The following is a 144,179-nucleotide window of genomic DNA, read 5'->3' on the forward strand; positions in this document are numbered from 1 at the left end:
AGCAGAACTGCTTGAAGTAAAATCGCTCTGCTGCTGCCACTTTGTTTTGATTGATATGAACAAGTCATCTTCAAAAATATGTATAGCTAACATGAGTATTTCTATAATCACTTCAGATTGCATCTTAGAGAGGAAGACAATTTTGCCTCCTCCCTGCCCCTCCTCCTCCTTTCTTGTTCCCTCCACTCTGGAAAAGTCTTACGCATGGTTAAAGCATATGCTAAATGTGGGAGGAAAAAAAAGTACCTTCCAAATCTTCATGTCTTTGACAGCAAAGCAGCTGTATATATCCCGCTTCTTCAAAGGTATAAATTAGAACTGAAGAACTACTACTCCAAAATCTCTTACCTTTTGACAGATCTTTTTTGTGTGTGGCGGCTATGGTTGTCAGCAGCAGTTTGTTAAGGATCTCAGAATATTTGATATTGGAGGGAAGGACCATCTTTTTTTCTTTTAAAGAGGGGGAAATCCAGGAAGAGAATGACTGCACTGGCCATGCACAGCTATGCCTACATTTTCAGTTTGACTCATCTGATCTTGCAATCCTTATTCAACAGTACAGATCTTACAGCCTCTCAAAGGCAGAGCTGCACATTCAAGGATGAAACCCCTTATCTCTATCAATCTCGGTACAGATACTCAACTCTTGGCCCAGATACAGCAGCAGTGCTAGGGGACAACACTTACAGTATAAAAAAAAATTCCTCCCCCAAGATACGTTGAATGTGACTGCGGCTATACAGCGAGTGAATCCAGTCCTGCATTTTTTTAATAGGCATTAGATCAATTTTTAGGTGAGCCAGCAAAGATTTTAGTTTTAAAAACTGTTTCATGCAAAGAAAAAGACCTCTAAATATCAGGAGCTGGCTACAAAAGCCTTGGGGAGAACAAAACAAGAGACCAATAAGCCACAGGAGGATAGAAAAATGCAGTAGATTTTGATAAAGGGGAAAAAAAAAACCAACCACTAAAAAGATAGCTGTATTAAAAAATAAGGAGGAAGAAAGTAGGCAAAGAAATAAAGAGAAATGACTCTAAGTTAAAGCCAATTCACATAGGTTGACCGACCATAATCAATTGCCCTGTTGGTGGTCTTCAAATAAAGGTCAGACAAAATTGTACCGAAATCCACATGGGGATTATTTAAGTGCTTATTTAAGACAGTAGGTTGCTTGTGGGAGGTAGTGCTCAGTGCTAGTTTCCCTGTATTTCTAACAGTGCTTAATTAGTTTATTATTGTATTTGGAATTACTCCTTTCTTAGAGACTTCAAAGACTTTTTGTACTGTTCAAAACTCTCATCCGTCCACATATCTCCCCAGAGCCGCAACAGAAACATAAGGTTTTGAGTTCAAATTCTATAGCATCATCTTTGCATCTTACCAAAATTCTCAGGCCTCACCAATAAGCTCCTACGCAAACGATCAATCAAAATATCACCCTCTGCTCCATTTGTCAATGCTCGTCTTCTGCCCCTATCATTGAAGCAGCATGCCATGAGCTCCATGCACTTGAGAACCTTGTCATTCCAAGATTGATGATGAAATCATGGCTGTTTACCCTTTGGCAAGCTTAGTTATCACGCACAGGGTGACAAAAATATTTATCTAGAATGGTCTGCTGACCTTCTGTTCCCACAGAAGTTGGATAATTGGAAAACATGTGCAGTAACATAGTCTGTATGGTCACACAGGCAAGAGAATTGTGTACAGATTCTGAATGTAACCTACATAGATTGAAAAAAACTTTCAGAGCAGGGACAGCATTGCTGTGTATTCTCCTTGTTTCTGTAACACATGACAATGCTTTAAATCAGGTATACAAGCTTGCGGACAGTTTCCCAGTGGTTGAGAATGCAGAGTATCTTTTTGCTAAAATACTTCATCTCCTTACCCACCCAAGGGAGAAGCCAAAACCTTCCAAAAGATAGTCCTGTGTGTGACTTTAGCAAATCCAAAATAACTTTTTTTTTTTTTTTTCCCAGTCTTGCAACTCAGGCCTGTCCAAGGCTTTGCAGGTAGACCATTTAAAGCCTCTAGATACAATATGTGAGCGTAATAGCCCTGTGAAAGTCTTAGGTGGAAAATGCTGTACTCTTTAGAGCAAGTGGCTTAAGACCATTTTTTTTGAGACCCAAAAGGGACCTGTGAGTAGTCAACACAGGGCCCTTTCAGAAACTTCTTGTTCTCATGTTTGTTAGGTAGCCTTCAGCTCAGTGGTCTCACTACCTAAGAGGACCTCATCCCTAGCACCCATCACCGTCAGCCAGCTCTACGCTGCAGGAACCAAGGGGATAGGAAAGCACTACTGAGCAGCTGTTGTCTTTGCCAATCTGCTATGATAAAAAACAGAGGGAAGGACCACTGCATGAGAAACATGGAGCTAGCTGCTGCTTGGCTGATTGCCACCCTGCTGTCCCATCGTGGTGTCCAGCATCAGGTTGTGTACAGGATTTGAGCTCATTGAATGAAGCATGTTGTTTCAGACAGCTCACTTTTTTTCTCTTGGCAATAAAGTTGTCAGTCCCTCAGAGGCTTGCAAGTAGGAGGCTGAACATTTCCTAGAAGTGCCAAAGATAAGCTTGCCTTCAGGAAAGACTGTGATACTAAGGAAGAGAAGATATTTTTAGGTGTGTTGGTGTGGAAACCAAGCCTTGGGTTGTGGGGCAGGAAAGCAGATTGACCAGCATCTATAATGGAGCTGCAAAGAGAGAGTAGCTTGACTTACTGAAAGAGTTAGAACCTTAGCTTAAGCAAGTGCATGTATTATAGGGTCTAACTGGAACTTTCAAGGCAAAAATTCTCCGGAACAGAACAATTCACTCTCCATGATCATTAATGTGAGTTTAAACCTAATTTTACAGAGGGCCCGAAATGGTAGCACTGTTGGGTCCTTGTGCTGCTCACTGCATCATAAATATATAAGTAGCACAGCAACATACAGACCTACTTTAGGACTGAAACTACTGTGAAAAGTGTCCTTTAAGGCAAAATTGATTTCATAATATATGAGTACTGTAGGGAACATTTTCCACTCTTTTTTACAGAAAGTGTGCAAGTTGGTCTCTATCTTTCACAAAATGGTATTTGATATGAACTATTATTAGCTGAAAAAGATAATCTGTTCAGTGAAACATGCTCATTTTCTGGTCCTAAATTGTTTCTGCTCCCTAAAAGCACCAATCCTGCAGTAATTCAGAACACAGGCTCTGCTAATGTTATGCTTGACGCACATATTTATCAATCCGATAATTATGCTTAAAATAAGGGAGGGAAACAAAAAAAGGCTGACTGAGAAAGAATTCTGATCAAATGCTAGAGGCAGACACTGTTCATGTCTGCTACCACAGAGGTTTATGAGAAAACAGAAAGATAAAATGCAATTTTACATTTTATTCAGTGCTGTTTATTCAGCTCTTTTTCCCTAAGAATCATTATCAATATTCTGTAGTTATTTATGCTTCAATTTCTGATGGAGCTTGGGCTTGGTCAGCAAATCTTTTCTAGAATAAAGCATTCTTTCTTTTTTATATCTGCTCACAGATGTTTTAGGATGAGATATTGATTATCCTGTAAATGGACAAGAAAGCACTTGCTTTTGAACCAGAGGCTTGTTTTCCTCATTACAGCTCTAAACCACTTGCTGTTTTTTTAAACCTATTCAGTCCCCTGGTTCTGTTTTATCAGCTTCCCTTCAGGGTTGTTTTGGTGGTTTGTTTTTTTTTTGGCCTCTCTCAAATCCTTGAGGTTGCAAAATTCCTAGGGTATTTCACTATTCATGCTACATAGAGCTGAGAAAACTAAGGGGCGAGTGTGTGTGTGTATTTCTGTATATGCTTTAAAAACTTAGTGATCCAGTGATACTGCCATTCAAATATTACTAGTTACATGCTTTCTTGGTGAGTTGACCTCGGCTGGTCACCAGGTGCCCACCCAGCTGCTCTCTCACTCTCCCTCCTCAACAGATGAGGGACAAAATAAGACAAAAAAGCTTATGGGTTGAGGTGCAGACAGGGAGATCACTCATCGTTTACCATCAGGGGCAAATCAGACTCATCTTAGTTGTGGTAAATGGAGTTAAGTCCAGTTGGTGGCCGGTCACGAGCGGTGTTCCCCAGGGCTCAGTTTTGGGGCCAGCCTTGTTTAATATCTTTATCGATGATCTGGATCAGGGGATTGAGTGCACCCTCAGTAAGTTTGCAGATGACACCAAGTTGGGTGGGAGTGTCGATCTGCTGGAGGGTAGGATGGCCCTGCAGAGGGACCTGGACAGGCTGGATCGATGGGCTGAGGCCAACTGTATGAGGTTCAACAAGGCCAAGTGCTGGGTCCTGCACTTTAGTCACAACAACCCCATGCAGCGCTACAGGCTTGGGGAAGAGTGGCTGGAAAGCTGCCTGGCCAAAAAGGACCAGGGGGTGTTGGTAGACAGCTGGTTGAACATGAGCCAGCGGTGTGCCCAGGTGGCCAAGAAGGCCAACAGCATCCTGGCTTGTATCAGGAATGGTGTGGCCAGCAGGAGCAGGGAGGTGATTATTCCCCTGTACTCGGCGCTGGTGAGGCCGCACCTGGAATACTGTGTCCAGTTTTGGGCCCCTCACTACAAGAAAGACATTGAGGTGCTGGAGCGTGTTCAGAGGCGGGCAACAAGGCTGGTGAAGGGTCTGGAGCACAGGCCTTATGAGGAGCGGCTGAGGGAACTGGGGTTGTTTAGCCTAGAGAAGAGGAGGCTGAGGGGAGACCTTATCGCGCTCTACAACTAGCTGAAAGGAGGTTGTAGTGAGGTGAGTGTTGGTCTCTTCTCCCATGTAGTTAGTGATAGGACGAGAGGAAATGGGCTCAAGCTGCACCAGGGGAGGTTTAGGTTGGAAATTAGGAAAAATTTCTTTACAGAAAGGGTGGTCAAGCATTGGAACAGGCTGCCCAGAGAGGTGGTGGAGTCACCATCCCTGGAAGTGTTCCAAAAACGGGTCGATGTGGCACTTGGGGACATGGTTTAGTCTAGACTACCCTTGATTGGTTTAGTGTGGACTTGGTAGTGTAGGATAATAGGTTATAATAGTGTAGGATAATAGGTTATAATAGTGTAGGTTGGACTGGATGATCTTAAAGGTCTTTTCCAACCTAAATGATTCTATGATTCTATGAAAATTAATTTAATTTATTGCCAATTAAAAATAGAGGAGGATAGTGACAAAGAAAGACAAAACTAAAATACCTTCCTCCATCCTCTCTTCTTCTGAGGCTAATCTTCACTCCTTCACTCCTGACTCTTCTACTGGAGGAGTGGGGGAGGGAGGAATGGGGAATAGGGGTTGCAGTCAGTCCATAACACTTTGTCTCTGCTGTTCCTTCCTCCTCACTCTGTTCCCCTGCTCCAGCATGGGGTCCTTTCCACTGGCTGTGGTTTTTCAAGAACTACTCCAGCGTGGGTGTCACGGACCCTGCCAGAAAACCTGCTCCTGCAAGGACTCCTCTCCATGGGCCGCAGCTTCCTTCAGGGCATGTTCACCTGCTCCAGCATGGTCCTCCATGGGCTGCATGGGGACAATCTGCTTCAGCATGGTCTTCTCCAGGAGCTTCAGGGCAATTTCTGCTCCGGCACCCGGAGCACCTCCTCCCTCTCCTTCCTCTCTCAGCTTGGTGTCTGCAGTTTCTTTCACATTTTCTCACTCCTCTCTCACAGCGGCTGCACAGTGTTTTTTACCTTTTCTTAAATACGTTGTCACAGAGTCACCAACAGCATTGCTGAGGAGCTCAGCTTTGGGCAGCAGCAGGTCTGTTTTGGAGATGGCTGAGACTGGCTCTGTCTGACGTGGGGGCAACTCCTGGTCTCTGCTCACAGAGGCCACCCCTGCAGCCCTTCCACTACCAAAACCTTGCCACATAAACCCAGTACATTTTTGTTTGTTTGTTTTTCAAACTACAAAGGAGTATTTACCTTGGAATGTAGTGGCCGTCAAGGACACCTTTGAAAATCTTAGAAATCTGATTTCTTATCATTGGTATCAAAATATGTGAGCTGAATCTCAAGAGAAAACTAGCAGGCTGAGAACAAGAGCCAGTTCATGAGTGTCTTGTTTTCTTGTTAATCCAAGAAGGACTGGCCTCCTGAATAAGTAATTCACAGCCCTACCAGCTTCCTAAAGACCCGTTTGTACTGGCTGCATCAGATAAAGCTGGAAGTTCACAAGTATGAAAAAGAAATCACAGGAGACAGAGAAGTGAGGGCTGAAACATCAGAGGAGTAAATAAGTGTCAGAAGTGAATGGAGGCAACCTGTGTTTATTTGTGCATCTTTGGCCTTACAAGATCTGGGTGGCCACAGAGCACACATGAGGCAGCGGTAAATTTCTGAAGTTTCTGAACTAGAAAGTTCATTGTAAGCATACTCTTATTTGATTTTTACAGTCAAACATTTTTGTCTCCCAAGCACTGCAAACTATTGCAAAAGGCACCCATATTTTAAGTGAAAATGTGTGAATGAAAAAAAACTTAGTGCCTTCAGGCTGAAGGGCAATTTGGAGGGGGAGGCAAGCATTGCTTTTAGTGGAAAAAATGCTTGTACTAGGAAGAGACTTAATATCGAGAAGCTGGTGTTATAATAACCCACAAGTGTTGTAACACAATATCACATAACATCTAGGTCTTGGGTCACCACCATTCTCTTACATGGACAGTCATGGGCTCAACTTTTGCCTCGCAGTAATGAGCGTGAATATCAAGGTCTGTGAAATTACACTTGTGTAAAAACTGTGTGGCTGGAGGTTGTAATTTAGAAAAGCGATGAATGGAATCACAATAATCTTTAAAAGTATTCTCGAAGGGAGCTTGAGGCATAGCATCCCCTAGAGTCAGCGCTTCCTGAAATGACACTGTTAATGAACGCATGACAAAAGCATTTCATATCACCCACATTAAAGAAAAAGCATTTTGCATCTTCTTGCCTCTTCCGTGAGCTAGACTAATAGTTTCCTATGGCAATATCCTACCACATACTTCCAGTCGGTGAGAATAAAGCACATTCCAACTCACACATTGAAACAAAGCAGCTCACCAGGGTGCAGTGTGGAGAGCTGCTTCCTCTCCTGGCAAGTGCTATCTAAGAGGCAGCACCCTGCTTTGCTATACGCCCATCAGTGTGTATAGCTTAACACCTCTTCCCTTTCCTTTCCTCTGTTTACAGTGGGGCTGTAATTGACCCCTACTAACTTCACACCTCTTTTCCCTTCCCAAAAGCAGCTGAACAACTTCCAGGCTATGGTAGGACCCAGTCTCCCCGCCAGGCTGACACTCTTGCATCAAATTCTTTGACAGAACACTTCATACACACAACTGTTGGAAGAATTTGAAGAATTTGACCAGTGACAAATTATTGGTTTGGTTAAGCTGGGAATTGTGGTCCACTAATGTGCTGCTTGGGATCTTCCAAGCTATTCCAAGCTCATAGCAAGCCAAAAGAAAAAAAAAAAAACAAAGGATTCACATCCGTTTCCCTTTTGTTTCTTGAGGTATATTCCAGGCTGGGCTGTCAGTGTAAAACAAAGACTTCTCAGTGAACATAATACAGTGCTGTAGGGATTACTTTGCTCTTTTAGGGAAAGACATTCTCAGCTAACAAAGAAGAGGCATCAGGTGAAAATTCTGTTTTGCCTGGAATATTTTGAAGCTCTGGAAAGCATTTTGCTTACTGGGGTGCCCATGGGAGCCCGGCAGTCCACCTTGGGAATGCTGACTTCATGTGTACCCATCATTCTGGGGCTGGACTCGGTTACTGTGATGGCCCTCCTACATCCCACATCACTAAAACAGCGCACTTAGAACTACTAATTGATTGATACCTGTAAATATGAAGCAAGTGAAATAAATCAAATTCTCAGCTAGTGTAAATTATCCTAGCCTGAATGGTTTCAGTAGTTAAGCAAAACTGAAACAAGAGATAGGGGAATCTGCCGCAATATATGAAATATTAAATAGTAGAATATATTATATGTGTGTGCGTGTGTTCACATCCATATAACCAGAATACTATCAGCATTCTGTCCTGATCTTTCTTAACTCAACCTCAAAATGGACCCAGTTGATGATATTCTGAGGATACCAGGTTTTATAAAAAAAAGAAACAAAAACAACAGGGGAAAGCCTGTAATTAATGCATGAAGCCATATCTCAGCAATACTGTTTCCTAGTTACGGCCAGAAGTCCATGGGGCTACTATTCAGAGCTGAACTGGAACAGATCTGAGGTTGGGTGGCACCGACATGCCTCTGACAAGATGAGCTGTTCAGAGGTGGTGTCATTAAAAAGAATGTGCCATTTTCTGACACAACTGAATACGGTACTTTGCCTACCAAAAGACAGAAAAAGTAGTCTTTTACCTAGAACTTTTCTCATTTCTCTCAGAATGCCAGTAAAAAAACCGCATGATTCCTTCCAGCTACCAAATTATTCTTGCTTTTAAAACCTTCTTTTTCCCTTTAGCTTCTGATGATTGACTCTCCCTGTAAACTGCTTTGTAATGCTCTGTATGGAGGACAGTATATAAAAATAAATTGCATTGAGTTTGATCCAAACATCATTTGACTCAAAATTACACTGAGGTTTTGGGTTGGTTTTTTCCCCCTCCCCATTTCTAGCTCTGACTGGCAAGGTAAATGATTTCTATTTGCTATCATAAAGGCTAAATAAAAGGGCAAACAACTCATTGCTGTTTCAATAAAATTCATGTTGTTATTTCAAAGTGTAATTCTCCTTTGTCAGCCCCCACTCCCATATACTCATTCATACACAGTACCACTTGGACCACTGATGCATTTGTATATTACGGAGTCTGCAGAAATTATGGGATCAGGTTATACCTCTTTTGGTAAACCTGATCACTGGAGAACGAGTGAGTCCACTGGAAAATTAGCCTTTATTTACAACACTGACAACAGTGAAAAGATGTAGCTTCTTGCTATCGTACCGAGGTTATTACCTTCCTTGTAGTAAATCTCAGGACACCCAATTAAAGTTAACCCGCAGCTTGGAACAAGCAGCCTGTGAAGTTTCCTGGAAATAGCTGCCATATTGTCATTCAAATTCAAACTTTATACTAAACACTGCAAGACAGTGACAAAACATCTAATTACCTGATTACGCTGCAAGAATAGTTTCTTACATGTACTGAATTTTGCATACCATCAGTGAGTACAGACTGTTCATCACTGACTCACATAAACAAAAAAAAAGAAAATAAGATAGAACAATGGGTTTCAGCTACTATTGTTCCCAAACAACAGAGATATTTTTGCTAGTACTTCAAAATAATAAACCTCTCCAGCAAAGTGAGAATTCTGGGGACGTCCAGCTCAGGAACAGAATTTTCTGTTTTGGTTCTGACCCTGCATGAGGTGTGTGGTGGCCAGAGACTGGCCATCTGCATGGCCAAAACCAGGGCACCACAACGAGAGCTGCGCACTGGCTGTTTGGCAGAGGTGGTGCTTCTCGGAGTAAAAAGATTTTCTATGAGACAGCGAAGAAAAAAAAAAATGTACCCTTAGGCTTATTATTTCACATTTGCCTGCCCCTGGCACTGTGGGGCCAAAACACAGATTCCTGTGGTGTGAACGAGGGTGGGGATTAGCAGCTGCTTCATGAGAAGGCCTTGTGCATTTGCCCTTACCCTGGAGAGATCCCATCATAACCACCCAGGCGCCGCAGTGAAAGCTCAGACCCAGACAGTTAAAGAATATTTCGGTTTTGTGCCCAGGTTTATCCCTCAGCTGCTCATTCGTCTGACCAACACAACCGGTGACAAAAGCAGAGGAGCATCAGCGAGGAAGCTGCAGTATTTTCCCATCATCTTTTCTTTTCTGCTGATTAGGTTTACCATGGCTGGCCTGCCAGCCGACTGCTCAGACAATACATCTGGTACTCCATATGCAAAACTAAACATTGGTAAGGTGCTCTAATTTCTTTTACTACAGTTTGGGGCAAGACAGAGGGAGAAAAAGGGCTTTTTTGACATCTTATGACAATAACAATTTCCGCATAGGCAGTCTTTTAACTGTGCCAGTGCTGCACTTTGAGTATCTTCACATCAGCCATAACATAGTCCTGCTTCTTCACGGTCCCAACTGTCACACCATTAAACATAAATCGTGGCCTCAAGGGACCCTCTTTTCCAGAAGGGAGAAGCAATTTAGGCTCCATAACATATCAGTCTCCAGCTTGTCCTGAAAAGGCTGTCAATTGTGCTGAATTATGTATAAAATCAATGCAAGGTGCTGTCTGCCAGAGATGGGTTGACATTAGCAATTTCATTTTCACTGAGGGGGATCACAAGTCCCAAATCTTCATGACCGCAGAGTAAGTGCTCATTCCTTCCCTACTTCTCTAGTTCCAAAATTATACCCATTTTGTTGCATTTTTAGAATTAAAAAAAGGTTTCACAACAAGATGATGCTGTCATGAAACACCTCTCTAATTGTCTGCAATGGGCAAATTTATGTACTGTTGTCAGTGGGATACTATTATAATCCGCCCTTTTCTACTCTAATTTCATTACACTCTTTATTAAATGGACATTTGCAAACATGCTTTTTTGTGGGGGATCCCACACAGTGTTATATTCAAGTAATAAAAATAGCACTCAAAGGCTCACAAGGATTTTCAATGGTGGAGAAAAATCTCCCCTGCAATAAGATGCCCAAATATGCATAAGTACTGCGTATTCATGTGAGTTGGGAGGACAAACAAGTTTGTGATGATCTTCAGGGAGGACTGATGTTTTATTTGACACTGATTATGAATCATGTCCTTGTAAAATCACCATCACTGTGCAGGTGTATTGAATGAACAGGGACTGTGGCCCACAGATCTACAATAAAAACACATGCAGCATATAGCTCATGACCCAGCACTTTACTACATGCTTTGTTACTGCTGTATGTATGACTGGAGCAGTGTTGAAATCTAATTTCACGGAGTGATCTTTTCCCTCTCCTCTAGAATGGCAGCTGCTCTGATATTCATTCCTGTGGCAGCTACTAAAGGTCCGAGTATCTACTGGTGTTTGAGACCATCAGCCAACAAAATCGCCATCAAAATTCTCTTCCAAATACTCAGTTCTGAAATAGATTTCTGTAAAAGCTCATTTAAACAGGGTCACCTGTCATCACAGCATGCTCCAGAATTCAGCAAACATAGCACCTTAGTGAACAGAACGAGTTGTAGTAAACATAAAGTCATTAAAGGACATTTTTCAAAAAGAAGTCAACTGACAATTCATAACAATTTGGAATTGTGATGCCAGTCTGTTTTCTGAAACAAACGTGTTCATCCTTATATTACCGGCTGTTCAATGTTGTTTAGCTTCATATACTATCATATATGGCTGCAGGAATATTAGACTTAAATGTTTTCTCTGAGCTGAATGCTGCTTCAAGGGCATCCACAATGGCAGCATCTCCATTGACTCAGAAGCTTTGCATCTGAACCCATTTTTGAAGGGCTGTATTCTACCACTCTTACTTACGTTCTGTAATTCCTTGCTCCAGTAGACATGTTGACACTACTGAGTTTCAAAGCGGCAAAATTTTTCATGAGAACTTGACCTGATGGACTGCTATTCAGCAAAGGATTGCCTTCCAGTCTCTGAAGAACAAGCCTGAAGGCTTGTGCTCAAAATATTTCTTTGTGGTCCTTGTCCCATATGAAAACTTTATTGCCATTTGAGTCTTGCCTTCAAAGAGTTGCAGGCTGAGTGGGAATGTCCAGAAAACAATTTACTTTGTGAATAAATGCAAAGGATTTGCAATCTATTTCTTTCAGGATAAAATCTAGAGCTTTCCAGAGGTTTTCATGGCAAAACTCAAAAGACTGTTTTCAAAATAATGGTTAGGGCATTCACTCAGCAGATAAAATACCAAGGCACAATTCCCTTTTCCTGAACATGGACTGGTACTTTTAGCACTCCAAACAGTAGTTTAGGCTTTAAAGTCTTTTCTCAGGAACAGCAAATATTTAATTAGTCATACCAACAGAGAACAACAGGCAACACCAAAGCGACTAACTCAAAGTTAGAGCTTGGACTTAAGACACTCTGCAGTCAGATTATTTAGGCTCTAGTCGGTGTGAATTCTTGCTACCCAAAAAATGGGAAGATCAAAAAACTCAGCAATAGCCCGAGATTCTTCTGTTATGAGACATGACAGCAGAGCAGGTCTTTGAAGTTGCCTCTCCCAGTCCATGAGGAGTTTTTAAGGGTTGGGTTTACTCTTTTTGGTTGTTTTTCTTGGTTGCCTTCATTCTGCCCAAATGAGGAAAAATCAGTTCTCAGAAATATAGGGCACTGAATATTGCTTCCTGACTAGGTCAGGCTAAAAGATTCATTTTTGTTTATTTCTCAGTTTATCTTAAAATAACCTCACTGAGCAAAGTGCTCTTTATTAACTTCAAGTCAAAACATACCAATAATGATTCTACGTTTTTAGTGTAATTCCCTCTAATCATCCTAGCATAAAAATTCTGCTTGTTTTTATATCTGCTTTATACAATGCCAACAGTAATGAATGTTCTAGAATTGGAACATAATTTTGATTATCTGGCCATTACTTTTGATTTATGGAGCACAGAGACAGCTGGGTTTTTATAAGCTCACCCTGCAGTACTGCAGATAACAAATGTAATGTAATAATCAAACTTCTGTAACATGGAACACAGAAGGGGTGGCCCCACAGATCTGTCTGTCTATATATACCCATACAACATCAACAAATTTTATCTTCAGGAGTAGGAGTATAAAAATAATTTGCACAATGCTGCTATTCATTATTCATACCCAGAGCGAAATATGTTGCTTTCAGAATCAGTATCTAGGCTCTGTGGGAGGGGGTGAACCACCTGAAGGTGGTTTCACGAAATTACATAAATGCGTACCACCATGAGGTTTACCAATGCATTAATGTCAAAAAAAAAAAAAAGCCTCTCAAAAGAAATATATTTTAAGAAGTCGAAATAAATATAAGACATTGAGAACAATGCAAAATCTAATTTTTTTCTGGGTGCCACACAGCAAAATACAAAGTCAACAAGAATGTTCCCCATTAGAAGGAAAAATAAAATCAGCCACTTCAAGGAAGAAGAGGTTGACCATTTAGTTCAGTTACAGGAGATTGATCAAAGGTCTGAAAACAACAGCAAAAGAGCTGGTTACAGAAACTGAAAACGGGGAAGGGGAAACCAGAAACATTCTCTCAGGCTTGTTGAGAGAACTAAGAAAGTAGAATTTGTTAATGCAAGCCAAAAGAGTTTTAAAACCATATACTAGGAGTGGGAAATGCAGCAAGCAACAGAAGTAATAAATAAGCCAGAGAGCATTCCCTTCGTTAATAAGACAAATGGTCCTAAATACTTTCTAAAAAATAGTCTCTCACAAGGTGGGGGGAGGAGAAGATGGAAGCAATGAGAAAATAATGACCATCTTGTCCAGGTAGTGGGTGATTGTAAAGGTGATAAGGGAACGGTGGGGAGGAATGAGGTGAGACATGTGGGTGCCCATGAGGTCCAGGTTTTGCGTTTCAGGGGTCATATGTGGGTGGCTTTTGTATGCTCAGGGAGGAGGGGCAAGAGAGCTGCGACTACACTTAAATCCTCTGAGTGCTAACAGTTCATTACACACACGTAGATGCATTCTCTACAGCCAGAGCTACATGGAGAGCAGTTCAGAGAGCACGTGCCCACCACCTCACCCTGACTGATCTTTCCAAAGAGCTCCACGGGGGTTGCAACTTCACATTGCCACCACATTAGTGTATGCTCCTCTGTGACAGAAAAATCAAAAGAGCATATAAATGTGAAATCTGATTATAAGTAGCTACTGTATTACTGGCAATTGCTGCATTTTTAGATGTTCTAGAAATCCGCAAAGGTTGCAGGGAAAAAATACTGTTTGGTACACTAATCTTTGAAAAGGAAGACCAGTCTTCCCAGCTATTGCTATGTTGAGAATCATCCTCAAGCCTACAGCAAAACCACCAGATTAAAACAAGACTGAGACCTTGACTCTTTGAGGCTGTAAATTGAAGAATATATAGGGCCTGATTTGAGATTTGGCACTGTTCAACCATCTAGGTAAATTGAGGGGAAAAACTGGGAAAGCTCGGTGGTGGAATGTACCCCAACAGGAAAGGCAGCAGCATTACACCAGGAGCTCCAGAGAAGAGGCACCTCCATTACACCAAAAAAGCTGTTTGGCCAGTACAGAACCAGTAGGTTGGTTGGAGAGTGCCTTGCATTGATTGATCGAAGGGTCCCTAACAAATGGGATGCTCTTTCCGTATTCGTATCATGGAAGGCACCTTGAGTCCCTGTGGGAAGCGCTTAGCCTTTTTTCCTTAGCCATTCTTCTCTTCTACTTCCCAGCTGGGCTTTGTTGCTAAAGAGAAAATTTTTCATTATTCCTGTGACATATATTAAGTAAAAGGCAGCTATCCTATGGTTTAGAGAAACTTCTAGGAAAGATCCTTGCCTACAGTAAGAGTACAAAGTAAAGCTTATGTAAAGAAATTTAAAGAAAATGAAAAAAGTAAGGACATCGTACAAACCTAGATGATCTCTGGCTGAATGAGGAAAACTGTATAAAATATACCATTGTGGATTAGGTATTAAGACATGACTCACTTTTCTGCATTTTATTTGAGTAATTAATATTGACTGAGGTAAAAGCAGAGACTTTGCTTTCATATTCCTGATCCACAAAGGTAAATCTGCCCAAACCATGCTGCTTCTGTTAGAAGGAAGGCTCCTTAGGAAGATGAGAGTATTTGCGTAAGGTAATAATTGGCAGTGGCTTACCTGAGACATCTTGAATGACTACAGACAGGTTTGAGACACCCTTTTGGAGATGTGTGTGCCATCACCTGTCAGAAGACATTTTCCCTTGTGCGCTAAGGTGAATGGGACCATAGCAGAGCAGATATAAATGTTCTTCAGGGTAAGGAATTTGGTAGGGTTCCAAAAAATACTACGTACCAAGAAACAGAACTCCCAAGAAGCAGACTTCATGTGGCTTTTAGCATCAGAGCGACCTTGCTCCTTTGGCACCGAAAGAAATTAAGTGGCTATTTAAAATATTTTTGTTCACAACTGTCTTCTGTCTGCAAACCAGTGCATGACAAACACAAACATCTTCCACTTAAAATTTACATGAATTTATAAACATTTTATAAAGCAGAGTCAAGCAAGACAGAGTAACTTGGAGTAAGGGGAAGAAGTCAGTGCTCATTGTCTGCCCCATCAAATGGATTTATGTGGGGCTTTTGTATTCAGAAAGATCACAGTGAGCTTTACAACCAGCTTGTAACACTGCTACAGCTGAGAGCACATCACCACCAGTAAAATCAACAAGTGAAAACTCAAACATCACTTGGTTCAACTGCTTGGAGGGAGCATGGTAACTGCATTTTAGACTGTTGTGGGACAAGTATTAATGTCCTTCCACCAATACTTTGCAATCCCAGAGGAAACACAGGAAGCTAGATCCATCCCTGTGTAAGGCCTTGTGTATCCATTATGATGTTTATTCCCCAAAAACACCCTTCTCCTCCTCATCTGTTTAGCCCCTGAAGTTCAGAACATAGGCTATGAAGGACCATCATTGAAAGGAAATACAAATTGTAGAATGGCTGAGATGGAAAAGTTCCTAAGGCTGTATTTCTTGCCAGTGACTTCCCTTGGATACAGCCTCTGCAAGGCAGAGATAATATATACCACTGCCAGATCCCATTTCCAAGACAGGCTGCCAGAATTTCCCCAAGACAACTGTAGGGTCTAAAGGTCAGCCATCATCTTCCCCTCAGTGTGGTCCTCTGATGGGGATTTAAGCATGTATCATGGGTACAAAACCTGGTTGCACATTTCTAGAGTAAGAACCAACCTGAAGCTTGATGAAAGAAGATCAGTTCAAACATCTTTTTTTCTTGTAAAAGCATTTGAGATGCATAAAGATGATTTACCCTTTGTTCTGTTCAGTAGACCTAATGCTAACCTAACACTAGGTTTGAGAACCATTGCTACAATTTCAAAGCAGCTGTAGATAGGGCTGGAAAATTGTCTGATCAAGATAAAGCTCCTATTGCTGTGCAAAAGAGCTGAGTGCTCATAAAAGATGACCTCTGCTCCATTCTAACAAAAAAATGTGCTATAGCCAAAACTGGAAATCTTTCACAAATCTTTCCCCCTCTCTGTATCTTTCAGCATTCAATGTCAGCTAAATAAAATTCATCTAGCATTTCCAGTATGTTGGTTCCAAATAACAACAGAATTATTATGCTTAAAATACATTTTTTGCGTAAATTACAGAAGACAGAAAATGAATGTGCTAAAAGTGGCCTTTTGCTTATAACATGCCTTTACAGTTTAAATCTTACCCTTTATAAAAGTTTTCCTTTCTTAACTATGCATAGCCAGATTTTCATTTTTATGTCCTGCTCTACATCTTTTTTCCCCACGCTGCTAATTGATATGGAAATAGCTTAAAGAAGGTCATTGGTAATTTTCATACATTACTGAAAAATCAAGGCTTTGTTACAGCATCAAGCTATCATTACGAAGGCACAAGATAAGTAATAGCCAGGTATGCAGGCACTGAAATGCTATATCCCAGTCCGAGAGGATTGCTACCTCTCGAATTTCACAGGCATCATCAAGAGTAAGAGGAAGACAGGAGACATGCCCATGAAAAGCACAGCGAAGAGGAGATACCTCACGTACCGCATTTAATGCTCTCCAAGATTTCAGGATTTACCTCTGGAAGTCACAGTCAAATTATGTAAATTACAGCCTGAGTGCTGACGAAGCACTGAAGTAGCATCATGCTGAAGAGCATCACCCACAGACTAACGCCCTGCCCACCGAGCCTTCCCAGCACAGAAGGCTGCTACGCCAGTCCTGGTGCCCGGATCCCCTCCTGCTGCTCCAATTCTCTCAACAGACTGCAGAAATGTGGTGTTTCTGCTGAGTTTGAGCTTCACGCTGTTCACAATTAGGTCCTTAATGATTGTAAATGTAGACATTAAACCTGAGCAGATTGTTGCAAGTGGAAGAAGGCAGAACTGCTGTACCTACTATGTTTGCTTCGTTTGCAAATAAATCATTGTAACAGGTTAGAAACACGTTTAGTAATGACTAACTCCTAATGGTACTTTTTGACAAAGCTCCATGACCGTAAGCACCTCCTTGAAGGACGTGATCTGATGTGCACTGAAGTTAACAGGGGCTTGTCTTTACTAGCGTAATAAAGTCCAGGCAGCAGATGACTGCCAGGATCCGCAATTTATTGTATTTATGCAACCCGCAGCATAATCACACAATCGTAAAACTGTCAGTCTAGAAATGAGCCAAAAATGATGCAAGCTCTGTTATTTAGATAATGTACATTAAACCAAAGAGCCAGCCATCGATGTGGAACTGAAATTTTTGAATTCCCAGAAATGGCACGGATCACTTTGCTTCCACCTGGGAACTTGCCTTCCAAATTTGTGCCGAGTTCTATATGCAGCTTATTCTCAGTCTAGCAGTGACGAATGCTAAAGCAGTGCACATAACTTCTCACAAAGCTCAAATGCACTTTGTGTACTTTTATTTACTATAGTCAGGGCTACCCAGGTAGGACAAAAAATGCCAAACCAAGCACCAGATCCAAAATTAGCATTTTATTCAGAACGTTGGGGTCAGAGGTGTATCATTCATATTCTGGTACACAATACAGAGGCAAAGCTGTTCTCAGAAGTCTCTCCAGTTTGAAAGCTCCTTCCCCCTTCTCTCCCTGCCCCGAAAACATACTGTATATTCACTCGTGCCACCAGTATTCAGGCCAACTCCCCTCCCCCCACTTTTTTTTTGGTACAAATTATGTAAAACTTTTGTGCTAAGAACTTTTCTCCCTCCCCAAACAAAACAAAACAAAAAAAAAAAACAAAACAACAAAAAAAAAATTGAGTACTCTAACTACAGTTCAACAATTGAATCAATGTCACTTGTTTGCAACCTGTTTTGTAAATACTTTATCCATAACGAAAGATATAAACATGCAAAAACCTGAATCCATAGTCCAAATAATACATACACGTGTTCTGAAGTTTCTGCACTTCTCCACAGACTATGCCAATAAAACATTATGTACACATACCTTTTTTTACAGTGAAGTGGGAAAAAAATACTAGAAATTAAAAAAAAAAGAAAAAAGAAAAGTGTACATGGATTAAGACCAAAATGTGTCTAACATTCTAGCATAAGAAAAAAAAAATCAATTCTGCTACAAACTGGTGATATGAAAACTCCCTTTATTTGCAACCAGCTGCATAAGTTTTAGAATTTTAGTGAAAAAAATCCCCTAACATCTAAAACTAGAAGTAATGTACATTGTTCCACCTCATGGTCTTCTCTCCCAGATAATAAAATTGTTCCACGAGGATTTTTTTTGTTTATTTTTAATCTTCTTATTTTAATAAAAGCAATGCGATGTAACAAAAGCATGTTGAAGCATACTGTGTTTCACCTTACTCCTCCCCACCCCAACATATTTTGTCTCTTTAATGCATCATTTCATAAATCAGTACCATTAAAGCCTTAAACATAAAACTAATTCCGATCTGAAAAAGGTACAAAAAGGCACATAAAATCCCAGTGCTTCTGTACTGTAAAATTCAAGTGTAACTGAGCTCAATATTTTTTTCCAAACAGCATTGGATCACTGATATTCCACGGAGCCCAAATTGGTTTGCAGCCTAAGCCAAAGCCTTCAGCAAGCACTTGTGCTAGTAGACTACAAAGTTAAAGCCTAGCTTCTGTATGCTTTTGGGGAATATCAGTTGAAATGTTTGTACTTGTCCAAAAACAAAGTTCACTTTGAAGTTCAGTCATCACCGCCACCATACATATCAGCAAGTTTCTTGAAACGTGGGCCCCAGTCATTTAGGTAGTCATAGTCTTGCTCACCACCACTACTTGAGGAGTTAAGAGAGCTCAAGGATCCAGCAGTGGAGCCACTTCCTTCGTAGTCAAAGACTAAGAGGGAGTCATATGGCGGGGCTGTAGGGTCATTGTCGGCTGCTTTAAGTCCCTGCAAGAAGGAGAGGGAGGAAAAAAGATAAAGCTCTGTATCTGAGAGAGAGAGGCAAAACATAACCGGAATATCACAGTGCCAGTATCTATCAATTGCCACTTGAGAAAACCAAGTTCTTGTTCTTCTGCAATCCAATTCAAAACAGGATTAATGTTTTTGTAACTCCAGCAAGAAGTTATTTCAATTCCTTTTAGAATGGCCACATTTCCAGCATTACAGCACTAGACATTTTGAATGTAGCTGCAAATACAGCTCTAACAAAACCTTACAGGAACGTCATTGCACTAGGCTGATGCTAATAAATATACAGTTTCAGAGCTACACAGCTCACAACCCGCGGCATAAGCAATATGGGAGTGGTTAAACAGACAGATGGGGAAGGAGAAATAGGCACGTTTGCAAAGATTCACTTTAACAGCCATCTCACATGGCCGGTAACATATCCACTGACATTGCTGGCCTGCAGGCTATCTGCGTGTGCCAAAAGCCGTATTTAGTTCTGTAAAATTCATGTACCTCTGTAGGCTGCTGTGAGAAAGATACAGTATGTTGGCTTAAGCCTTATGTGCTTTGCCATAACCCCCTGTAAGATTCCACCTGCTCTTCAGAAAACACACAATGACATCAGACCAAATACATGATTACAACCATTTTTGCTTCCTCATTTCAAAGTATTAAAGTTATCAACAGACAAATATTGGGTCCTCAGTAATTTTAAATTTCTGCTGCCTAGAGCCAAATAACCCAAACTAAAACCAAAACAAATTGAACAAGAGGAAAGCAGGGGAAGAACCACACTTCTTCCAGAGAAAAGCCTCTTTCCTCCCTGTTTTCTTACACAGGTCCAAACCCAAACACTAAGTTTAATTTCAGAATATGAGACAATTGCTCTCTGTGCTTATCCTGGGAAGATTTACAAGTTGAATATAAAAGGCTGAAGCCTGAAGTTAAAAGCCCTCTTGTGTTTTGGATTTTTCAAACCTTTCAAACTTTCTTCCACAGGATTAGCAATGCTTTTTTCAAAATCTTCCACTTTGAATAGGGTCTACTCTGGCAGCCACTGACAAAGAATAATGTATCATCCAGAATTCTCTAAGGCTGAGCTAAGATTTTAAATTGCTCACTGTTAATTTTAACCAGTGCTATTTGTGCTGCTTTTATTTTTAATTTTTAATGTTTATTTATTTAAAGAATGGCTTTATTATACTCCCAATTATTTGAAGGATTGAGTGTGCCTCCTTCAAATTATTTAACAAACTCTGTTTTTAGAAAAGTATGTTTTACTCTCAATTGTGTTTAGTCTAAATGTGACATAATGAAAACGGATGTTGATTTTTCTTCTAGAAATAAGTATATAGCTAAACCCATTAATGAAAGCATATGGCACTGATAAGGTAGAAGAGAATCCTGGTTCTTTATTGCCTATCTAAAATCATTCAGAAGTGTGCAAAATGTACCTAAAAAACTTTTGCAAATCAGTGGCGGAAAGGCCCAGCATATTTATCAAAGCAGTGACCTCTAATCAAGAACATATTTTGGACTTAAAATGATTGTTTCATGTAATACAACAACATCAAGCAGGTTATTAATAGCCTGCATTAGAAGCGCAATTTTGAGTTATCTGATAAGAATAATTGGTGATGCTTGTTATCTTTCTCTTTGGAGTTTTCCATCCCGATGGCCGTAATAAGGACAAAAGATTTGAGATTCCGAAAAGGCAATAACAAGTGTTGAAGACTTCCCTTATCCAGCTTCAAAGCTGGAAACAGTTCTAAGTCTTTCTCTCAATTTCTGCTGCTGAAGCAGAAATGCAACCTTAATTCTTAGGCAGTAACTGGCCTTACAGTTATCTGTTATCTGCTGTATCTTACAGCATCTTCCCTTAAGACTGCTTGGGATGACAGACACCCATGTTTTTCGAACACAGGTGACAGGGAAGGAGAATAAATACCACTTGAGCTTAAGGAGTGTTGAGGTATGAATCCCAGGTATTGGTGTGTAAAAGTCATTTAGAAAGCCAGCTTGGAGAAGAAATGCTATTTTCCTGCAGTTCTGCCTATTAACAACCAGCAAACCATGAGATACTAATTTATTAAAAATCAAATTTTCCTACATCACTGCAGAAATTCTGATACCTATCAGCCATCCACGGCAAGGCAGCAGGAAGCCTCTTTCCATCTTTTCTTCCACAAGGGAAGCTGGATTTTGTGCAATTTGCTGCTGGTATCACGATAGCATTTAAAAAGAAAACTGATTTTTAGCTACTGACTTACAAGATAGCATCTCACTAAAAAATTCACTGTTTCAAAGGTTGTGCTTACTGTGTAATCCATTTCATTTAGAGAATGTAGCTACGGGACGTGTTATGGAGGTATTGACTCAACTGCACAGTCCAAGTTACACTGACATTTGCACCTATCTTCTGGTTAAAAATTCCTCAGATTCACAGTATAACGACTGAAATTAGTCTCTAACTCTTCAAACAACCACCAAGTTTTCTGCTATATTTGTGTGGCAAGTTACGTATTAAAATAATAAAGAAATACTACATTTTTTTTCACTTTCCCTCTGCTAAGCGTCTTCTCTGAACCTACCCAGTGCACTGCTCCACTTTGCTGTTGGGTTCTACAGTATGTCTGAAGCTGGCGTTACTGGATGTCAGCTTTGGCAGTGAAACTGGCTTATGAAGCTCCCTTTGGTCTCAGTATTGTCACTTTTTTTATTTATTATGCCATCCCTTTCAGTGGGTGGTACCACAACCTGCTGTACTGGCGTAACTGAACAGGCAACAAACGGCTGCCAGGAACTGCTTCTACTGATTTTACTGCCATGGTATTGTCAACCGCTTCTGAAGGGATCTCTCAAGGTCAAGTTTTCCCCAGATGTGCTCAATAATCTCAGAGGACCGGAGTTGTTGTAGTTATTCGGTTTACAGTTTCCTGATCTGAAAACCCAAAGTGTTTACTTGATAGAGAAGCTTATTCAACAACAGAATTGCTGGGGCACACACTTGGGACCAGGTGATCCTGCTGGGAGACAGTGAACTAAGTCACGCTTCCTTGCATTTGCTATACCACCAATGCACAACAAGCAGTCACAGAAGAGCCACGGCAACACAAAGGTCAGCTTGAGACCTAGGATAGACTAAGTAGCAATCTCACTTTTTTCCTCTTTTATATATGTCGTGGCAACTTTCACTAAGGAGGAGATAAGGGGCAGAAGAGGAGAAACTACAATGCCTTGACTGAGGAACAATGGCAACCTTAAGTTACACTTTCCTTAGTATGTGTAGTATTCTCAATTTGTCTCAAATCAAGGGAAACCTTCAAAATCTTGAAATGCTAACATGAAACACTACAAAATCTAATGATTTTATTTTCATTAATCCTACTACTTAATCAGATTCAGCAGACTTTTGATGAGAAGGAAAGGAAAAACAGAGCCCTACAGGGAAGTACGAAAAATGGCTTAAACTGAAGTTTTTTTACTTGACAAGAGGAAAGAGAAAACATCAAGGGTCCCTATTCTGCTTGGAGGTGCACTGTATCAATAACCATTTACTAAGAATGAATTGAGGGTCCTCCATGTCCTCATGGGATGAGACCTTTAGTTTGTAATTTAAATCTAATTTACCTCAGGCTATGTCCTCTATTGATTAGAAATATATTCTTAGCCACAAACTCCCTACCACAATATAATTTAAGATTTCTAGGGACAGCATCGGCAGTTCCTGAAAACAGGATTAACAAAGCTACTTCAAACAGGCCTAATTTACACTGTCCTGCAAATCCTGACTATTCTAAGTGTTAATTATGCCCCACACTCTGCAGGTTATGTTTTAAAAGGCTCAAAATGGAAAACAAGGTCTACAGAGGATTCTTAATAACACACGACTTATTTCACTGACTTGTTTGTACACTGGACTGGAAGAAAAGGAGGTTTTTCCCTTCCCTCCTTAAACTAGAGATTCATCTATCCATTGAAACAGACAAAACAAGAAAGTCCCCGAGGTCATTTAGCTTATGCCTGCAAAACATATTTTGATTATAAGGCACCTCTGGAACCCTCTTATTTTAGAAAGTCCATAGCTCTGTATGTGTTATCTTAACTTTGTAAGCGTTATAAAAATATTTGAAGTTTTTATCATACTTGCAACTTGTTTTTCAACTGAGAAGTCATTAGAACACTACAAAGTACACTTACGTATGTCTCATTGAGTTAAGTAGATTTAATACAACTGATGGCAGCTATAAAATAATATACCAGAAGAAACAGAGTACTGCCAAAAGGAAAGCAACACAATGACCCACTAGGTCTTTTTCACTTTTTGTTTCTACAGCTCTGTAATAAAAGAAAGAAAAAACTACCTCATGCTCGCTCAGCAATGGTAGCTAAATCCTCCAAAATCTGAAATCAATGACCTATAGTTCTTTTTTGTCGAAAGTTGGAGTAATTCAGAGGATAATCTGAACAATGCTGCCTGTGTGTCTGGGGTGCTGGTGAGCATTCAACAGACTAAATTAATTCCCGCACGTGGGCCAGCATCCCAAAGGATCACGCTGATCAGCATCTCTGGGAATAGGGCCAAGTCCTCCAAAAGACCAGACTGATCTCCAAAAGCATTGCATCTTTTCAAACCAAGGGGGTAATGCAGACTTTGCTACCAAGGTACTGACAACCCAAAGGCAGCCTCTCCCTGCTCAGCCAGCAACTGGGCTAGTTTTGTAGGTGGTTTGGGTTAGGGCTGCCTAAGGGTAAAGTTACAGTATGACTTGCAGTTACAGTGCAAGAAAGTTCTTTGCCTAATGATGTTGAAGCTGGAAGCAGAGAGATATGAACTTTGCCCTTTCTTATCTTGCTATGTTGTTTTCACAGGGCAGCTCATACAGAATATATGCAGAGCTAAGAAATGTCTGGTATAGGTTTTACACAAGGTATTTCTTCCATTTACTCCAAGTAAAACTGAGAAGAACTTACCAATTTGTTTAGGTATAATCTTGCCAGGACTGCAGGTGGAATTCTGTGAAGAGAGTCTGAAAACCTGTGCAGCCTGAATGTTTAGCCTCTAGATGCTGATAATTTGGAAATTTAGCAGTAGTAGTGAGTACTACTGTAAAAGACTGATTCCCCTCCCCTCCCTCAATAGACATTTTAGAATCACGTTTGTCATGGGAAATTTTAACATAAAACAAAAATTAAGATGAAGCTGGTTTGGAGAAGTAAAATCTCCATTTTATTCAGACTTCTGGCAAAACAGAGCATGGACAGCCTTTGGGCGGCTACTGTCTGATAGAGAGAGGGTTAAGTGGAATGCCCTGTAGCAAATTGATACATTGCTGTGAAACCCCCAAGAAAGAAATACCTTATGAAAAAAAGAAGCTAAATATATGCTGCTTGAAACATAGAAACTACCTCATATAGTTCCTTTCAATCAGAGGATATAATTAATTCTGAGGTAACTTGCAGACAAGAAAATTGCCATATTTTCTTTAATTTCAGAGTCAATGACATTACTGACATTATTTTACTGTGTAGGAATAGCTGGGAGAAGCTTTCTCTTTTGGTGGAAGCAAGGGGAAGCATAAAGGGAAGTATTGATCTAATACAATAGACGGCAGTAAGAAAATGACTCCATGCTTGTCTGTACTGCAATATAGACATACTGGGTTAAATCAAGACAGCATGTACTGTTTCTACAGCTCTACGTGTACACATTGATGCTATGATCTTCAGAAGTGATAGCCTACTGAAAAACAGTATTGCAAGAACAGCTTGCTAAGTAATTTAAAAATTGTAGGAGGCTGGACAAACTCTGGCCCCTTTCTGGCTTTCTGGGAGAATCACACTCATTCCTTGTCTTGGCTCCATAAGAGAGCTTGATAGCTGCTTTGAGGACAAGAAAAATCAGGGTATTGAGGATCATTGGTTCTTCCCGACTGCCTGCCAGGTGGGTAGTGTCTGGTCACAGTTGTGTGAGAATAGGATGGGAAACTGATTGTCTGGAAGAAGATAAGGAAGCACAAGGATGCCCTTGTGTGCACGCTGCCTTGGACAACAACGTGAGCCTTTTATTGTCCCATGTCTCCACTATTTTCCAGAAGCCGATTATAATTATAATAATTAGAAGTGCAAGGCATTCAAATATCCTCTTTGTTGAAACATCTCTTTCTAATACAGCTCTTCCCCAAACCTGGAGTCTTTTAAAATACAATGTCTTATGAGAGTATTTGTAGGTTTCCTGCTAATCATCTCCCTGCAGGTTTTTTTTTTTTTTACAATTGTATTGCTGTATACCTTAAAAGGAGCAAACTCAATTTTCTGCCACTTGCTAACACAAAATACTTTAGTACACTAGCCTGACTTTTCTTTAAAGCAAACAAGAATAAACACGTTTGCTAAAACAGTTCTGCAATACTCTGCAATACTCGTCCAGCTGTAGTTGCCAGGGAAGATAGGAGAAAATTAGAGAAAATAATTAACTACTACTATTCATCTACAGAATATAGCTTGTTTTTAAGTGGTAGAATTTTGGTTAATATTTGTTTTCCTATAACCAGCAAGCACAAGAAACACATTCTATCTTAAGTACCACAAACCCAATAATTTAAGACTGACCAGTGATAGAAATAATGAAACAAATATTTGTAGGACCATTTCTTTCAGAACTGTGAGTAATCTGGTACAGTCTGAATCTTACTTACATCTATCTTTATTAGACTGAAGAATCAAAGATAATGCAAAGACTTTTAAAGCTCTATGACAAGACAAGTATTAAAAGCACTTACATAACATTTAATTTAGCTGCCCTGCTCACTAATCGTATTTGATGGAATTCTTTTGGTCTTACTGAAGGTAGAATTTCCACTATTACCTGGATTCAAAGGGTAATGTACGAGGAAAATGAAAATGAACTTCTTCCATTATTAAATTATTGTGAATTAATAAATGAATTTAGGCTAAACTATAATTTTGTTAGTCTATTTATTACTTGGAACCCAAAGAATAATCCTGCTTGGAGATACTATGGTTGCAGCTGATAAGGTATTATGAATGTAATTAATACAAATGCACAGAAGTTAATTGATACATCTTCCCTTTCTGTTTGAATGAGTTAATTAAATTTGTCTGCACTTTGAAAGAACATATTTACTTCTATCTAGCAAGACAATTTTAATTGTCTAAGTAAGTTTTAAAAAGTTACTACGTTCAAACACAACAGCTACTCATGCAGAGTACAATAAACAGGTCTTAGGAGAAAACTCTTTTTCTCTCCCTTACCTCGTTAATGAAGTCCCCAATGTCCCCAGGATGAGGAGCAGCTGATCTGACTGGATACTGAGGTTCTGCATGGAGTGGCCTTTCATCAAGACGTCTGATTCCAACAGGTTTGATAGCATCTGGTTCCACAGTGTCAGGCTGCTGGAGCTGGCTCAAGTCATAATCCTGAAAAATATGAAACAAAGAGCGTATGTTAGGAGAATTTCAAACAGTATCTGTCAGGGGGAAACATGAGGAGGAAAAAAGGCAAAATGCAAAGTAGCATTTCACCAGAAGTCCTATTTTCAGGACTGTAATGCTTACTGAGAATAACATTGTTATTTGCATACCAACAGGATGTTATTTGATTTATACTCCCTGAATCTACGGTTTTGATTCTATTCCATCAGATTTGCAGAGCTTCTCAGAAGTTTTCTATTGAGAAGCAAGGATTTGTGTAGTACTATTAAGAGACTAAACACTTTGCCTAGTAATGATGATTTACTGCATAGAGCAAAGATGCCAAATCCAACTCTTATTTTTCTAAGCAAATAAATGCCAGACATTCTCATTCTGAGAAGAGGCAAGCGCACTCCTCTGCAGCGTTTTATAATACCTTCAAAGAATGAATTTAAGACTCCTTGCTGATTTCATACAGCTTCCATAATATGAAAGCCAAAGGGGGAAAAATGTCATAAGAAGTACAAAGCTCCTCAGATTTGGCCTTAATTCTAAGCACTTTCTAGAGATTACTCATGGATCTGTTCATTAAGTACTTGATGCTGCAGTTTCAAACTCTGGCAGACTGATGAAGCTAGCATAGCACTATGAATTCCAATAAGCAGTATGTATGCATATAAAAATTTTAATTAGATGAATGTTTATGCATTTAAGATAGATATGCCTGAATACTATTCGCACACTGTGATGCATTTCAGCATTGTCATTCACCTCACTGTTGTCATGCTTAAAAGCTAGTCATGCTGTAGGATGTCTAGAGACACTGGTAAAAATGCAGAGCAAAGAACTGGGCTTAAAGGCTTAAACTAAAACCATTCATGAACTACCAGTAGACTGGGGCTCATGCCAGTTCTACTCTGTGCCAGATACCCTGCCCCACAAATAATCCAAGCAGTCGAGGAGCATCCTAAATAAGCTCCTTTATCATCAGTTTCTATTTTTCAGCAGTGGTGTTCTGGTAAAAATCTGATTTCTAATCTCAGCTGGCTGGAAGTCATCTGTACAGACAATTACATTTTCATTGGTTCCTTACTGGCTCCTAAAGGAAGGAATGCAAGCATTTACTTCTGCTGTCACCTCATGGGATGTGGGTCCTTTTTGAGAGTATGACCTACTGTGACCCCAAAACCAGGCTTTTCAACAGGAGGAGAGATCTGTTAACAGCAGTAAAGGTAGTTGGGAGAATTGTAACTGACCATCAAATCCACTACACCTTCTTATTTGTTACTTGGGTCCTCAGCTGATTGCACACCAATATACAGTCAAAAAAGGTGGAACAGCTCCACCGAGATCTAAGAATACAGTTTCATATACTTTAATTAGATTACAAGTTCCTTGGGGCAAAGCTGTAACTCCTACCCTTTGGTTCCTCATGTACCAAACTGATTAACTGATCTCCATGAAGCCCTATGAATTGGAGAAAAAAACACTTTTTATCCTTTCCCTTTTTATTATGTAAAATAAATCAAAATAGGTTAGAGACATGGTATCAGAAAATCCTAGCAAACAGAGAAGAATGTACTTTTTAGAATTTATAAAAATGTAACACAAGAGTGCTTTTCATACCCACCCAAAAGATGGAAGGTGGAAGACACCAACAGGGAGAAATGAAAAATACTGTTGTTGCTTTTTTGTTTGGTTGGTTGGTTTTGGGTGGAGTTTTTTTTGGGTGGTTGTTTGTTTTTTTTTTTGTTTTGTTTTTGTTTTTTACACTAAGCATTTAATTATGGAGGAATTCAAACAGGTATGGTTAAAAACCAATGTATTAGAACCAGGACAGCCTCTCTAGTCATTTCAGTTTTATAAAGACAAAATGTTTTTTCCACCCACTCATATACGCATACAATTCTTTTTCTGATTAGTGGCCATACAGAAACGCAGTATGAAGTCAGTCTAGTATCTTCACATGTAAGGCCATCCTCTTGTGTGTATGTATAGTTTGAGACATCTCCAGGCTCTATAGCTGAAAAAGAGCAAAGACTGCCATCCTCAAAGCAACAGCAGTGAAGGATATGTCCTTACATGGACTCTCACTTTGGTTTTCTTTTCTAGGGTAATTTATAACACTGCCATCTAGCCTTGTATCAGAGGAAATTTATTTTGCACGTCTATTAGTGTCTGGACAGGAAGAGAAGATCCATTGTGCTTATTACCACGGACTCTCAAATCTCTCGTATCATTAAAATCAATACTAACTGTACGTCAGTCAGGTACGGCAAGTCATCTACCATCTCCCCAAACTGGCTTAGTACCATACAACACAGCATCATGCAACACCTCCAGCTGTTTCAACATTCTGTCTAAAGCCAACTCCATTCAATTATTGCAAAGTAACAGAAGAAAAATGTTTTAAAGAGCCAGGGTGTAAGCTGTTTATAGGGCTGCTGAAAAGCCATCTCTTCACTCAATGCTGCATTCACAGCTAGAAAAATGGGAAAACTTTTCATGTATTACCCAAGGCTGCTGAACAGACTTTAAGGTTAGTCTCAAGCAGAGTTTGTTAAGATAGTTAACTGCAGAAGTGACAGCTAAATGGAAAACTGTGGCACATCAGAGAGAGAACAAGACGTGCTGGGGGTAGGTGGGACAGCCAGCTCTGAGAAATGTTCTGGGTCATTATTTTTACTCTTAATTTCAGGACCACAAGTCAACAATGTTTTGTCTTTGCTCTAGTCTTTTTCCATATAACCTGTTCATAATTACAATCTGCTGAGGGACTAATAAGGAACAAGACTAGACCCCCCACTGGAAACATACTTGAGCAAAGGTTGTGAGCATCTAATTCATGTGGCTGCCAATTTCTGTCAGAGGTATTTGTTTACTTATTTATGCTGTTTAGGGCTAACTCCAGCAATTTTAGAACAAGTATGTTTTCCCTTCCTTCAGTTTGGATTTAAGCAAATCCAGAGAGTTTGTTTGAGTTTTTCTGCTCAAACTTAGACAAGCTTAGATTGGTGATGGAAGGGAGAATCTAGTATTAGTTTTTCTCTATTGGAAGGTCGCTAAAACATATTAGCTTGCTCCCATTTTGCATCTAGCAAAAATTCAGGCCTTTAGAAACCAGAAATTTAGACTAGTCTAATTGTCCAAGTCTACAGTCAACAGGGAAACAGAAACCTCCCATTCTACGACAGGGATCTAAGTGAAGCAAGCTGAATGATCCCTTGTCTTTCTCCTCATTTATAAAGGGATCCGGTATCACTGGATGAGACAACACAGCTACCTTTTAGATAACCGGTGGTTAAAGAGGTGACAACCTTAATGCTTGCTTTATCACTGTAACTCTCTTGACATAACAACAACAACTTCTGTCTCTTTGGTTAGCATCTCAGGCATCACTATTTGCTCTTGCTGAAAACCACCCTGACATCTGTATTGAAACAGAAAAACTTCTGGTTTTGATTTGGTTTTGTTTTAAGAAAGCAAATAAAATCATGATGTACTAAAAGGACATTTTATCAGAAGTTGCATCTTGTGAAATTAAACAATCTCAAAAAAACCCTGCAAAACCCCACCAACCCCCGCCCCTCCAAGCAGATTACAAGCATTGACCTTATTAGCTATTCACTTAGTTCTAGACAGCTTTAAGCAAAGACTTACACTATTACTAACTCCCACCTCACATTCCTGAAACGTGAGATCCCAGTGAGACAGTGCTAAATGTCCAAACCAGCTAGCCAAGCCCTACAAATTAATCACCTTACCAGATGCGTAGGCAGAAGGGTCCAAAACCCCAAAAAGCACTTCTTTTAGGAACATCTACACAGTAGTTCCAAGCACAGTCCAAGTATCTCAACTTGAATAGAAGAAACGTCCAGCATAGAAGAAAAGGCCGTTTTACATTCCCCAGTAACCACTGATTTACGGAGAAACAAGGTAATGTAGCATTCAAAATCTCTTCCCTTAAACAACTTCCTCTTGTGCAAGGCAGCTATTCATTTAACAGCACTTGAGTAATAATCCCTCATACAGCAGTCATCAGTTAACGGCAGTTAAGAGAGATTTCTTAAAAAGTACCTTGCTTTCTGACTTGACAGTTACCAGATTCTACAATCCCTGAAAAAAAATGAGGGGACAGGCCAGGAACTAAGCAAGAGTTTCTCAGAAGCTTCCAGTTTTATAAAGCTAACTTTTTTCTTTCTGAATTAGCTGTTCTGGTGGTGTTTGTATTTTAAAAGATTTAGTTAAGTTCTTGGCAAAAACTTAACAAAGTTAAAATTTTTACAGTAACCTGACCTGCTTTATATGAATGCATACCAGAATGTTATAAAGCAGAACTGCAAACAACAGAATCAAACCACAACTTACTAAAACTACAAATTGCCATGCATAGACGAGACTGACTTCTTTCCAGATAGGAAAACTCTGAAAATATTGGAACGCATTACACCTAAATTGAGCTTTCCACTACTAAGAAGTTTTCTCTAACACTAGTTAGTGATACATCCTAGTACAGGCAACCTGACTGACATATTCTTTAATGATTTACAAATCTGGCTTCTCTGTTATCTCAGAGCTCTCAGTTTATTTCCTGGCTAATCATTAGACTGTGTTACACACTTTTAGGGATGACTTGTTTTGTTAACAACATTGTCAGAAAGTTTGCATTTCATCCATCCCTTTTACAGGATGGTGCCTCAGCGTAAAGCAAATTTTATTGTTGGCTTAAGAGAACAGAGCAAACTATGACTTGAAGTACCTATGGACAAAACACAAGTTCTGCTTTGCCTTTGTGTTCCAAAGACAATTACCATCTACTCCAATAGACAAATGGGATGGGGAAGCAAGGGAAGAAATATTTTACACAGCTGAATGTTCCCATCTGCCAAGGTCTTTTAAAAACAAACAAAAAGGAAGCAAAACCCAATCCTGCTGTATCTTACCATTCTACCCCCAAACACACCAAACATCACCCTAAAAAATTGTGGGAAATTTGCACATAAAATATTGCCCAAGTTCCGCAAAACACTCCAACCCACCCTAGATCTTACATCTGCTGAAATAATTGGACTCCAGAAAAAGTAAAGCACAGAGGACTGACTAGATGCAGGCTGCAGGTGCGAAGCTAGTTAAAACGCCTGCACTAACAGTTGCTCTTTATTTGCCACTCACTTTTTGATTACTTTCTGTCACACTGCTTTTCCCATTTGTTTTTATTATAGATGCATCTGGAGTATTACAAGTTAATAATTTTTAGAATAACCAAGAAGCTAGCTTATCTTTTTTAATAATAAAAAGGTGAAAGTTAAACTCCAGCTGCAGATAAAACACAGTAACAGGCGTAGGTTCTAGATAGGATAAAATAAAACACAAAACAATTTTGTAAGGGAGTTATGGAAACATTACTTTTCGTATGATGAGATAAAGATTCACCAAGGAATGACAGTAATTCCTCCACGGGAGCACTGCATGAGTCACTCATTCAAAAAAATGAAGTTAATGTCTTAGTAAGCAAACACAATCCCCAAAATAACTACCTTCTAGCTATAATATTGTATATTCCTAGGGATATCTTAGCAACAGTTGTTTCATTCATTATCATTAAAATTTCTAAACATAAAACATGTTCCAATCTTAATGCAATGCAAAACAAAGGTTAGAAAGTGAGAGTAAATGATCTGAGTAACATTCAGAGAGGTTGGTGAAAATAAAATATAATCAAATTAATTTATGAAGTTCGCTGAGTAGGTAAGGACCACTGTCACATTTACAATAGAGGTTATGACAAGATCCAGCATAGAAGACCAGTGTAATCTTAAAATGTAGGCATACAGAAAGTTATGACAATAAGAAAAGAAACAAAAAATCCAAAGGATTACTCAATTTCTTTTTATCAATGACACACAAATGCTGGAACAAAGCTACCCTTTCTATAAAGGAGCAATTTCTGTTTAGAATTTAGATCCAGCACACATAAAAATAAACCATTATGTTTTTATTTTTAATGCTATTATCACCTTTAAAGTAAATGCTACTGTTTTCTTTCTCTATATAAACATGTAATAAAACAGGACAAAAAGCAAGGTATTGACTAAGGTCTGAATAGTCTTGTAAGAAAATGTGATGTAGGAAGGAACATGCAGAATCGTTAGGAAGAAAACTACTTTGAATAACAGCAAAATCATTGCACTGGAAACTGTTGTGCTGAAGAGACCCAAGGGCTAGATTAAAATACAGACTCAAAACAGCTGATCTGCGATACTTTCAAAGCATACCTCCCACTTGCTTGGGCAACTTGCTTCAACAGGACCACCTGCATGAGCAAGTACTAGTAAAATTCAGAAAACACTACAGGAATGGCCTCAGAGGAGATGAGAGGATAATCTTGTGCAATGAGATATATACAAAAGCAATTAAATGGGGGGGGGAAGTATCACAGTTATCAGGCTGACATATGCTGCAGGTATCCCAGTGCCTCGATGTAAATCATACGAATGGCACAAGATGAAAACAAATTAGTAATGCTTATGGGTTGTGATCTGCTATGTGCGTGAACTATGCTGCAGACATGTGCTAAGTGCTTTAACACTCAGCCAGCATGAGGTTTTGGTGTTTAGAACTGACAATAGTGTTACAAGTTGAGAGCACATCGTGTCGAGGGAGAACGTTCATCATTTGTATCTCGCACCTCCCGTTTGCTGAACAACTACAAGCTCTAGATCATGTGCTCCATTAATAATAAAGACAGTCACCACCAGCTTCAGAATCTGTACCTTAACTAGGCACATCTATTTCAGATTATAGCAAACTTTAGTGTCCCCCACTCCCCATGCCAACTGCTGGCTTAAAATTCAGATGCAATTAAAACAAAACAAAAACCCAAACCAACCAAAAAACCCAACAAAAAAACCCCACAAAACACAAAAAACCCACCCCACAACTCCTTCTCCCCCTCCCCAAACCAGTAACCGCACCAGTCCCACTGACTTCTGTGGAATGGATGCTGACTCAAAGCCTCTCATGGCCCAGTTCCTGTAAGTCAGGTAGCCAAATTGTTAAAACTAGAAAATATTAAACAAAATCCTGAGAAGAATCCCAGACTTTCTATCTGGAATACCTCTGCCTCCTCTGGTTCCTCCTTTGTCCCCAGTTTCTGCTAGTACACTGATCTTTCCTGATACCAGGAAAAAATGTTTATCCCTGGAATGACAGGAGTGCTGTACAGCTTTCAGAGCCAGGTTTTCGGCCCGTATTTCAGAGAAACAGAAGTTTAGGTGAAAAAAGCCCAGAACATTTCCAGTGTTGACAACGCTCTTCAGTGGGGAGCAGGCTGACTTCAGTTATGACCCACAACTCAAGAATTTTTCCTGGCTTCAGGAATTAAAGCATTTTTCTCAACTGCTGTGGAGATCGCACAACCCTGTGTACATCATGCCAGGCTAGAGGAAGACTATGAATCATTCAAGAACCTCAATTTTCTTTACAAACCTTCAGTCTGTCAGAATGAACAAAGCAGGCCAAGAAGGGCTCAGATGGGATTCACGGGAGACCTTGACAATGGAATAAACTGCTCTTTTGTGGCAGAGTTTGTATCAGAATTCCTTGGAAATGCTAGCACAGGAGGGGGAAAAAACCTCAACCAAGCAGGAATCCTACCTTGTTGTTGACAGTTGTTATGACTCAGAGGAACTAGCTGGAATTTGGAATTCATCAAATTTGTTGCGGGAGACACTACTCTGACAGCATGTACAAAGAGTTTGAAAGGAACATGCAGAGCATGCTGTAGGAATTTCTGGGTCTGCCGTGACAGCTAAGAAACCCAACTGCATAGCTTCCAAATAAATAAATAAACCCTCTTAAATAAGTAAATTACTCCAAGAGCAAAACTACGAGTCCAAAAGTAGTTTGGTTCAGGATGCAAAGAGTCCTAAGTTCTAGCACTTATCTTCAAGGCCTACCAGCTGTATCTTCAAGTCACCTAAACAACTGGGATAAACCAGAAAAATGAGGCAACGCAGGGTAAATCTTCAAGTATTCATCCGGAAACACACATGATTTTAAAAATGCCTAAATAATTTGCTTGCTATAAATACAACTAAGTAATTCTAAAAGGTACAGATTATGAAAATATCTGAAGCTTTTAAAATATTGTTTTCACTGAGATTCACATGAAGCTTTGAGCATTCCCTTCTCTTTTGCTGCATGAGATGCACCCTGGGTTGGATGGTTCTGTGTTTCAGAAGTCACAGTGCACAAGGTGACTCAACCAAAGCTGATTTTCAATCAATTCTGATGGTTTTGGGGAGAGTGCACCATAAAAAGTTAACATTGACGTAGAGCATTTTCCTCTGTCATTTGCTGATGACTTGTGGATGCAAGGTTGACAAAATAATTTTTCTTGATTTTAATAGAACAGTGGCAGTGTTACCCTATGAGGCCTCATTCTGAAAATAGATTTTTGATGGCAGTCTCATGCTTTTTTAGAACACTAACTTTGACACTTTAACACTTACTTTAACTTTGACAAAAATGCAAAGATCTTCATGGCCAATGCCTTTTGCCCACAGTGTTCTACACACAGCTTTGCTTGTACAGTATTTTGCTAAGCCATGGTTTGCAAAGATTAGATTACTACTTGTAGGAAACTTGTTGGGACATTTCAAAAGCTTAGCATTTCAAGTTCTTAAATCTCACATAAAATGTGTGCAAAACCAAATAAAACCCAACCAAATACAATCCTCCCTCTTTCCCCTGGGCACAGGAGGTGAAGGGGGCAAGGAGGGAATCAAGAACAAATGAACCTAGGAACTATTATCATCTAGTTAAGCACAGACAGAAATTAGATTTTACAAAACATCAAACAAAAAGAAAAAGTAAAATGATGTCCCTGAAAAGCAAGACATCATCCATTGTAGATAGAAAATTAAGTGCCTACATGAAAAGTTTGTGCTCTCTAGTCAGCCATTCTGGCTGTTCCTAACAAGTTCCTAAAAAGTTCCTAACTTTGGAGCTGCGGGAGAACCTACCCCCTTTTTGCCTGCACAGTGGCCTAAAACTCTTGCTACAGAAGTAGTCATAAAAGCTCATACAATGTATAGCAAGCTTTTATTTTCTTTTCCAGCAATATTTGTTACATTTGGAGTGTATAAAGACCTTAGACCCTCAGGCACTATGGTCTGCTCAATGGATCAGTAAAGGGACCAGTGTATCTGCACTATGTGGCTGACAGCTAAGATAATTAATTTGCAACAGTGGCCTTAAAATGTGTCTTAAGAAAGCAAGTAGGGGTTTTGTGGCTAAAAATAATTCAATTTTCTGTAAGCCCTTAAACCTCTCTGTGTCTAGGTGCTTCCTCTGCTCACTGTGAGCAGAAATGATCCTAATTTCACATTTCTTACCACTTTACTGCTACTCCACCCATTGACAGTTTCTCCTTTCATTGTGTGCACCATGCCCATTCACTGCTGGTGAAAGGCTCTCTGTGGCATTCACACAATGTTACCTCTTGCCACACCACCCTCTATACCTCTCACAACGACAGCACTTTCACTGGGGAGGAGCACAGTACAAGATGGACAGTGGAGAGATTTCAGCACCATTTCTAACCTATTAAGTATTTTACTCTCATTATACACTGTTACAACAAAGCTTAAAGTTTCTGATCTGCAGCACAACCTCTCCCAACAGTACTCTTAGCATCACCTATGACTTCCCAATGAACAGTATATACTGAGAACCTTACTGTCTCTGTCCTCAGGGTTGTGTGGATGATAATTAAAAATCAAAACCCACATGAAAATTGCTGAACAGATCCACCAGAGAACTGTGGGTGAACAAGAGCTGGGGATATGAGAACTGGAAAGTTAGTTCTCACAGGACGGAGTTTTCTTGATATTTTTTTAAGCTTGTAACTTTTCTGTGCAATAACAGATGCACAAACAGGATGCAATTCTTGTACTGAAACTATCTGTGTACAAACAACTGGAACACATATACAGACTCAAAGGGTCATCTTCAATTTACTTAGTAACATAAACAATTTTCCAAAACTGCATAATCTGAAGTCTCCTTTGCAAACTGCTTAAAAAAAAAAGTCATGCAGAAAAGCCAGGAAGTAGGAACAGTACTTGGGGAAATGCACAAAGCATGGAAATTACTAAGGGGAACACAAATTTCAGACGAACAAACAAACAAGCAGAGGGAAGCTATAAACATCTGTACCAGTGAAGGGAGACACTTTTCAGATAACTCAAGTGCTGGGTGACTGTGACTGAGGATGTGTGGAAGAATTACACTTAATTTTTCAAGGGTTTTTATGGGAAAACTTCTTAGGCTCTACTACATGCACTGTTCCCTTCATAATTAAGACACTTACTTTTACCACTAATAATGTGCATAAATCTCCTGTTTGTCACATTCATAAAGCACTTAATAAACCTCCTCTGAAGGAAGAAAATCACACTGCTTTGAAATCACTAACTTGGAGAAAGAGGGGAAAAAGAAGCTATTCTTAGCATATACACATCACTCCTAGTCCTCCAACATATCAGCAGTGGTTCAATCAGAAGTGACGTGAGAGTAAATGCATATGGCACCTGCCTGGAAAGGTATCTGAATAAACACAGATGTGCCCTGACAGGTACTTGAAACATACATACTTTCCACACTGAAATCCCAGTAGTGGCCAACCTGACAATAGCCAGCTTTACTGTATATCTAGAAAGGCATTCACCCACCACTAAAAAAGGGTCATATTTGGAACAGACTGTATTAGGCACTCTGCACTGGTGATTCTGTCCAACAGGATCTCGACAAGGAGTGAAGAAGGTTTACAGACTGCAATGGGAGTGGATGTTAATTTTAATTTAAATATAACAGCCTTAGTTGGAGTATGGTCAGAATACTGTGACTGTAAGTGGACAAGACACTGTTTTACATCTCATCTAAAAGGCAAGCAATTGGTACTTTTGGAACTGCAAAAAAACAATGTGAGAAAGCAATGTTATATTTCAGGTTTTTAAAACATTACTTATTGCCTTCAGTATTTAATGCAAAAATTAGCTACCTATCATAATGTGTCAATGGAAACAAAATAGATAAAGTGCAGAGTGAAGTGCAGATCTATACATAAAACCCATCAATCATTCCTCACCTGATCTTCTTCTCCACCACCTTCTTCATCATATTTCAGAATGTTGTCTCTTACATCATCTTCTGGATCAATCAAGAGCTGCTTTGCCTGACGCTCTTTATCACGGCGTTTCATCCATACCACGAACATTAAAACTAAAACTAAGTTGCAAAAAGGGAAGACACAAAACCACATCTTGATTCTGAAGTAGAGCCACAGAAAATAGTACAAATTTAAGACCAAGATTATAAAAGAAAAGGAGCAGGAAAAGGAGGAAAAAAGAAAAACACCAAGAAAGTTGGCTTTGACTGGTCTGGATGAGGCTTTCTTTTTTTTGTTTTTTTTTTTTGTTTGTTTGAACTAAAATATTTCATAGAAGGCAGCTTAAGCAAGAGATGTTTAAACTGAGGCTACTATAGGCAATTTGATTTGGAAATCAATCACATATTCAACAAGGTCATAAGTCACAAATCCATTCCACATCTGCAAAATAAACTTGTCATGAAAAGTAGTAAGACAGACCAAGCTTCATAAACAACGGGATTCAGAAGGGAATGTCTCCAATAGTGGCAAGTATTCTAAAAGATTACATTATTTATATTTTTTTTCTGCCATGTCCCAAGAAATTTATACAGTTTAAGTAATTCTGATGTTTGAACATCACTAAGCTTAGGCTATTTTGGCATACAGTTCAGCAGTCCACGATAACAGAGCGTATTTGCCTAAGATTAGATTTATGTTTAGAAGCACGAGGAACCAATGTTGAGGAAAATGCAGTGACATTTAGAGCTATATATTTTTAATCTTTAATCTCAACAATTTCAAGTTATACTGTTTGTTTACAAACTAAAGCTTGTTAAAGAAAACCAAATGAGAAACAAAACAGAATAAATGTGAGTAAATTAATTTCTAATACAATAGGCATGTTTCAAATTACAACCATCTTCATGGAAAGAAATTCCAACGTACCTAGAATGTCAATATATGAATAGTAGCTTAAAGGATTTAATCGTTTCAATAAGACTCTGTTAATTCAATACCTAATATTTTAAGAGTATCTTGTATCAGGAAAATAATTGTACTGTGCCTGTGTACAGCCATGGACTTAGCCAGGCTCAAATACTTTTTTTTATTTATTTTTTTTAAATTACCCCTTTCCATCATTTTGTACGTTCTGGACTGGTGCACAGTATACTCTGAACAGATGAATCCCTTCCTTGTGTTCCACCACAATCAAAAATCAGTTAACCATAATGTGTAGAAGTGCTAGCATCTAATTTACTACACTGGACAGACACTTAGTCATGATGTTTAGTCATTTCCCTTACTGAATACAGTTGACACAAAAATAAAATACTAGCACAGCTTCATGTAATACTTAAGCACACATATGCATCTCTGTTCCTGCATGGCTGCCTGTTTGTCGGGCCTTGTATGAAGGGCTGTAATATATTACTTTCCAAAATCATCAAATAACCTACTGACATTAATCTGAAGCACAATAGTAGAGCACCAGAGCACTCCTTAAAGGCACTATTACCCGCTGTGGGTGGCATCAAATCACACAGTACCAGCAGCACAAGAGAGGCTAGATGTCTGGGGGATAATCACATCTTCAACCTGGTCACTCACTGACGTAACGTAACAAGTGCCCATGGAAACAGATGGAAAACCTCTTTTACAAACCCACTGTGGGGCTTTGACTGCCACGCAAGTGCTAGTTATGATCTGTCTCACAGACTCCTAATCCTTTACCGTTAGGAAGTTTTTATACTTGTCCAAGACAAACTAAGCAGCAACAATTCTTGGACCTCAGTCTTTAATCACTCCCCTGTCTTTGTCAAGGTACACGGGACTGAAACATAAAACGGTACTTGCAAAACAAGAGTTAGGATTAAGAGATCTATCTACTCACTGAGCAAGATGATGATACAAAGCAGAATTGCAATGATGGCACCAGTGCCCAGCCCTGCACCAACGATCCGGTCAACATCAGTGCAGTCTCCATTTATGTCACATTGGCAAACTTTCACTTTCAGCACGGAAGTGCTAGATGCATGTGGATTTCCAGAATCTGTAATTACTACGGGCACATCGTAGATACCAGCCTCCAGGAATCTGATCCTTAAAGAGAGCTGGGCGTGATCACCTGCGTGTGAAAACAAGGCGCTTGTTAAAAAGTAATGTACTGCTCATGTGGGTTTAAAACAGTATTGGCAAAAATGGCTCATCTCTGAACTTTGTGTTAACTTACTGTTCAACCCACTACATGACGCTCGGGGTAACAGACTTATTATTGTTAACCAAATTCATGTATGTTGCAAAATAACACCCAAGTAAAATACAGAAAAGCATATGCAATAGTTTCTTTAAAATGATTAAGATTTCTATAATGTTAATTACCACTAATTCGAACAATAGTCCAATTCCTCTTAATACTAGCAGGTGTGTCAGGCAGCTCAAAGGCAAATGGGCCTGCATTTGGATCTATGTCAGGGTCTACAGCAGTGATGTTAATAGCGTTAGGCTGTAGTGTTTCACAAGTTGTGGCTTCTTTTGGATTCACTTGGGGGGCATTATCATTGATGTCCAGCAGGTATATCTGAAGTGTGCCAGTTCCGCTCATCGGGGGGATTCCTTAAAGAAAAGAAAATAGTATTGAGCCTGTTTCCAATTGGAAAGTTATTTAACTGAAGCTATACCAACACTTTTCAATTACCACGTACATGTGTTCACCTCAGTTTTGGGATTCTGTCTTTACCAAGCCAATGTAACACTGTCACTGCTCCTGCTAACGTACCAATTCTTACGTAGTCTGTCCTCAGAAAACATGCCCTACTTAGCAAAAATCAGGGGATAACTGCAGATCCACAGATCAGGGACTCAACTACTTTACTGATGAGACAGCCAGTTCCTCTCCAGGGACAGTCCAAATCAAATGCTTCAGAGAAAAAGGTGCAAAATTGGGATAGTTTATCCTCTGGGGAAATTATGTTGTAACTTTGAGGACTTACTATCACTCTTTACCACAAGTGTGCTATTTAAATTCTTTCTAATACTGACTTTCAGCATGCTACTTCTAGACATTCTTGCTATCCATACCGAATGTGTGATGCTTCCATAAACCTTGCTAAAGTCACACATTTATGTGAACATGTGGCACTGAATTTCTCAGTATAATTAGCAATGGTTCTCATTCCACCCCCACCCCCCCATAATCTTCCAGTTCCATTTAATTTTGTTCTCCAGAACAGAGCCAAAAGGACAGAAGTAGTTGATCTAGTTTTGTTATGCTGCATCAGATAGCAAAATTTTACCATTTGTCTTTTCTCCAACGTAAATAGCCCTAGTGTTTCTTTTTTCCCCTCTGATGAGAGAATGTTCCTAACTGCACCTGTCCATCTTTCTGGTATCAGCTACGAACAGCACAGCACTCCAGCTGAACTCAAAGGACTCATTTCTGAGCAGAGACTGTTAACTGTCATTAACACAGTGACAATGGAAAGACACTTTTCCCTCTGCACTGCTGTAGCCTGAATGTGGAAAAATACAGTACCCCTCCCTCAACACGTTACTCCCCATAAAGTCCACTCATGCTGTGCATTCACTCAGCCTACTGTACTCCTGGTGCAGGTTTTTTCCATAAACTCAACTAATGTAACTAAGCCAGTGCCTTTCTCCAAACTCATAGAATTATTTTTCAGCCCACTTCCCGAGTATCTGGGAAATATACAAAGTCTGATACTAATACAGACTTCTGACTGGATGTATTCTAAGCATACCTTGTTTTCTGCCTTGGTTAAACTGAATGCCATTCAACCACACAGAAGAAAGCTTTTTGAAAACATATACAATGTTGACACATACCATTATCAGAAGCAAGAAACGTTGCGTTATACATATTGTTTTGCACATATATTGACTCTCTGTCCAAAACAGCTGTAGTAGTTATTTGTCCACTAACAGGGTCAATTTTCAGCCAGTTTGCAGGATCTGAAAGTTTTGAGTACCTGTGTATTTGATCACAAGATGTGTTATTTATTTACCAACATAAATATTGACAACAAAGACAGTATTAAGTATTCTAATTTGTATTCTGACACATTTTTGGTATTTAGAGACAATATTTCACAAATTTCCATTTATTAAGCCTTGTCGCTAAAATTCTTGAAAACATTAAAAACTGTCCTACCTTTAGACTCTTGAAGTGCCCTGCCATGTAAGTTATCATGTAACTGGAGTAAATTATAGAATTACCACAAACTATGTAACATTCATATTCAGACTCAATTAAAATACTTCATTAAGTACCCCTCTTGCTTGTTCTATACCTACAGAGCTGTTCGTGCTAACTTTTATCAAAGTGCTGAAAGCAGGAGAGGTAACAACAGATAAAGAGTGTTAAAGTAGCACTAACTCGCATTATTCTAGTGCTTCCAATATCACTTAAAATTAATTTTTTAGAGGCCCTGGTTTTACTGCATGCTTCTCATCTTAATTTGAAAGAGGAGTGTCTTTCAAAATCATCGTTCTATCTGATAAAGTTGCCCTCTGACATTAATCAAGTGCAAGCTATCTTAGGTATTAAAAATGCATATATCCTTAAGTCCTCATGCTACCATGTCTACGATGGTTATGTCCAGAAATGAGGAAAACAGCATCAGCTAACCAAAATTAAGACACAATAAAATTGTAAGAACCTTGATTTTGAAAGGAAACACAGAAAGTAAGTTCTGGAGTTTCCTCCACATGAGCTAAAAAAGCTGTTGGATAAGCTAGGAACCTGAGTCCTGGCCCAAAGCTAGTTGCTGTGCCTAGCTTTGCAGTCAGTGACCGTGTTTTAAATGAGGTATGTGAAAGTATGCTTCAAGATTCCCATGTTTTATCCTCTTCACTTTTCTCATTTAGCATAGTTTGACACATTTAACAAATTATGATCAAATTATGATCACAGCTATCAGTACAAGAGTTCGCAGATGGACAACAGCAGCACTTTTGCATCGCTGGACAGTAAATGAGAAGAAAACCCTTAAGATTTGGTCAACAATCTGACATGGTTTTTCTGCCGTGTCAAAATTATTGGTTAATTTAAATTGCAAATGATCTTAGTTCACACAAGTATACGTCTGCTCTGAATTTGTTGGGATACCACGTATACTTGAACACAGGTGCATAGCTTCATTCTACCTTGATGAAGTGAGACTTGGTATTAGAAGATGACCCAGTTTACACATCTACGAGTGCTGGTCAGCTCACCTTCTCTACAGCCAAAAATCCCTTTAGAGACCACTGCACAAAAGCTACAGGAGGTATTGATATAGCTGCGTGCTACGGTAAATGCAGTCATTTCATATGCAGTCTCTTTACTCCCCACCCATTCTATAACAGGGATAGCGCATTCCGATTGTTAAGTAACTGCAAAATGTTTATATAGACCTTAGAGAGGTTTGCTGCATGTAACGATCTGGGTCCTGAGCAGTGAAAGTTGTCAACATGCTACCAGCAAGTAGCCCTTCTTCTTGACGTACAAGCTTAGGGTTTGGAACGAAATATGGGCTCTCATTCACATCAATGACTGTAATGGACACGGTTGCTGTTGACTGAGGAGGATGCTGAATCCCCTTAGCCAAAGGCACTTGATTTTCCGCAGCTACAGTAAGTACGAACATCCTGTTGGTCTCAAAGTCAATAGGCTGGGAAAAGGAAAGAGCAGGAAACGTTAGCATTTACTCACAATAGGGATGAACACAAAATAACATTTTTACTTTAAAGCACATTTTTAGACATTACTTGTACTGCTTTTCTCAAAAATGAGCACAGAGCCTAAAGAGAACAGAATCAATATAACACCTCAACACAAGACTGGGTTGGGGTTTTGCTTAGCAGCAGCAGCAGTTTTGAAGTCAGAACAGCTAGAAACCTTGTCATTCTTGGATTTAACTTATTCTGGTACTGCCATGAGAGGTAACTGAGGAAACACGTAGCTTCATCAGAAGATGACGTAAAACCGCCCAGCTTTGTACTCATGTGAGCAGACATGCCTCCTGAGGAGCCCTCCTGGGGAGAGAAACCTGCCTCTCTCTATTATGAGGACAAAGGTTTCCTTCAAACAAGATCATGACCATACCTAGCCCCATAGATCAGATTCCCATGCCCTTATTGTTTCACTAGAAAGACTTTGTAATCCCAGCCAATCCCACTGCTGCTATACCTACAGGTCCCACCTTCACAGTCTGGAAAACCTTCAGTTTGGAGACTTCCTCACTGAGCCAGAGGTCTAATTTAAGGAGGAGTAAGAACTGTTTGAGGCTAGAATTCCTCTGTCATGCTGCATAGGGGTGAAGCAGTCCCTGAGACCTGATTCACCTTAGTACTAAGCACTGTACTACTCACACTGACTCTAGACTTGAAGGAACCCTGCACCGTACAGGGACAGTTTGCACATGACAGTATGAAGTTAGTGACAAGAGACAATCCAATCTTCATTACTGGTTGACAGATCAACTCATTGCACTGCCAATAAAAACTGTAGGCAGGCTTCCAACTCTTCCCATGTCCGGGTGTTTAAAGGCGTGCTGCTGGCCAGAACTGCCATTTACCACCTCAGGCTGTTTCCTATGCTGCTTAAGAGCCTCTGATTTCAGATGGTATAGCTGCCCCCCTTCTGAACAGGCCCATCATTCCCTTGCATTTGTAGGAAAAAGTTCCTTTTCCAATGAGGCTCCCACATGCTGCTACTCTGTTGTTAAACCAGGTCAGATGTAGCAAAGTACCCAGATACTCTGGCAGTAGAGGGGATAGAATTTGTTAAAAATAAATTTGTAAGCGAGCAAAGCTGTATCAAACAGGTTAGAGATCTGGAATCTTAAGCTTGCTTCTCTTTATAATACTTTAGTTTAATCTCAGCATTTTTTTAAATTCCCTTTTCCAGACATTTCTAGTTTGATACCATTCCTAGATCTGAAAAAGATGCTTATGGGCCTAATTACAAAGCACAGACACTCACATAATTCTTGCTGTAAGACTGCAATGTAACAACTGGTACCTCTGGGGAAGTGCAGTTATAAAACAGACAGTTCTTAAAAGACCCCAAACAAACTAGCGTGAATTACCACTGTACCTGTACAAAAATTGTATCTTTTTCTCACCTAGATACTGAGAACATTAAAAAAAAAAAAAAAAGGATGAAAAGAAGCAGGGGCGGGTGGAAGCAGGGTGGGGAAGGTGAATGCTTTTAATTTCTAAATGGGAACATTGGCATCTCACACTTGGCTTTGTAACTGGATCAGCCAAAACCAGAACAGGCCAACTCAGAGATGAGGCACTTATCAGAGGGTCGTGAGGAAATGTGGCTACTGCTTGGCAAGTTTAATTATAGAACCTCATTGTTGTTATCACTTGAAATAAGTCACCCCTCAACACAGAGCTGTGTTGGCTAGAGAATGAAGACAGACAGGTTATTCCATAAAAGGTATCTAAACGAGGTTTTAAAAATAGCCAGTCTTTAAAAGCCTCTTGTAGAAGTAGCCTCCCACCTATCACTTTTTCCTCTCTGATTGTGCCTTGACTGCCTATATCTGTTCCTTAACGGGAACATGTTGACATAAAACCTGCAGACAACAAGTGTGACTACTAATGGAGGCCAGGAGGTAGGAAGTAAAGTGTTCCTTTACACTAGCAACAAATGCTAAGCAAACGCTTTTTCACAGACTGATTCCTATCTTCTGGCAAATAAAGCTTCAAAATCTGTCATTTTCAACAACCTAGCCTGATTTTTAAAATTGATCAGTTGGAATGCTACTGATAGCGTAAGCAAGGAAACGCTCCAAGAGACTGATGGCTTACTTCCGCAAGACAGACAGTACCCATCCATTTTACTTTCCAGACTTGTGCTGGCCCTGGGAGTTCACATTTTGCTCCCTCAATGTCCTCCCACTTCTTCCATCCCTGCTTAATTCTCTGAAGTGCAAGTATCGCTTACCTTCACAACAGTCACCAGCCCGTCGTTGCTATTGGGATCGGTCAGGATGGTAAATCGACCTGTCGGGTCTCCTCCGGTCATTCGGTACATCGCATTCCACGCAGGTGTGTGGGGCTGATCTTTATCCGTTACCGTCAGATTCGCTACGATCACATCCACCCTGTTTTCCGGTACTTCCCCGTAGAACTGCGGAAAACAAGAAGGCATTTTACCTCGGCTGCAGAAGCACACAAGAGCCACGCCATCCATACTGAACATTCATCAACGTTAGGGAGCACATCTCTCTTCACTGGAGATCTGACAATTTATCTAACAAAGTTTACCTGAGGCCACCCAGAAAACTGATGGTTTGATTCCCTTGTCAGCTTTTGCCTTTTGGCCTAAGCAGAATACCGTATCTACGGGATATCTATTCTGCACGTGTTTTAATTCTGCCTGCCAGTACACTATTTAATAAGTAATAGATATTTACTCTCCGTGAATATAATGAGAAAAGCAGGGAAGGGTTATAAATATGCACATCCTTCAGTTACTCCCACCCTGTACTTACAGTCATGGCGGTGAACTCTGGAGGATTGTCATTGACATCTGTCACAGTGATGACAGCAGTTGCTGTGTTTGAAAGACCATATGTTGGGTTTCCTTCCATGTCCGTAGCTTGAATTATTAATGTATATTGTTGTACTTTCTAAAACACAAAATGACACCAACATAAGTTTTAAACAAAACTAACATTACCACAGGACAGCAGGTGTTTCCAAAATTGCACTTTGCTAAGCAATGGAGCCTACCACACTGTTTATTATAGTTAGCATCACCTGAAATGACAGAAGCAAAGTCTGCCACAGGAATACAGCACTGGGTTGCATCTCGCGACACTGAACTACTGCTTGATTTTCTTCAAATATCACCGAGACGAGGGCAGACCGCCTGCTGCCTACTCTCAAAATCAAAACCACTTCATACAGTTAATGCTATTATCACAGATTTAACAACGCTTCTCAAACGGGGAAAAACCAAGAGTGCAGTTTATACTAGAGCAGGGTAAGTCCTCAAAAGCATTTAAGAGGACCGAGCCAAGGCAGGGTTGTTGGCCAGACGGCCACAACTGCCAAGGTTTTGTTACAGCCGAGCCCAAGTATAAAACCGCTGTTGCAACTTCTTCTTGCGATCGCTATGGAAACCGAAGATGTCAAGGCTGAGAGAGACGAGTAAGGGCACTGGCAGAAAGGGGGAGGGAACAACCAGACGGGCTATTTCCATAAACGTTAAACACCCCGGGCTGAAGATGGCCACCAGCTCCCTCCTCCTCCCCCAGGCCCCCCGCTGCCGCGCCTACCAGCACTCTCCTGGTCACGGCTGGAGCGGCGCCTGGGCTCGCCCAAGCACAAGAAATGGCCAACTGAGACCTGACCTCAAACCGGCTGGATGTTTAAAACAGTCAACAAGGTTGTGTTTAAAAAAAAAAAAAAAAAAAAAAAAAAAAAAAGGATGTTTTTTGTGTAGGAGTTGCTAAGAAGTTGATTTTAACTCATCAACGGTTTCTACCGTGCAAATATTGTGTATGCTTTTTCATTCGCCAGTTCAGTTTCTCAGTTCGGAGAGAGCTGGGTGTTACCATTCAGTTCTTTCCAAAAGAAAATGCACAAACATAAGAAGCTGCTATTACTTTGTAATATCACTTTTCATGAATGGTTTACTAACACTGGCAAAAAAACTTCTGGCAAAATAAAAATAACCTGAGGAAAAGCACAGCTTTTCCACTCAGTACCTTATTTTCTCCCACTACTTAAAGACTGGGGTGTATGACAGATGACTTCTCATGGAAACTGTTTACAAAAAGGGACTGTGGATATCGATACAAAAAATAAGCAAGGACAATTCCACAGATAATGTCTAACTTTCTTTCATATTTTGGCCAGACACTGAGATAGACATTAGAGATTTAATGATTATGCACACTTCCAAGCAGCAAATATGAACCACTGAATAAAAAAGGTTTTTAAAATAAGCTGTATGAATCTTTATCTGCCACTGAAGATAATTTATGCTCATCCCCTCTTTTACAAAACAACTCTTACAACACACCTGAAATGTATATTACTGTATATGCATCCCACAGTTCTTTAAAAAAGCAAGACAAATATTATTTACACAGAAATGCAGTATATACATTTAATAATGCATAAATATGTATACGAATTCTGGCTTGGAAAATATGCTTGCAAGGTGACCTTCAAAAGGCTTAACTAAACATCCTAAAGGTTTCCTTCACGACGCCAACAAGAGAAGCAGTCACAAGGGAATCAAATACTTTTACCACTTGTATACTTTACTTATTGTGAAGCAATAAAATCTAGAGCAGTATTGAAGCAAATCTTGCAGCCAGATGATTCTACGTTATTGAAACAGCAGGTGCTTCTGATTCATCTGGGTCTTAACACACTGATCCCAAGAAGTAAGTTTCATTAAGGAAACTCCTTTATATTACATGCAACTTCCATACAGTTGTCATCTTTAATTCCAACAGAAGCAGCACACTACAAACTGCCCCCAAAAATTGCCCAAAAAGACAGCCTGTATGCGTTTTTGTTTGTTTTCCCCTCCCTCCAGCACTCACATACAGAAGATTAACTGCTGGGAATGAAATTTCAGAAATCAACAAGTGCACAACTTTTCAAGCATGGGGAAACTGGGGGACATGGCTCTCCTCTTTTAACTGCGGGTTGAGAAGGAGCCAGGAATGAGCCGTGGAGCATCTGTCAGCAGCCTGCACAGAGACTTTGCAGCAACACATCCAAAAACAAACTGGCAACTTCAAGAAAGAACACAGACCTCACTCATCAGGTCACATCTTTCCACTTCAACACAGGCCAAATAAAAGAGCACTTCACTGAATTAACTTCACATGAGGCAGGAATGTGAGTGTGTAAATTTAAGTACCCTGCCTGACTTCTTCGGCACCTCCAGCAGTAAGGCAGATGTTTTAATGCTGAAGTGAATTCCACAGCAATAGTGGAAAAAATGAGAACAGCTGGATCTCATGAAAGGGCATCTTCTGGGATAGCAAGTGAAAGACTACTCCTGCCTTTAGCCGAGTCCCCTACCTAAGCAACTCTCCTCCTGTGCATGTGAGCGGCGATAATGCATTGTGCATGTTAACCTAAAATACTAGCAGATGAGGAATGCTATTAGAGGAACCACTTTTTTTTTTTAATGCCTGGACACTTATGCTCCCATAAATAATGAGTCACAGAATTTAAGAATTTAAAATTGTGTCTAGTATTTTATGAGCCTAATTAGAGCTTTACAAAGAGAGTCAAGACTTCAAGAAAAGGGCATAATGGCAGAGGTGGGCAGCCCAGCTGAGGTTCCTGGACAACAAGGAACTTTGTGCAACAAGGCACTCCCCAGCCCACTGTCAGAAGACCTGCTGGATTCAGGTCTGGCTTTCTAGACTCCTGGTCGTTTTAATTTAATTGACTTCCACAAAATGACTCAGGAAATGAAGGAAGCAGAGCAATGACTTGGGAAGGAAACCTTTTTATCTCATATTAGTCTAATTTAATATTTGAATGACTTAACATTAATCATTAATATCCAAGATGTGCAAGAAATGTTTATAAATACTCATTTGGGTATCACTACAGTGACCCATCAGGAAAACTGATGGCAAATGACAAGGCTTTTCCAACTGTTAATGTGAGGACCTAAGCTTCACAGGCAGCTGGTTTCTTCCAAGTTAAATCACTCTGGTACAGCCAGTCACTAAGTAATAAAACTCAGAGTTATCACTATGTCCTTCTGAAAGTTCACCTGTCAAAGATGACCAGGGGATTTTAAAAACAAGGGCAAAGCTGCCCATCATTCTTTTAATTTAATAGGGCAATACTGTAAAGTTCAGGGTTTTCCTTTCCTCAAATCCATCCGCTTCAAAGCCAACTTAAATAGAATGAATGTTAATAAACCTTTAAAAAAATTAATTGCAATATCTAACAGTCTGTTTTGCTTTTCAAATCTTCTGCTTGCCCCTTTCAAACTGAAATGCAGAATATTAATAGCCAACCCAGAGCATCAGAAAGTATTTTTGTTCTCCTTTTTAAATAAGAATAACCAAACAGCCTAAAGCTGAACAGCAAATCCAGTTTAAAAAAACTTCAGATTTAATGAGCTAAAATGAGATTAGTAAAACAGAAGTTGAAACAAGATGTGTTGAAATAAGATGTGTTTGGACTGTGTAGTTTGTTTATAAAATAATGCTTGTCTCTTCTGAAGTTTTCAAGTAGTTCAGAAGCGCAGTTAGTCCATGTGACAGATCGGGAGTTGGGAGGGAAATATTTTTATTCCCACCTCACAGATGGGTGAACCAGAGCAGAGGATCTGGCACCCTCTTTCTCGGGTGCTGGGCACAGTGAAGAACTGTCTATAAACAGAACAGGACTTGCCCAGCATGTAGCATGGAATTACTGACAGTCAGGGTTTTTTTATTATTTTGTTTTTAATAAGCTTTTCAATGTGTGTCCAGGCCTTGAGACAAGTCTCTATCTATGCCGTTTCCAATACCAACTGGTTTATTTAGAAATGTGCTTTTCGAATTTTAAAATCCATGATGTTTTTCCTGGTTTATTTTAATAAGCAAATTACTGCAAATTTAGCAACACAGCATCCAGAAGATTTCAAGTATTTACTACCTCCCTGTGAAGAACAAGGAAGAGGACAGAAGCTCTCCTGGACCTTCCAAAATAAATGAAATGTATAGCCAGTTCCATTTTCTATCTACTCTTTGCCTATGGAGCTCAGCAAGAGGGAAGGGCTGTAGCTGAGGAACACCTCCCATCTCAGCACCCAGGCCAATCATCCGAGGTCCTTATCTGCATTGCTCTGCTTTAGTTTGTACCTTACAAACAGGCTTTTGAGACAAGATGGTTTCCACAGCTCCATGGAACCAACAGTGACTACTACATGTACAGAATATGTGGGTCCAATTTTCATCCCCATCCTAATTTCCTCTTTTCCAGGGAGGAAGTTCAGACCAGGAAGGAAGAGAAGCATTTGTAAGTTACTAGCAAAAAATGTGCTTCTTCACAATATTAAGTACGACCCAGCCTATGGGATTAAGACCTGTCGTACCTCTCTGTCAAGCCCAGCTGCTACGGTGATAATGTCACCAGTCTCGTTGTTGATTGTAAACATGTTTGGAGAGGGGCTGCTTGGGGCCTGTGACAAGATTCTGTATCTCAGCATCCCATTCTGTGCATTGGGATCATCAGCATCGATGGCAGTAACAGTCATCACGTAGGTTCCTAGCAGCAGGATAAATAATTGATGTTATATAAACAGTTTACTCAGATTACATAAGATCACTTACAAGCAATGGTCAAAGCATGTACTTTTGGTAAACTCTGCACATTCCTTCTCCTACTTAAAACAAACTGGTTAAACACAAGACTCGCCAAGAGAATAATTAAAATACATAAGAGGAGATAAAAATACTTTGTGTTTATAAAATATCAGATTTGCTTAGACCTGAAGAAGCTCCACAAACAGTGAAATCCTACAATTCTGCCATAAATAACATTTCTTTAACAACAGAGCTCCTCAGTTTTAGATAAAAAAACGTTATTAATTGTGCCAAATGGAATATACTTAAGTTTCAGAATTGGTGCACATACTGATAGTGATTGAAAATCAATGTAAATAATACTCTTTCAAAGGTCTTTGAGACGCATGTTCTTTTCATCTCAAATGCCAAGTCAACACTGCAAAGTGAGAAAATACATTTCTTGGGCTAACCTTTCTAAAAAATTCATTTTGCACGACTGACAAATTAAGAAAGTGGTTTCAGCCATAGTGCAAACTTCAGTCTGAGCCGATTAGAATTTTAATGAGATATGAACATCATTTAGGGTTTTCTAGAGAATTCAAATGAAACTGTTTGATTTCAAATCCCAGCATTTCCAAAGCCTCTGAGATTCAGAACTAGAACTGGACCTGCTGATATTTCAGAAGTCTCTTATACCCTGAGCTGTCAACTAAATGAACGTCAATGGCCATCACATGAACATAACTGTAAGAACCTGACACTATAAATAGGATTTTCAAAAACAGGAACCTAAAAGTCATATTCTTAAAGACTTCTCTGTTTTAGTTTATGTACATAATACTTTCTTCTTTTGGAAATTAATCCTAGCATGCTAAAAAGTGAATTAAAAATAAGGTGAAATAATAAGACAGTATCTGAGGTTTTGCTCATCACACTAATAAGACACCTCTGAAAATGTTACAAGGTCTGAAGGCACCCCCTTCATCACCTTCAAAGTGTTATTGCATACACTTTGAAAGCCCATGTATTACCTGGCTTTGATCCTTCAGGCACTGTCCCATTCCAAACCTGGTGTAAGAATTCAGGTCTATTGTCATTCATATCAATGACATTAATAACAATGTCAATAGGATTTTCCACCTGGTTTCCATTTACATCCACTGCATGCGCTCTCAGCTGCAAAAATCATTAAAAATATTAGAATTTGCACAACATACAGGCACAAATAGATACAATAATGGTGGCAGGAAGTTTCAGACCAGACATTTTTAGGTCAATGTATTTTGTTATCTGCCACTGCTCCCTCATATTGACCATTTGAGTTTTCAAGTTGCTAATGGAACTGCTGTTCATACTTCTAAACTATTCTAAGCTGCAAATTTACTTCGTTGATTTGCTAAAAATGATTTAGAATCATGTAATTTCAATTAATACCAATGTCTGCTGTCATATATAAATCTGTTTTTAATAATGACTATTAGAAAACAGACTCTAGAAATATGCAGATTTGTATCAGATAGCAACTTATTAACAATCCATAGGGAATGAACACTGGCATCACTTTCAAAAATTCTTTACTGATATTATGGATATTGAATGGACATGAATGCATAGGAAAAGTGTACGGGATGGATTTGTGTCACCTGGAACACAAAGGTAAGGTTTGTGATAAATCACTGTCAGAATACACACTGAAATTCCAGGCTAAAATTAAGTTACAGTTATGAGACACTTAAATTTAATGCCCTGATTGTCAAAAAGGACTGAGTAACTAACTCTGACAGTCAGGTTTACCTAAATCATCTTAAATTGGACAGCCAGAAAAAAAACCCCAACACAGTACTTTCTGCAAATTTAAACTTACGTATCCAGGCCAGAACCTGGTAATTACTAGGCAAAAGACCAACTTTCTCCTATAGCAATCCTGCTAAAGCCCATTATACACACACACACATATATCTTCTGGCTACAAACCTACCAGAAAGGAGCAAGAGGCCATTATTAACTCACCACTCTGGAAACGACTCATATAAATGTAAATTCCTAAGTCAGTAAATCTTGAATTGCCAGTACCAAGTTCTCAGTAAAAATCTTACTGATGCCAGAGCTGTTGTGCTCTTGCGAGAGCCATTCCCCCTGCCTCCCCCCAGATGCCTCCTGCTGCCTCCTCTGTTCAGGAGCAGCACTTGAAGGGATTCCTGGAGTGCGAGGCAAGGAGTGTTTTAATCCACGACATGCTGGAAATTCTAGGAGCTGAGAGACTGCTGTAACAATTTCAGCGTGGTCTCTCAAAAGCAGAGACAACTTTAGGTCACAGCCTGGTCTCCCCTCTTCCTTCAAACCCTTTTTTCCCCACTAATACTGGAATCCATGGTCTACTTTGTCAATTTCTTTAGAGCAAAGAATATCATTTTCATAAGTTGACAGACCTAATTTACAATTCCATTAAAATGCTTAGATTTGCCCCTGAAAATGAAAATTGGTAGGTTATTCTTCCCATCCATTTCTCAAATCACAGCTGCTGCAATTCTAATAGCAGTCATGTCCTAATTTAAGCTGCTGAATTAAAAGTAAACTTTTGAAAAAATATACAATACGTTGGAGACTGTGATCAATGGTCTGTATTTGAAATATAAGCTACAGTCTCCATATTTCAATCTTTTAAAATTACTTTACCTAAATACATTTAATCACTGTTTATGTATGTTAATGTATTTAAGCTGCTTAAACATAGTTAAGAGTTAGCCTTAGTAAGTACAATAAATACAAATCTGCTACAAACGCTTCACATCATATCTCGTAGAAAACTAAATGCCGGCTGCTCAAGTCATGTTTGAAGCAGATGTTAATCTTCAATTTGATAATGTGATTTATGGTAAATTAAACTCTTACATGAAAAGAAGCAATCTGCTCCCGGTCTAAAGGCTTTGTCACAGACAGCTGTCCTGAGATGGGGTTGATGATGAAGATGCCTGTTGGAGGTTGGTCAGCTCCCGGGCCAGTCACACTGTACCGTAGCGAGAGGCTTTTATCACGATCGGACCTAATCTGTGTGTCAAAAAAGATAATGTTTACATTAGCTACAAACAACCAGTAGATGGGACTGCCCTGAGACAAGCAGCAGCTCTTTTTTCTTTTTTTTCCATCTTTAAGCTAAACTTGTAAAAAACATTATTCTGGAAATTATATAGTTAGTATAAAGCTCGAGGTTTTCAACTGCACTCTTTTCAGGAACATAAAAATATCCCTGCTTATTTCTCATAATAGGATAAATTGTATTAAACCAACACAAATAAGTATTTTTACCTTAAACAGAATTGTTTAGATCCTAGCGAAAACATATACTATCATAAAACTACATAAGAAATAAAAAGTGTGTTTTGTTTTTTTTTTCCCTCCTCTTGTATCTTCGCAGATGAAAGCTACAGACTCCCTGCCGCTACTAGCAGTAGCCCTTTAGAAACTTGCAGTTTTTGTTTAGAGACTGAACTTTGGTCTCATCTTCCAAGGAAAAAATTAAAGGTCAGTGCATCTGTGAGGAGCAGGTGAATCACCAGCATGCACATCAACAAAGCACAGCAAAACTATATCCTATCAACTTGGGCTAATGCTCTACAAATTTCAACAAATCCTTGCAGGAGTTGATCAAGACCAACCAGTACCATGGTTGGAAGCGCTCTCCTGCGCTGGGCTCCTGCAAACCGCCACGTCTGTGCTGCAGAATGCTATGGAGCAGCCAGTGTCTTCACCCCGCCACATCCCCTTTCCTCCTGGTGCACTCCTCCTCCCCCTCAGCCCCAAACACCCTTCCCCAGGTGGAGAACTCCAGTGCACAAGACTGGAGAATCCCTGAACTGGCAGAAATCCTCCTTAACCACTTAAGTAAGTTATCACAGCACTTACCACCAGAACCAAGGTCACCCTCCACCAGTACAGGAGCATACGGACAACTTAAAAAAACCTAGTAAATGCAGCCCAGCCCAATATGCACAGAGGCAGCAACATAAACGAGCCCCAAAGACTGATAAACGTTTGGACTATAAACAAGCCATCATTCACACAAAATCTCTTCAAGAGCTCTCTGAGGGACACTGAAACCACACTTCTATTAACTTCCTTACCCTAACTAATTCCTGAGGAAAAGGTCCTCTGGAATTTTCTGGTAGGTTGATTGGAGGAATAACCCAGTCTCTCTTCTGCCTCTTCAGAGGGCTGCTGTGCTTGTACTGTTGCCATGGAAATATGATGTCTTCAATTTTCCTTTGGTCCTTTCCCAGGTACAAGATAAAATTAAGCACATGTTAGAAGGAGAATTACTAGTAGACATTATAAAATAGTTCAGATACAATTACTTAATTGACTGAAAGGCTGTCTTTCCTCTGTGTTCATAGAACTGTTTTGTCTGCATTCACCATGCAGTATGAAAATAACAAATATTATTTACAACTGCACCGCAAAATTTTAAGAACTCCTTTTCTTTCTTCCTTATTCAAGTTGGAGGAGAAATGGAATTATAAACCATTTATAACATGGCACTGCTGTGTAAACTATTCTGCACTTTCTGAAAAGTAGTTAATATTTTGCAGAATTTAATATTGTGCCTTTATGTATTTCTCATTAGCCAGAGCTTCAGTTCAGGTAATGTGCTACTGTACATTAAATTTAGATCTGGGTGTGCTAAAATATAATTTGAGTTCCAAGAGAAGTTTAATACATACTGGTAAGGAATGTCTCAAATATTTATGACCCTATTAAATCCCACAGAATTAATGCTGTAATTATTTTAAACCTATGTCAGCCATGATGGATGCAGTAGATGACCCACTTTACACATGGGGCATTAATCTCTGCTGGGTGTCAACACTCCCTTCCTATTCCCTTCTATATCTGCACTCATTTCAGCCTTTGGATGCCAGCACACGTGTAGCCATGCTAGTTTGCTTAAGGGTGGAGACAAGGCAAGAAAAAACTTTTTCCAAATCTTTTAAGAGAAAAACTTAAAAAAAAAATCTAATCAAATATGCCACAGAGTAAAAACAGATGCCCAACTGAAGGCCGGATTCCACTACCCTACATTCTGCTGATGGCAAGGATGCCTGAACTGTATCTTTGGAAAGAACAGGGTATGCTCTGGCACACCTAAGGATCTGTTCTTTTACTAGACTTTTACGGACAAAATGACAACATTTCCATTGTTAAAAACATGCCTTAGAAGATGTAAAACAATCATCAAGTAAGCAAACAAAAAACTGAGGATTACACAGCTTTGGTCTCCAGTGTGCTCTCGGGAAAAATGTCTCGCATAACCACACTGTCTATTTTGACATTATGCTTAAATCTTTAATGTGTACCTATTACAGGTATGTTAACCTATGAATAAATTTTGTTCTTTATTTCTAAACTAAGCACTTTGTAAAAGAAGGTAAGAAACAGCAGGCAGCAAGTAATATAACAGAAAAAGGTAGTAGACCTAATACTGTTTTCCTAAAGTAAATGCATTGTTATTTGTATATTGCTAGGTTTGACTTTTGTTACAGCACATGGTTTATCCTATGGCAGCTTCCAGCAGAGGGAGACTATCTTCCTTAGCAAGTAGTGCTGGAATCATGAATAATTTACAATCTCCATTTGATTATGAAGGGACAAGACAAAGCCAATATTCCCTGCCAGAAATGCTTTCCTACTACTGCTGTAAATCTACAGCTCCCATCTAATAAACGTGACTGATGCATTCCAGCACAAATTTGTTTATTTTGTGGTTGTATTTAACCGCTTGAATAAATGCTGTAATACTTTCAAGCAATTTAAAATAAAGAAATGACCATGTCCGACTTAAATTCAGGTATAAATCTCAAACTATACAAACAAAAAGCTCAAACATAAATGAATCCTATATGCTTAAACAGGCATGCCTTTCCATGCCTTAGCAAAGCTACAGAATAACAGGCTATAAAAATGTTCTTCCTGAGGCTCCAGCTTTGCATGCACTAGTTGTCCATTAATAAAATGCCTCATGGAGAGGTACGTGACAGAGAGAATCAAATCCCTATATTTAGACCTGTTTGTGGAGATGCATTTGTACAGGCTGCGTTTAGTTGTTCTTTTACCTTTTCCAAAGCCCCTGCGAAAGCTGGTTCAGGGGTTAGCTTCACTCTCATTTGCCATTCTTCCTGGGTTTCCTTGTCTTGAGCAGACACGATGAACTCTGTGGGCTCTGCTGAAAGTTGAAAGCTTCGCTCTGCATAGACCACACCATCTTCACCTACTCTGAAATCTTCTGGCTCACTGCTTCCAAAGTGTATTTTTTTGTTTCCATCACAGCTTTGAAACCTCACTGTAAAACAGACACAAAATGAAGAACAAAAAAAATGAAAAAGCAGCCCACTTGAACTCGGCGTGACATAAAATGCATTAACAACAAATACTCAAAAGCAGGAAGACTTAACTTGTTGCTGGTATTATCGCATGCAATTATGAGTTAAGACTTGTACTTTAGGGGTCAGTCCGCATAACAGCGATATCCTTCTGTGAACTACTAGGCAGCATTTTTAACCCTAGATAGACTGCCTCCCTGCCAAAGACACCCCCACCCCACCCCACCCCCAGCAAGAAAACCATTTCCCTCCACGTCCTACACCACATTTCAGTCAGTTTCCCGTGGAACAGCTGCAGGCATTTGCACTTCAAGCTTCACAAAGATCCAGTCAATTCTTTAAAAACACTCAACAAATTTAATTATGCTGCAACCATAATTGCAAACACAACTGTGCTTCCAGCGCCTTCTCTGCCAACGGGGGTAAGGCAGAAACCCAGAAGTCTGTTAAGAGATTAACTTTTATGCCCAGCTCAGCCTGCAATTGAGCTGCATCATCTCACGGAGGTCACTTACGAGCTCTGGGCCCAAGTTTCCTCATCCCTCATCTACAAGACAGAGGCAGCAGTAAATACTTACAGAGAAAATCTAAGTTAAAGGCTTCACTTTTTTTTTTTTTTTAAGCTATTTCATATACCATACATGTCCATTCATCTACTGAGGAGTTACCCATTCTTGTTTAATTCCCCCTCTCCTTCCTTTTTGTCCTGTCTGAAAGATGCACATTGGAACAAGAAGTCAGTAAAACTGATTGTATAGATAATGATGTGAAGTGCACAAAACAGAACTGGTAACAGGTTGCTGCTTTCTTTACCCAATTGCTTTCACTTCCACTTATCTTCTGGGTTACTGCAAAAAATAGTAGGTAAAAAATGAAAGTGTGCTTTTATAACCAATGATTGTTCTTTAATGTTTCCAAAGCATTATGAAATATTTTGATTGTATGGGCAATAGAAGTGCAAAACATCATTATGAAGGTTGTGCTGAAATGCACACACTGAAGATGAAGATGAAGTGAGGCTTTATGCCTCATTTCAGTTATTGGGCTTTTTATACTGTGCTAAACCATGCACAAACTATTTAGCTTCAAAACCTAAAGGTCCCTCTCAAGAAAAATCACTACTAAATGTCATGCATCATATGCTTTCTTCTGTAATGCACTGTTTCCAGGAAGGTACTGAGAAGAAGAATCATACTTTTTTGTATTTGAACTTCAAGGACCGAGCTAATGTTCAGATGACATATAAAATTTGTTTCCTTACTGCACCCTTTCAGTTATCCAGAATCCTCCCTTTGCCCTCTCCTGACAGAAAAGACTGTACAAAATCCTTCTCTGAAAGGGTCCATCATGTACAAAAATGAGACAAAGCACAACACTCCTCCTGATAAAACACCAACCTTCTTAATACTGATCTTGCTGGGCTGGGCAGGGATACTGCTCTTTCCAGGTGGCTCGCAGAGTTTGAAGGTCCCCCTCCATGAAACGCCAGCCTCGCCTCAGGAAGAGCATGTCATGTCCCACAAAGCACTGAACCCAGGAAGAACAAATCTGCCTCCGTAAAAGGCTGAAGCCTCAGTACTAGGACTCCTCCTGTGGCCCTCCTTGTAGATGTTGCCTCAGGGCTTCCTCATTAGCAGTGAGAGTGCTTCACTGAAATGCTAATAAATACTCATCTTCTTGCATAACTTTTCATATATATTACTCTCTAGGCAATCGCTATTGCTCAAGTCCATCCTACCTGCTCCATAAAGTACTACTGACTTCCTTTCCTAAAAAGTACTACTGACTTCCTTTCCTAAAAAGTACTACTGACTTCCTTTCCTAAAAAGTACTACTGACTTCCTTTCCTAAAAGTACTACTGACTGACTTCCTTTCCTAAAAGTACTACTGACTGACTTCCTTTCCTAAAAGTACTACTGACTTCCTTTCCTATGGATCTACAGACTACAGGTCTGCAAGATTTGGAGAAGGTCACAGAACCTCTGGTTTGCTGTTCACATGGAGAAGAGAAAATTGACAGGCAGAAGGCCCAGCTGATCTCCCGCTCTTTTCAACACCGAGCTTCGTGGCTTGAGTCAGCTTACTGTGACGGTATACTGCAATGGAACAGCCAACTGCAAAAACGCACAATTCTAAGCCAAGGATGTAAAACTACCAGTTAAAGCAACTATACCAGTACCCAGGAATCATTACCACAGTCCTAATTCTGTAATTCTGATTAGCCAACTGTCAGAGCTGGATATTCTGTATTGTTTAGCACAAAAATAAAGAGCTGTCCAAGAAGAGTTTACTCAAAAGTCACTACATCTGATGATTTAATAACTTAATGACGGGACTACCAAACAGCACCGCTCATACTTGGGTTCAGAGGCACAGGCCACCCATACCCCAGTCATGGGGAAAGTTGGGCCTCCTCCAAGGATCATCTCTGTTCACAAACAAAACTCTCAGTTAGAAACAGTTCACATTGAGAGACTAAGGAAAAAACCAGCCAGCGATATACACCATAGCTCTGCGCCTCTGCTGACCTCTCATCTCGGCTACAGCTGCTCTCTAAATCTGCTCTTCAAAAGAATGTCTTGACCAAAGGATGAAGAACGAGCCAGATTCACCTCTGGCTCTTCTCAGACTTACTTCTGAAAAGTAGGTATTGGGAAAGAGAATGAATATTAATCTAAACTTTGATCATTACTGTTTTTCAAAAAGGTGAAATTTGAAACGAGCGTTACAGTCATTGTGGTCCAAAAGATTAAGATATCGCAACAATATTTTATAAAAAAAAATTTCCCCACTCTTGCACAGTAACGTATTAATTTTTTTATACATTCATATTCATAAAGAAGAGCATTTCTTTCCCCCCATCTTCTTACACATAGACTCCAGTAGCCAAAGAAGCCCCCCAAAACCCCACCCTGCTAGCCACTTCATTGATATTCTTCCTTCAGGCAACTGTTTATTATGAAATTCAATTAAAATCCCTTTCCTTTGACAGTACCCCAGTAAAAATGTATGAAGTTATCAATGCTTTGTGAGAATTATTCTCCCTTTGCAAAGAGCGCACATTAACAAATTACACTCAAGTATAACCAACCATAATTAAATTACCTTGACAGAGTACAGCTTATGCAGTGGCTACTCTCCCCCCAGCTGCATGGTTATCAGCCTTGTAAATTTGTTTTAGATCACTTTGCTTTATTTTTCAGCGTTCAACTGGTATGAACAAAGAGCAATTTTTCTGACTGTAGGTTTTTAGGCAAAGATTTTTGCAAAACTGTGACAGGAATTTTTTTTTTTTCCACTGAGAATAGTGGCTGTTCATGCCAACCATATTCTTTCTAAAAACCACATAGGAGGGAGGCATGCTTTCCAAAAGTAATTTTCTGTTCACTGATCAATTGTATGGATTCCTTTAATTTTAAAAAGGGTTAACAAGATACTATACAGCATCTAGTCGCTTTATATGCAACAGAAGGAGTAATCAAGTATCTTATTTTACTGCTTTTTAATAACACTCTCCACGTAAATGATCAGATACGAGTATTTCACAATCTGTAAAAACAACTTGCCAATTTTTTAATATTTCTCTTTTGAGTATCTTCTGCACCCTTTGAAAAGTATCTGCTTTTTAAAAGATTTCTAAGTATATATTTGAAAGCACTAGGAAGTATTCAATCATAATCTGAAATTTAACTATTTTGGTTTTAAAGAGAGTACCTTTGGTCCTATCAGAACAATAATATGCACACCAGTTTTGATGCATGGGAGTAAATGCAATTAGTTCCCATGCTCAAAGTAAGGCTGCGCACAAGGATTTACAAAAACTTGGGTTTTAAACAGAAGAAAAATTGTATTTAGTATTAGCATATGATTATTATTAAACACTAGACCCTAAGACAAAAGACCATTATTCTCCTAATTGAGTCTTTTCTTGTCCTAAAACCAAGATAAGCGTAATCTATTAAAAAAGAATAAGAGAGAACCTCTGTGACTACAACATTCTAAAATGAAAATCTGCAATTTAACACTCTTGCATGAAAGTAATTACAACATATGCATACATGTGTAGTGCACAAAACGTTAAGAACTAAACATGCAAATTCATTTAAAGTGCACTAGAGAGCTACACCACTCATACTCAGGTCTAACAAGATGAATGATTCGTAGTCTCTGTAAAATACATGCCTAACCTCACATACCTGACTAGTAATCTTCAATTATCTAGAACTGTTTCTCAGACAATAAAACCCCTTTTTCAGCTACTCATGTTGGTTTGCGCTCTTTGACAAGCTGCTTCTGCTTTTTTTGTTAGGCAATTACTTGAATTACTTGACCCAAAGACTGAGCACAGAATGGTATAACGGGCTATATTAACAACATCAATTTTTCGTGACAATATTAATTTACAATATAGAATATTAACACAGAGTTTTAATTACATGCTTTGCTCCCAAGAAAGTTGTGTTGAGTTTGCCATCTGGATTTCTGCACTTTAAAAATATCCAATTAGCTTCTAGATAACATCCACATGCACACAAACAAACAAAAAAGTGTATTTCCATCTGTAAATTTGCTGGAACAGTATTACTCCTCTTGAAATCTACTCTCAATGCCTAAGCATCAACCTCAAGGCTAAGACACACTTAGAGGACGTTATGGAAGTCCTGACAAATTCCAAGTGCTAACAACATATGCACTCCAGCAATACAGTTAAGAGTGTGCATCATAAAATGGAAACCCCAGGTATATTTAATCCACTCAGGATCGCTCTGCAGCAGATAAAATAAATAGAGTAACAGAGTAGCTTACATACAACTACCTGCCAGATACCACTTTTACCTTTGACAGAATGAGAAATTATATGGAAACATTCTGCTTGAACTGTCTAGCTATCTGCATACTTAATATCTGAACACTACCTTCCCCCACACCACTGTATTTAACAAGTCTTCCTACTTTCTTCAGAGAGAGAAACTGTTGAAAACCACACTAAAACACATTAAAAAAAATTAACTACTTTATAAATCAGTAATTTATTCAGACTGGTTATTTCTGTATCCGTAAGGTGATCTGTTAGCCCTACTAACACAGCGCACATGCTCGTATTTCAGCTCATGGCTTGTTAGAGTGGCATGTGAAACGCCCATGAGACACCCTTTACTACAATTATAAGTAACCTTCCAGAGAAGTGGGGTTTTGACATCATGGTGGACTGTTATAATCACAAAGAAATGAACTAGATTCTAACTTGCCTTTTCCATTACCAGCAGCACTTTTAAAGTGGGTCCGATTTTAGAACTCCCTGAGACCAGCTTAAAAACATTACTTAATTTTTTATTTTTTGATACATGGGTGCTCTACAGCAGCCAGGAAGATGTCTTCTCACCTGTAAGCTGAGAAAAGTAGCTACAGAAATTGCGGATGAAAAATAAATACAGAATATAATCAGGTTATTTTAGACAACGGCATTTTCCTACCTGTGTAATTCGTCATTATAGCCTTTAGAGATACTTCAGTACAGCAGTGTTGTTTCTAATGGGTTTGTCTAGTCTTTTTTCTTAATCCCCTTTTCTTTTCTACTTTTCTATTCATGCACTGTAGTTTATCCTGTACTTCAGACCATCCAAAAAAATCTCAAAGCGCTACTCATTTTGAGCCTTTTTGGAGTAACCAACCTGCAACGCTTTAAAAGAAAGCCTGGCTGTCAAAAGGCAGCTGCTTACCACTTTCTGAAAAGCAAGCCTGCTAATTCAGTAATTGCTTTTGAAAACCTCCACCCCTGTACTGAGCACTGCATCCCACCGCCCCAGCCGACGCCGAGCAGAAGGCTACCTTCAGCGGGTTGCCCGAAACCAACTGGAGTTTTGCCACTTACTAAGGGCCAAATGTGGCCACTTGCTTCTAACTCCTATTTTCACTTGACTTCACAAGGTTTACAACCCAGTGCCAAGTGAAAGCCAGGCCATGAAGCTCGCAAGAGGAGGGAGAAAAAAACCCACAGTCACACCAAAAAGTTTCAACTGAGGTAAACCTGGAGGTATGTTCAAGCTGTTTACCAACTTCAGGTGTCTCATGATCTGACTCTTAGCAGAAACTTCCACATTTCCATGCTGTGCTGTTTGCTTAATCATTTGTCTATTTGGTTAGGAAAACAATAATTAAAAGGAAAAGTGATTTGCAAGAGTTATGGTTTAATTCATACTGTACACTTATTTCATTAACTGAAAGCAGTTCCAGAGTGATCTGCAGCAGGCATTAGCTAAAACCTAGTACTAATATATGACTTTACTCTGTGGAATTTGAGATGCTAAGTGAGTAGTCTACTGCAGAAAAGCTATAAAGTTGTATGGAAAATTGTATGATACACTGGTAAAAATAATTTGTGCTAATAACTGCAACTAATGCTTATTCAATGCATTTCTCTTTCCTGCCTAACTCCCCACGCAGCTAGTTCTAGATAGACGAGTATGCACATTCCCTAAAATAACATACTTTGAAAGCAATCTGGCAGCCTACACAACAGCAGGTCAGCAGACATAGACCTCCCTCTCCCTATTTCTGCAGCATATATTTTTCATTCTTCATTTGTACAATTGCATTTTGAGATTTTTTTTTTTCCCCAAGTATTTTGTTGCAGGTGAAAATGGGGAATATTAAAGCCCAGCACATACTCTGCCCTACATTAGAGGACTGACTGCCTCCTCATAAACCCTACTAACTCAAACACTAAGGTCTAATTTTAAAGTATTTTCTTTCACAGGTAGCTATCACCAGACTGTCCGATTCTTGCATTCACAGCGAACAACTCGCACGGTTCTTTAATAAAATGCCATCTAGTTTCCAGTTCCCATAATCCTCTTTGTTTACAGAACAAAGTCGTAACAGGCATGCCAGAATGAAAATGGGGATAATGTTCTTTCTATTCGACAGAAATGCCTCTGCAGCTTTTCAGAACGGGAATACCAGCCATCAGCAAAACACAGGACTGGTATCTCAAACAGAGTCCAAATTATATCTGATTCACTGATCCTTTTCAGTCCTTGCCTCTACCACTCACTGACACAAAGATCTTCTGCGCTTTGACGCCCCTTTTGTCTTTATTTTAGAAAAAATAAAATGCCGAAAAAGAGAGTAAGCATCTTCGAGAAGGGGAAGTACTTACATTTCAACAACTGCTTTTGTTTTAAAACACAAAAAGGTTTCTTTCCCTCCGCTCTGTATTGTTTAAGGCGGTTTTAGTATAGATGAGCCTATAGGCCCCTGCAGAGTTCCGTGCCAGCTTTTTTCCTAAATGATGCTAGCTGAAAGAAAACTCTGTAATAAATGTCATTTCTGTACTTTGGACTACGCAGCGCGCCTTTAATACTTTTCCCGAGTATACCAATCTACACAGTAATAAAAAGAAGGATTAAACACTAATCTCTTATACCCATAATGCATCAACTGACTACACCTGCTAAAATCCAATTTGGTAATTAAAAAAATATATCTACTGAACAGTCAAACCAGGAAACTAAAGGGAAAGTACTGTCTCTGCAGATAGCTAGCAGAAAACAGGGTTTCAAAATTGAGGCACTTAACACAAACCTATTTTTACCTCTATTCATTTTTATGTGACCTTAAGCAGTGTAAGAAACAAATACCTACAATTATGATGCAGCAATTAAAGGGCACTTTTATTGCTACAGTAATGACTTAAAGATCTAGTAAAAACAAAATAAGCAGCTTTGCCTTTTAGTCTATCTTTAGAACAAGCAAAAAAAGAAGTTAGCGCCCGCCACCCCCCCAGCAATAAGGAGAGCGAGAACAGAGAATAGATGCTTTTCTGTGTTCTCTTTGCTAACTGTTCCTGGCCCAAAGTCCTTCTAGGCTTCAGGTTTCACATTTTTTTTCTAGCTGTTCTTTCTTCCTTCTTTGTTCTTCCTCCTCCCTCTCTCTCTAGGTGTTCTGTTTTGTAGATTTTTTTTTTAAGCTTACTTTATTCCCTGATGCTCCCATTTTTCCTGCCCCCCCTTTCAACCGTGCTGCTGTGAGAAGTGCAGAGGTGCAGAAGCGTTACTAATTTCGGGTTGACAACCCAGACCAGCTCAGGCTTCAAGCACACCTAGGCAGAAAGAGCCTGTCACTTGAGGGCTGTCTTTAAAAAAACTACACTAATTAACTAAATAAATAATAATGCAGGCTGCTGGAGTTTCTGTAAAGAGCCAGGACTTTTTGAAATACCAAACGGGCGCATACTTTCAAATGAGCTGATGAACTGTTTCACCTATTCAACTGGTCAGCAGTTTTTCCATCGTGGCTTAAGCTCACACCCTAAGAGGGGTTTAGGAACAACAACAGAACATAGGGGAGAAGCATGCACATATCACATTTAGGCTATATATCAATTCTTACCATAAAAATAAAATAAAATAGGGGATTTTTCTCATTAAATTACAGGACTGCTCAGGCAGAGAAGCAAGTGTTGCATTTGCATTGCAACCAACAAAAATTCCCAGCTCTGACAAAATGGCAGTGATCCTGCCAACACGCCTGCTTCCCATTTAAAAAAAAAAAAAAAAAAAAAAAAGTACCTTGAAACAGATGCAGGACCATTTAGTATTCTGTATTCTGCTGCATACCCTAGGATACCACCCGTCGCTTGGGAGCACATTTTGCAGTCCCTCCGAGGTGGCTATGGATGCAGCAAGGGGAAAGGGGACAGTTTTCCCTAAATTTGCTCTTCACAAACCAGCGCACATTCGAGTGTGATGACCCTCCAGAAACATCAGCACTGCTTTTCCTATCTCCTCTCCTCCCTTCCTCTCTCTGGTCTGTCCAACACTGGTGGCTTTTGTCACTCCCCCACAGGTCATTCCTCCGGGCATGCTGCAGTCTAATTTTCCAAAGCCGCAATTATTTTTAATGATTTTTAAAACATCCTTAGTCATACTCAAATTACCACGGCAGCTCTGCATGCCACTTCTTTCCTAAAACAGGACTTCTGGTATCTCCGGGGGGAAGCTGGAGAACGTCCCAGCCAGCACACGCAACTGCACCAGCAGCCCCACGGCAAAGAGCGGGCACAGCCGATCTCAAAGCAGAACCGCCCTGTAATACAGGGGTGCTCACTACCTTAGCAAATGGAAAATGGTGAAAAAAATATCCTACTTGCTTGAACACTGTGCTTTTGTATCACGAAAGGGCAAGAAACCTACCAGTTGCGGAGCGGGGTGGAAGAAGGGCAGAGACAGCCTAGCAGCATCCACACTTCGTGTTAGATAGCAGTAAGAAGCCCAAATCCCAGGGATTATACTATCACTGGATCATGTCCAGCAGGCCTCAGGCTGAAAACTAATTGCCATGGCAGCTTGAAGTTATCTAGTCAGACCTCAGGTTTTTATTATTATTAAACACAGATATCTGACCTTAAAAATCAAAAAAGCACTTGGTGACTGGTGCAGGCCAGTACATGTATTTCACAGCCAGGCCACAGCAGTACGTCCCGTAACAAGGCACAGGACTCAAAAAGCTAGGGCGATACGTCTGGCTCGTTATAAGGGAGTACCTGTGGGTGAGAGTAACCTCTAAATGGGTATTCTCTCCCTCTATGTATTGCTTTCATCATTTAAAACAGCCAAGGTGATGTGCTAATTAAGCATTAATTAATTAGAGATGGGGAAGTACCAAGAGAACTAGCAGGAAAATGCCTAATACCATATATCTGAAGGTACCTCTGTCACCTGGGTTGTTCATTCAGTAGCTTGTTACAGCATCTCTCCAAACACACCTCACATTTCCCCTTGATGCAATAAATGTGTAGATACCTTAAAAATAAATGAAGGCCCACTAGTATTAGCCATCCCGTTTAAATGAATTAGAAATATATAGGCAATCATTTGACACTGCTGACCATGGAAATTCACCTGAAACACTGCAACACCATAGTGAAACCTTAGAATTGCATTCAGTCCTACACATGGCAGCAAAGAGTAATTAGTACATATTTTACATGCACTAATTTTTTTCCTCTTGAGCTAAAATAATAATAAAATAAGAAAAAAAAATCCCGCGCTGGAATACTTTTTAGTGACTGGCACTTTGTGAATGCTCCCACATGATTATTAATTACTTTTATCTTCTTGGTTGATTACCTAAACCATATTGTCAATGAGATGAAAACCATCCATCGTTGCCATGTTACCAAATCTCAACAGCACAAGAGGAAGAAAAGAGGAAGAGAAATTTGGCTTCTTTGGGTCTGAGCTACGTACTCAGGACCCCAGACTTGAGTCTTTTCAAATTATTATTTTATTTCATGTAAGGTCCACCTGGCTCTAGGTAAATTAGAGAAACACTAGCTGCAAGCAGAAGTAGTATCGTCGCTTCATGTCTGACTGCACCACATAGCGCAAACTCTTTAAAATGACTAACATGAGGTCACTTACACACAGCTGACACAGTTGAAGTCAAAATTCAAGTGATGCTACTTTCCTTCAAGAACACTTACCACTCTGCATATCTTGTCTAGGGATTACAAAATTACGAGGCTCAAATAATCCGCTTAAATTCAAATTGACAGTAATAAAATTGACAGGAGTAAAAAAAGTGTCGTGCTAGGAAAAAACACTGATAAAAACTGTTTTCTTCACAAAATGCAGACAAGCATGACAGCAGCACAACATGGTACCTGGGTTAATACAGGAAAGGGAAAAAAAATAGGCCTCGGATACAATATGCAGACAAATGAGAGGGATACAGACAGACTTCATTCAAGAGGCAATTTTCAATACAGCCACCACAAAATTAAGACATACTTCAGGATCCTATGCCAAGACAATGCTGTGCAAATTTATGCAATTTATTCCAGGTGGGAACAGACAGAAACAGACCTGGCTGAGCAGCCTCGCATTTAACGATCGTGATTCAGTCTAGCCACAGATGAACAGAAAAGAACAGACATTCTGATATATTTGAAGATACACTTCCTATGATAAATGCAACATTTTTTTTTTTTGTCTAGACTTTCCTGTGGGCCCTGTGATCGTAAAACACAAGACACTTGACATTCAAATTGTGTTAGATTGGAATAATGCCTGAAAATGGCACTGAAAATGGCAGGGGCTTGACTGATTGAACTAGAACTAAAAATTCTACTTTTAGCAAAGCCTAAGGACAGGAACAGGATATTACCTTTCTGAACCCTTTTGCTGGGTTGAACAGTTACATGAGCTTCAAGACCAAAGATTACAGGTATAAATATCACAATGAAAACCCTACATGTGATAATGGCTCCTAAAGGGAATCATTAGGATTCATTTCTGGATGTGGCAATTGACTATTGCTGTCTGAGTCAAGACTATTTTGCTGAGAAGCACTGAGGTATTGTGCTCTATGCAGTCTTGATTTTTCAATTATTAGTCATGACATCCTAAGTTTCTTAGTAAAGATTATGCAGCATCACCCTCCAAATGCCTAGCCTGCAAAGTGTCTGGGGATTATCCCTACAGCAATCAGTATAATGGGACTGATCCTTGACTGAGGGTCCTAGATACTAGATGAAAATTGTAATAACTTCTAACATTTACATGAATCGAACACAGTCCAAGCACCTGGATAATGGAAACATTCAGTGGTAACTTGCAGAATCAATGCATCACAAGAACGAAACAAAATTTGCCATTAGAAACCCAAGTAGTGTCTTATTCTAATAGGAAGGCATTCTTCGCTTTGCTTACCAGAATACTAAATATTCATTTCCAAAAGGAATCTGAGTGGAAAAGCCCCATTGTAATAAACATTTCAACATTTCAATGGCTATTTCAACTGCCATCTGTATTCCTCTCAATTTTCCTCAAATGTTTGAATTCCCCGAAAAGACACCTGTGGCATTCCCTCATGAGAACAAACATCTCTCTTCACTTCCTCTCCCCAAAAACAATGCCAGTTTGCATAGGGGATAAAGAAGGCCATGCTACACTTGCTGTGCACTTCAGAAAATACTACCCAGTGTGTCCTACGGTAATGACTGCTGATGCAGATATTTTTCTTTAGGATAAGCATTATGATTAACATCTTGTACAAAGATCACCAAAACGCTTTTGATAGCCAATATAAGCAGATTCATGATCTATCTAAATGACTGTTTAAGTTACTCATGGCAAAATTCTTTCCTGTCCTGGTGCACGATGCGCGGCTCCTCTCCAATAAATCTCAGGCACTTACTATAACCAAGCATGTCTTTGTATGCATATGAAAATGGTTTTGGTCCATAAATGTGATACTTTCACCTACTGAGAGAAGACGAAGTCATTCAGTAAGACAACATACTCAATTTCTGTTGAAACAAAACTGTAGAGCATGAAATAGCAACCTGTCATCAGATGTTGGGAGTCTGATGTTCATCAGCGGCAGCTAAAACCACCCTCTCCTCCCACCTACATCTGAGGGAATTGACAGCCATCTGCATGCAGGTCTGGCTAGTCTACATCCCGCAGCAAGGACTAGAGTCAAACTCTGCAACGCTGTTTAGGATCTATTTCACTATGCTTTAGGGCTATGTTCTCGAAGTTTAAAAAAAGCAAACAAAACCCCCAAACACGCACCCCCTCACCCCCCAAAAACCACAAAGAAAACCCCAAAACAAACCAAAACACAAAAAGCCACAAAACCATCTCCCTCATGCATGCACACCGTGAAAACCAAACCAAAAGAAAACCAAGGCTCAATGTTTTCTATTCATTTCAAGCGACTTCGTAGGTTGCTCACAGGGACACTACTGCAGACATTCCTGCCCAGTGGAGAAAGTCCACATGGCTGGTGTGCAACACTTTGACAGGGTAATCAGACAGGTTAGCAAGCAATACAACCAATTCCAGCAGCCATCTCAGCCACGTGCTCTGTGTCCAGAATAACTCTTTTAAGTTGGGCAATGCGTACAGTAAATGAGTGATGCGTTATTTTGATTTGCCTCTCAAGGCTCAGATCGTGGTACCTAAAGCTCACCTTCCCATGAGAAAGGTATTTCTGCAAACTAAAAGCAGCCTCTCCAGCAGCAGGAGGAAGCAGCAAGTGAAATGGAACAGATCTGACCTTACACTGAACATCTGAGCTACATTTTAAAATACTGGCACCAAGACATTATTACTTTGCTTTGATATGCTGCCAAGGGAAAGCAAAGAGCCATTGAAAATTGAACTCCATTTAGAAGTCGCGTCCATTTTTCAATAATCCTTGTAATACTGTGTACATAATTTAAGGATGTTACAAAAGACAACAGACTATGATGTCATAAAATAATAATATTCATGTGACAGTCCTAACAGATTCATGCTTAGCAGTATCATAAATCAGAAAAATTACCAAGGAACTTATAAGTGAATCCACAAATGAATTATGTACTGTAACGTGGGCATGGAAAAAGGTATTTGGGTAAAATTAACAAGACTTTTGGCTCACAAGCACACAACATGACTGCTGTCCTTTATTAGAAGTTAACATTTTGATGAAGTTCACTACAGTGCTTTTTTCTTAAAAATGCAGAGATGTCACTTTTGATGTCCAACTGTTGGCAGTTTGCCCATTATAGACCCAATCCACATGCTTTTTCCTTAACTCCTTTGTTGCTGGATGCCTCCAATACTAACTACAACTCAACTTTTCTTTGAGGACCAAGTAAACAGAATAACTTGAGACATCTGATATTTTAGTCATGCAACTGTGATTTATCTGTGGTACTCAAAAAGCCCTCAGGATAAAAATCAGTAACTGTATTCAATCTATTTATAAATCACATTCAACTGTCTCATGTACAGCTGCATAGCTTTATCTTTACTTTAGCTTACCTTCAGATCCAATGGATTTCTGTTCTTTTGCCCAGTATTGCAATGTTATCTTGTTTTAGTATTAATTAATCTCCCTTTTCTTAATACACCTTGCCTCCACCACGCCTCTTCTTAACCTGCCTTCTATATATGACACAACCTGACTCTCTGCCTTAACTCTCTGCCTTAATTCTTATTGAAAAAAATAAATGAGTATGAGTCATGTAAATGTTTCCTTTCTTGTCAAATAGGACCATTCTCTCTTTGTAGCCTCATCAGGTCAAAAGCATAGTTGAGCCTGTGGTGCTCATTGACCTGAAGGGAAAACTGAATGTTTAAGAGCAAAAAAGCTATGTCATTTCTCTAGATGAAAATGGAAAGGATTCATCTTTCCCTAAATGTCTTTTCAGTCAGGTAGCAGTTTTTTATTTTAAAAATATTTATTAATAATATTTGATACTTTTCTTGGTTGTGGTAATGAACTGCAGAAAACTGAGATGTGGGGTTTTTTTATTAATGTAAGGAAGACGGCTTCATCCTTTACTTTCTTCATCCAAGCCTGAAATACATTTAGAAGGCCTAGTCAACAAAAGGTATAATACTTTGAATTGGAAGACTGGCTCATCAAAACTGAATGCAGTTTTGATACTGTTTAATGCTGGGCTGTGAAATATTGCTGCTCTCCAAAATTAAATTTACCAAGGTTGAAAAGGTGTATTTATGTTTCCTGACACAGTACTTTATTACATTTACTAGACTAATAGCCACGTCTAGATTTCTCATCTGCTCATAAACATCGTGCGCATGTAGTAATGATTTGACTACTTCCTTTCCTTACCATGGTTGATAACTTCAAAGAAAAACAAACAACAAACTTCTTGGGGGCTTCAAATGCACCTACTACAGAACATGATCGAAGACAGCTAAAAACTTTCCAGTAAAGGAGGCAGGGAATAGAGCATCATGTCTATCCCTGCCCCTATTAATGCTGCTCTGGGTGACCCCAGGGACCATCCCTGCCGATCAAACAGGAGGACTTGCCCTGCAGAAGCAAAACAGAGATCGAGAGATGAGAGGTGAGGAGGATCCGCTGCTACTGCTGCCAGGGCTGAGCTGGGCAGTTTCATGCAGCACAAGGCGAGCATCATCCGCGCCTAACCACAAGCAGTTTCTACTCCTCCTATAATCGCTACAGACCTCTGTCTTTCCAGACAAGAGAAGCCATCTCAGCCTCTCCTCGGCCGAGGAATTTATGCTCCGACACACGAACACACAGCTCTAGAATACAACATCAAACACCACAGAAATGCTGCAGCCCCGAGTTTTCCAGTGACGCTGCTGCAGGGGCAGCTCTGCCGTGCAGGCAGGACAAGGGGTCACGCAGGTCAACAAAATATCAAGGGCAGCAAATTGTTTAGTGACTATTTTGTTTACTGTGCAAGTGGCTTTTGACTAGGAGGGGCGGTAATTCTTTCCAGCTTGCCTTGGGCAGTGAAAGCTATAAAAGCGTTTGTACTTGACTGCTGTCTAGGGAAATCAGACCGAGTCCTAGCTCTGTTTCTTTATCAAGTTTGCCAACTGGTAAGCTACGTGTGGCACACTTTTATATTTTTTTTCTCCCTCCCCCCACCCCAATTATTCCACGTAACGTGTCCAGAAAGAGTATTAAGCCTGCCAGTCCAAAAGCAAACAGAAAGCAGGCAAACAAATCCCTCCAATACTCAAAGTATTTAGCAAGCTGCTTTTGCAAAGGTTTACAATTTGAGGAAGAATTTGTCCTCATCTTCATAGGAAAACACAATGCCATGCAGATTCCCGGTGAGAAAAATCTCTCAGGCTAAAGATTTGCATGGCAAGTTAAAGGAAGCAATAAATGGCTGAAAAAGAGTTTTATTTACAGCTTGGCAGAAGTTACAGTGACAGTGACCACTAGCAGTCATTACCAACGATAAAAACAGAAATATGGATTTTTAAAGTTTATTTATGGGCCATTATGTAGTTTATGCTGCACCGCTATCACATGTTAAATGAGAAATTACAACACAGCTGGTGACAACAGGGATTTCAGTAATAACCTTGAACAATCATTTTATCTTTCCCCTCCAACCCTTATCTAGGTAAAAGTGCAATTTCTGTCAAAACTCCTAAAACTGAAGTCAACTGTAAAATATTACATTCTTTGAAGAATAAGAAGGTGACTCTGGTTAATACTGAGCTATTTACAGAAAGGAACAACCCACCTTTCGAAACCAAAATGTTCATTTAACATGAAACACTGAAATTATTAAAAATTTAACAGATTATGAATTGTGATTATTAAGTGCTACTACCAACAATACCTCAGCGCAAAGTGCTGTGTCTTTTAGGTTATTCTGATAGCGCACAGTAGATTAAAACTAATTATAGTTTCAAGGTCTTCATCATTACATAACTCAATGCCCACATCAGCCAATTTACTAAAACCGTTGCATACACATGAAACAAATGATTTATGGTGCAACTGAACAACTGAAGCAGGGCAGCCACAATACTAGGGTGAATTTAAGCAAGACCTGAAAAGCCTGAACCAATCAGCCATAGCCTGTTAATGTAGTAAGTCGTATCAAATGAACCTTAAGTCCATATAAAACTAAAACCTAAAAAAAAAAAAAAAAAGCCCCCCAACTTCTAGGCATTATTTACTGCACTGCTCTGTTATAATTGTTGGATGGCATCTACTGGAAATTTGAGTTCATGTTGTTTTCCAAAAAAAACCCCAAAGATTGAAAGCATTAAAGTAATCTTACTATTATTTATACTTGTTTTAAATGAGATAACACAGGAGAAAATGAAGAGACTGCTACAGAAGAGAGAAATGCATGAGTTCTCACTTGTGATTTCATTTGAAAGTTAAACAAAAACCTTCCTGGACAGGCATCTCAAAATGATACTTAATAAATAAATAAAACATCAAACCCCAAAGACCAGCTTTTCCAGAGTAAAGTCACTGTGTTTGCAAAGAAAGCACTGAAGGGAAACAAGTAGATACCAGAAACTTCTCTGTACCACACACAGGTATTGATTTGGAAGAGTTTGGTATGCATGAGAACTGCAAGACTGCATCCTAGGAAAATGAAAAGGAGGTACACCACTTTCTGCTGCCTGGAATCCTTCCACCAAATGGAGGATTTGCTCCTGTGGCTTTCCCAAAAAGCTCTCATGGCTAACAGAAAAATAGGGGAGGAAAAGCACCCCAAAAATCAAGGCTGACAAAGTACGAAGCATGTCCCAGTCTCCCCATTCCTTCATAGTGTATCCCCTTGCACCTCAATTAGGCTGCTCTGCACAGGCCCCAGTACAGTCAGCAGAAAATGAGAGGAAACGTTTCTAAATATATAGTGCTAAGGGAATACACGACTGATCTCAACAGCCACACACAGGCAAGTGGAAATGTTTCTGCCAAGTTAGTTATGGCCCTGGTCATACCCATCACGGGCTGCTCTCATTCATTCCACTGCAGACTACAGCTCCACTAATACTGTCTTGTTCTCAGTCCTTTCTTACTGTCTACAGGCAAGCCCTTACTTATCCTTTCAACTATACCAACACAATGCTTGCAGAAATCAATTTATCTTTAAGATGCTGGATTCTGACAGACAAATAAATTAATGGTCTACAACAAATACTAAATTGATGCAGCATCTTCAGGATCTGAGATGGATTTGAAGGCATATATAATACAAGCAAAATTGACAAATGATCTTTAATAAAGATTTCCCAACATACATAACTATGTTGTCTATCTATAGGTTTATCTATATATTTTTACAGTACCTTGGGGTTGCCAACAGAACAAAATTGCAACCACTCAGGCTGGAATTTGCCGTGAGATCATTTTATTTCTTTTTCTTTTGTCTCAACATACAGGTCTTGGCCATTTCTGAAAGTGACAGTAGGAAAAACAGTTGCTTTACTCCTACAAATGCCCATGCTAACTACCTTGACAAGGCCCATCGCAGGGATGCGGTACTGTTCTTGACCGCTGCAGCTATAAACCACAAATAATTAAGTATCTTTAACTACTCTTCTCTTTAGCTAAAAGATCCAGCTTCTCCTTAACAACTGTAAGGAACAACTGTAATTCCCAAAGCTCCTGACCTCATAGGAGGCATGTGCTGCCCTTGAAATCACTTTTCATCACCCGTTTTCTCTAAACAAGTGGCAGAGAAGTAGCTTACAGAGAAGGGGCCATAGAGGCCAGATGAGCACTGGGAAAGCCTTGTGGTGTTGCTGCTCAGAGAACACATACCATGAGTGATTCCCCCTGCCTGCAAATTCTTCAGATTTGCAAATCTGCAAACTGACAAGACAACTATACAGAAATCCTAAAACTGTAACTATTCTGACTATCTAAACTTAAATCTGAAATCAGCAATCATTCAAGAAGGCGGCACACATGGGCAACAAAGAGCACGCAGAACACAAGATTCAGTACATCTCTATTCAGTGGCAGGAAGGCATCTATTATCAGATGCAGAATAGGCCTGAAATGCAAAGAAAGCCAGCATTGTTGCAGGCGTTACTGGGAACAACATCCTAACTGCTTGTTACAATTATTCAAAGAAAGATGAGCTGGGACAACCCCAAGATAATATCTTTAAAATTGATAAACCAAAGCTTAATTCCTGCAATAAAACTGAAACCGAAGCAAGCACATAAAGTACTTAGGTACTACCCAGAAAACTCACGGATAAAAAATGGCTAGAGGTTGGCCTTCACAGCCCATCTCGGCAAGCTCACTATAGAGCAGCAGTGAAAGATGCAGTCAGCCTTTTAGACACGGTTGTCTTGGAGACACCAGAACACACTGCATTGATGACAAAGAAAACAAAAAGCTGGATGCACTTTCTAAGGCTTTTTAGTCTGCTCTCTTTCATGTGGAGTTTACGGAGGAGGGCCTCCCTGAGATGGGTATGCAGAGAATGTTGGCAGCAGGACCAGCTCGTTGAGGTAGAAATCCACACTTGCTTCGGACAGCGTGTCATGCAGCCCCAGAGCACCCTTTGTCCCCGGGAATGTGCGACATAGCAGCTCCAGCAAACGAGACTCACGTTTGCTCACTTTCAAGGTTTAGTTCTGCATGAGAGTTAAACCCTTCCACCTAAGGATCTTTAAGAGAAATAAAGCAAGCAACCGGTGTCTCCTGGTTTGTGCAAGGGCCCTGGCGCTGCTCTAGGGACTCGCTCTTTATCGGAGTGTCTTCTGCAAGGCTCCTTCCAAACTATAGGCAGAAATCTGGCCGTGTACTTTGAGGTAACAGAGCCACAGTTTCCATCAGCTAGCAGAGGAATGGCTAGTGGCATTTAGGCTGTAACTATGAAAACAGCAATTTCTATGTCACTGCAATTGAGATACGCACGGAAAAGAATTTCAATGGAAGTTTATTTTTTAAAGAGACCATGAACAGTGAATCCTTCCTATTCCCACTACTGAGTAGCTCTTGTAACTCTGTAATGTGTAACTTCCATACCAAACTCCGACAGATTCTAGCTTTGTGAAGAGACAGGCCAAGCACGTAATTTTTGTCCCCCTTTAACCTGCTTGGACAGGAAGGCTATTACCATGAAGCAGCACTCAGTCTGAATGGACCTCTTCTATGCTGCACTGTAATATGTGCATCATGTACAAGGATCTTTTCAATTTGCAGTACTTTTCATTGATAATGTAATTCAGACCTACATCAGAGGATGCCATGACAACAATAGCAACTACTGGCTTTAGACACACACCATCACGTGCACCTATCAGTCCTTGAATTAAGCGCCAACACTTAGGTCTAGCGGGATAGCATGGCAACACAAGCCTAAATATATATGCTGCAAGAGTTCTGGCTCACTGTCTCCACATCTAAACCTCTTGTAGGACAGGCGTGATACCAACTGTTACTTGCAAAGAGAGCACAGGGGTTGTAGCTGTTTCTCACAAAAAAAAAAAAAAGACAGAAGGTCTCAGCCTGCCACAGGTTGTCTGCTTGCATGAACATTTATAAATTTCCTGATTTCACGGGCTGCTGACTTTTATATGCCCACTTTAAATTCTCTGAGTACACCAAAAATTGTGCATGATATATCCACATTTAGTTCTGACTGACAGTAGGATGGGTGAAGATGAGATGAACAGGGAAAAATTGATAATTTTTTCCACATCATAACCTCCTCTTCCTTCATGCTGCTCCTCTCTTTCGTCTGTACAGTTGAAAAGGAGGGAAGGGGTGAGGCTACGCAAAGATAGGTGTTAACTCTTTGCCTTCCCTATCTGTTCTGAAGGGTTATAAAATGGAAGATAACAGGTACCTGACAAAGGGCTATTGGAATAATCGGCACCACCACCATCAAGTCTTAGAAGACTGCTCAACATCTTTACGTAAAACTACGCATCTGTAGTAGATGACTGCTATCCTCTCAAAAGCATGACTGGCAATAGCAGAAAACCTGGGTCAAATGATGCAAAAGATACTCAACCTGATGGGATCAACTGCCCCTGCCATCTTTCTGAATCAGATCTGCCTATGCAATAAAGAAGTGTTAAGATCACCATCTCTCTTAATTTTGGCCCATTTGCCTTGCCACTAAATGCAAAACAGTACATTGTATTAAACGAATTGCTGACAGCAGCTCTGTTTTTTGGTACTGCTAAAAATCAGACTGTTTATAGACGCCACAATATGGATTTTGGAATCTCATTTCAGGCATCACATAGCTTAGGCATATCCAGACCACGCCAAACATCATCAAGGCTTCCACCTTCACCTCTCAGCTGGAGAGCCTGTGATATCAGCATGGTTAAAAACAATCCAGAAATCCTGTCCCCCTGTAAAGTGTACCTCAAACACCACCCAGGACACCAGCTGACCGTAACCTTTCCAGGGCTCAGTCTGTGGTGCTTGCTTTTCTGCTAAGGCTTCAGTATCCTGCAGCAATGTCTTCTTGCAGAGGCATGCCACAAATAGGGCATACTGCCATCCATACTGGCCACACTGCTTTACGCTCACAGCGTGAAGCTTACTTAACTGGCTGATGCTAACAAGTTCCTTTTTTGTATGTCTGTACTGTCATGGGTCCGTACTTGAAACAAACAAGATGTACCCAGCACCCCAGCTTTTTCTTGGGTACAAGCCAAAAATCCAAGGAATTTGGATTGACTACTTAATGGCTGCAGCATCCTAATGACCAGTGCTTGGTCATACTTTCTGAAGTGCAGTCTTTGACTTGTCAAACATCCAAAAGTCGAAGGGGTGCATACAATGTACACCTGTTACATATAATGTGCATCTGCCACTACTGCCTTAAAAAAAAAAAAATTCAGCAGTGCAAGTACAAATCTGAAAACTGTCTTAGTTTTCCAGACTGACCCAATCTGGCAGAATAAAAATGCCTCTTTGATTCATCATTTAGAATTTCTTTGATGATGAGTAAATCGATACACTCTGTGTACAGATGACCCATTCCTTGGTGTAGCTACCTGGTGTACCTGAAGCATCCGTAACAGTACAATTCAGTAAGATTTATAAAGAAAAAATATTCTGTTCCCTCAGTAAAATTAAAATCCAAACTGTCCAAGATGATTAGGGAACATCAGTGGTACAGTGAAACATCCTGCCTCCCACAAAGGGGTCCTCTAAGATAGACAGAGGTGAATTCCACACTCATGGTATCATGATTCCTGCTGTGAATTTTATAGGAAGTTTATAGGAATCAAGCTGTGCTATCACCATTTCATACGTTGATCCCAGCAGTAAAGACCAGGCTCAGAAACACAGGAGTATGTTTTGATGATGATGCATGAGGCAGAACACACTGTACAACATTCATTTTCCATCCATTTCCATTTTGTAGATAAACAAAAGAAATATTATGGGAGATTCATATAGACAGCAACTGCATCTATTTTGTGATGTTGCACTGGAGACACATTCTAACAGGCAGGCAGAGCAACTGGAGGATGAACAAGCTGGACACTTGCATATACCTCTGCATCAAAATCACTTTTCAGGTTGGATGCCTATCCACAGCCTACCTCATTCTTTTAGAGGATGCTCTCAAAGGCAGCTCATAATTGGGGCATGAGATGTTTTTACACATTGAATGCATGGACATTTGGCAAAATAATTACGTGACCATAATGTACATCCATGGTAAGGAAACTTTCAGCAAGCCCTTTAATCTTTCCCTATATCCAGTTCAAAAACCAAAAACCATGGACAAAAGTCTGCTCTTGACTCCCAGAAAAAAACCCTGAAAGCTCTAATCCTACCTTTTAAGACAAACTATAATTAGGGTCTTCTACCACATCTATTTATAACCAGGTGCAGTTGAAAAGATAACATGCTTTTACTGATAGCTGAATTGTTCCATTGTGCCTTTGGCATTTCGGATGTCTATTAAAATTATTTCACTAGAGCAAAGCTGGGAAACAGCAAATTAGAGGTTAGCTCCTTAGAGAGCATTCCCCTCTGCCCCAGCTCAAAATCTGGGGTATCACTGCAGCTCGGTTTCCCAGAACTTTTATAAGGGTCTGTGCTCCATATGGCTGATGTACAAAGACTGCCAAATTACAAAGTTACCACTGACAGACCTACTAGGTCCTGCTACAACAAAAATGGACATAACTGTAAAAACTAGAACCTGGAATATTTTCTTCCTTCCTGTTCTCATAAAGAGAATGCAACTCTGCACACCTATTACCATCTGGGTAGTAAACCTCTCTATGTTTTCTGTATCATCAATAATCAGCCAATGGACTAAATTTGCACAAGATTGATGCCCCCAAAATAAATATCTGCAAACTAACATATTGAAGCTTTTATTACTAAGTAGAACAGGTCTTCTCATTCTTTGCAGCAGGAGCCACTTGCTTCCATTACTCTGTTTTATGGGAATTCTGTTCCTTATTTAGACTTCATGCATGGTTTATGGATACAATTCTAAACCCAGGTCCTGTTTCCAATTTTCCAAAGCCAAACCTTCATCTTAACAGACACAGTCAGAATCACAGGAACAAAGGGTGATCATGAAGGAATGACATGTTTGTAATGTAAACATACACAGTATTATACCACACAATCAAAAGGTTATTTTGCAGCCCTAGCTAACACATAAGACCATGTAGGATTTGCCTGATTGACTGGAAAGCAAAGCCTGAACCAGCAAAATCGTTTTTGTATTGATATAAATACTGTCAGTCCATAGGACCACTTACATACTTCAAAGTGGACATATGTAAATTCTTTGTGGAGATGCAGTCCTGGACTGTTAACACATCCTTGTATTCATACAGTAGCTCAAGTACTGAAGTTTTACACTCCTGCTGCTAAGATCACTTTTATGGCTCCAGCTGGTATTTAGATCCATGCTGTTCCTGTGGTAGAAACTAGCAGGATGAAAAATTTGGTAGGAGATGCAAGTAAAAAGGTATCTATGACTGATTGCTTTATTAGTGATCTGCTTCCAAAATAGCAAAAAAATCACTTCAAACCCATCAGAGCAGGCTCTTAATACTATATTTTAACATTATTTCCTGTAGCTCATTTTCCCCTTACTTTTTTTAAATCTGTGTATTATAACCCTTCCCCATTCTCTCCAGCTAAATCCTTTTTCTACTGTATAGATAAAAAAAACAAAACAAAACAAAACAAAAACCACACACCAAAAACCAGGCAAAACAAGCCTGTATGCCTGCTGTGGGATTGTGTCGCCGAAGCAGAGGGAAGTTCAGTAGAATTATATACTGTCAGCTCTGCTCTACTTCCACCAACGCTCACAGAGTCTTACTATACAGGAGGGAACAGAGATGCAAAGCTCTAGCATACAGAAAATATGTACAGGGGGAGAAAAGCAAAATAGGAATCCTGGTGTATAATAAATATTACAGACACCGACTGCGTGCATGACAGCTTGCTAAGCAGAAGCAACAGGAATGCTAGTTCTATAATCAACCGTCTTCCAACTTGCTTCCAAATTATAGGTGTGTATAACTCCTGGAGTTTGGGGTAAATCATTGCTTAAACTCAGTAATGTCAAATAAACTATACATTAACAATTAAATGTTTTTCCCCTCTAATGCAATATTCCTAACATCAAGTCTGACAAGTTCCTTTTCAGCTAAAGACACAACTAAGTACAGCTCAAAGAAGAGACCTGTTTGCCTGTGAAGTTGTTAAATAGACTCAGAACCACTTCAGTTCTCATAGGAGAGTCATTCAAGTTTCTGAGAGATGGGAATCTTATTTTCAAAATCATTCCAACATTTAAGACTTCAAAATATATTGGTTATTGCTACACTTATTCCAAAGTGGTCACATTCCTTCATTAGAAATTCTCTGGTAAAGAGTCAAAGTTTGCTAATAGCACTGCTGAAAAACTGATTTTTTCAAAGAATGTATCTGTAATAGATAGTAAAAGCTCAATTTCCATTTTGAGAGCAGAACAAAAGAATAGAAGACCAACAGTGAATTGAAACTTTTTGCATTAACTTGTTTCCATCAAAAAAAAGTTTTCTTTGGCCTTTATCCAAAGACAAGTACTAGATACGTAAGAGAACCTCACATACATTCAAAAGGACCATCAACAAGCATATTTTCAGAATTACAGGTTACCCCTAACAGGACTGATATAGTTAGTAGTTGGGGATACAGAAAAATGCAGAATGTACTCAGAATGCAAAACAACAGGTTTTCTGTATCTTAGGACATTTGCATTGTCTGTATATACAAGCATGCTCTACGCACACATACTAATAAAAACACATGGATGCACATCAATGCCTTAGGACACTGAATGCTATTTGTCCCAACCATAAGCGAACTCTATCTTTAAATCCTTGATATGGAGATGCTGTTGATGTTGTAGTATTCATGTAAAGGCTCATGTCTTCAGCTGATCCTCCAAAGAACCAGACTTCCAGAAAGTATCTGGCATATCTTTATTCCATTTTCTACTCAATTTATCAAATAAATATAAACATTTTAAAGATGGCAATGACTGGCTGAAGACGGTGGAATTCATTTCAACCAACTGTAGTGAGTCCAAACATCTCATCATCTGGAAGCTGTCTGTACTCAACTGAAAGACAAATTGCTTTCCTAAAGGGTTAAGACAGGCTGGGCAAACTGCCATCTAAAAATAACTCCCTCTCCACTGGAGAGGCCAGAAGCCCAGACAACATACACTAGATGCTTAACAACAAAGGACAAGTTTTATATGAAGAAGTATCTTTCATTAGGCCAACTCGTATTGTTGAAAAAAATGACACAAGATTTGGGGCACACAAACCCTTTTTTGTTTTAAAATCCTCACAGTGTTTTTCTCAGCTGGGCAAGTATTCTTATTTTGGAGCTAAGGAAAGGCGAACATACAAAATCGAAAGATTTGCCCAGGGCTACTGTGCAAACCACCAGCAAACTAAGATCAAAGATGAAGTGGTTCTGGATGTACATTGGGGCAGGGGGGCTCCTTCCCCAGTTAACATCACTTATCTGATACTTCTGGAGTGCTTGCGCTGAACAGAGAGAGACTTGTGAAAATGGCTTGGGTGAGTTTTTGCAGGGCACATTCAAATCATGAAGGTACTTTGGTGTCATCGACCAAATGAATACATTTGGCTACTGATGATAGAAGACCAGTTCAAGTCACAAGAAAACCCTATGCCCCACTAATACTGTGTATGTTTTTTAAATGGTCTAATCCACCTATGCAACTGTTTCCACAAAGTCAAAGAACAGCGATCTGCAAGGAGGAACAACAGGAGTTTTGTTGCGATTTTTTGGGGTTTGGGGTTTTTTTTGGTGGTGGTGGTGGTTGGTTTTTTTTTTAAATTATAACCTCAGACTGAAACAGATTTGTTCTTAGTAAGATTAACTGGACTGAAACAAGAGCCTGTTTTTAGGCAGTATTTCTGAAAAGGAGTGAGTCAGTACAGATCAGAAATGGTTCGTACATACAGATATCCAGAGGGAAAAATTACTGAGAAATTTATTTACAGTTCTGAGTTTGAGACTGCCTCCAGGTAAATAGTCTAGATGAGAATTAGTGTCTGAGGGTGACCAGTCTTTCAGAAGTCTCTGATCTGATATAACCATTCCAGTAAGCTATAGCTACATGCCTGGGTGCTTGCCCCTCAGGGACTGGTACCCAAGTCCTCACCTTGAACAGATACCAGCTGGCCTGGCAAAGGCTCTTACAGCCAGGTCTGAAATACCCTTGATGATATACCCAGTGTGGGTCGCAATTAGCGCTGCCACTTGACAAGGAGTAACGACTTCTCTAGTTTGGATTGCAGTTGATGGGCACAAACAAAAAGCTTCCCATAAATTGCTGAGCGGTACCCAACTGAGCAGGAAGAATCCAGAGGGAAGCTTTAGTAGGCCATTGAAGAAAACTGTGATGAGCTAAGTATGAAACAGCAATAGAAATAATAGTGGAAGATTGCAGAACAAGGGCATCAGGCCTAATATATGAGAAGATGTGCCAGCTGGAAGCAGGAAGGAGCTAACCCTGGAAAGGAGAGATCACAACGCAATTCTTAGAGCGATGAGTCAGATGAAAATACCAGGTTCCCACTGTATTCAGCCTGCGATGCATTTAGCTTCACTGCTTATCTAGGGTTGCTGCCCCACTATTTCACCATGCTCCTTGCCTCATTCTCAGCAGACGGCAGCACGCTGTACCACCAGTTCCCGCTCCCTTCCTGATGAAGGGGCCCCACAAATCCACACTCCAATGTGTAGAGGCTCAGACAGAAAGAGACTACTGATTGCTTCACCTTCTCCTCCTCTTTCCATAACCTCTAAGATATACCTCTAAAACCTAAGTCTGAAGTCTAAGAACTGGACATCATGGTGCTATGCATTGCAGACAGGCTGGGAAGGAACACCTGCCCAGAGAGCAGCGACTGCACTTCAGAGGCTCTGCTTCACTCTTGGTACAACCTCGCAGTGCTGCGGTGGCAGGGAAGCTAGTAAGACTAAAGGGCATTGAACAAAGCTCTGTTAGAAGACCGTGCAGAGCTTCCAATTCATACGTTCACCATTTATGGAAAAAAGCGACTTGTGATTACAGAGGGAAAGCAAGTATGACGTGGAAGAGGTGTCGTAAACTTTTTTCTAGTTGTCTGAACCTTCAGATATACTTCTTCCCTCTGTGTTGTTAAGATCTTACATAACCATTGAAGCTACTGAAAACACACCATTTCTCTCAAAAATGCCCAAGCAGCCAACCAAAACATGCATTTGGACAACTATGACAAGGCATTTCCCAAGCAGGACCCATCCAGGTTTAAAAGAGTACCAGCTGCTGAATACTGCTAATGAAGATACACTATCTGGCACTCCTAGTGTTAGAGAAAAACATTTCCTTCTTTAGAGAAGGAGCCTTTATTCTCTTTGAAAATTTCTGAGATTTGAGGTAAGAAATGCACACAGACAGAAGGGAGCAAAATTAGCAGCTGGAAGCTGAGCCCTTCAGACAAGCTGGCAGAAGAGATCGCACGCTTATTCTTAACAAATATCTAACTGCAGAAGATCCATTGCTTGGAAGGAGGTCCGTGCAAGTTATGTATGACAGGCGCGTCCCTGCTATTTGTGCTTCAAGATTAAGAAAGAAATCATGTATATTTGAACACTTCTTTGTTTATATTTGTATTTTTAATCTGACTCAACCTCTTCAAAAGTCATTCTCCCACTAACAGGAAGGAGAGAAACACATGCTGGGACACGGGAGTAAGTACCAGTAAGTCCACAGACACAAACCTGATAACTACAGACTTAACTAGGCTCACGTTTTATGCACTTCATTATATTAGATCAGCATCAGATGATGCAGAAGGTGGGATGTGAGGGACATAGGCTATTACAGCAAGGCTCCTAGGTCTGCTCCAGGATTTGCTTCTCAAATGATTTATATAGTACATAAGAGTTCTTATTCAATAAGCCTTTCACTAAATGGCCTACATGGTAAATTGATTGACCAGAAAGAATCAGTGCAGAATTCTGTCCTGCGTAAAACAAGAATCACATCAGTAACTTCTATAAGAGTATTTTCTCAGCTGGCAGCATTGCAATGAGAAAAAAAAATTGCGCTTTGTATCTGTTGAAGACATTCTCACAATCTGGATATATGAAACATTTAACAATGGTCATGCAAAAAATTGTTATTAAAATAAATATCCACTATTCCTTCTGCATTCAGAAACTACCTTTAGTGGTAACAGTTATGCCCTTTCCAGCTGCATGGACAAACATGGTATTTTCTGTCTTGTCACTAACACATGATCACTATGATGATTTACAGTAACCGCAGTTAATGAATAAGATTGCATAGTGAAGAACACAGTGTTTCCCTATCAACTTGCTGAAGTAACTGATGAGGCTAAAATGGGATTTACAAGCCAAACAGTTTGAGATAAGAACAAAAGAAGTCACTTTGAACAAAGAAATCACTTTGCTTTTTCCAGGACACCTCAGAACAAGTTAAGGTTTTATAGTTCTACAACAGCATAGATGGAAGACAACTGCTTTCACAGTCACCCTTAGCATTTCCAGTAGCAAATATGCCTGTAGATGAGTATGTGCCTGAGGGTTTGATTTGCCTCTCGAGTACAAAAGTTTGTGAAACTGTTTCTGTTCTTTTTAGGTTGTTACTTCAAAAGGTAGTTTATGGGTTAGAAAATGAGTATGAATGAAAAATAAACCCAGAAGTAATTCTTATGAACAGAGCAGATCAGATCATACTTTTGCTTTAACAACAGCCTTCACAAACATTTAACATTCGTGCTTCCTGCATTTCAAACAGTGATATTCCAACTGGTAAACCCTTTTTATATATTCTATAATACATTAGGTGTCAGTTGCCCAAACTGACCATTTCATTCCAAGTTTTAAACTGTCCCATTTTTTTTTTCAAGGAAGCCTGAAACTTTACATTTCATTAATATTTACTTACAAGTCCTTCCGTGTCCTCCCCTTGCCTCCCCCCCACTATATTGGCTTCTGAATGGTGCTGAACGACCTGCTGTTTTGTTTATTAAAACTTCAATGGCTTTTTGCTGAACAGAGAAAGTCTAAAAATCAGGAGGCAAGACCACAAATCCCAGTCTCTCTATGTATAAGCCTGGTTACTTACCAACATTACTATCCTAAGAAGAGAAAACTATTCTTAGAGAAACAGCATAAAAGTTACAGAAAGGTTCACTGTTTGGCCCTAAAAAGTATTCATTGAACAATCGGACAGATAACAATACGGGAACAAAACAAAACAAAATCTACCATGTCCATCTCCTAGCAATAAACCTGCTCTATCATTTTTGTATTATTTATCTACAAATAGCTTTTCCCTATTAGATATGAACATTCAAAAACAAATCAAATGCTGCTTTAAATACTCCTATTTCTTTTAGTCTCTCAGAAACGACTACTCCATTGTCTTGCCTCTAATCATTTAGATGTTATGCTAATATGTTACTTCTGAATTCAACTCAAGAGAAGGGGACAAAACTCCAAAGACTGTTTAGTGCACAAGAGGCTTGTTAGTGCTACCGTTGGAATAAGGAAGATTGTGCCTATTGTTATTCATTATTAACGGGGACAAGAAACATTCCCATGTTCACACTATGGAAAACAATCCTTTCAGCTCTGAATTAGAAGCTACCAACAGGCAAAACTGCAAAATCCTTTTTAGTGGATTAAAGTATCTTTTAAGTCATACATTTTATATATGGTTAATTTTGCAAGCAATGGGAAAAAACCCAGCTTTTAATGAAGGATTGTTAGCTTCGACTCAAATTATTACCTCTTCTTGAATACAGATACAGGTATATTCATTTATTTCCTTAATGCTTTTACATTTCTGCTTCTAAACCAGAATTTTCAGGACAAGGTATGCTAGACAATATGTAATAGGCATAACGTATTTAGCCTATACATGATAAAGACATGCTAAATACTCTGATATGCCCATGGCTATCCCAGGACCATGAGCAGTCAGGAAATATTTTTGTTCTCTCTTTGAACTTTTAAGAATTAAAGGCTAATCTCCTTTTTTTAAAAGGGAGATTGCTTAAAGCTTTCCACAGTAGAGAAAATCTTTACTAGATGAACTACATCTGTTCATCACATCATTTAGAGTCAGCCACACTGATCATCTTGGAATAAAACATAACAAATCTGGGTGGAGGTTAAAAAGTGATTATTCCGACTCCAGTCCTTGCACACGCACAGTTCAGTGTGAGCTCCCCGAGTTCAATGGGGGCTTGTGCTCAGCCACCCTTTCCCAGCCCATGCCCTCATCTAATTACAATTTCTGCATCCTCTGGTCCTGCTGAAGTCCCCTTACCTTCCTTTGTGTTAAGGCACTAAGGACCGTAATTTACGTCTAATTAACGGAACTGAGTCATAATGAGCTTCTTTCTTTTACACGACTTGAATGTTAAATGTCCAAAATAACCAGTGAAACCCGGCTTTTAGTCCTGCTCCATGCGTTAAGCTTCTGCAGCACAAAGCTGTTATTCAGGCCTCCTTGCTTTGCATACAGTCGGAGGGTTGGGGGTTATTCACACTGACAAATTCTTAAGATGGCATGCACAGAGGGGTTTCACCACCTGCCACCAGCTTTAGTATTTTAGCTCAGCAGCCATGTTGAGACAGGCTCATCCTTCGGGACCTCTCGGATTTTCTCCTCCAGCTTTGAGATGGCATCCTTTTACCACTGGCTGAATCTGATGGTGCTCTTTATGAGGGATCAATTTCCACGCCAAAGAGACAAAAGGCGGGATGAAAGGTGGAAGGCAGGCGCACAAAGGGCTGCGCATCTGCCCAAAGAAAAGCACGATAAAGCAGTTCTGCTGCTGATCTGAGATGAACCACCAAGATGTCACGAGGTACATCAAGGCTATCAAAGAAACCAGCTAAAGTGGGAACAAAGGCATGCACAAAAACATAACAAGAAAGGCAACTGAGCTTCTCACTCCAAGAAAAGAGGAAACTGTTGCAGATTCAGTGAATTGAACCACAATAATACCAAACACATAAACAAAAATGTTTACAGATACTGGCCAATCATCCCAAAAGACAGGTCAAATCCTTTGTTCTGAACTACCCTATTGTTATAGTTGTGTTTTAAGTTATATACACAACGATGACGGTGCATATATTACACAAATACTAATATGTTAGCATAAGCATGAAGACGAAAACCAGCCTAAGCAGTACCAAATAGACCACCAATCCACGGCCTTGGATAACTTCCTTCTTCATGTCCGTGTAAGGTACCAGAACTTTGGAAGAGAAGTCAAACAGGCCCTTCCACCGGCACAGCGCGGACACCCCCGCGCATCCACTCAACTCTGAATGAATGCATGAAAGGAGAGATACCTGTGCTACTTTGTAGGCTTGGACCTCCCTGCTTAACTTTAGAGAAAATTATAAATACAGACTCTTTTGTGGGCTACTAAATGCAATAAAGACAACTTTTTAATCGTTCTGTATTAAAGTAATTCTATGTCAGTTGTAACATTAGATTTCAAAACTATTTTTCCGAGACGACTTTAAGAAGAGAATCTTCTTTACTGTTAAACTATCATGCCTGATGTCAAGTGACATGTAAATAGTTATACATCCACCTACTCATTTTTATCTGTAGTTCACCGAAAGTGCAAAGTTGTGACAGCAAAATAAAACCTCAGACTAAAGTTATTAATATCGAAATCAAGTTAGTATGGAAACATTCAGAGATTAGACTTTCTGTCAGTATGGTCACCTTACCTGCAGCAACCTGCATTTCCATACATATTGTTGCTAACTTTGCAGCCACCCTCTCAAAAAATGTCACGGAGCAAAGAACAGCTTAAACAGGCATGGCGTTTAGTTTGCAGCAGTTATGATCTACCTCCCCACTCTCTCTACATCGTTCTTTTTATGCAAACTTGTGCTAGTAAGACAAATGGTAGTTTTTATACTATGAAATTAATGCAGTATGATTTACTGCGTGAACTTTTAGAGGTTTTTTTTGCTACAAGAGATTGAATATATTGTCAGAACCACACAGCTTCCCCCCCGCCACGTTGGTCAAAATAACTGATGCATATTAAGCTAATAATCTAGTTGCTTGGTAGAAATATTTAAATTGCTTAATAGAAAGAAAAAGTAATTATTTTTCAATTGGTTAAAAGCACCATTTGTTGAAAGTGAATTACACTAAGGGTACGTTCAATTTTACAATCATATAAAAAGAAAAAACAATGTACGTTTAAAAAATCATGCTTGTCAAACATTCAATTTGTTAATGTACTATTCTAGCCTTCCATGTTAATGGCTTATTAAACATAGTTTTCAAAAGAAACTTACCATAAAAAGAAAACAATTTAAGTACATCACACTATAGTAAAACTAATCCTCATTTGAAAAAATAGTGGTAATGCATTAAGTTCGTAAGTGTAATTGCTTTCAGAAGCAGTAAGAGTTCTCAATCAATTAAAGAATTGGTTAATCAAACAGTAATATTCTTCGTAAAATTACCGTAGTCTCTTTAAACCCAAGCACAGAAAGCAAGATATGTAGTTTTCCATTGTCCCCTCACATATTATTTTTCCTTATATTAAAAGATAGAAAAAAAGATGCCATATCAAGAACTGCATATCATGAGTTTGTCAAGGGTCCTCTTCCTCTTTCTTCAATCAGTCCAGTTCTGCTTCTTTAAAAACTGAACCAAATGGATTTGCAAAGGTTGATTAACATCATTTGCATGTAAAATGCATTTTTACTGGAGTAGTACACAGGGCAGATAAAAAGGCAAGGGAGAGGGCAACTGCTAATAAAAATAATACACCAAACATGAAAAACTATTTCCATAATCATCTTCCCCCAGTAAGCCAGATGAGCACACAACTAAAGCACAGAATTGGCGATCTGCTGATGAGACCACTTTGCTAAGAGCATAAGGATCAGCCTGATGTGTACGATGTTTTCTCAGAAGTTCCCAGAGCACAGTTGCCTGGAAAAGTTATTTTTGAAATAGTATACGCAGCGCTTCTACCCACAGAGCACAATGCAAGGTGCCATCACAGATTACATGAATCTTTCCCTGAAAGAACAAATGAAAAGGCTGACCAACAACGCTACGCATAATCTTCTACTTCAATATTTGCAAAGGACTTCAGTAATATCAAATTTGGTTTCTTTAACATTCATTTTATTCACATTATTTTCTACTCTTCCATTTTAACAATTTTTAACACCATTTATGCAAGTAAACTTAATTATGAAGAAATTCTTGGTTGACTGACAATATATCAATGGATGACACTGTTGTGCTAAACTCAGATTGCTTCAACATGTGCTGTACTAGACCCGAGAGCATCTTACCTTCTCCTCCACTATGAAAACTGAATGTAAAAGCCTATTTCCTCACGTAGATAAAAGTTTAAGTGGGTATAATAAGAATTTACTCCTAGAATTTAGCAGTGGTGGTCAATGAAACTTTAATGCTAGACAAAGATGCCAGACAGGATTCATTTCTGCAATTTAAGTTTCAAATTTGTTTAATTTATGGGCAGTGTAGTCATCCGTTTAACAGCCTGCCAAGGCAAAACTTGCAAATCTATGGGAAATTCGATTTCGAGACAGGGATAAAGACGGCTGGAACACTGCTAATAACCTCAGGTGTATCTGTGTCCATCCGTGCATTTTGTTTTGTTAATAGATGTCTCCCAACAGGAAGCCCCCCTTCTTCTGGCTCTTCCAAAGACCAGGTTCTTAATTCTCAGCTATTGGTTCTACCTTGTTAGAAACTCTATTCTTTACTCAGACATAAAAGCCCTTTTGTTCCTATTCTTTGAGAATGACCAACAAGAACAATAACAGCAAGAAACATTCAGGCTGAAGAGAACTAGCTTTAGGCCTTGCCTCTATGGAGGGTCTTTTTAATTGCTCAGTCAGGTTTTTCTTTTCTTTTGCGTTCGTGCACTGATGCAGCTGCACCGATACCAAGCTCACAAAATGCAATGGATGCAACATTTTATAGCAGTGCAAAATGTGTGCATCACTGTTACTATAACATTACAGGAGGACAGGATATGCAATGAAACATCAGTCTTGTTTCCCACCCCTTAAGTTTTTGCTTTTATAAGGTGCCTGTTTAAGAAGTGCAAATCATTTCAAGTAGATTAAGTATTTGACAAAGGCTATTTGTTTGGGGGGGTTTTGTGCTATTAGGTGTTTATCTTTGCATAATACAGTTTCAGCAGAAGATGTGCAAATGCTCCGACGAGCAAAACTGTGGATGATGCATTTTTCCATTTCTGGGAACAAGGAAATACGCACTTTTCCTACACGCAGCAAGATAATACCTTGCAGCTGTTTACATAGTCATAATAAAGAGCCAATATCCGAGAGCTGGGTATCAGATCCAACTTTAAAACATTACCTCTTAGTTCAAGGATAGTTAAACAGTAATAAATTATGATCAAAAGAAGTTCACCATCATGGTTACATAAATAAATAAATAAATATGGACTTTTTGCCAATATCAACCCCAAATATTGCTTTAAAGGCACTCATCTCAGGCTTTTGTTAAGGTCGTAATGATGACCAACAAGCCATCCAATCTTCTCTACTTTGGAAGGGACATCAACTTAGACCTGGAAAAAGTCTGAAATGTAACACTAAAGGCATTTAAAAATACCTTACTTCAACACCTTGGGACACAGTGAATTCAAGGGGTTTGTTCTTTTTTTCATTTCTGAATAATTGTATGAACAGAGACAAGCAAAACCTCTTTTCACACAGGCAATGTATTGTTCACTTCAGAGCAGAACTGACATCCCAGCACACATTTCTTTACGAGTATAGGACTCTACTGAATAACATTTTCACAGTATTGCAGACCACAGTATAAATCCTGGGTCACAGTTAAAGTTCCCCCTAGCTCCATCACAACAACTAAAATTTCTCATGTGACCTAGCACAGTACAGCGTTGGTATGTGCTGAAGGGACAGCTAGGGCAGAAACACTGTGTATGTGACTGAGGCGGAGAAATATACTGCATAATACACGGTTCTCTGGTGCTCGTTTCAAAAGCAAAACCACACAGACAAAAAGATGTAGTATTTAATTTTGGCCAAAATTAAGCATGACTTCCGCCAGCATGAGAACGAGAACAGAATACAATAAACTACTTGTAAAATTGCACTGCTATTTTATAGAAAAACAGTCAGGATTCCAGGAAGATTCCTCTCTAGCTTACATTACTATTTGGGGAGGTGGGGTTTAAAGCATCTCAGAGCACTGATTTCGTGAGGTAAGCCAGTTTGTCATGCTGTTAGTTATACCAGTTATGTATAATAGAATTCAGTCTTTGCAAGGCAGAGAAGAGTCTAAACTTCTGCTGAGTGTTTCTATCTTTGTAGTTCTTTAGTTCCCTATGTATGTATGACACCACCTCCGTGCTGTTAGAGCAGAGCAAAAGTGATGCGCCCATGACTGTTATAAAAAGAGTAAAGAAAAACTGTTGTCTTGAAAATATTGAACTTAAAATACAAACTTTCAGAGAAGCTGTACTGATTTATGTGGTCCACCACATGACAGGTTCTTCCCCACACAGTTCTTTTCCTATTATATAAATTATTTCCCTAAATATTGAGTCTTTCAGGTGTGAACATATACAGTCATACAGAAGCCAAGGTTTATTTATGGCTGCAATAATTTTAAATCTAACCAGTCAGCTTCTTACTATAAGGGATTATTCTACTCTATGTCTGGTAGTCAATAAAATTTTGATGACTTCCAAAACGAAATACTCAAGCTGGAGAAAGCCAAAACATGGCAAATGAGCTGTATATCAAAAAATATTTCCCAGGCAAAGAAAATGGGTGCGCCTGCAAATAAGTCTTTGCTATTCTGAATACCCTTTGTTAAACAGTATCTAGAAGGATTAGTTCAGTAATAAATAAATATCCAGCATCTAACAGCCAGGCAGTTTGTTCCAAGCACAGGGAAAAATACTTCAGATAGAACTGTGGTATCTGGCAATTTACATTAAAAAAACCCAACTATTCTTTAACGATGAGCACAACACTTAAAATCGTACTACCGATAGGGCTGTAAAGTATTACACCACCCACTGAAGCTTGTCAGAGACTACTTGTCAATGATTATACATTCTCAAATACCTCTTTCAACTCACAAGAAAGGAAACACAGGATTTGGAAAGGGGCACTAATTTCAGGAAGGAAATTAAAAATTCATGAAGAATACCCAGAATGATGACTTTTTTCCCCTCCCCAATCCAAAAGCAAGTTTCCAGGGGTGGGTGGTGGGGGGAGAAAAAAGGGCAGTCATCATATCTCTTTCCTCAGGACATCCAAAAAGAGCTAGGAACACATGGAAGCAAGTAGTTGTTGGAATTTTTTTTTTTCCTTTTGTGTAGGCCTAAAATATTTTCCACTGGACATGTATGTCTCCATCTAACAAACTTAAGTCTACTGATAGCAGAACTTCTTTTCTTAATACAGATCTAGCAGACCTTCCAAGATCTACAAACAACACAATTGTTGACAGAAAATTCATAGTAATGAAGACAGCTATTTAATTACAAGTGAGATCTAGAAGTGACACAAGGCAGCTGGCTGTGGAGACAAGGAAGTCATGGTTGCTCAATGCATTTCAAATCCTATGATATTTGTTGTTTTACTCTGCCATTAAGATGTTTTTAAAAAAAAAATCTACTATGCCAGAAAAAAAAAAATAATCTGAGATTGAGAGATTTTACCTATTAGATAACACTTCTGGAAGGCAATGATTCTTTTATTTGCTTCAGTTTGGAGATCCGTCTTTCCTCACTGGTGCTCACTTGCACCCAGTGGGGGCAATGAAACTCAAAACACGTATTTCTTAAAAGGCTGCTGTTAAATTTGGAAAAGCATGTATTATTTGGGGGGAAGAAAAGATCATTCTTGCTTGCAGTGATCTCTTGCAGACAGCTGCCAGATGGGACAATTCCCCAGACTGATTTGCTTTCTGATTCTGTTTCAGATACCCAGCTTTCCTAAATAATTTTAATTGTCTTGACACAAAATGTCTGGCAGTAAGTCATACATATTTCTTCTGTAACTTGCTGTAAAAATTCTGCTAGTTCTCACTAGAATAAGAGTTGTCATCATTTACACATTTGTAACAACCCCCTGCTTTCTGTCAACTGCTCCTTGATCTTTGTTTTAAAAACACCATTCAAACATACAAAGTGACTAAGGGTTACCAGGTCAAGAAAATACACCTACAGAAGGACTACAAATCTACAGCCTCTCTCATAACCACAGTATGGCTAAGCTGCCATACTTCCTTAAATCATTTTCCCCTCCACCAAAAAACCCTTACATTCATTGCATCTACTTGATACTGACACTTCCTTTTAAGTCAAAGCAATAATACTAGAGATTACTTTCTTCTTCTAATGACCTACAGGAGAAAAAGAACACGGCATATGCTGTTTGTGGCTACATTGTCCAGGAAGCCTAGAGGCAGGATAATTAGTGATAAAGGCTCAGTCTACTCTATTATCTTGTCTTACTAGTCCTCCAAATCCGTTGTCCAAGTCTACGAAAGGGAAGAATAAAGACAAACCAAAGGAAGGTAAGCAACAAACCTAAGAAAGAGACTGGCAAGAGCAATTTATACTGGAAGATTAAAGAGCTGAACATACTGTATATCTTGACTAACCAGCGAATGAGGGAGTCATAATAATTATGTGCAAGGTATTTGAAGGACACACAATAGGGAGGAGGAGAATGAATTCTGTAAGGCTGCATAACCCATGAGGGTACCACAAGAGCACCAGCCTGCGTGGATAAGGACAATAGAAGCAGAGTATCCGGAAAAGTCTTGAATAAAAATCACTTGTCACACAGTTTCGTTTAAAGAAGTAACACTTCCCCTGACTTTCTTAACTTCCAACACCCTGCACCATCTCTGGAGAAAAGCAGCCTTTCGGGTGGGAACAGCTCTTAGTTCTTTGCAAGCTACGTGACAGCATCCAGCCTGTCATTCACCTGCATAATTTGTTTTCTGTTCTGCAATTTTGGTTTTTTTTCCCCACATGGGATTTGCTGGTACAGCAGGAATTATAAAACATGGATTTGGAAAGCACTATCAGTGGCCAGATGAGTAAGAGGTGATTTTTTTTTTTTTTTTTAAATAAAATCCACAAACAGGAATAGCAAAATAAGAAAGCCTTTAGAGAGTCCTTCTCAAACATGAAAAAAAACCAAACCTTTGAACAAAAAAACCCCAAACCCACAGAACAACAACAATAAATCCCCCACGTAATTCCCCAGAAGAATCTGGGGGTAATACTCTGACATGCTCCAGTGATGAACACCTGACCACAAAGGGGTGAGAGAAATAAGAAGCACGTCCCTTTTTCCTTTCTCAGGTGTTAAGTAAGATTCACTAAATCTTAGCCCATCTTTTTTTCAATTACATTAACGTCTGAAAATCATCCACAAAACTGCTTTATGAACCACTCTCCAGAGACAGCACTGAACAGGGCAGAAACAAAACAGTAGGGCTGCTGAACCTGCATATTCATGCACATGTCAAGCCAGTGTAAGGTAGAGCAGATGACAGAAAGGTTTAAATTCCAGCAGTTCATGTACTTCTATGTAGGAATTTCCTAACATCAGCTTTCTAACTGGCATCGGTTTAGAAAAATGCTCATGGGAAAAGAGAAAGACAATGTTTTTTGCTATGTCTCATTCATGAAAGCCTCTATATGACTCCAGAAGACAAGGAAGAGATGTCTGTTAAGGTTCAAGGTTAGCAACACTGATGCTCCAGGACAGCAAATTTACCTCTAGTCTCTGAAAGGGTCTGTGGCTCTAAGATTTACTAAACTAGAGAGGGAGATGCAAAAATAAGTCTATTGAAAATATCAGGCAATAAGAAAAGTTACATATTTGTCCAGGAAAAAAACACAACCCCAAACAACTGAACAAACAAATACATCACTGGATGCATACTTCATAGGGATAAAGGAGACACTTACATATACACAAAAGGAAAGGCAAAGAATGGTATTATAGCATCCTTTCCAGAAAGATCCTTTCCTGAACAAAGTAATGCATTGATTATAAACTGTGAGCCAAATGCAAAAAGCTGACACACCAAGGAGAGCATAAGTAAAATTATTTTTGGAGGGTGATGGGTTGCTTTGACTAAGTACCAGGAGAAAGCAGTTTCTTTTATTTATAAGTATATAAACAATATGGCTGCACCAGTATCACTGGGCACACTTGCCGGAACTGGAGTTACAAAAATAAAGGCTTCACTGAATCCACAAATTTTTTAATATTGAAGATGACAGAAAAAACACACTTTAAACTTAGGTTCCAGACTGAAAATGCAAGACTAGCAATTAGAGGGAACATAATTAAACTTGTACAGTAAGCATATTTGATGTAAATCTCACTGATGAACAACACACTGGGATGTACAACGCCATTTTTACACACACACTTCCAGAACACACACATTTTAGGGTGAGAACAGGATATAGCATCCTCTATTGACTTTTTGTTATTTTGCTATCTGAATCCTGTACATACCACAGCTTTCCATTCAACTTCCAGAGTGAGTCCCATTGTATGAAATGTTACTATGCTTGTGAGAGCCTCCAGTTTTAGATAAAAGGCCATCACAGTATCTTTTATAAGGTTTCCCTCTACCCTAAGGGGCTGTATTTAAAAAAAACCACCCCTTAGGTATGGGATATAGCCTCCTAATTTGTAATAGCTTGTTCAAATATCCTAAAGAGTTTTCTGGTAACACTCACCTTTGATGTTTGCTGCTTGCAGTAATTTCTTTTAGAAAAGCATCATTACTCTAAATGCAACAGATATCTGTTAATAGCTGTAAATACAAATAAGGGCCCCAAATAATGTCAACTTTATATGATGCTTTTTCCTCAAAAGAGATTTATTTCTAAGGTAAATTTTAGTTTAACAACGTAACGTAGTAATTTTTGCCTAACGCTTTTATGACAGGGTGCTGTCCCAAAGGGCACCCCCTGCAGCCCTGCCATCAGCCTGCCCAGACTCTTTGTTCCCTCTGATTTTTCCCCGTAACTTAGGCACAGCTCACAGAATTTACATTTCCCTTCTTGGAGTCTAATTTTAAATCTTTATGCAAAATAGTGTCCCTTGGCTCCACACACCAGATAGCAATTATATTTCACCCTATCTGAGGGATGGCACTCAGACTACCATGTGACCACTCCTTTAATTTGACTGCTGCCCCCTTTAGTAACCAAGTTCTTAAGCAAAAACGGCACTATTTTACTTTTCTTTCTATTTCTCAAGTAATGTTTGTTTGCAATCTCCAAAAAACCAAAAAAAACTCAGATGAAGAACTGCACCCAAGTTACCTGATCCCCCAATCCGGACAGGCTGTCAAGAAAGATGCTTACTTACAGCTTGTCCTTTTAGATGGTGCCAGGATTACATTTCATCCTTTTACTATCCTCCCTCCTCTCACAAACGTACCTTTGGCAGAGGCTGTCAAGTTGAAGTGTCTTAAATGGGCCGTCGGCATGGAGTGAATTTCATCCACAAACCCCATTTACTGCTGCTCAGTATTTGTATATTTTGTGCATGAATCTTCTACTATATAATTTATGCAGTCAGTTCAAAAGCACACGGAAGTCATTAGATGAAGCTGAACATTTAGTCTACTCAGAATTATGTTATGGAACTCTGAGCAGCATGAGAAATGAGATTATCTGAGTCGTAATGGAAAAGGGAAGAAAGCATAGAAGGTTGTCAGTCAAATAGACCCATGCTTTCCTTAGCTAACATTATGCATTTCAAGTTTGCTCTTTAAAAAAGAAATTTAAAAAATAGCAATTGTAAATACCACACAACACAGCATTTTGGCCACTTCCTTTTTGGAATGATCAACATCTCAAAACTTCATGGAAAGCAAGACACTTTAACCTCTGCCCAAATAGCTGACATAGATGTTGGGGAAAGCATGGTTTGGCATCAAAATGACCATCACAGAATCCAAATAAACTTCAGTTAAAAAAAACCTCTTGAGCAATTTTGTAAATTCAAGACATTAAATAAATAACCTTCTAGTTTTTTTCAAGTTAATATACCTGTGAAAAGTAATTTATAAAAGAAAGCCAACAAAAATGCTTATTTTTGGTCATTTTATGTTTTACAAGTGAGTATAAAAAATTAATTTTAAGAAGATAATCTTTTACTGTATTAGAAATCATACTTGTTTGTAAATTTCTAGTTCTTGTATGCACATAAAGATGCGCCACAATTATGTATCTATATTGATTAATTTATGTTTCCAAAACTGCACACAACCTACAACTTGCTTCTTTAGCCCACCTGCACAAACTAAAAAAATTAGCGTCTGCAAATGCCTCATTCTGAGGCAATGCTTTCCTGAAAAGGATAAGCAAAAACTTTCTTTATATGTTTTGGTTAGCCAGCCTGCAAACCAGAAAGGAGATGAAGCCACACCATTAACATCTTCTGTAGCTCACCCTTTGCTGTCTACCAAAAGAAAATCTTCCCATATGGGCCTTAAAAGAATGGTTTTCCTTAGTATCATTCTTGTAGCTACTGACAAGATTCGTCTTGAAAGAAGTCCTTGTTTACAACACAGATATTATTCTTCCATGAATTAAACCAAATTATCCAGATTTTTTTTTTAATTGAAACTGTTTAAAAATCCACTAGCGCCTTTCTGGTTGACAAACAAAACAATAACCTGCAACTGGTGGGAAGGGCCTGGGGGGGTGTTGGGAAGCGAGAAATATGTGGGGAGAGGTGGCTTGCAAGGCAGTTAATTAAAAAAACAAAACAAAAAAACCCACCCCAAAAACCAGCTAGATGTTCAGTGAGCGTGACAAATGGTGAAGAGATAAACAGACTCATTTTCTAACACTTTAGTCTTGGCATTTGACCAAGAGGTCCCTTCCCGGCAAGAAAATAAAGCCCTGCAAGCTACCAACTGCTCAAAACATCTGTAAGTATAAACTTCTTTTGGACATTTATTCATTCTTAACATATGCCCTCATTAACTTTTTCTTCTAATTGCAATCTAAGTCAGTAGCAATTTTTTTTTTTTTTTTCAGACGGTGCTGAAGGACAGAGGGGAAGCGCCCAGCTAAACAGGTCCAGCTGCTGCGACAGCAAGCAGCCGAAATGCAATTGCCCGTACTTGGGGCTCGGCCAGCGCCAGTGCACCCCAACGGGCTGGTCCTCGGGATTTCACCACGCAGCTACTGCCCAACTCCTTCCAGCCCATTAGGAGAGACCTCAGCAGCAAAGCCAAACGCAGAGCTACCAAAAATCGGGTTTGCTCTGAGCAGAAAGGTGGCTGGACTTCTGTGCTTCACTTGCACTCTAAAAAGGTACAGCGTTTATCTAAAAACTTTTCAAAACTTGCAATATCCTGGTCACCTTGGACACTTTTGTGGTAAAATCAACCAGTCACACTTTTCTCCCTCAGCAAATTACTAACTCAAAATGCAGGCTGACCTCAAAGTCTAGTTAGCCTTATCATTGTTACAAAGAAAGTTAAAAGAGGGACTGAATTGCCCTCCCTATTTTTAAACTTGACACCACCTCTCCCCACCCTGTAATCTCCCTTGGAGAACGAACACAGCCCTTTGAGTACAGCATCTTGTGGAAAGGCTTCCTACAAAGCAAAACCACAAACATTTAAGTAACTTGACAGATTATGGGTTTTATGACAAAATAAGTTAACTTTGGTCTTGCACCGCATCTCAAGAGAGCAGGAGACAACTGCAGCATAACTTCTCCCCATTCCTGCACAACTATTTATGCCTCCTTGTTGTGTAACCCCTGCACTTCTGGTCTTTTACTACCCTCTCAACCATGCACACCATCTCTTAAGAATAATGCTACTATTTGGCATATATTTACATACTGCTATTGAGAAAGAGCAAAAAATCATCCCTACTGCACTGTGAGCCTGATGAGATGATCAGTTCTTAGCACACAAACATCATGGGGGCCTGATGTCTCAACTCCCCGCAGCACACGTCTCACAGAGACATGAGGAGGCTGTACAAGAAAGGAAAGGTACACTTGCAGCACGATCTAGTTAGAACCAATAGCACTAGAAATATCTACTTTATGCCTACAAATGTTTTTGGCATACACTAGCAACGCATGGTAGCTTTTCTCTTCCACCATCTGGATGTGCCACAACTTAAGGATATGCACAAAGAGGTTGCCAACTTGTAAGTTGGCTAGGTGACAGTGGTACAGGCGACAATGGTAACCGGTTCCTGTAGGAGAGTACCACTCCTATAATGCTGAAGCAATGGTGCATTTGGCACTTGAGGTACGCACTGAAAAGATGAGGCCTTCCTGGGTTTGGCAGGTTGGGGATATGGAGGACGACAACGATGGCAGGAACGGTAGCAAGAGCAATGCTGGGCTCTGCATTTAGAAAAGCGGGATGAAAATGTGCAGAGGGGCAGGGCTGGGTCCTGCTTTCAGGGACACAGGAATATAACAGGATTGTAGGGAAGACAGATTTGGGAGTCCTTTAAGTAACTCCAGAGTTTCTTGTTGCATGATGCAAACTTAAGTCAAAAAGGTCAATTTAGCCTATGTGCAACTACTCTGAAAACAAATGAAGAGTGGAGCAAGACAACTCAATCAAAGAAGTTTGGGGCTATTTTTGTAACACTGTCATTAGTTCTTACATACAGAAAACCCCAGAGAATGTCTTGCAAGGTTTGCCACGAAGCAAAACCAGCTTTTTGAAGATATATTAGCTAACTAGTAAAAAGGATGGAATGAACTTTACATGGCATTTTAACAGCCCTGTCCTGTGAGATTATAGACATCACAAAATATGTGTACTGTGCGATGGTTAGACCACAGATAGCGATAATGATGGCCTGTGCTACACAGGGCTTTTCATTGTCAGTAAGCTTCGCAAACAAAAAAAGCATCACCACAAAGGTCCTTCCTAACAAAATTTTGCCTGGAAAAATATGAAAGAGCTTTAAACCCCTGACATCTTCCCCCAACTTTCCTTCTTGACCACATCCGTCTTTAGACTTCAGCTGGCAAATAAGTATGCCAACTCGAGTCTCTTTGCTCTCAAGGAGTGTAAAAGATGACAGAAGACCATCTTGATTTAAGGCAATGGCACATTACTTCTCTCATGTATTAATTCTGTATCAAACCTTTGAGCCACAGTTGCCAGTGGTTCACAGGTCTAACAATGGAGAGTTTGAGCCTTCTTTTAGGGCGGGGAACATCAAAGCAGGTTCTACAGAATTATGTGTACAGCTGGTATAAGAAGCAACTCGATAAAGGCCATCCCCTCCAAGTAAATATATTTTCAGTAGTAACCTGGACCTGTAAAAACAATAAAACAAAAAACCCTGCACCCACAAAAACTTCAGTTGTCACCAGCTGCTAAAAAGTTCAATCCTCCTACCAGAGCTGTCACAATTTCTATTTTCTGTTCTTTCTACATGAAAAATAACTTCCAGGGTGCTGTACCTCAGTGTAGTACCCTCCTCCCCTTAAATATTTCCTTTGGGCATTTTAAAAGCTGGGTTAATGTAGTAGGCAAAGGGTACAGATGGCTGGGTTGTAGGTCAGGTCTAGCTACCTAAGGACCGAAGATTCTTCGTATTACTATCTGGTAATTTTAAATTACTAGATCTACATGATTTTACATAGACAGACAAACAAATGGGAAGTACAAGACTTCTGCTCGCATTGCTATGATTTTTCTTCCTCCCTGCCCCCCACCTTAAGGTTATGTTATTTCTTTTAACAGCATTTTTTGTGCCACCTTTGCGTGTTTGATTGTCATACCTTACAGGCTGTGCCAGTGGGGAAACAAATGACTTCTCCATCCAGCATGGCAAGATTTGACCCCAATTCTTCCTCTTTCAGCTGTAAATGATGCCCACAGAAACATGCTCAGCTATTCACTGTGCTATTAGAAGTATCCAGCATTTAAACCTACACTGCTTGTTTCCCTTGATGTCTTAATTTTTGCTTCACTTTTGACTGAAAATGTCACTTTTACATTTTAACTTAATGCACAAAACAATAATGACTACCAGCTAATAATAGATCTAGCAGAAAGGATAGCCAATATCCATACACTGAAGTTTATGGAAAACCTTGTCACCTGCAGGTAACTTCTTAAATCATACCCACTACAGGCTCCTGGAGGCACGCAGTCCTTTTTTATTTCATATCTCTGTTCTGTGGCCACAGACAAAGTCACTGGACCAAAATAAACCACAGCCGCTTTCTGCTGTTACCATCCTGGGAGCTGCCTGGAGATGACCAGAGATGCCTTCAGCATCTGACCTCCACGCAGCTGCGGCAGGACGGCAGCTGGGCATATGGCACACGTGCCTGTGTGCCTAAGTCCCATCGGATCTGACACTGAGGTCACGCCTAGAGACAAGGGCCATCAACTCACTGCCACGCCTCTTATGCCATTTGCTTTAAATAGCCTTGGTACCTGTAGTGTTCAAAGAGAAGTATGATGCACATGCACTTTCTAGTCTCACTCTGAATTCACTCACTTGATGCTTTTTTATTTGTCTTTATTTTCTGTGACTTAAAAAAAACCAAACTGTATTAAAGAACAGACACTAACTGGTAGCAACAAAAAACTTCCTTCTCCAGTACATAACACTAGATTAATAGAGGCTAAAAAAACTAGGGGGGGGGGGGGGGGGGGAAGCAAAAAAATAAAGGTTAAACCATCATCCTCAGCTTTCTCCACGCTAAAAATACTGACAGCAAAAGGTCAGCAGTTACTGAAATCTGTCTTCTATGAGAAGTTCAAATCTGAGCCTCTGTTGAGGTGAGGGGGGTCCCCCTATTTTTCTCACTTTTTTTTTTTTTTTTTTTAACAAAAGACTATTTCAGCTGAACATGTAAAAAGACTTTATGCTAGGGTTTCTTACATTGTCTCTTGTACTGCAAGGAGTGAAACAGAGAGTTGCTCTTTGAGAAGACTTATTTTCCTCTCTAAAGGCTATTCTACTCAAGATAGTCTCTGGGAGCTTATTCTATAGCTACACCCTTCTTAAATAGGAAGATTATCTTCTTTGAGACTTTGCCTTTTCTTCCATTTTTAAATGCACTTTTAAGAAATGCACGTCAAGTCACCCAAGACTTTGAAGACTGCGAGTGAGCCTTCATTCCCAGTGCAAGAGCGGAGCACAGGTCTAATCTCCTTAGACAGAGATTAGCCTTGCTTGGTAGAACTGGTGGCATGCTGTGCCTCAGTAAACCCAGCTGCCCGCTGCCGTCCCTTCCACGGCACAGATGCCACCATGCCTGGGGGCTGCCCGTGCCTCTGGCTCTAGAATCACGCCTGTCAGTGGGCAGCAAGACCTCACTAGTATGTGTGGCTCCATTCAGAGCAATCTAATCCCAGACCTTTCCTTCCCAGGTACACAATGAAAGGTTTCCATATCAGCCCACCAGACTCACAGCAAACTCAAGACAAGCCACTGCTGAAATAAATCTTCCTATGAGCTACAGTAGCACAGTGCTGGTAAGATAGAAAACCAATATGGTACAGAAGCAGTGACAGGACACAAGCTACCTTGACCAATAATACACACAAAGCCAGGCAGTATGACAAACAGACTGTGACAAATTACAGCATTTAAGGAGACCATGTTTTGTTTCAGTAAAGGCAACCAAATGACTTCTAAATAGCCTTACACTTACTTTGAGCTAGATACTTTTCATCCACATGGTAGTCTCCTGTGTGCACGCCTACATACTTTTAAGAGCAAAGGTTGCATATGGAAGACGACAAACTGGACTAGGTGTCAAAAACTGGTATTACATTCTGAGCTGTTCCATGAGGAATGGCATGAAACAAAAGACAAAGGCTGCACAGCAGATTACATAAAACCAAGGGGGGGGGGGGGTGTGTGTGTGTGTGTGTTTTGTTTGTTTTTAAATCAAAGCCTCTAGAACACAGCACATTTGCTGTATTATTGAAAAGTCCATCGTGTCTCGACATTTTGAGTAGGAAGTTTTCAGGTGTAACTGCTCTAAACTGTGAACACTGCTCTGCGTTTTGGAAATCGTTCTTAGCCATTTTGTGCTAGAAATGCTGTTCTCCAGACTTCTCCAAAGCTGTGCTTACCTTCTAAGTCGAAGTCATACAGCTATAAAGGTGTTCCCAAATACCAAACACCACTGCTTTTGAAATTTAGGTAGTGATCAATTTAAGCCCACACCCAAGTATAAAGACAGACAGCACTAATACCTGTGCTGAATTTGAGACAAGGGGGAAAAAAAATGAATACTTGCACTCATTTATCTTTTTTTGCTACAGTCATGAATGGTGTACATTTGACAGTCAACTGAACTCTGAGAAGCAATGGAAAGTGGTAGTACCAGCACTGTGTATGTGCTCTGCAAAACCCACAGATCATTTAGTCTTGGCGAGAGGCTTAAATCGTCAGGGCCTGGCCTTCCAGCGCTCCTCACTCCTACAAGGCTAAGTAGGAAGTAATGAAGTAGGTAGTGAAAAACAAATAAACAAGAACGGGGGTGGGGGGGGGGGGGGGGGGGGGGGGGGGGGGGGGGGGGGGGGGGGGGGGGCGGGGCATGCTTTCTTGCCCCTCCTTTTTGGGGAAATGATAAAAACAGGCAGGAAACACTCCCGAGAGAGCAGTGAACAGAGGAGGAGACCTTTCTGGCAGCTGCCACCCCCCAGCCAACCCCTCCTACAGCAAGCACTCCACCTCCAAACCACCTCCAACCCTTTGACATTCCCTCTGACACACCAAAGGACGTGGGCTCTAGCTCCCAACAGCGACCGTGTTTTGCTGGAAAGGGATTGCCGAAAAGTAGCGTGATGTTCCCTGTAGAGTTCCCTGCAGCTCTTACACTAGATCAGCTCACAAGATCTTCTGCTCTTCAGCGCTGTATGGCAAGATTCATCTTCAGTGTTAACCATGAACTGCTACAAAGTAAAATTCATTTTCAGCTTTGAACGCAAACTTCTGTGCTGACTGTAAATGATGAAATTTTATTATTTTCTGCTGCTCTGAGAAGGTAAATGAGAAAAAACAAAACCATGCATTTAACAAAAACTGAGCATATATAACTTAATTGTCACTGACGTACTGCATTTATTGTTTGAGAGAAAGAGACCTCCCTGGTTTTCAGATCTACTTCAGTTTGACAGAAATCCGAAAAACATTACAAAGCTAACATGCAACTATCAGTCTTAAATTGTAATGGTAAGTACATATGAAATGCGTATTTCCGTATTTTGTCTCACTGTGAATTTCCCAACTTGTGACTTGGAATAGAAGAAAAACCCATGGTAAAATTAATCAAATCATTGAAACTTGTCTCCCAATTCTGTTTTTCCCTCGTGCTTTCCTCCTTCTTCTCCCAGAATACTTGCAATAAGACTGAGATGCATGTTAGCTATCATGAGCTATTTACTGATCTCCGTTTAACAGGTGCACAGACACAAGTATATCAAAATTCTTTCTTTTAAAATGTAAGCTTTGATTTTTGTCATCTTTGAATATCCATATTCAGTGCCTTATACAGGATTCCAGAAAACCTGAACATTATCAAGTTTCTGGTACTCCTTGAAATTGCTCTACTTTTTCCAGTATTACAGTCTACTTCTGAAGTTTTGGACCGTGACAAGTATTCACCCATGCAAGGCAGGCAGTCATTGAATTCAGATGAGGAAATCATTCTGTAATACTTCCATCTAAATAGTGCAGATTTATTTTCACAATGTTCTCATGAAAGCACAAAATATTTCAAATACAAAAAGGAAAAATAATAAAAAAGAAATGCCTCTTTCATTAATTTTTTAACTCAACAATGAAAGCCCCCCCTTAAAGTCTGCTTAGGAAATTAAAATTATTGGCAAAGCCACACTGTATTGCATTGAAAAGCCCCCTTTGACCACAGCTGTCAGCTTTTACTTTTAGAATTGGGATCTGCCCACAGGCACGGAGATAGCTTGTGGCTAATAGGCTCATTACAAGTCAAGGGCAAATTAAAAAAAAAAAATCCATGTAAATCAGTATGAAATGCTAATGTAACTTTGGATGTTTAGATTATGCAGTTGCACAAGTATTCTAATTAAAAAAAAAAGGTACTATCAAACATCCAACAAGTGAAAACCCATACTAGGAAGACATTTAAGTCATAAGAAGCAGCAACAGAACTCCTGACCACTAGTTCAGATTAAAATAAAATCAGATATCAAAAAATCTTTAGCTTAAAAAAAAAAACACATTTATGCCATCAGATACATTCTGTTCCCCATCGTACACAAAAGCACACTAATTATTAGCCTCCAGAGACACCCTTATCCCTATTTGTCCCTGAGCAGGAAACCAGCATCACTGTCACTCCCTGTAACATTCACATAACATACATAAAAATAACTTTCAAATATTTTCCAGAATATAAGATCTATAGAAGATTCTACAGGATCCCCCTTTTCCATTTGAGATATTCAAAAAAAAGCAAAAAAAAAAATCTAAATACTAGAAACTTACTAAGTTTGTGGCTGATTCTAGACTAGCCAGTTTTGCCTCAAATTTCATGTATTCTCAGAAACTCTGGAACTAATTTTCCTCTTTCTTACACCACATTTATACTTATGGAAATCCACCAGTTTTGATGAATTACTTTTATGCTGACCACTAATTTAAGAGCAGAAGTAGACTGTGCTATATAAAGATCTTTGGAGTAGATAATTTAAAAGGTTGCTTCCTTCCCACCCCCCACCCCACCCTCCCCCGCTTAAAGGGAAGCTTTAAAAATGCTGTCCAAAACAAATCACAGTCTTCAGTTTAAAAGGAAGCATTCCTGTTGTTTTCAACCCAAACTGAATTGAACTGATTATTACCGGTCACGGGGAACGTTGGTTGGGTTTTTTTTTTTTAACCCCAATTGCCACAGCAGAAATACCCGGAACACGACTTCAACCTTAGCTCTGGCTGTTTTGTGCCTGAAGAGCAGCAAGCCCTGCCATCGCAGCAACTTACTGCAGAAACGAGCTGTGGACCACTTCTGAAGACTGCTTTCAAAAGTCCCTGTAACCAAATGGGGAGCCCTGGGGTTCTTCTGCCTTCCTCCCGCAAAACGCCACCACCCCCAGCCAGCTATCTCGCCTCTCTGCTGAGGACAGCGCCTAGCAAGACCCAACAGAAAAGGCATGTGCATCCTCGTCTTGCTGCTCTAGTTCTGCTGCCGCCTTGGCATCAGCACATCTTTACTGATAACCCACAGGAGGCTCTGACCCTCAGGGGCCAAGCCCAGGCAGGCAGCCTGCGTGATCAGCCTTGCTGCAGGCTGGCAGCCTCCAGCAGAGAGCCAGCATGGATACATGGAGGCAGCGGCATCCTCAGCTAGGGCAGGAGGCTCCAGCAGAGCTGTCCCTCAAACCTCTTCGCACAGAAGAGTTTGAGGAGCAAGCATGCCGCTAAAGCTCCAGGAGCAGCCTGGGTAGACTGTCATGTTTTACATGAACCCAGGTGACTAAAGAGAGTTCAAGAGTACATGCAAAAGTGGCTTGTAACCCCAGTAGTCAGCTTTGCTTACTTCACTTTGTCTTGCTGATTTGCAGTAAGACATACAACTCCTCTTGGCCGAACAGACTGCCGCTTGTTTCGGGGGTTTTAATGCTGGATTGTCACAGTGGAGGGAGAGAGACTGGACGGACTGGAGAAAAGATTAAAATGCTGCACATCATTCTCATATTTCACAGAAGGGTTTGAGCTAATGGTGAAATATCCATGATTTATACATTCATTAAAAAATGTAATCACAGCAAAAAGGTCATCTCATTTGCATACTAGATGCTCAAATCAAACACTCTGGTTCTGCAGATCTAAAATGACAGTAAAGCAATACTGTTGGCCAGTCAGAGACGCAGGATGAAGACCTCTGTAGAGGATGAGGGATATTTACAGACACAGCTAGGATGCATTTCTGGCATAACACTTCAAGTGATTTAGGCAGTAGATGCTGTCAAAGGCGGTGGTCTTGCCATCCACAGTCCCATCTCCCTCTTCTCCCAGAAGCTGCTGCAGCGCAGCCACGGGACAAGTCGATTCACCCAGGCAATCCAAAGCTGGATCATTGCTCTTTTGCTCCAGGTTAGGCCTGCCGTTTGATCAGCCCAATGCATTGATTCATACTGAGGCTGCACAACCGCTGTATCCAGTGCACAAGAAGCATTTGGACCTCCAGGTAGGGCTGGGAAGAGATGTGGGGCTGCCCTCTCCAACAGTAATTTGCCCTTAGATCACTTTAATTGTAATGGAGAACTTCAACCTTAGACGTGAGAAGGCAAATCTGCCCCAGCTCCTCTATCACCAGTGAAGATGCACTGGGTTGTTGTCTTCTCTAAAGTGTGACTCGCATCAGGAAAGTAATACCATTCAGCCCCTCATCAAAACAGCTCTTTCCTCTTGCCCCCCAGCCCATCACCCTTTGGTCCTGCTACCTTTTACAGTACCAAAACAGAGACCACGCTTTAGCAACCTCATCCACAGCAATGCAAGTGACTCCACACCAAACGTCCCAATGCATTTGGGTCTGGGAGACTAAGGCACAAGTAGGACTAGTATCATCAAACCTTATTTTACTGCACATCTGTTCTATGTTTGTCTGTCACTAGCAAGATACGCTTCTCCATTTGGGAGCTGCTGCTGCTGCTCTGCAATTCTTATATGCTCTAAATTGGGGGAACTGTACTCTTACTGTGAGGGAGCTTGGGGCAATCAGTCTCCTACATTGGCCTCCTCATCTTCCCGGCCGTTGTCAATAACCCCACATGACAGCATCTTTTATGTCTTTCAATCACAGATGAGTTAACTGTCTTTTTTTTTAAAAGCCACAATACTGCCTGGAACCTGCAACATCCATCTCAGAGGGCTTTGGACACCTGATGATTCAAGTCATGGAACCACTAAAAATTCTGCAGCCTGCAGCAAAAGTATTTTACAAGCTAAACCTTAATTTTCATATTCACGATAGTGAAGAAAATTTATTTTGAACGTTTTGTAGGAGCATCAATTCAAAAGATGAAAAATACCATGTTCATTTGCATGCACATGAGTTCGGAAAGGCAAGGAAACCGTATAAATGAGTATTAACCCCCCAAGCATTTTATCAGAACTAAGCGGGTACAATCTGAAACAACCCAAAACCACCTGCTTGTCCCTTACCAAGTACGACAGACCTGACTGTCCTCTTGGCATCTCCAGTTCTTTCTAAAGACTTGTCTAGTATTACCATTTTTTTAATAAAACATTTTCCCTTTTGTTGCTGGTAAAATTAGCAAAGTTAACATAATGTATGTGATAAGTAACGGCATCAATACGGTTTGCATTTATCACACAAAGGTGACCTTTTTCCCCCTCTCAAGTTTATGGTACAGTACACTCAGAATTCAATTTATCCTGTGCCAGATCAGTGCATGGCTAGCAAAAATTTTAAAATGAAAGACAGCAAGATTCTTGCTAAAGCAGTAATACAAACAGAGACTTGAGAAGTCTAGCACCAAATAAAAACAAAGACCTCTAAGCAAACAAACCATGTTTTGACCTTCAGTGGCATTTTGACATGTATAGCCTGGAAAATTCTCTGCATCATAAATACATGTGGCTGACAGACATTATTAAAACACTTGTGCAATAGCTTATTGAACTATTTATCTACCTCTACACCTTCTACAAAGCTATGCTTTACAAGAAGGTGTTGCGATTAAAAAATACGTATAGGGAACTACATAAAACCCTTACCAGACTCTGCTCATCTGCTAGGCTCACATTCACAATATTTCAGTTGTTTGAAAATTAAAAACAACTCTGACCCAGAGGAATAAACACAGACCACCTCCAATAACAACAATCAGGAAACAAATCGACAACAAAGTATTCCAAAACTCTTTTAGATTTCTAACTGAAGTGGTTAGTAATTTACTTCATGGTATTTTCAAAAAGAAGTCATCATGAAAAACATGTAGCATCCAGTTCACAGATAACCTAGGAGTTCACATTACAGGATTTTCAGAGCTGGTGGAGGAAACTAAGAAAGGTTACTCAATCCCTACATGGTGGTGGTGGTGGTGGCAGGGGGAAATCTTCAAACATAATTTTCATTTTGATTCATTCCAGAAAAACAGGCACCTTCCTATCCCCCCCAGTGATCCTTACTAGGGAACTGGGGCACCGAGTTCATTATAGCGTATTGATCTACCAAAGGGGCCCGCATCCATCGATCGGCTCCAGCTAAGCCCCACGCTGCTTGCAAGGCCATGCGTGGTGCGCAGCTGTGGATCGCTCAGCAAGACAAGCAACACAACGCGTTTTCCTCCCCAAGCGGACCCAGGCAGAGCGTTCTTCTGTGGTGAGCAACAGAAGTCACACAATCACCTCTGAGCAGACAGCAGGCAGTCTTCAAAACCAGCTTTTTTCCAAGATCTTATTTGGTTACCCTACAAAAAGTTTAAGTACCACGTGAAAGTTGATAGTCACTTACAGGAACAAACATTCAGAGCTTACTTCTTCAGTCTATTATTGATGTCCTGCATGATAAAAGGGGCTTCAAAAATTAAGAAGCATCTTTGTGTACTTCTGTCGGTTTTTAAGAGGAACACACAACTCAATACTATTATTACTCAATAACTTTCTTTTTCATTTGAAATCAGCTGGAATATAAAACCCACAGACTCTGAGATGGCAGCCACCATCCCTGTGCTGTGACCTGCCCAGCAGACTGAAACAGCCACACAAAGCTTTTCTGGGATCATAACACATATTTCTCTTGCAAAATTGGGTCCTAAAACCAGGTGCACCTGTGCTTTTGCAGGCTTTGCTTCTTTTAAGTTACAAACCCACTGAAGGCTAACAAAACCTTTCATTTTTGTGACTATTTTGGTTTTTTGGTTTTTTTTTTTTTTTTGCTGTTGTTGTTCAGCATCTGTAAATTACAGAGCCTTTGTTGCAAAAATCAGAAGGACATAACTAACAGATCATCTGCAGCTGTAACAACTGATAAAATCACCTCCTCTGAGGAGAAAATGATCCTTTTTTATAAATAATGACACATATCATTCTTACTTAATTTGCACATAAGCACAATGACAAGATTTTAATTAAATGACACTTGACACAGTCAGAAGTGCAGATAGTGACACGCAGCGTAAGAATGACAGGGGTTTCTTCTGCCATTTGTTTGGTTTTTAAGTTTCTATGCGATACAGACTTCATTCCTGTTCTGGGAAACATGCTGAATCAATTACAGGTAGTCAAAAACACCTCCAACACGTGGAACACTAGATAGGCTTTTTGCTCCAAGCTGTTAAAACTCCTGCCCTAATGTATCTCATCTCTGCATAAATGCACTCCAAGAGGTTAAACTTGCACTCCATTTCACTGCTTCTCTCTCCTAGACAGTCTGGAAAGCACTGTGATATTGACCTTCTCAAGCTACCTTCATACACACCAACGCTCCCTGCTCGCATGTGCTGCCCCAGTTTCCACTAATTTCAGCAGTATTTCTGCTCTTATGTAATAAGTACTTTTTCAACATAAACTTCAGAACAAACCAAACCAAGCAAGGCTCTTTTTGCATAACCTACAAATCAACTATCAGTCAGTGGCTACTGGATGAAGATGACAGACTGGATCTGAACCTGTGACCTCCAAGGGACCTACACTCCCCCATTAGCAATCCCCCGAGAACCAAAGTAATCAATTTTTTATAAAAGCACAAACATGCACTAAAGCAGTGTAAAGGGAAAATTGCGGTTATCTGAACAGAAAAGCACATACTGAATTAGAAAGCCAAAGACTTTCACTGATGTATTATTTCTATGGCGTAAAAAACATACAGAAAACTCTTAACAGAAGTTTTTTGCGTTTGGGGTTTTTTTTCCCCATGAAGAACTCGGACAATAACCAGCACTGAAAGCTAAATCTACGTAAACAATAATTGGATTTAATGAATGCACAGTGATAAGAATTTGATTTAGGGAAGTACATTCCAAAGAATTTTTAGCATAAAAGATGATGCTGAAAAACACCATGGACAGCTGGTGGAAGAAGTATGTGGGGATGATAAAACCACATAGTTGACCCACTGATACAGTCACGCTTCCATCTGTCAACAAACAATAGCTTACAGAGGGTAGTTAGCAAGTTATCAGTGTGTCAGTGACTGAGAGATGTTTTATAGATTAGAGAATGAAGAGTTTAAAAAGACCCTGAAATCCAAATTTTAAACGTATGATCTTTATTTACCTTTCCCCACAACAGTTCTTATGCAACAGCTTTGTTGCACAGTTTTCCTTAGAAGAAAAATAAGCTTACAAACTACTTAAGCCAGGCATTAAGTTGAATTCAAGCTTAAGAACCGCACTGTATGCAGCGGAAAACCCTACAACACAAACACCAATGATATTTTATGCATCCAGTTTCTGGCACAAGGCTTGAAAATTAAATGGCTATACCATACAGCAATAATTTTCATAATGAACATAAACATGATCCAAATCCAGGAAAGTCAACAGAATAATTTCCACTGACTCAGCTATAAATCAAATCCTACGTGCACAACTAGTTGACAAAACCTGAAAGAAATGAAGGCAGGAAAAACCTCATACACACTCAGGATTATGTTACTGATGTTTAAAAGCCACTCACTTGGGGAAGAAAAGGGATTTCCCCTTCCCCCCCCCCCCCCCGCCCCATTTTCATGTGCTTCAACCAAAATATTGACCTAATGTTACCAGTGAGCCACCATTAATAAAAGCTCCATGCTAAAAAACAACCAAGAGCTTACCCTCCACCCACACATAATTTTGATACAGGTATGCTAAATGCAGAAACTAAAGTCTATTTACATAGATGTTTTGCTTGTATTTGATTGCCAGTTTACTTGTATTTGAATATCAATTTGCAAGCTAATTAGAGAACATTGCCGAGCCCATTACAGAAAAATAGTGCTCCACCATTAACTGCAGTGCCATCTCACTAATTCCTTTAAAGACTGGCTTCAAACACCATCTTCATCTCCATTCAAAACAATTAGTGTACATTTATTTCACATTTTAAACTGCAGAAAATCAAATTTTTAAACACTTTAACAGATTGCACTGCTATTTTGATAGCTTTTATGTTACAAATTATGCTTTTAGGGATTCGTAACTTTCCTATTTAAGGAGAATGTTAAACTGGAACTCACAGAAGGTCTTAAATAATTCCTTTTCTCTACAACCTGAGAGGCATGTGCCGTTAACTTTCAAAACCAAACAAAACCTATTTCTTAAAAGGCAGCACAGCCAGCAGTGAGCTTGCTCCTGCAGGTGAGCAGACAAGATCATAATACCTGCCACTGCTCAGAGGTCTGCCAAAATAAAGCAAAGAGTAAAAGGGAAGAGGAAAAAATTCAAAATGGGCCAGTTTCTGAAACTCTGTGGGCAGCTCAGAGAAGGAGGACATGCACCCGAGCTGTGCTGTGCTGCTCCTTTGCCCAGAGCATCAGTGCCCACCGGCAGGCAGGGGCTGCAGCAGGGCAAGGGATGGCAGCTGCGGGCAGCGCTGGGTGCCCTGGTTCTGCACATTATCTGCAGCCAGGCTGGCGGGTTAATGGGATTGCTCACTGTCATCTGCAATCCAGCTAAGAACTGCCAGCGCAATTCACCACTATGCCTGGACAGGGCTGGGATGCAGCAGGCAGCAAGGGACAGGCAGGGAGCTGATCCTCAGCTGCCCAACCCTGGAAAAAAATTAAAACAACAGGAAGAAAGCTCCTGGTTGCACTGCAGGGAGAAAAGGGAAAAAACAAAACAAGATGCCAAACAGAGAATCTAACACCACAGTCTCATTCAGCTATAACCTCCTTTTCTCTCATCATCCCTAACAGACCCCTTTTCTCATTAACTTACTCTTTTTCCACAGCAGGTCCCAGTAAATCAACAAAGCAAGCTGACCCAGGGGAGAACTAGCCCACCACAAAAAGCAGGGATAGTTTTGTGTCACATCAACTTGCTGATCTAACTCACTCATCCCCCAGCCACATCACTGTTATGTATTCATAACTCAAGGAAGGCAAGTTCCATTTTTGGTATAGCCTCTCCTAGCTTTACTTAAGGCTGGTATTTGCACATGCATTTAAACTGCACATCTATAATCAAGGTGAGAAACAATGAAAAAAACATTACTGGTAGCAAGAAGCAGCAGTCAGTTTCAAGATGACTCTGTAGACACTGAGGGACTCCGAGTGTTCAAACCCAATGCTGCCTCCAGAACAGCAGACAAACCACAATGTGCAGCTATACATACTTCTTTAGTCAACCTCACATCGTTGCTGTAAGATCAGTTTATCTTCAAAAGGCTCTTCCTTGTGCATGTTCTGATCTTCACTGAATACTCAGTTAAGTTTTTTGGCATTGGGGTAAGTTGCAAAAAAAAAAAATAGGAGATATGGGCATCATGTTGTCATTCTGATGTCAGAAAAGGCCTAGCAGTTTCTCCTAGACAAGCTTCTCAGCACTATCTGCTCACTTAATTCACTTTGGTGAGCTCCACTGGGTCCTTGGCATTTCCCTTAGCATGGATATCAGCTGCCCATGACTAGCTCAAACTGGATGTCATGAGGAAATCTGAAAGTACTCCAAGATACTTTCCTTCCCACCTTAGGTTGCCTCTGCCCTCTTCTTTCAACCAGTGCCAAGTTTCTCTGTTCTTTCTAGAGTTGTGAGGAACCTGCGCTTTCCTTTCCCCCTTGAACTACACCAGGGTCTCCATTCATTCCTCCACCCACTCCAGCATCCTTCATCACCCGGATTCTTCTGCTTGCATCCTTTCCCCAGCCTCAGCCTCATTCTCCACTCCAGAGTTCCACTCCACTCATCCCCCAGCAATATTCTCCTTGCCCTGTGGAAGACAAATCACCCAGCTGCGGCATATATGGAGGGGAGCTGAAAACCATCTCTATTGTGTTAAATTGGAAAGATTTAAAGGGTACCAAAGGAAACTGGAAGATAATAGCAACTCTAGTCATTTCCCTTTCATCCAAAATCTGACACTGTTCCCTTACACCTTCCTTCTGCCCCTCCTATCTTCTCAGTTCAGCAGGGCTGACTGATGCCTAGGGCACGCCCTTGTAAGTTTGGAAGCGAACTCTTCCAAACATTATCATTTCCAGATTAAAAAAATGCCCCTATGTTGAGTGTCACAAGTTCAACCAAAAGCAATTAATCTGCCTCACTGCATTCAACCAAAATCAAAGCAGTTCAAACTGCACTTGGATTTGTTGATTGACATCCAAGTCTTCAACACAGTAGTATTTGATTTAATGTAGTCATTAAGTGTTTAAATACTACTGGAATTTACCTCTATTTAGTAAGGTAATATGTTCTGTAATAAAGGGCATTTTCCTATAATGTCAGTTCAATAGGATGCTCTAGTAAATTTGTCTTCTGGATTGTTAGGTGACAAGTCAACAAAAGACATATTGTAGTCTTAAGCGAGAATTTGAATATGTAATTATACATACCATGTGTCTCACATTTCGCTAACGCAGATGGCCTTACCTGAGGTTTTGCTCCCTGTATTCCATATACTGATCTACCCACATAAAGAAGTTTTGGGGTTTTTTTAATGCAGCTGTGGCAAGCAACAGCAACTTTTCTTCTATCACTAAATAAATCTCCCATACCTAAGGGCACCTTTGTCTGCTGGGGAGGCTTTCTGCACAGCTTTGCAACCACCATTCCTCCCAGCCTCCCCTAGAGCATGGGTCAGCCTTGGAGAAGGCTCTAACTATAGCAATTCCAGCAGAAATAATGGCCCTTTGGGAATCAAGGCCAGATGGCATAGTTTAAAACTGAGCTACGGCTACACCAAATGGTGTTAGAAGCAGTATAAAGCTAGACCCAGCTTCAGAGGCAGAAACAAACATCTCCTTTGCCATCCCCCACTGAGCCATGCCCAGAGCTTACTGGGGCAGCTGACAACTCAGCTCTTGTAATTCATATTTCTGCACACAGAAGGGACACTACATTTGAGATCCTCATAAGTAACCAGCTGAATATAGGAAAAAGGAATAAGTACTAATTAATTCAGTGCATTCCAAGTAAATGCACCATAAACAGAAATTACTATCAGTGCTGGACTAATTAACTAATTTACACATCCCAGAACACTGCAGCCATTCAGGATTTCTATAATTTCTCTGTGAGTGTATTTTTCTTTTTATCAAGATGTAGTTATAAGAGTCTACACCAGAAATAGAAGCAGCGTTCCTTTTGCAGGGAATAAAGGTGAATCAAGTTTCTTCTCTGGAAAAAGCAGACGGCCCATCTGAGTGCCTCTACACCAATGCACGCAGCATGGGCAACAAACAGGAGGAGCTGGAAGACACCATGCTGCTAGAAAGCTATGACCTAGTTGCCATTACTGAAACTAAGTGGGACAAATCCCATTACTGGAGTGCGGCTATCGATGGCTACAGGCCGTTCAGAAGGGACAGGCAAGGAATAGGGGGTGAAGGCGTTGCACTCTACATCAAGAAATGGGTAGAGTGTGAAGAGCTGTCTCTGAAGAATAGCCACAAACAGGTTGAAAGCTTATGGGTAAGAATCAGAGACCAAGGCAGCAAAGGGAACCTTGTGGTTGCTGTCCACTACAGGCCACCCGATCAAGAGGACCCTATTGACAAAGCCTTCTCACTCCAGCTACAGGAGGCACCGCGCTCACAGGCTCTCATCTTGCTGGGGGACTTCAACTACCCCAATGTCTGCTGGAAAAGTAGCACAGCGAGCTGTAGGCAATACAGGAGACTCCTGGAATGCACTAAGGGTAACTTCTTAAGCCAGCTAAGCCCTACCAGAGGCAGGGTGCAATACTTCTGTGATGGAGTGACTGCATCAGTGGACAAGGGAAGAGCTACAGATATCATCTATCTGGACTCCTGTAAGGCCTTTGATAAAGTCCCCCACAACATCCTTCTCTCTAAATTGGAGAGATACAGATTTGATGGGTGGACTGTTTGGTGGATGAGGAACAGGTTGGATGATGGCATCCAGAGGGTAGTGGTCAACGGCTCAATGTCCAGATGGGGTCAGTGACGAGTGGTGTCTCTGAGGTCCATATTGGAACCAGTACTGTTTAATATCCTCATCATTGACACAGACAGTGAGATCGAGTGCACCCTCAGCAAGTTTGCAGACCACACCAAGCTGAGTGATGCAGCTGACCTGCCAGAAGGACAAGATGTCATCCAGAGGGACCTGGACAAGCTGGAGAGATGGGCCTGTGTGAACCTCATAAGGTTCAACAAGGCCAAGTGCAAGGTCCTGCACCTGGGACGGGGCAACCCCCAATATCAATACAGGCTGGGGGATGAAGGGATTGAGAGCAGCCCTGCGGAGAAGGACTTGGGGGTACTGGTAGATGAAAAGCTGGACATGAGCCACCAATATGCGCTTGCGGCCCAGAAAGCCAACCGTATCCTGGGCTGCATCAAAAGAAGCGTGGCCAGCAGGTCAAGGGAGGTGATTCTGCCCCTCTGCTCTGCTCTGGTGAGAACTCACCTGTAGTACTGTGTCCAGCTCTGCAGCCCTCAGCACAAGAAGGACACGGACCTGTTGGAGCGGGTCCAGAGGAGGGCCATAAAAATGATCCGAGGGCTGGAACACCTCTCCTATGAGGGCAGGCTGAGAGAGTTGGGGTTGTTCAGCCTGGAGAAGAGAAGGCTGTGAGGAGACCTTATTGTGGCCTTTCAGTACTTAAAGAGGGCCTATAAGAAAGATGGAGACAAACTCTTTAGTAGGGCCTGTAGCAATAGGACAAGGGGTAATGGTTTTAAACTAGAAGAGGGTAGATTCAGACTAGATACAAGGGAGAAAATTTTTACGATGAGGGTGGTGAAGCACTGGAACAGGTTGCCCAGAGAGGTGGTGGAGGCCCCATCCCTGGCAACATTCAAGGTCAGGTTGGACGGGGCTCTGAGCAACCTGATCTGGTTAAAGCTGTCCCTGCTCACTGCAGGGGGGCTGGGCTAGATGACCTCTAAAGGTCCCTTCCAACCCAAAGCATTCTATGATTCTAATGTTCTACATACAAGCTTGCAATGAGAAAGTAACATTAATCAGTAGCTTAATACTAATGAGTAAAATCAGGCATCACATACAACTCAGACATAGAACTTTACAGAAATTGAAGTGAGAAAAAAGGAGTCACCATTCAAGGATATTTTACCACACCACCTTCAGTAAGGTGAACATATGTTATGTATACTCCAGGATATATTCTGTATTTAACTAAGGAGTGGGGAAAAGGGAGAAAGGAAACCACATCTCAAGAAAAGCAATCTCTTGCTTCAGCAAAAGAAAGCTCTGATTTTCAGGGGACAAGTATCTGAGAATACGTTAAGAACTTAGTACATGAACAGACAACAGGCATCATAAAACAGGCACTGTGCTAGTGTAGTTAAAGCAAACAGAAGCTCTTCCAATCCAGGATAGTAAGCTTAATACTGACACAGGAGAATTTAGGATGCTGTGTGGTACAGAAAGAGGACAAACAGGAAAGCTGTTTGAGGAAAGAGGAGGAAAAGGATTAAAAAGGCAAGAGACTGAGAATTGGAATGCAACTGCAACATAAAATAAATCAACAAGGCACAGCATCACCAAGTAACAGCATTAAAATTTACTCTGTTTCACATGGAAGAGGGCAAAACTAAACCTATTAAATGTTCAGCAGGACTGGGAGGGAAAAAAAAATTTTATATATTCCCCACATAACCTTGGGGGGGGGGGGGGGTGTGTCTCACCCCCACTAAGGCTTAAAAGAATAACTAGAAGGATGGTGGGTTGGTTTGGGTTTTTTTGTTTGTTTGGGGTTTGGTGTGGGTTTTTTTGGTGGGGGGAGGTACAGGACGAGAATTTCAGAAGAGAAATACATTTGGGAAGAATTGAAACATTTTTTCCCAGCTTGCCAGCAGCTCATAGAGAGACCCCATCCATCTGAGATTCTTTGGCTGTCTGCCTGGAAGGAACTTGTCAACTTGTCTTTTTGCTTAAGGCAAGGAGACTTCAAACAAAGTGGTTACCATTTTAATTTTTTTTTTCCATGGGGAAAAAAAAAAAGTCCAAATTTTTTTTTGTGGGGAAAGACTAATTTCTCTCTTGGAAAATATGGTTCTGCTAAAAATACTTCTCCTAGCTCTACTGTTAATGTGCACTGGAATATCAAAGCCACCAGTGCATGCTACCATAGTAAGAATACAATTGTATAGAAGTTGTTTATAGAAAGGAATGAGACATAAACCTTGAAAGATACGCTGCTGACTTCAGTTTTAAGCATGGTGACTTTTTTAAAAGGAATTTTATTCTTTGCTGAACATGGGCATTTTTATACATAGAACGATAAAACACCACTAGCAGCAAAAAAAGCCGAGTGGCTTCACCTGGGACAGACAGCACCCATGTAACCTCCGACATCATGAAAAAACATTAGTTAGTTTTAAATGCCAGGCAACTCCCAAGTACCACACTCCCAGCAACATGTTTCTGGGCTGTTTCAGACCAACTGGTATTTTCAACGGTAAACTACAAAGTAAGTCAATGGAAATGCCAAAATCAAGTTTTGTCACTCAGTCTGAAAGCATCAAAACAAATATTATTTTCTAAGCACTTCACTGCTAGAAGAGAAAAGGCAGCAGGGACACCACGGCTCTGTTTAAGCATACAAAATCTTTCAGCAAAAACCTAAGGAGTAGGAGTGTGAGTTTCACCCCAGATAAATTGGTTAACCCTGTTCATTTTATGTTTTCATGAGCACTTGGTACCAGGCTCAAAGAGGAGGGAAGGCGTAAGCGTGCCTCTTTTGGCAACGCTGTCAGCTTGCTCCGGCTTAAATGGCTCATGAAACTGCGCTGTTACTCATCCATAATCACTGCTTATCTCAGCGATCAACACCAAAACATTTTTTCTCTTTATCATTGTGCAATTCAAAGAGCTTAGAGATATTTTATAGATGCACAACGCTCAAAAGGATAAATTTAAGAATCTCGTCTAGACAATGAATTTGCTCAGCAGAGAACAAAAATAATGTGTTTAGTAACAGGACAGACAATGTTAAAGTCTTTGAAAGATAAGAAAGCACTAAAATAAATTATCGGAGTACGAATCTCTAACTTTAAGATATGATTTCTGCAAATAACCATGCAAGTAACCTTCCTAGGTGAATGATTTTAGTAGAAATGCATTATATGTATCTTAAAATTTGCAGGATATAGAACAAAGATTAGATAAACAGCCTGGACATACATATCAAACTGCCACAAGTACTTTCTCCTGGATGAACTACGAAACTGCGATAAAACCAGCACAAGCAAGGGCATTTAATATAGTAAACATAACTCTCTCTAACTTAACCTCTTCTTCTCCAAATACTACATCTTATGTATGGTCCTCCAGACAGTAATCATATTTTATTTACAGAAACAATTCAGAAGTACTGTGCCTGTAAATTTGGGTTAGATACCTACTTCTACTAGGTGATGGCAGGCGAGTTGTTATTTGCATATGATTTATTTTCTTTTTTTAAATGCTGGAACATTTAGTCCTTAAAAGTATATTCAATTCTAAAAGATGTGGAGGCCCAAATAACTCCACAGTTTCATCAGTAAGACACTTTTCAGAGATGCATGAAGTTTCTTTTAATTTTGTTTCAGGGATTATTACCTTTTTTCTCCTTTTCAGAAATTAAGGTACTAGTTCTGAGCTCACCTAGTTCTTTGGTAAAAATCACCGTATTTTCACTGAAGTGACTGGTACCAAGTGGAACAACATGTAAAGCATTATAAGTAAATTCAAAATTAGACTTATAGTACTTAGCTTACATGCACCTAGTGACCTGAGCATATTGCATCTTGAAGTCAGACTTGCCAGACTTTGTGCAAGACAAAGTGTAAGACATCAGCTCTGAAGAGTCTCCAAGACTATATAACCAGTGAAGTCTGTACCAGGGAACATGGGAGCACGGGACACCAGTGACACTATGCCAAAAGGCAACAGGACCATAAAGCATCTGTGCTCGTCGTATCAAAGCATAAAGAAAACTAAAACTTTCACTTCTAAACCATATAGAAAACCTACAGTTACACGCCTTACTTCTGAATTCCTACCAGTATAAGCATGCAGTTAGACAGGCAAGGCAACCAAGATCAAAATCAGGCCCATGGTTGTTCCTAAGAAACAAATGTCACATAACTATACTTAACTTGCAGCATCATCTGAATCTAGTTTAATAACCAGAAAATAGGCTTTTGACAACTATAGTATTTCAAAATGACAGTGTAATTAAATTTAAGTTAAAGCTATGCAATGATGGACTGTATGTTTATGAGTAACCAGCAAATTATATGCTTTTAAGCATGTCAGAATTTTGAAAAGAATTAACCATTGCAGTAATTCAACTGAGGAAATAGCCGTAGAAAACCAACTCCCCCAGGTCATTTGTCAACCAGCTGATATGATGTGATACATACTGTACGCCCCATACAGTTTTTCCAGTTCCTGCTTCCCTAAAATGCTATGCGTTTTAATACCATTCAAGGATAAACCAACAGTCATGCTTCACTCACTCCTAAGAAGCAAGGGAAGAGACTTTGAATGCGATGAGTAATGAGAAAGGAAGTGGTCTGCCATCCTATGTTACTAGTTCAGACTCAGTCAAGGCTGGTCAGTCATTATCATCAGATTTGCATGAGCAATGCCGCCACAGAATTAGTGGGCAGTCACTGTAGTTCCTAGCTGGTTGGTAAACAAAAAAAGAGGGAGAAATTGCAGAAAGGGTCTTGATTTCCATGAAAAGTGAAGAGAACTTTCACAAGAGAGGGTAGGTCTCAAAACTTGTGTGAATCCCATTTTAAGATGAACTGACAGCATGACAATTAAACAGTAACAAACATTTGGTGGTTTCAAGGCAGCACCTTTGGAAATCACTTGCCCGCTGCATGGTCTGTCCCTGTTTCTGCCCCTCTCTCCAGGTTTGCGCATCACCTACCAAAGGAGTTCTCAGTGCTGATGGCTATTGCAGGATTCTACAGTAGAGTCATCTATTAACTGCCATTTGGTGGAAAAGCAAGGAAAGTTCTCTTTCCTCTTTATTATTTTCTCAATTGGCAGAACATTTACTTTAATACATGAATTTCCAAGTTATTTTTTTTAATAAAAGTCAGGTCTGTGGTGGTAGAATATACTTCCTTGAAACTGAACAGAAAAAGCTTTAATAACTCAAGTTTAAATACACTAAAGCTAATCAATTCATCCTGCATTCAAGTTTCCATTATACTTCTAAAAAAGCACAAAACAGGTCTGTAAAAATATAATTAAGGAGAGACTGCTACATACAGCATGTAAAATCAAGACTACAGCTTTCACTTCATTTGTTTTGCAGACTCATTAGAATTTTTTTCATTTAAATGTCTTGATCTGTGTAACCATATTTATGTGAAAGAAACAACAAATTAAATTAGTCCTTATTTAAGACGTACTTGAAACCATCTAAAACTGATCAGTTTTAGTCAGTTCCACAATTTCCAAATTAGATGCAAAAAAATGTATTATGTTAGTAGTTTAGAAAACAGCCAAATTAATGCACATTTTTTAAAATGTTCTACTTCTACAAACTTGTATACTGAACCTTAACTGATTGGGAAATCTAGGAAAGATTCAGAGCACGTGCCTCTGTGTCCTACAGATGAGTACTCTATCCCTGAAAAACAGAGAGACAAAAGGAGCAGTGAACCGAATTCCCAACCTGGACGACCCATGGGCAGATGTACTGACTGCAGTGCATCCCCGGTGGAGGCAAGGGCTTGCACTTGCCAAGCACGCTGTGAGCGGGTCGTCCTCGGCCTGGGCACCGTGCCATTCAGATGCAGGTAGGTGCCAGGGTGAGAGAGCAGCATGCCGTCCAAGAGACAGCACCGGCACTGTCCTGCTTCTCCTGGCACAGCTCCTGGCAGAGCCCGCAGTGCTGCGGTCACCGACCGAGGGCTCACAGGCAACCACTCTCTCGTGTTGCTGCCTGTCCTGCGTCTTGCTTTCCATAGGTCTCTCCCCTCAGGTTGCTGGGAAAAAGCAGTAAGGGAACTATCTCGGCATTAGCGTGAGCGCTAGGACTGGGTGTAAGTGCAGTTCTTCCATGGGAAATGTAAAGCAGAAGGGAAATTTTCTTTACCTCCTCATCATTCATGCATGGGCTCTAAGTATAGACTCATTGTATACGTATCGTCAGTGGTAGTAAGAAACATCAGTTTGAACGCTGTGCTGAGAAACAGAATTAGTGGATGATCACGGGAAGGTTCGCAACACTCAGTATTTTCAAGTTACAGTCAACAGAGGTGCATGTGCTACTACTAATGCCAAAAGATTTTCCACGTCCTATAACAGTAATCAAAAAATAATCACAGAACAGCTGACATTCTTTTCCTGCAAGAGTCTGTGCCTTATTTAAGGATGAAAATGCTCTAGAGTAATTTATGGTTATGACTACAGGAAATAAAATAAAATAAAAATTAAAAAAAGAAAATCAAAAGGTCTTTTCTAACTGTACCGTTGAGAAGAGGCTGTCCTCCATGTACACTCCTTGACACCACTGCACTGTGAACATCTTCAGGAAATCCAGTCTTGCATGACATATCTTCACAGGTTGCTTTTATCGGTGCCTGAAATGCAAGACAAAATTTATGTAATACTCGCAATCCTCATTCACCGGAGAAACATTCCAGTTGGCACATACTCCATTTTGCTGCTGTCTTGTACAAGCAGCGTCTTTGTTTCTCAACGACTGCAATTAGGACCGCGAGGGCAAAGGGTTAATCTTTCTGATAACTGGAATGGAAGGAACAAATCCCACTTGTCTGGTAAGATCTAAATAATACACAATCTTGATTCTTCTGAAAACTGAACATTTCCACTAAAACAGCCATTGAGACTGAAGGGGAATCATAGGGGGAACAAAAACATTCCTTCCTCTGGAAATAAACGTTGCACAAAACCCATCAGCAACTTTTTCACTGCCAGATTACTTGAGAGGAACGACTTCAACCACCGATTTAAAATGCTTTATTCAGAGTATTTCTATGTGAGGTTGCACCAGTACGAGTAAACTAAGATAAAATGCTACATTTGCAGTAACTTAGCAGAACTTATATTTGTGTTAGCATTCAAACAGATACCATATAAAGCCAAATGTTTCCAATGCAATCTCCTTGTATTTCAAAGGGACATTAAGTTAAAAGGAGAGCAGCTCATTATTAGATTTGCACAACAAGGGAAGAGCCGAGCCACTGAAACTGTTTGTTCTCTCGCTTGTTAAGAAAGTTTCCCCTCAAATCATGTTCTTGTGAGTTTCACAAATGCCTTTTTATTAAGAAATATAATACAGCATTTGGAAACTTGTTTGTTATGTAGTGTTCCATATTCAGAAGATACTTCTGATGGCTAAGCTGGTTTCCAAGACAGTTTGTTGCCTAGTTGAAAAAAAAAAAAAACAAACCAAACAAATCATCCAATTTTCTGTGGCAAAGGACTAAGATTTCTTTTCAGTGGATTCTTTTTGTCCCATTTTAGTGCTGCAGAAAACAACAGCCCAGCTTACATGTGGCTAAGTGACCATACATGGCAAAACTCCTTTCACGCTGCACAAGGCAGAGAGGCCAGCTCCCACGCCAGCCTGGGCTGAGAATACATCCTAGAAATCGTGAGAGCCCTCACACCATCTCAAACACACCTACGTGCCAACTAAAGGCCTATCCATGTGCATGCCCAGATGTAGTATATGGTCTTTGACAGCACGAGCAACTGTGCTGCTGTATCATACCTAAATATGATCAAGACTTAAATTAGACTTTCCTTTTTACTTTCCCAGATGGGCTTCAAGTAGACCTACTCAAGGCCATGTAAGCATGTCTGCATACACTTGGCAAAGAAAGCCCTACAGGAAAAAGAAAAAGGATGGAGAAAGAGGAGATGATAATGGTGTAACTGTTTAGCATTGTAACCTCAGGGAAGAAGAGCATTAGAGCAGAGGTGGGACAGGAGCATCTCAAACCACAAGTGTCTCTTCCTCAAGGAAGAGAGATTGGGCAGCAGTGTAATCTCTCCACTGACAGTCATCGCCAAGCTCAGCATGCCAACCCCTATTACAGTAACTTTATCACTAATACAAGGAGGGATTCATAACACATTGCATTGCACTTATACTAACATGGTCCTGAGCAAGCTGCTCAACACTGACACTAGCAAGAAAAAAAAAAATTTACTATCTAACTCCAAGTTAATGAACTATCTAGGTAAGCACCCAGTAAGAGAACTTGTAATTATCAAGTGTCCAGTTAACTTAAACCGTGGCGTGGGCTTAACTGTGATTAAGTACTACAAAGGTATCTCATCTACAATTACTTAACTACTTTAAAATCTTTACATGGGGACCCTAAAGAGAAAGTGAACACAAAGCAACAGTTTTAAGCTGCCAGGGGACTATGTTACCTGCAAAGCTGTAACTTGGATCTGTAGCTAAGCTCCAGCAGTCCATTTACATGTTGAGTTTTTAAGATGAGAAGATGGTAAATCAAAAATAATTATGATTCCAACTGCCAACTTCCTCAGCTTTAGAACTCAAATCACAGATTTGATAAGGTTTCCATAATTTGAAAGAAAAATAGCAAGACTTGTTTAAACTGCTGTACAAAAGGTGACCTCAAAGCAAATGTGATCGAGCAGAAAAAAAAAAAACAAACCTGCCTTTCATGGTATTCTTGAAACAAAAAGGTCCTGGGTGGGCAGCTGAGGTGATAGCAGGATTTTTAACATGTCCGCACTGATGCGCCTGGGAATCTTTCAGCCTTTCCAGTAATCTATATGTACTAAACAGCTCTTATAAACTGAAACAATGCCCACTGAAACAAAGGCTGCGGGACATGAATAAAGCGCCTTTTTATTTTTTCATTTGCAGCCATCAATTTTATCCGGAAACAAAAGACTGTACTCTGCTCTCCAAAAACAGCCCTTTGTAAAGATTGTTTGAGAATAAAAACACAAGGGAAGGAAGAATTCAAATTTTCAGCAATTCTTAATCACCCTATGTTAAGCGTTTTGAATTAAGTAGAAGTTGTAGCTTCAGACACACTGGGTCATATCAAGTTCAGCCTAAGAGTACTGCAAGACTTAAAACCATTTTAACTCTAAGCAAAGGAGGATGCTGAAATATTTTTATCCCCTTATCTGGGGCAAAAGGGGAAAGCCAGTGAAGATTATGGGGCACATTATTGTAATTTACAGGATTTTCTGTGATTAGTACAATTCCCAAGACTATTTCAAACATAAGATAATATTACTTGTACATTCATCTACAGAAGGACACTACTTAAAAGATAGTTTTTTAAGATGGAAAGCAATTACCTTAGCTTGTACCCATATAAAACCTATTTAATGGAGTTACAAAGCTCAGCACTTGGAAAATTCTCAAGTACTAACAGACTTTGCTAAAGCAAAATAGGGTTACTACTGAAAAACTATTCTGCTTTCCTGATCCCTTATGGTTTATTTAGTCTTTTTTAACTGCAAAATCAGTAACAAGCATTACTATCTCCAGATGCTCAAGTCCTAACACCTAGTTAAATGTGGTGTCACATCATGCATATAAACTCAGTACTGTAGATCTCAGATTAAATGCAATAGGCAAACTGCAATTATGAAACAACATGATGTAAATTAGAAGTCCTCTGTCAAAGTTATTATTCAATCAATTAAAAGAATTAGACGTTTTGATATACTCATGACACTTCAGCCAGCAGCTTTCATACCCTGCTCATATCCAGATATATGAGTGTCTAGAAACCTGTGGTTTAATTTCAAGGTGGTATTCCAGCTCAATTTAAAAAAAAAAACAACCAACCAACAACCTGCTGACAATCACAACTTCAGAATTCTAACAGATTTGTGTTTACATATTTTTCTGAACACCACCAGTAAGCATATTCCAACAATACAGGCTTCACACTTGCGAAAAGATTGTAAATTAAAACAAGAATAAAGCCAGACAAGAATAAAGCTTGGTGATGACTGTCAGTGGAGAGATTACACTGCTGCCCAATCTCTCTTCCTTGAGGAAGAGAGACTTGTGGTTTGAGATGCTCCTGTCCTACCTCTGCTCTAATGCTTCACTAGCATTGACAGTTCTGGACTAATACCTCTTTCCCACTGCCATACTTTCTAAAAAGTAGACACATTTAGAATGCAATTCCGTAAAGAAACATCTATTTAAAAATGCAAGCTCGCTACACAACTGTAGAAGCAATTTTTTATCACAACATGCATCCTAAATTTGCAGAACTGGGCTCTTAAACACAGCTTTCAAACAGGGCTTATCTTTTTCTCTCTGCATACGCCATACATACCACTGGAGTTCACTAGTAGCTATTAATCTGAAATATCAAAGTATCTGTTTTTCCACTGTTTGCATCTGCATGTACTACAACATCAGATTTCTTAATATTGATTGTACCAAAACGCAAGGGAAGTTGTTTTTGAAAGACTGCTTTCTTTTATGCTCAATGTAGCTTATTCCTATAGGAAAATAAGCCTAGGTAGTGAAGTGGGAAATGCAGGGGTATGCATCAGAGAAAATATCATACTATACAGTTATAATTGGACATAGTACAGCTGCTAGTTGCCAAATCCAGCCAATTCATGGGGCATTATTGTGCAAAGCTCAAAACAACGTCTGACATAATTATATGTATGACAGAACAGGAACGGGTATTTGAGCTCTCCCTCCTTAATAACCAACATTAATTTGCAACTGTGACAGTAATATTCAACTTAAGCACAGATCACAGAAACATTTGTGACTGTGTTTAAAGACGGGGTGTTTCCTCATTAATTTAAAGGCCAAGATGGTACCCAATACTCATTCAAAACTTTGCTAACTCTAGGGATTGTTCTAACCATTTTTAGGTTTGTGTACGTACATCACCTGACACAGCAGGATGTGCTGTACAAGGTGGGTCTTATTTTATGATTAGCTTCTACTTACTACCATAACACGAACAAAAAAAAAAATACTCTGCAGGATGATAGACACATCTCTGAAATGCTTTAGTTGCTAAACTTGAAAACATTCAGCAACTCCTTCTTAATCTTTGACTTGCTGCAAAGAAGAGCTGCAACAGTTTATACCTCCACGGTAATCAGTACTCCTGCAAATGTAGTCAAGTACAATTTGTTTTCAACAGTAGATTGCAACTGGAGAAAAAGAAAAGTGCCTTTCATCCGATTTGTTCTGGAAGCCAAAAGCTTCCAAAGTGGGTGCCAGGCTACGTCCTCCCAGAGGTCATTCAGTTACACCAGAAAGGGCTTTCGTTATGCCATCTACACTTCTAATTAGTGCTCTACTTCATGAACCAGGAGATTTTACATCAGAAAATCCAGCTGCTTAAACCAACACTTAAAGCTCTCAAACACTTTCCCAAAATAACAGGATCTGCAACTTTTATGCTACCATCTGGTTTAAAATGAGTTGCCTTAAACCACCACTGGTTACCACAGGTTACCGTAGCTTTACAAATTAGAGAGTCTCAACAAACCGTGTTCGTAGCCTATTCTGTTAACCCCAACTGAGAGACAACGTTCATTTGCTTTATTAAACACAGATACATTTATTGGGTGTATATCCCACACAGCACAAAGCCATAACCAGGTTTGGACTTTCCCCTTCGCCCAACTAGGAGAACATCTTCCAAGACATGTGCTTTTCTAGACAAGCCATGACTCCTATCAGAGAAGAATGTCTTAAAATTTCAACTGCAATAACAAAACCAAATGGAATTTCTCTAAGTCACATTTTTTAATTTAAAAAAAAAAACCACAAAACCAAAACAAACAAAAAACCCCACAAGCCCGTATCAGCCCTGTGTTTAACTATGTATCCTCATCGCTTTAGGAGAGGAAACCTCCTCCCACTGATTTGATAATAGTCATTGCGTTGCTCATGTTGAACATCTCCGCCCATGACAACTGCTGCTAATGCTTACAGGAGGATGCTACAACTTCCCGACCTTCGGGGGAGGCTTGCAAGGCCTATCTGGAAGAACTCTTTTGGGGGATCACAAAATCTTAACTATGTCTTCAGCTGCTGGGTGATAATTATATGCTAATTATAAGGAATGGAGGAGTTCCTAGAGGAGTCTGTTGGTAAAAATATATTTTTTAAATATGTCAAGGAGCGCCTAGAGGAGAGGATAAACGCGCCTTTTGGAAACATGATATTTAATTAAATACACGAATACTGACTAAAACCAAATAGCTTAAGTGAAACGTTGAAAAGATTTGGCAGCAATATACCTTCCATCTTGGAAGCTGCTGATCCCATATCTGTTTTCATAAGCCATTTAAAAATAGAAAGCCTAATTTCCCCTCCTTATTCAGAGAGAGCTCCCATGATCTTTCAGTGAGAGCTGCAGGATCAAATCAAATGATGAATCACACAGATTTGGTTATATACCTCTTAAGGGGAACAGCAGCACGGCCCGACAGCCAGGTGAAAAAGGTCCTCCATCAGATCACTCCCAAACTACAAATGTGCTTTGGCAAAACACAAATCCTCCCTAAACTCATCCTGCAATAACGTACAACACCTTTTTCCTCTCAAGACTCGCCTCTATGCATGCCAGTATTAACTCGGCCAACTAGCAAGTCTCACTTCAGTGGTAGATGAGAAGTGCTATCATAAGCGCCATTGCAAAAGACATTAAGGTATCCCTTCTGCTTTCATCACTCTCGACCCGACAGGTCTCACTGCATCTTACGCACAACTAGCGCCACTAGGTTAATGGAAGTACACAGGCTATTCAGTAAGGACACTACAGGTTCCTCCTATGCTTTGTAACAAAAAGCAATTTACAATAAAAACACCAGGGAACATTAGAGGTTGTATAGCCTTTGGGGAGCAGACTCATGTTTTGCATGTGTACATCGTTTGAAATAAATTAAACTCTCATACTAATAGGAGCGCTGGTGAACTACTGAAACTACTGCAAGTTTTCTAAACATTTTTTTGTGTTAACCTAAAAAAGCATTTACAAAAAACCTCTCTTTCTGTCTCTCACTGTTAACTAGTAAATCATCCTCTTAGGCAAGAAAAGCCATTTGACAGTTCCTGCTCCTTACCACATGACAAAGTCCCTTACGCAAGACTGTCTGTAGTGAGTAAAAATAACTTTGCTCACAACTTCAATCTAGTTTTAAATATACACATGCACTTCTGTCAAAACTAAATTGTCTTATGTGCTACAGTATTCAGTTATTAAAAAAAATCCTAATAAATTAAATTATCGACATAAAAGTGTCATTGAAACTAATTAAGATGGGACATGACAGGGCTCTTCCAGTGACATTTCTGGGAGTTCCTCCCATTTCTGGGAGCAGAAAGAGAACCAATAGATGGGAATTTTTTTAATTACAAAGTCTTGACTAAATGTAGTTCAAAAATATGATAATTTTGGCAATATTTTAAAAACTGGAATCATAAAAACTATACATTCATCTTTCTGGCACATTAAGCTGCATGCCTAGGTAGCAATACTGCCCATGAAGAGATAGAGCAGTAGAAGACTTTCTAGAAAACACATAACATTTATTAAAAATACATAAATTGACAATAAAAGAGAATATAGACCTTCTCGTTACATCAGCAGCATATATATATTTCTGAGCTTGCTACAATATCTGCTCAGATAATCAGAATTTGTTTAATACACAAAATTATCTCCCATTTCGTCAACCAACGATTTAAATTCAAAAAAATCATTGTTGATTTATGTGACCTTATCTGTCCTATAATAGATATAAAAAGTAGTTTTAAAAAAAAGTCTTTTCACAAAATAAGTATTTAAATAATATATGCAGTTTCATATCCAAAGAGATACTTCTTCCCCCCCCCCCCCCCCCCAGTTCTGCAATTATTTTAATCTTGAGAATGTGTCAGTGGTATCACCATCACCTAGACTAGACAGACAAGGATTAGAGAGCTCTTTGCTGCAATATCCTGCCACATTTAACTCCTCAGATAGATTCTTTGAAGACAAAACAAAACCAGAACAGAAAGATCTACATCCAAAAAGGCTGAGCCACTCACATAACTATCCTGTTCTGGGGCTTATGAAATGCGTTATAAAACACATTCAATTCACTTTGAAAGGAATTAATGATGCTGGAGTCTGATTTGTTAAAAAGAGACACTCTGAAACTCATTTTTGTGCTTATACAATCACGTATTTACTACACTACTTAAAGTAGACTGATTTAAAAAAAAAGAAAAATAATCTAAGACACAGGTGTGTTATGGAAGACAGAAGATGCACCCACAAAAAGAGATCTCACTGCCACTTCTGCACAAAACCACATTAATATGCCTCACCCCAATTCTGCCAGCGACTACTGCTGGGGGTAATTACGAGAGGGGTGCAGTTGGCAAAAAATGCCATTGCTAGATTCTCAGCAGAGGCAGCTTAACAGCAGCGTCATTTAGGGTAGTAGCTTTATCACCTGGATACATTCGCCAAGACCTGGAATAAGACCAAAACTGCCTGCAGAGAGTAGTAACTTAGGTCCTCTGTCACCATAATTTGAATTCAAACCAGTCACCTAGGCATAAAAGACTCCAAAACTGCATATTGTTTACTTGTTTCTGATTTAGAAATAGATAATATCCATGGAGTGATCCAATCACCTTACATATTAAAAAAAACCCCAAACAAACCAGAATTCCTTTTTTGAGAACTTAATTTCTATTCCCTTTTCCAGTTCATTTGTAACAGTAGTTTTATTCCTGTAAATTTAACTCTCACACTAGCTTTCCTACTGCTTCTTCAATCCTGTTGTTATCCCAGTTCCAAAAACTGAAACTGTTGTTTTGGCCAGAAAAGCAAGCCTCGCTCCTTTTATCCTCTCTTCTGTCAGGTTTTTCATATAATACTTCCAGACTCATACTGATCTGTTAACCAGCAAAATAAAGTGCAGTTTTTATTCTCTTCAAGTCATGCAGGTTACATATTGCCAAAAATCTAAAGCCCTGTTTCCTGAACATAAACAGCACCCACAGATCTGCCTTAAAACGTGCTTCCAGTTGTGATCTTTCACGTAATTCAGTAACGACAGCTTTTCCACATCACTGATGAATAATGAAGTGATCAGTAACTCCAGAAAATGAAGGTAGATAGGTCTTGTGCTGCAGAGAGGGGAAAAAAGTAGAAAGGTTCAACATTTAAAAAAACCCTGATACAGATAACCTTCTACAAACTAGAAGTAGTAGGCATGATGACAGGAAAAAAAAAAAGTTACCACTGCATCTAGCTTGTGAGGGTTCTTTTGCAGTATGCATGAAAGAGAAAAGTGGGGGGGGGGGAGCTTTTAAAATGAAAGTGTTGTACAAACACAGGTCTATAAATCTGATTTCATACCCAAGTTCCAATTTTGTTACACACTATTAAAAATCAACCCTAACCTGATTTAATGGATACCTAAACAAGGGGGAAATTGGATTCCCCAACCGTAACGTGCCAGTGACACTGAGTGATACATAAAAGCAATACGGCTAGTTCCTGTCCTTAATTCATAGCTTGTGCTTTAATTTCAAACCTGCCCTGAGTTTAAAAAAAAAAAAAAAAAGCTTACTGCAGAATTAGTGCTTTGAAGATTTATTGAGATAGGAAGACTGAAAAGAACTGAAAGCACATACAATAAACAGCACATAAGGACTTGCAAAAAAAAAAAAAAACCAAACCAAACAACTGCATGTACAAATCTGCAAAAATAATACAATGGGGGGGGGGGGGGGAGGCAAAAAACAAACACAACAACAAAAAAAACCCAACAACAACAAAGCAACCCACCCAAAAAGCAACGCGACAAAACAACAGTCTGTAAGTGGCATATCCCAAGTTTCTGACCAGGGTGGCTGCTCTCACATGGAGGACGCTCAAGCCCAGGCGGACACTCCCGTGTCACGGCAGCCAGCCGGCCCCGCGTCCTCTCAGGACTCAAAGGAAAAATCCCCGCTGCCGCCGAGCAGCGTTTCAGCACCTCGCTCGGAGTCATCGCCCCCCGAGAGCGGCTCAGACACCGCCCGGGGACGCCGTGAGGGGCCGGGGGTGTCAGAGAGAAGGGCAAGAGGAGCCGGGAGGACGAGCGGGCTCCTCCTGCCCCCGCTGCGGCGGAGGGTGCGCTGCACCATGGACAGTGGCCGCCGCCGCCGCCGCCCCCCCAGTGCCCTGCGCCAGCCGCTGCGGGAGGGCGCCCGGCCGCCCCGGCACCCCGGCCCCGGCACCCCGGCCCCGCCTCAACCCGCTCCCCCGGCCCGCCAGCAACGCCCCAGCCGTAAATACCGTTAAGAGGCGGTGATCCGCGCCATCTGTCCCTCCGGCTGACCGCCCTCTCCGCCCCCGGCGCCGCGCCGGGCACCAGCCCAGCGAGCACAAAGCGAGGGGGGCACCCACCGCCACCCTCCCCACCTGCCCGCGGCCTCCGCTCGGGGCTCCCCCCCGGCTCCGCGCTCGCTCGGGACGCCCCGCGCCGCCGGAGGCCGGGACCCGCCGCCGGAGGGGAGCCCCAGCCCCACCACCGCTCCGCAGGCACTGCCCTCGCTACCCCAGCCGGGATCCATTTTCTCGTCCCCGTCCTGCATCCCCCTCCTCCCGCAGCGTCCCGTCAGTCCCACCTCGCCCCAGACGCCCCCTCGCAGGGGCGCCGGCCCGCAGACCCCGACTTTCTGCACGGAAACACAGGCACCCCCCTCCCCGGGGCACCCCGGTGGTGCCCGGCGCTGCCCCGCGTCCCGAGCCTGCCTGCCCGGGACCCCGCCGCTCGGGCAGGGGGGGAGCCCGCCCAGGCGAGGCGGCCGGGGGGAGGCAGCGGCAGGACTTCGATAATAATAAATTAAAACACTTCGGAGCCCGAGCCCGTCCCAGTGGAAATTCCCGTTAACGGCAGGGGGTGGGGAAGCCCGGCGGCCAGGCTGATTGAATTCTTCCCGGGAAGGGATTAGCGGGCACGGAAGCCGGGGGTGGCCGAGGCGCGGCCCGCAGGGGCCGCCTGAGGAGGGGCGCGGGGGCTGCCCTCCGCCCGGCACCGCCGCCCTCCCTTCCCCACGCCGGGCGGAGGGGCTGATCTCCGCTCCGTCCCCCCACGCCGGTACTTCGTCCCCCACGCTCACCGCGGGGCCGAGGTCCCGTTCTCCGGCCGGCCGAGCGGATACCGGACAGCCCCCCCCCCCCCCCCCCCCGACACCTGCTCTCCCAGGAGCGCGGGGGGGATCCGCGTCCCCTCAGCAGCGGCGCCGCAACCCCTCACGTCCCGGGGACCCCCCGCTCCCTCTCGGCCGGCCCCGGGCACAAGCTCCCCTCTCCCGGAGCGCGGCGGCGGGGCGGCTGCTCCCGAGCAGGTGGCTCCGAGCGAGCGGCCACAAGCAGCCCGGGGCGCCCCGGCCGCGGCGGCGGCCGCCTTCCCCTACCCCCTCCCCGAGACCCCCACGGCGGCGGAGCCCCCCCTCCCCTCCCCGCCATCCCGGCTCTCCCGCCTTCCCCGGGCACGGCCGCCCGCAGGGGAACAAAGAGACGCAGGCCGGCCCCGCTCCCCGCCGGCGGCGCTTACCTGCTGCAGGGCCGCCAGCAGCATCAGCGCCAGCGGCGGCAGGATCCGCGGCGGCGCTCCCGCTAGCCGGCACATGGAGGCGAGGAGGGGCGGCGGCAGGGCGGCCCCCAGCAGTCCCGGAGCGCGGCTGGAGCCCGCGGAGCGCGGCGAGGGGAGCAGCGGCGAGGGTCGGGCAGCGGCAGCTGCCGGGGGCTGCGGACGGCCTCTGCCCCCGCCTGCCGGAGCCGGCTGCCGCGGCGCTGGCGGTCGCTGCCGCTCTAGCTCATGGGCAGCGATGCAGCGGGGGAAGAGAGAGACGGAGGGAGAGAGTGGCGGAGGATGGGTGAAACTCAGCTCTGGGTCGGGCTGCTTTTCTCTCTGCCGAGCCCCCTCCGCGGTGCAGAGGGTGGGCAGGGAAGAGGAGGAGGAGGAGGAGGATGGGCGAACAAAAGGCTGGGAGATAAGAAAGAAGTAGTCGCTGCTGCGAGGCCGGTGCGGCGGCGGCTCCCCTCGGCCGGCTGCCTTCCCCACGGCCGGATCGTGCCCGCCTCGCTCCCCCCGCCGGTGCCCCCGGCGAGCTCGGGCAGGCGGCTCCGCTCAGCGCCTCAGCCCGGGCGCGCCAGCCCCGCCGCTGCTCCGGCCCCAGCCCTGCTGCATGCTCGCCCCGCACTTTCCCTCTCCCTCTTTCTTCTCCTCCCTCCACTCCTCCCCCTGCACGCAAGCCCCTCCGCTGAAGCACAATGATAACAATGCCCCAGCAGCCTCTGCCTGCCGTGCGTGTGTGTATGCGCTCGCCCGGTGCCCGCCCGCCCGCCTCCCTGCCTGCTGCTGGCAGCTCCCCCGCCGCCTCCCGTCGCTCCCTCTCGGCCGCACGGCCAATGGCAACGGCGCGGCAAGCGCCGGGGATCGCTGCTGCCGGCGGGTAGCGCTGCCCTGCCCCGCCTCGCTCCCCGGGGAGCCGGCGCTGGGGGCAGTGGGGCCGGAGCGGATTCACCCTGCAACGCCAACAGCTGGGGGGGGGATATATAAATCCCAGCGCACCAACTTGGCGTGCTTATTGTTTGGGGGGCGAGGAGAGAACTTGCTGGGGGAGGAAGGACCGTCCCCGCCGTGCTCGCTAGGGGACGGTCGATGTAGCGAGAAGCTGCGGGGGCGCCGGTGGTGCCCGGCCCGGGGACGACCCTGCCCCCCCCCTCCCCCAGGTGCTGGCGCAGCGGCAAGTTTTGCTCAACTGTTACTGCTTAGCGGGTTAGCTCCCTCCCCTTCAGTTTTAACCCCCACCCTCCTCCTCCTCTCCGTTTTTTTTTTTTTCCAAACAACCTGCTGAATTTTATCAGCTAAACGTTTTACAAAAGCTTGGCCGGGGCTGCAGTCCGCGGGTCCAAAAATGTCAGCGTGCAGAACGGAGCTAGGGGAGTGTTGCTGAGCGAACAGTTACAGAAGCAAGTATCAGTGCTGGGTCATTTGCAGAGCTGGCAAGGATTTTCTCTCGCCCACAGGTCACTGAGCAAAGTTGTTTTGTGTCCATGCATCAGAGCTCTCATCCCGGGACATAATAAGGGGAGGATTTGTAGGCATTGGCCCCTAGACAATCTCATGAAGCGCTGATTCAAAATGGTGCATTACTTATTTTAAAGCATCTTATTTTACACTTGAACTTGCAAGAAAAATACTGTTGCTGCCCCCCCCCCCCCGCTTTAGAAGATAACGCAAAACGCCGTGCTCGTGTTTTGAAAGAGCGGCTTTGCTTTTTATTTTTTGTCAGGGAAAGGAGGGGGAAGTACGTGCTTGTACGATGCTGATTTCATTAGCTTCCAAATTGAAAATACCGGTCACTTGCGAGCTGCCATGCAGCTGTTTATCCCAGTCGGGGAGAAAACGCCAGACGCGGCGGGGGAAGATGCGCGCCCGCCGGAGCCGCAGCCGGAGCCGGGGCCGGAGCCGGAGCCGGGGCCGGAGCCGGAGCCGGGGCCGCGGGCAAGGCGAGCCACCTGCTAGCCTTGAAAGTCGAATGAGATTCAGCTAAGGAAAGGCAGCCCCAACTAGAAAAGCAGCCCCCCCCCCCCCCCCGCCGCCCCCTCTTTAAAGTTGTAGCCCATGAAACTGTACCAAGCCAACTGCTGTGAAGAACAGCAAGTGAGGGAGACAACGCCTGGTAATGACTTTCTGCATTAAAATTTAGGCCAGGACTGAGGGAAAGTAAGCAAGAAGGGCACAGCTGATGTTTATATCCTGTTACAGGGAAGAGTTTCCCCGGGTTTGCACCTGATGGAGCATGTGTTCGGTCTCTCTAGCAGTTCTAAGGTCTTTGGCCGGATTTGCTTATGAAATGGTGTCTTTCTCCGAGTAACAGGCTTCTATTTGTATTTTCTGGTAGGTAGGCATACTGTTAACATTTACTAATGACTGTATTTGAGCATTTATTCACTCTTACAAGTGTTCTACAAAATGCAAAGCGCACATTATAAACAACTCCATAAACCAACTGTCCAATGAGAGTAATTACCTATCATCTAAATGAGCCTGGCCCCTCATATCCCTCAACCCATCCATCCCTAAAGGCCTGAAAAAATAAAAGGCTCTGCAGCGTATCTGGAAGGTTACCAGATCTGAGCTGACGCTTCTTACGGTTCTGCTGCTGCCTTTAAATTTACTTAGCAGAAATAGTAACACCGGCAGAAAAATTGTTCTCGCCAACACAGTTTTACTGAATCTTTCAGCCTCGAACATGTTTCTATCAAGCAGTTTACTTCCCTCATTTACACAGTCGTAACCAAAAGTTTACTCTGGCTCACAGTTTCCTAGTTTTGGGTACTGTGACAAAGAGAAGCTAAGAGAGCGGGGGTGGATTATACCTTTTGAGGTATAATCTCTGCACCGCATCTCTTTATGGGTGGGAGGCGTGTGTTTGGGAGAGCAAAGCAGCGGAGAAATTTGTGCATTGCTTCCAGACGTGGATGACTCCTCAGGGCTTATGCTATTCATCTGTAGCATAAACCCAAGAGACCACCTTCCCCCCCCGGCGCCCCCCAAAATAATCTAGCAATAAGATGGCGTAGCTGGAGATTCAGAGTTAGGACTGATGCTAGATTGAGATCCTCAACCCTTTTCACATACATCATGCAAAAGCCAGCAAACGGTGGCTGTTTCTGGCCAAGATTCAAACAATTGATTTAGAACTGGAAGGGTTTATCACATAACTCGGCCACAGATTGCATTTATGAGTGTGTTTTAAGTAGTATAAAAATAATGGACATAAGTTAATGTTCAACCTAGGAGATCTCAAGGGCTTCCAGAAAAACCTTGTTAAAATTCCATGATTAAGTTGAAGAGAGGATTAGGGTAATTCCCATGTTAGTCATGGAGTTGAGTCTCTCTTTCAACTTGTCCAAATTAATTTTCGTTCCTAGCGTTCATAAAAATTCTGTAAAAAATGAATGTTTTCAATTTGGAACATACTAGATTGCTCATGGCTTCAAATATTTGGGGAAAAAAAAAGACCTTTTTTCCCTTGTGGGTCTATCCTTGCATTTAATCTGCCAGGTACTGCCACTACTACTCTCCTCAATTCAAATGATGCAAATTAAGCACTTTACTGACAGTTTAGGCCTTGATCTGACAAACATTTATACATGTGATCTCAGCAAATGGAGTCGCACTGCACACAGGCCTGCCACTGTTCATATGCCTAAGTCTTTACAAGATGGAAGGGTAAGTGTACTGAGCAAAAGTACTAAGGGCGTATTAGTTTACCCAGTTTCCTTGTATTCTTCATTACATACGAGGAACTATTTTCATTTGTTAAAAAACAACCCCACCTAATTAATGGGTCTGAGGGCATTCAATGCTTATTACTGAGCTTTATCACAATAGTGGAAAAAACAGTGGTTGTGTCTTACTATGACACGAAGGCTGCACATGCTCTCAGCTAACCAAGATTTCTCAGGATATTCTTTCAACAGAAGAGGAAGAAGCACTAACAAAACCAAAATTTCAACTTTTTAGGACAGTGGTTTTCAACTTGGGCTCTGTGGACCCCTTGAGACCCCAGACTTACTCTGAACGGTCTGTGACAGGCAACAGGGAAAAAGCAAATTTGTATATTCTGTATAGCAGCTTCACGCATGTAAAATTCCTAAGGGGGGGAGATTTTTATGAATTGTAGGATTGTTAGTCGTTGGCAACACTTGAAAATGATTGTTTTAGGAAGTAGATAATCGTGCATGGCCAGGAAGATTGCAGTTTTATGTAGATAGCGTCAAGTGGGAAAGAAAAACTGAGCAGCACAGATGCCAAAACAGCTTAAATATTTTAAAAATGGGGATAATTAAAACATTGTTGTTAGTGCTGCTGTCTTTCTCTTACTTTAGTAAAATAAGTATGACCCTTTGAATTATCTGGTCTGAGTGCTTTTTCTAAATATGCTTTTTCATGTTGATCACCTATGTGAACTAAAAAATCTGTAAGTTCTAATTGTCCTTTTATTTAGGGAAATAGTCTCAGAAAGAGGGGGGAAAAAGGGCAGTCCTAGAAGTAAGTACTTTTTACTTGACTATATCTTGCAATTTGTTACAGAACTTAGCCAAGTTATCCTCATGGGCTTTTCTGGCACTGTCATTACCTAACATACGTAACCCTGCATTTTTCTCCAGCCTGTTTCCTACATCAAGGCAATGCAAGACATGGAAAGGTAACTGCAGCTGCAGCAGTTAGTGGGCTGTTCTGCTCAGATTTGAAAATCATCTGGGTTAGGATGGAAGAATGTTGTATACAGCAGTTCTGTTTCTGCTTTAGCAACGCTTGGCAACATCAATCTCTTTCAATCGCTATGTATGTAGAATATATATATATGTGATTTGGTGAAGGAGGATGTTTTTTCCCTTTTTCTGATAGCTAAATCATATCTGTCGCCATAGTTATATTTCTGTTAATTGCTAGTAACTTTTGCAAAGGATTTCTCTATGGAGAAGAAACTGAGCATATGTAATCCAGATGTGATACAATATATTTGCATATTGTGTAATTGGCTTCATGTCTATACCCTCAGTGTGATGATTTGGGAATCAACATAGTCAGGCTTAGTGCTTGTAATTCATTCTTCCAGGGATCTCATTCAGCATCACTGCCCAGTGCCTGCAAGCTGTTTGGCCTGGAGAGTTTCTGTTGAAAATCAAGATAGAGAAAAAGATCTTCTGATCAGCGTAGAATCACTATTCAGTCAGATATCTTCAACAACAAAAAAAATATTTTCCAGTACAAGGCCTTAATCATATGGCCAATCAAAGGACTGAAAGGATGACAACTTGTAACAAGGGCCTGTGATAATTTCTGATCACCACAAAAGAAAGTTTTACAGTTTCACAGAGCTGCTTCATATCGAATAGGTCAGTAGAAAGAGGTGGACTTGCCTCTTAAAAAGCAATTTTTAACACCCATAGTTAGAGTTGCTAATATTTTCTATCCTAAAATCTTATTTTCATTTACTATAATATTTTTTTCTTTTTTTAGTTAACAAGATTGAATTATCTGGGCTTGTTGGCTGTTTCAAGCCAAGTGCTTTTCGAAAACTTCAGAAAAATCCTTTTTCCTTCAGTAAATAAAGTTTTCTTTTTTTTTTTTAAATTTTCTGATAATTCACTTATTTGAAGTGAAGTATCTCCTTTTTCTTGGTGACCTTTCAGATGAAATTAAGTAATCATTTTATTGTCTTGGAATCAGAAGTCTCACTTTTTTCTGACTCACGCAGTCTGCAGCATCCCAGACTCCCTCCTTAGCCATAGCCAGAATTCACTGGCATGAACGAACCTGTTGGCTTCTCTGAAAATGTATGTATGTAACACCTAGAAAAAAGAAACACTGGAAATTTTCAGAAGACCAATATTATTACTCTTGAATTCTAGGTAATAAAAATTAAGAAACTGGAACCCTAATTGTTTATGGTAAACCAGTATAGATAATAATTTGCTTTAATGAAATGGTAAGACCTGTCGTGGATTACCACTTCCATTACTAAAGAGAGTTTTTAACACCCATAGTTAGAGTTGCCTAATATTTTCTATCCCAAAATTTTATTTTCACTTACTATAATATTTCTTTCTTTTTTTAGTTAACGATATTGAAATCTCTGGGCTGGTTGGCTGTTTCAAGCCAAGTGCTTTTTGAAAACTTCAGAAAAATCCTTTTTTCCTTTTGGAAGAATGAGATCAAGGAAAATATGTCATTTTATTTTTGTTATTAAATTCTTACTGCCATCTCATTGAGGCTTCAGGCTCTGGAGCATGGACTTTAACTTTGGGAGGAGCATGGTTCTTAGGTTTAGGTTGGGCCTTTTTCAGTCACTGTTAAAGTTGACCAAAATCTGGCATTGTTACAGATCTGAAAATTATGTTATTATAGTTCAGAAGAGTTTCACAGCTATCCCCTGATGGATCTGTCTGCATCCAATATACCTCTTACTCCCCCAACAACTGCTGTGTTGCAAAAATTCTGCAAACAAGCCATCTTCGTAGAACAAGTCGGCATCCCCTATTTGGAGACTGGAGGAGCTGCTTTGGAGTCTCTAATGCTTTCTGTTGTATTAAGCACTGGAGAGGTGGTAAAGACAGTCTCTTTTTATGTGTTTGTTTCTCCCCTTGAACAGCCCCGACAGCGTGGAGGAGGAGCTGGGTCTTAATGATATATCGAAGGGTAAGCTGAAGGAAAAGGTTGAGACAACACTTCTTTTGGATGCAATACTGGGAAAAAAAATTGTAGTGCTTTAAGATTTCCTTGATCACAAAACAACAGAAACATATGGCTTCCTTCAGTGAAGAAACTGTTGTCAATATAATCTGTAGTTACACTCCATAGATACCTTCCTTTGTCGTGGATTATAATAGTGATAATTATGTTTTCCATAGTGTCCTGGTTTCGGCTGGGATAGAGTTAATTTTCTTCCTAGTAGCAGGCATAGTGCTGTGTTTTGGATTTAGTAGGAGAAGAATGTTGATAACACACTGCTGTTTTAGTTGTCGCTGAGTACTGCTTATGCTAGTCAAGGACTTTTCAGCTTCCCATGCTCTGCCAGGTGCACAAGAAACTGGGAGGGGGCACAGCCAGAAGAGTTGATCCAAACTGCCCAAAGGGCTATTCCATACCATATGACATCATGCTCACTATATAAGCTGGGGGGTTGGCCGGGGAGCAGTGATCGCTGCTTGGGAACTGGCTGGGTATCAGTCGGCGGGTGGTGAGCAATTGCACTGTGCATCACTTGCTTTGTATATTATTATTATTATCATTATTATTATAATTACTGTTTTACTTTATTTCAATTATTAAACTGTTCTTATCTCAACCCAGGAGTGTTTCTCACTCTTACTCCTCCGATTCTCTCCCCCATCCCATCAGAGTAGGGGGAGTGAGCGAGCGGCTGCGTGGTGCTTAGTTGCTGGCTGGGGCTAAACCACGACACATAGGAAACATGAAGGTAGAATATAAAATGGCCAAGTATGATAGTATAGTTGATATGCTGTTGATACCCTTTTCTGCTTCAAGGAGAGAAAATGCAATTACAAAAACTGAGTTTTAGATCACGGTCAACGTTCCCAAAAATTGCAGATTAAAATAAACTTATTACATGGCCTGTTCCACAGATTCAAGGAGTTTAGAGGATTTAGAAAGTTAGGAAATTGTGGATTCAAGCATCTGAAAAATTGTTTTTATTGACAAGTAGATTAGTAATAGTAGTGCTCTTATTAAAAGTATTTACAATTTGTCTGCAGAAATTCAGTCCAAGTTAAAATTTGACACACAGTGAAGTAGCCACGCAGAAATATTTTACATACTTTCAGAGAAATCTGAGGATTAAAAAAAATCCTCTTGGTTTTTGAATCTTTTTTACATTAGTAGGACTTCAAAATAGCTTTCTTCTCTGAAATGACATGTTGGAGATCTTCTTTCCGGTTTTCAGTAATGCACGTCTAAGATATCTCCAGATGCTACCTGAATTTATATGACTGGATCATTAACCTGAACTTTAGGAAGTCTCTACATTTATTTGTAGGGGAATAAACATTTATTCGTAGGGGAAGAATATTCTCCCCTGATTACATTAGACCCCGGCAGCCTGGAGACTTGGCGTTTTGTCCTCACAGTGCCAGGAACGTCCTGCGGAAAGGCTGATCTCTGCAGGCACAGAGCTCTTCAAACTAAGAAACTAAGCTCTTCAAACAAAAAAAAAGCTTTTTCCTGTGACATTGTGGTTTGCTACTGTTAGCAGCTGCCCACCTTGTCTCTTCCCAAGAGGTGTCCATTCCCAGAGCTGAGGGGAACACATCCTCGTACCCCTCTTCAGTTTGCAGTCCACCGCGTTAGTTCAAACTCATCAACATCCTGAGCTAAACAGCTGAGCGGTGCCCCCAGGTAGCTACCGGGCAGTGGATTAACAAAAAGCATGGTGACTCTGAGGCCAAGGGGCAGGAGGGTTGTTTGGATTAAGGTGTTAACAACTGTCATTGCAAGATGAGCCAGGGCTCCTTTGTCAAAGCCCTAAATCTACGTCATGCCTCTATATAAACCCTGCTCTGCTGCTTCTGACCTTAGGATCAGTGGGAGTTGCTGAGTGCTTGTTATGTTTGAAAGTTCATCCATCTTTTTCCCAGAGTCTTAACAGAAGTATTTAGGAGTTGAAATTAAGGAATTTTTTTTTTTTTTTTTTTTTAAATCATAGCCCCAAATTTGTTTCTGTGTTAAGGAGCACAATTCAGTACATGTGCACATTCTGAAACTAACTAACTAACTAACGAACTAACTAACTAACTAAAAATGTAGGACATTAGTTCTTCGGCTTTAAAATAAAATCTCTTACTTTTTCTCCACTACTAACAGATCACATCCACTGCTTTTTATATTTTCTGAAGTCAGAAGGGATGGTTTTAATCATTTATTTTGACCTCATCAAAACACAGGTTTAAAAATATTACCTAGTAATTTTCCTAATGGGGCCAAGAGCTTGTGCAGAGCAAGAGGATGTTTTTGAGACAGACATGGAAGCTTGATTTAGAGTGACAGAATCCACCACAAGTCTTGCGACAGTTAAATTTTTCCAATGAGTACGGTTCTTCTGTGGAAAGTCTTACTTCACAAGTCAGGGACAGACACTTTTTCCACCTAGGCCTTTCTTTGAACCACTTTGGAGAGGGTGCAATATCAGCTGCTGCTATAACCTCGTCTGTTCACAGTTCCTGAGCTGCAGGCGACAG

General features: G+C 40.6%; 1 protein-coding gene across 1 annotated transcript; it reads right to left on the reverse strand.

The window, feature by feature from the left end:
• Positions 1-18,896: 18,896 nt before the first annotated feature.
• CDH2 (cadherin 2) lies at positions 18,897-64,957 on the reverse strand. Its single transcript, XM_075705058.1, has 15 exons — positions 64,879-64,957; positions 57,086-57,312; positions 55,100-55,246; positions 53,871-54,026; positions 52,010-52,154; positions 50,786-50,958; positions 46,206-46,343; positions 45,656-45,841; positions 43,111-43,367; positions 41,542-41,684; positions 40,078-40,311; positions 39,590-39,823; positions 37,696-37,835; positions 26,385-26,549; positions 18,897-19,103 (listed from the first exon to the last, which is right to left on the reverse strand). Exons 1-15 carry the CDS (start codon positions 64,955-64,957, stop codon positions 18,897-18,899), a joined length of 2,631 nt encoding a protein of 876 aa, XP_075561173.1.
• Positions 64,958-144,179: the final 79,222 nt, after the last annotated feature.

The sequence above is a fragment of the Pelecanus crispus genome, chromosome 2 (genome assembly GCF_030463565.1).
Source record: "Pelecanus crispus isolate bPelCri1 chromosome 2, bPelCri1.pri, whole genome shotgun sequence".
Classification (NCBI taxonomy): Eukaryota; Metazoa; Chordata; class Aves; order Pelecaniformes; family Pelecanidae; genus Pelecanus; species Pelecanus crispus.

Bases quoted from the DNA above. Each gene is read 5' to 3' on its own strand.
- CDH2 (XM_075705058.1), bottom strand. From the start codon at position 64,957: ATGAATAGAGGTAAAAATAGGTTTGTGTTAAGTGCCTCAATTTTGAAA. The intron at 46,344-50,785 runs GTACGACAGGTC...TTTGTGTTTTAG, and splicing joins CAGCTGGGCTTGACAGAGAG to AAAGTACAACAATATACATT. The intron at 39,824-40,077 runs GTAATTAACATT...TTTCACACGCAG, and splicing joins GACTATTGTTCGAATTAGTG to GTGATCACGCCCAGCTCTCT.